Consider the following 138,850-nt stretch of genomic DNA (forward strand, 5'->3'; position numbering starts at 1 on the left):
CCCAGCGGTCTGAGCCTCTGTCTCAAAAGACCAGGGGCAAGTTTCCAGGGCCCAGAAACCTGAGTGTGTATATGTGTGCGTGTGTATGCATATGTGAGCTTGCCTACGCATGTGTGCACGTGTGCACACCTATGTGCCTACATGTATCTGTGCACACGTGCCTATACACATGAGCAGGAGGCTGGAGCTCAGGGGTGGCGTCTCCCTTGGGGGCGACCCTGGCTGGTGGCAGCCGTGTCCCCTCTGTCTTCACCACACGCCCGCCCCAGCCAGGATGCCACGATGGCCCAGGCACCGCCCAGTGCCGGCCTCGCCCTCGCCTGGCTCCGCTTGACCCCCGTGGTGCTGGGGCCAGGCCCTCCAGGGTGCCCAATGCCCAGCCTGGGGAAGGGGGAAGGAGCGCTGGAAGGCTATTTTCACAGGGTTTTCTGGTTGGTTTGGCTTAAATGTGCAGTGTTTGCGGATGCTGGTATAACGAGCACTTGGCGGATGCCTCAGCAGCCATGAAGGACCTGGCCCCGTACTGGCCTCCGAGGCGCGGACGCGCCCTCCAGGCCTGCCGCCTGCCTTCCGAGCACTCAGCCCTCCCCAGGGCGTCCCGCGCGGGGCACACAGGAGGCTGCCTGCCAGGCTGTAAGGACGTCCGCGGTGCCACCGGCTGCCTGTCCAGCAGCTGGGAGGCCCAGGCAGAGGCTGCGGCAGCTCAGAGGGGCCGAGGTGTCCGGGCGTGTGTGCACGTGTGCACACCTATGTGTCCGGGCCCAGTCCCCGTCCTGCTCCTCCCTCCCTGTCGCCCCCCTTCCTCCTCTCAGCCAGCGCCTGGGCTCCCCAAGCAAAAGGGGGCTCCCTGTTAGGCCGGGTTTGGTCTCAGCTGGACCTCGGCCCTTCTGAGCTGCCTGTTGGTAGAATCCCAGCGGCAGCAGGAGGGTGTCCGCTGCCCCTAGTCTCTGAGCTCAGGGAGGGAAGGCCCACGGCCTCCTTATCCCTGATCCGGGGATGCCTGGAGGGGGGTGAGGCGGGGCGCCGAGGTCACCGGATTAGGGCAGGCCCACCAGGACACTCCCTTCTGTTAACTCAGTCACCTGATTAGGGGCCTTAGCTACAGCTGTGCAACCCCTTCACCGTGGCCATATATGGCCGTACATCCATCACGTTCATGGACTGGCCCCCCATTTGGGGGTGAGGATCTGGTAGGGTGTACACGCCAGGGGTCTGGGACCTGGGGCCACCTCAGAATCCTGCCCCCCGCCACAGACAACAAGGCTGGGCCTCAACTGCAGGAAAGCGTTTGTGCAGCGGTTTCTCGGAACAGGATTGGGGTGGGGTGTGAGGCCACAGGCGCGTTTCAGGGGACGTGGCTGGGGAAGGAAGGTGCTGCAGGCCCAGGAACGGGGTGAGCCAGGGACTGGGCATCACTCTCGGGCTCCCTGAGGCCGGGTCAGGGCCCTGGGAGGGGCCGGGTGGGGTCTCCTGCGCACTGGGGTGCTGGGCAGGCGTCCACGTGGTCTGGAGAGCAGGGGTGATGACCCACCTGCCTTGGGAAGCAGCCGGATCCCCACGATTCCTGCAACCCCCGCTCAGCCCCACTGGTCTAGGGCCACCCGACTGAGGAGGGTGGGGAGGGCTTGAACCCTGAGCCCCTCTCAACCCTAACAGCACCCCTGAGGCCCAGGATGGTCCTGGAGGGCAGCTCCCTCGAAGCCATGGCCCCTTCCCTGAGCCTGGTGCCCACCGGGGAGGATGCCAGGCAGGCTCTGGGACGCAGGTGACCACAAACGCCTAGTTTTTCTGTCTCAGCGTTCTTGCATTCTGTCTCACTACGCGAAGACTATCATTTTAGGCCCTGGCAAACACTGCTGTTCCTGCGAGCTTTCCAGGGAACACAGCCCATGAGTCAGTCTTGCGGAGGTGATGGAACTTTGCGAGCGTCCACCAAAGTAGACGCTTGTGCAGCAGGTTCAACTGGAGCCCTTCTCCGTAATTCTGCCGGCGGCAGGGCTCAGCAGGTGCTGGAGAGCGTCGAAGCCACCCCAGAGGCTCCTGCGCAGGTGCACTCACGACAGGACTGTGGGAGGGGCCTCCCCTGAGGGCCTAAATGCAGGGGGTGGGGGAGGCCCTCGGACAGTCCCAGACCCTGGACAGTCCGGCCAGGGGACATCAAGGCCACTTGCAGTGTGTTTGTCTCAGTCTGATGGTCGAGTCGGGCTGCTCACCTGTCAGGGATGCTCACCTGTCGGGGTGCTCACCTGTCGGGGTGCTCACCTGTCGGCAGTCCCGCCCATTGGGCACGTGGGGACGGTACGGTGACGCCGTACTGGCTTGCCTACTTGTTGTCGTCTTGAGGAAGGGTTTACGCAGATGCTACACCCCTGGCCTGGCTAAGTTTCATAGGTTTGTCTCTTCCAACCCTGCCCTGCCCACCAGTCCCTGCAGAGGGGGCGGGGCATGTGTCGGGCTCCTCAGGCGAGCTGCGGCCACCCACCTCCCTCACGTGATGCTGTGACGGGCAGCTTTGCCCTTTACGTAGAAATAGCAAAAAGTGACAGCCCTGCAAGAGCAGAAAGACGCCGACTTCCCTGGGACCAGGCCGCGTGTTGAACAGGGATGAACACACTCAGGCCGGCGACAGCAGGACACAGACCAAGCTCGGGGTCCTGCGTGCCCACGCCGTCCTGGCTGGCTGAGCGGCCGCAGGAGCTCAGGGCAGGCAGAACTCAAGACGGGCGGCACTGCTGGCCTCTCTTGGCCAGGCCACCGTTCGCACGCACTCCTAGCTGGGCCAGCGCTCTTCCTCGGCCCGAGAAGATCCGGTGCTCGCCACGGTGGCATCCCGCTCGGCATCCCCAGCTGCTCCCACGCCCTGGCGGGGCCCCTCAGAGCCGCAGGCTCCCCGGGAAGACACCAGAGCCCGTGTCCATTCACAGCGCCCTGGAGAACCGCTGTCCTCAGGGGATGCTGGCAGCCAGGACCCCTTGTTTCTTGTCTAATTTCCCAACTGGTTTGACGGGTGCCCCGTGAGCATCCCACAAGGGGTCCACAAGCATCCCAGAGGCCCCACCAACGCTTCCTGGAGGATGACCATCAGAGGGAAGCCCATGTCCTCCTGCAAACAGGGCAGCCCTGGGCTCGGGGACAGGGTGGGTAGGTGGCCCCTGGAAGGCTCCTTTCCACTCCCGCTCCTCCTGAAACTTGCCCCCAGTCAGCACGCTCGGGGGGGGCACCCCCGCTGTGTCCTCCCCAGAACTCGGAGCTCACCTCCTGACCCGCTGGGGGTGGGGGAGGGGCTGAGGGAGGAGGGTGTGCAGCTCAGCAAACGGGGGGTGCTCGGGGTCCCCACCCACCCGGCGGCCGGGAGACGGGGTGTCACCTCCACGTGGGAGGCTCGGCGGGGGGGACACTGGCCACCTCCTGGCTCTGGCTGTGCTGCAGCCTGGCCCAGTGCCCCACGTCAGGTCAGGACCCAGATCTCGGCCTGTCCTGCCACGAGTGTTGGACGCTGCGTGCAGCACAGGGGCTGCTGGCGCAGGTGACCCCGTGGTGGGGTCCGAGATGCAGAGTGACCGCCCTCGTTCCTGGCAGCAGCTCCGTGGGGAGCACACAGTGCGTCTGGCCCACCTCTGGCTGCACTGAGCAGCGTCTCAGACGAGCGATGTGTCCTCATGGGTCTCAGCCCTCTCCTCCTTAAACGGGAGCCAACAGGACAAACACACAGGCCGTAATGCCAGCACCTGCTTTGCTCCGAAACCCCACCTTCAGGGTTACCTGGGGCGAAGTTCAGAGCTGGGACTATGACGTGCCCATAAAGACCGGAGGCCTGGGATCCAGGCCAGGAGTGGATGCGCTTCGTCCTTGGTCCAGCTTGAGGGCTTCAGACGGGCACCGAGGGAGCAGGTGGCCGGGAGTGGGAGCCGGTGAGCTGACAGGAGGCTCTGACTAGGTGGTGGCGAAGGTGGGATGCGGGGGGAGCTGAAGAGTCAAGGGGCTGAGGCGGGCAGCTCACCCCGACCGGGGTCCGAGTCGAGGGTCCCCGACTTAGGCGTACTGGATCGTGGGGCAGGGGAAGTGGGTGTGAGCCGTGCCTTGTGGGTGGGGAGAGGGAGGGTGTTAATGTAACATAAGCACACCCAGCTTGTTCAAACCAGGACGGGGCTTTGTTGAGGACATCCAACGTCCCGTAAACACGAGAGAAGGCACATGCACAGGCCGCGGCCACCCGTCCTAGATGGCCCCGCGTGGCGAGTCTTCGCTTCCCGCGACCAGACCTCACCCCCTGCCCTGAGAACTACAGGGGGGCCCCAAGGTGAACCACCGCCTTCCCCGGGGCCTCCCACAAGGCCAGCGTGAGACGGTTGCATCATGAGTGCGGCTTCATCTTCCCGGAGCCGGTGGTCTTCCAGGCTGGTTTCTTGCACACGTTGTGGTCAGTCCCCCTTGGGTCTGTGCAGCCCTCATGCAACCTGACACACCCTCGGCTCCCACAGGCACGTGGATGTTCCTGCCCCAACAGGACACCAGTCCCTGTCATTTCAAGCCCAGCAAGAAGGGACCTCCCCTAACGGCTCCTACCCTTGCACTGGGGGCACCAGGAAGGACCCCAGAGCTGTGGAGTCACCACCCGCATCCTGGTCACCGCAGCAAGGCCTGCGACTCTTCCCAAAGGAAGAGAACATAAGACACAGTTTCCAGAAGGCTGTCCCTTCCCACGCAGCTGCTTCATGTCCCCAGACAGAAGCGGCAGGCCTGTTGTCCAGGTCTTCTCACTCGGGCAGCACAGACCCTCTGTGTCGTGCAGGGCTTTCAAGAACGGACACAAGGGCCCTGCAGACAAAACGTCCCTGGAGACGGTAGGCAGCCCACCCCTAAGGCTGCCACTGTTCTGGAAGTCTCCTATGGTCAACAGAAATCCATCCCATGACAGAGTCAGACAACTGGCTGAGAAAACATGTGCGAGCGACTGCCCTTACCTTTAACAAGAACGTCAAGGCCGTGCCTGTCATTCAGGAAACATCTGCTTCCAGATCAGACTTTGGGAAAATATTTATTAGGGAGAACGGCTGCAAAGCCCACCTTCAGGAAGAGGCAAGTCAAGGTGGCCCTGCCACGCAGGAGGGCATCTGGCTACGGCCCCTCACAGCAGGGGGCACAGGGGCAGGTCTGCCAGCCAGCCCCTCCTGCCCTGGCGTGGTGCCCATCCACAGCGAAAGCTCGGCTTTCCTGGGTGGACGAGCCTTCCTAAGGACGCAGCCCTGTGCGCCGAGGCTCAGCCTGGGGTCGAGCAGAGGCCGCAACTGTGACCCCCCACTGTCCCAGGTGTGCGGGAAGATGCCGGACTTCAGCTCGGGGTCCCCGCTGACAGTCACTCCATGGCCTCCTGCAGCTCCTGCTTCTGCAGGGCCTGGAGCCGGCTGACCACGCGCTGGTGGACAGCCTCCAGCCCCTCGCTGTCTAGTTCCCGCAGCAGCAGGAGGATGGCGGTCAGGATGTTGTTCTGGAGGCACAGAGAGTCCCTGGGTGAGCATCACGCCTGCGAGGCTGGGCCGCCCGCACCACGACACATGCGCACATCGCGGGAGCACAGCCTGCAGGAGGGCGGCCTTGCAGGCAACAGGTGGAGACTCCGGCGGCCGGAAGCCACAGTCGTGGCACGGGTGTGGCACTCACTGCCGGCAGGGGCTTCCTAAGAACTGACTTATGTCCTGTTCACAGCCCTGAGGCCCCAAGAGGCGGGGCGGCAATGGAGCAGGGGCCAGAAGCAGGCTCTCAGCAACACGCACTCAAGTGCACACGTGCTTAGTGTGTGATGCACCCGTGTCCACAGAGCTACACCTGGTTTCCATCTGCATTTGAGCAGAGAAACACTGCCATTCCTACTAGGAAAATTCTGGAAGGATTTTGCCCAAGGCGCCTACTTGAGCCGATCCCTCTTGTGGGATGACCTGAGGCACAGCTGCAAGCCAGAGCACATGGCCCATGTGGACACGTGAGGACACGGCTCAGAGGCTCACGCTTGGGGTGCTGATCCCTGGCTCTGCAACGCCCTAAGACTCCTGCTGCCCTCAAATCTCACCAGCCCTCCCCCGTGTCCCCAGGTCTTCCTAGCCACCGGCACCTTGCACTCAGAGGCTTGCGGGGGGCTTGGTGCCCACAGGGACACCCAGCCTGGCCGGGACCCTCGGTGGCAGAGCCAGGGCCCTTCTGTTCTCTGCTTTCAGAGCAGGTGTCCTGTTTGAGCAGGTCTGATGGTCTTTCGTTTGCATTTATGGCAGGCGCGGAGTTGAACCAGTGTCTTCAATCTCTGGTCCACTCTGCGCTGCAGAGGCCCTGGAGTGGGAGTGAGGGTGGGCGGAGCTTCAGGCCTTAGCCCACCTGCTGGGCACACCTGCCACTGGGGATGGTACATACCTCGGGCTCCTCCCAAAACATGTGGGAAGTGTGTGCAGGACCCTGAGCTGCCCCACGCGGCCACCTCATTGAGAGTGTCGCCACGAGGGGACAGTGACCTGCCGGGGTGGGGCAGGGTGGCGGAGACTAGCCACAGGCCAAGCGACTGCTGCCTAGATCGGCCTTCAGCCTGCGGTCACATCTGTCCACAGCTCTGGGGGCTGGCACTTCCAAGGACGGGGCCTCAGTCCATCCACTTCTGTACCTCCCATGGGCTTTGCACGCATTTCAAGTGGTCACCGCGTGCATGAGGCCCAGCCCGTGGCTTCGGGCAGCCCCGCTCGGACTGTGGTGCCCCCCTTCATGATGCCACAGGGAGGTCACAGCACCTGACAGCTGTGGTCAGGCCGAGCCAGGGGCTGGAACAGGTGCCGGGGGGTCACGGGCCTCCCCACAGCCCCCCTTCCCACGTGAGCCGGTGGCAAGGTCCCCCTGGGCTGGGCTGACTGGTGGCCCATTCCCCTGCCAATGACCGGCCCAGGGAACTGACACCGAGCCTGCCGGGGGGCAGGGGGCACGTGGGGAAGATGTCGCACTGGTAAGAGGACACACGGCAACAAACGGCCCCAGCCTTCTGCCGGCCGCGAGCCTGCAGCAGGGCATCCCTGTGAGCGCGGGACGAGCCCAAGCACAAGCCAGAGTGACACGAGAGGACCCGGAGGGACCCGGGGCTTCGCTGACGTCACTCAACTGCCCACGTGACCTACTTATCGTTCAGCCGACGAGCCGTGATCCTTACAGGGATGCCTGTGGAGCCGTGGGGCCTGCCGCCTGGTCACTGCACAGGGACACCGCCACCGCCCTGGCCAGGAGGGTCCCTGCTTCTAACCGCAGGCGGGAGGCCTCTCCCCAGACCTTCCCGCCCCCAGACCACCCTCGGCACAGCCCCAGGTACAGGGGGGCCCCGCTGCGCTCTCAGGTACCCCCTCCTCCGTCTGCCACGTCCAACCAGCTTAGATGTAGACACAGACTCTGGACCCAGATGGTCGGCTTCCCACCCTCTAGGGCCTGGCTTCGCGCGTCCCTGTGGTGTCTCCAGCCCCCGTCCCCCGACCCCCAGCCCCCAATCTCCACATTCTGGGGCCACTTCCGGCCAGAGCCGCCTCCGTCACACTCACCCTGTTCTTGCGACTGCTTGTGGCCGCCCTCTGCGAGAAGGAGGGAAACTGGTCCCGGGAAGGGCGCTTCAGGCCGAGCTGCCCCTGGATGCTGCTGGCGGGGGCGGGTGGGGGGAGGACAGTGGTGCGTGAGGCCCGAGGGGCGCGGAGCCCCGCCCGCACTGTTCACACAACATCTGTGGGTCCGGCGCCTCGGGGAACAGCGAGGAACCCCGTCCGCAGGGAAAGCCCCACTGCAGGACTCTGCTTCTGCGGGGACAGGAGCAGTGGACGGGGGGGCGGGGCAGCTGTACTTCTCTGACCCCTGGGGTCACCTCCCTGCTCCTGGAGCTCCCCCCAGGGCCGGGGGGTGGGGCATTAGCACTAATGCTGCGCGAGCCCCAAAGAGCAAAAGCCACGTGCCCTCCCTCTCCCGCCGTGGGACAGCACGGCGCGTGGGCCTCAGCTGCAAGCGGACGCCCGGCCTGGGGCCCCGCTGTGAACACTGCTCTCCACCACGTTCCCCAAGTCCAGTTGCTGCCCACAAACGTCTGTGACAATCATTCAATTGAGGTGCCCTGTGGGTCAGGGAGGGAGGGCCCTGCCCGCCCACTGGCCCGCCGCCCCGAGTCCACCACCCCCCGCAGGGCTGGTCCCGCACTCGCACGAGCTCCCCGCTCTGAGCCTTCTCCTGGCCACGTGGCTGACCCCAGGCCGGGGGCCCGAAGCCACCCCAGAAACAAACACCCGCACCCCCCCTCCAGCCCCAGAGGCGCAGCCGCATGCGGGAGGACCGGGCAGGCCCGCGGGCCACACCTGGTCTCCTCCTCGCCGAGGCTCAGCAGGTCCCGTGGCATCTCGGCGGCGGCGTCCTTGGTGCTCAGGGTGTAGGACAGCTCGGGCGGGCCATTCCCCGAGTGCTCTCTGCTGGGGGCCGTGACCTCCTCTCCCTCCACCAGTGCTCGGGACACCTCCTCCTCCGTCACAGCTTGGGAGGGGGAGGGAGCAAAAGCATCAGTGGCCTCACCGCAAGCGAGCCCTGCGAGCCGTGGCCCGGCCGTCCGCTGGGCACTCAGCACGGTCTGCTTCGGAGGTGAGGTGGCTGTCTGTCCACCCCGACGGCCAGCACCCGGGAGCAGGGCTGGGTCCCCCACCGTTGCATCCCGCCCTGGAGGTGCTGGAGACACAACAGATGGCCAGTGGCTGCTTGTGATCTGAACTTCAGCATTTGCCAAAAGCAGATAGATACTCATAAAAAACCCTAAACTAAGACAGGTTTTTAAAAGGAATAGACTACACTATATTTCTTCTATTTCACTCACACGTGACAGTTTATCTGAAGTTTATTTATATTAAAGTCATTCACCTAGGAGAAAATAATCGTGCACATAAGGGTCAGGAAGCAGCACAGAGAATGCCAGGGGATTCACAGGAAAAGGCTTGGCCCTGGAAGCGAGCTGGAACCCCAGAGGCGGGAGCAGGAAAGGCCCACACACATGGCCTTGTGCGTGACGGAGGAGATGCAGGTTGAAACGGCAGGAAGGCGCCCCCCAACCCCCCACCCCACCCCCCAAACAGCAAGGCGCCTGGCGTGGGAGGGGTCAAGGAGTGATGGAGCGCCCTCACCTGCTGGCATCACCACCTCGGGACCCTGTCGACCAGCAGTGATGCTGCCCGGCCACCCAGCCCGTCACGCGCTCCCGGGGCAGGTGGGTGAGCATTTGGAGCAGGGGGCACTTAGCAGGACAGAAAGAAGCAGCAGCTCAGCGCCTCGACGGCGGGACCGAGCAACAGCTGTGCGGGTTCAGCTGAGGTCCTGCCCTCCGCGAGGGGCCGCGCCGGGAGGCAGACGGCACAGCCTGGGCACCCCAAGGAGGCCGGCCTCCCCGGCACCTGCGAGGGGGCAGGGGTGGAGCCTGCCCGCATGCGACCCGGCCCGCGGGCACCTACCCTGGTTGTCCAGCTTCTGCAGGTGAGGCAGGTTGCGCAGGACGGTCATGCGGTAGAGGTGGGGGCAGGCGCCGCAGCAGGGGTTCTCGGCCAGCCACAGCACGCGCAGGCACGGGAGGCCCTTCAGGTAGAAGAGCTCCGCCAGGCTGGGGATGCAGTTCTTGCGCAGGTAGAGCTCGCTCAGCTGCCGGCAGCGGCTCACGGGCTCCAGGGTGGAGATGCTGTTGACGCTGCAGGGAGATGGCCGTCAGTGCCCGCCGGGGCACCCCCGCCCCATGGAGACGAGAGCACTGCTGGGCCAGTGCCCACCTGCCCTCGCCTTAGAAGTAGGTCAGACCCGGCCGTGGCTAGTCAAGTGCAAGGGAGGGCCCGGGCCCAGGAGAAAGCCCTGGGGGTGGGGGAAGCTCCTCCAGCTGAAGGTGGGAGCGGCAGCCTCCGCTCTGTTGAGGCCGTGAGGAGCCAACCTTGGGGATAGGAGGTCTCAACCCCCTTACAGGACAGGAGACGGCAGCCTCCCCTGGACACAGCAAGCCCAAAGCTGGCAGTGGCCAGGAAAACCCATGTGACCAAGAACCGAGCACTGAACTTCCAAACCCCAGGTTCACAAAAGAAACAGCTACGGGTTTAAATTATGAGTGAACCAGACACAGGAAATCAGCCAGGCACCCGGCAGAGACCTACAGGTTGGAGCTGACGGAACGGGATCACCCCCTGCACACCCAGGCAGACCAGCCGGCTGAGCTCGAGGGGGACAGCCGAGCAGCCTCATGCCGAGCCCCAGGCCGCAGGGGACCCTGCCCGACGTGCCAGGCCGGTCTAGAGCCCCCTCTGCTGGACGCCGGTCTGTGCAGGGCGGGCCGTGTCCCAGCTCCTGCCTTAGGGCCGCTGCTGCCCCACCCGGCACTCACGCGTCAACGCGGCGGCTGGTGTGCCCGGCGGCCGGGATGAGGCTGACGCCATCTCACCACGAGCAAACCCAGGCTTTGGGATCCTCACCATCGGGGAGCTGCGCAGGCCACGGGGTGAAGCGAGAACTTCAACCTGCAGCGGCCCGGAGTCCCCTCCTCGCCCACTGGGCTAAGGCTGCCGTTGCTACAGACCGAATGTGTCCCCCAGGTTCAGATGCTGAGATCCTGACCCCCGGTGCAGTGGTGTTAGGAGGTGGGGCCCCCACGAGCGGGGTCAGTGCCCTTATAAAAGGGACCCCACAGAGCTGCCCGCCCTTCTGCCAGGTGAGGACACAGGGCGAGGATGCGTCTGTGAGCTGAGAGGCAGCCCCTCACTAGACCCTGATCTCGGGCTTGTGGCCTCAGCACTGTGAGGAACGAATGTCTGTAAAATCCCACTAGTCGTACGGGGTGAGTGACAGTGGACGGCTGGCGCTCCCCGTGGCCCCCTGCACCTGCCCCTCCTCGCCCCCACCCCACCCCAGCCCACCCTGGGGCCGCTGCTGCCTTCACCCCCGTCCCACGGGCCTCGCAGCCAGGGAAGCCAAGGCACGCAGGCCCGAGCTGGGACCCGGGCAGGAGACCGGTCCTGGGCCCACTCCTTCATTCATTCCTTCATCCCGCAAGAAGGTGCCGGCCTGAGCCTGTCGGGTCGGGGCTGGGGGTGCGTGAGCACAAGGTGGGCGGCACGGCACCCACCAGGTGACCTCGGAAGGCGCAAAGGAGGCCGAGCAGAGGGCTAGGGAGGGACAAACAGGATGGCCGGCTGTGTGATGAGGAGGTAAGTGATGGGATCTGCACGGGACCAAGGGCCTGCGACCCTACACGCAGGGCGGGTCCTGCGACCTTCTGAGCTGCCAAACAGGGAGTCTGCCTTCCTTACAGGGCTTAAATCTCCCTGAGGTTTTAGGTGTGGGGACCTGCAGAAAGCACCCACCCTGGCATCTGGCAGGGTCAGCTCCCTCCCGGGCCCAGAGCGGACAGGACAGAGCTCAGGGCTGGACGGCGTTCCTCCCTCCCCGACCCTGCAAACTCCCCAGGCACCTGAAGCCCCAAAGGCAATATTTGGTTCTTTCAAGGTTTCCTTTGTTAAACCGCTGATGATTCTGGAGGAGGTCAACTATTACCAAGGACAGATCGTGTGATGCAGGGAAGCTGGCAGAGCTCCAGGCAGTGACGGAACCAGGAGGGCAGAAAAGGCTGGGCGCTGGGGCAGATGGGGTCACCCTGGGGCGGCTGCTCACCATTAGGAGGGCGGCACCCACGGACCCCAGGACGGGCAGGGCAAGCTCAGGGGGAGGCCCGGTGCCCTCCAGGAAGGGGGCGGAGGTGCGGAGTAGCCAGGCCCTCGTGCTGCCTGGGCCTGGCCTGCAACAGCAGCTCTCCCAGACCGTGGATGGGAATTTTCAGGTTACCTAAGGGCCTGCAGGAGGGATGTGAACATTCTCCTTCTCTTGCAGCCCCGCTGACTTAAGAGTGGGGTGGGCCGGCATTTAGTACCTGAGGGTGATCACTTCCAGGCTAGGCATCTCCTGGCATATGGAGATCTAGGAAGGAAAAGAATGTGATTTTGCAAAAGTCGCTGGGCACTGGCCCTGTGACGTCACACCTCTCCAACAGCCAAGAGAACCAAGTTGGAGCTGCAGTCCACCCCACACCAAGGGCCTAAGCAGAGGAGCCTCCCTCGCCCCAGGAGCACGCAGGGCTCTGCATCCCGCTCCCCTCTGCAGCCCAGATGTCCCCTCTACCTGATGGAGAAACGGGCACCCTCTCCACAACTTTAAACAGCATCATGACTACCAAATGCTGCCAGCCCTCGAGACGGAGCATTCCTAATTTTAGATACCCTCAAAGGACATCCGTAAGGGGAGCTGGATGGACAGAGAACCTTTCTTCTTGCTGCCCCTGACATCCAGGGAAAGGACAGAAGCCGCTTCTGGCCAACAGAGCTGTGCCAATAGGGAGACAGGCTTGAAACTGGATCTCAGACCATCTTAACACTGACTCAGTGGAAGAGAGCAGCGGGGCTCAGGATGGCCCACGCAGCCCCCCGACCTGTAAGGCTGAGGAACGGTGAAGCCCCAAATATCTGTGTGCCTGCCAGACACCACGCATGGGGCCAGATGGGGTCCCTGACATCAACAAGCGCACTGTCTGGTCAGAATGCTTCACATTTGCAGTGGATCTGTTTTCTGTTACGGTGGTGTTTTGCTTCGTTTGTTTTTGCTGCTGAATAGGCAGCACTTCAGCTACAGAACGAGGTGGAACCGGCTCTTCTGGACAAGCCCTGACAGCACTTCCAACTTTCTCAGAAAAGGTATGGTTCAAGGTACAAAACAGAAGTCAATAAGAACTCGCTGACTAGCACCCACACTCTGTGCGAGCTGGAGACATTCATCCCAGAAACGGACGGGTGGGCAGGAGGGGGCAGAAATCTATTCATGGACATACAGCTCAGCCCGGCGGCCCAGCTCCGAGCTCTGACCCCACCCAGGCCCCATCTCTTCCTGCATGGGAGTCGGGGTGAAGCTGGATCTGACCAAGGGGAGGAGCTGAAGTGAAGAAACTCCTCGGGGACGTGAAGTCCAGGAACCTATACAAAGAACCCTCCGGCTGAGTGCACTGCTCCTGAAAGCCAACCAAGCCACTGGGGCTCCTCCCCAGGTGGGAGCAGGCCTGTGCCTTGGACCTGCCCGCTCCCCTGGGAGTCACCTGCAGGAAAATGTGTGCAGGAACATCACAGTGCACTTCGGTCCTGTAGAACTTTTTTTTCATGAGTGGTTCTGCCTTACGAAAACTGCTCAAGGAACAAAGTACTGGTCGGCCGCCTGGATCGAATGGGAGTGGTCTGTCAATTTAACCAGCCTCTTGGGGACCAGGGATTGTCTGGAGATGATCAGCATGATACTTACATCAGTGAGGCGGCTGCCCCTGGGGAGAGAAAAAGACATACGCACTTTTATTTTGTTAAAGTTGAATTTAAAACATTAAAAACAAAAATTAATGACAAACGTCTACAGACTTGAAGAGTCTGTGATTTTAAGGACAAAGTAAAAGAAAGCTTTCCCAGATAACTGACAAAGGTGCCAAAAATCGTTTCCTGGTTGATTTTGGACAGAGCTATTTGATACTGGCGGGCTCCTTCGCAGACTGAGGCACGGCAGAGGTTGCCCCATTTGAAGGGCACAAAGATTTACTCATTCTCAAGGCTGTTGCACTGAGGGATAATTCCCTCACTAATGTGCATAAACAAGGGAGCCTTTGTAAGGGCCAAGTTCAAAGGCTAAACATGCAACTTATGAAACACACTTCAGAAAGCCTGGAATAGGGCTGTTGTGCCTCCCTGCTTAGGGGAAGAATGACCGCCCCATGCAGAACAAAGGCACGCATTATTGAAGACAGTGACAGGGATGCCGTGGCCAAAATACCAGACGTGCAGCGCAAAGAGACAGGCTTTTAATGAACAGGCAGTGTTCACTGCAGTCAATCTGCCCGACACCAGTGGGAGGACGGTTTACTTCTGGCTGAACGCCACCTCAACTGTCCAGTGTACAGGGCGCGTGGAGCCGTGCTCTGAACCCCCAGTGAACGTGTGCGGACCTTTCCGGAGTTTCAGAAGTACTTCTGGTCCTTCCTCGGCTCAGCTAGGCCTGGCCGCCCTGCCTTTGAGCCTGCACCTGTATCTCTTCCTGTCACCTCCTGGACAGTAAGTCCCCTTGGGGACAACCCCTCTCCGCACCCCCCCAGGGCTCAATTACAAAAATGTTCACTGAAGCATCACTTTAGAGTCTCCGTTTCCTTTCTTTCCCCTAGCAAGGGTGTCAATCACCTTGATCTCCCACCTTATCAGCAGGCCTGGCTCCCGGGGACTGCTGGCAATGTCAGAAATGAGACCTGTCCACAGAGGGAAACGTCTGCCCACTAAAACTACCGAGAAGCCCAAGAGCCAGTCTTCAAGGAGGGCAGCTTTGGAGCTGTGTGTGAAATACCACTGCTCAGGAGGAGTGAAAATTCTGAAACGACCTTTCCCCAAAGGGCCCCTGAGCTTATGGCGTCACCTCCCAGAGGCTGTGAGCCCCTGGGACCGGGCAGACCAGCCTGGACAGGGGCCAGGAAGGTGAGGCCAGAGGTGCCCCCCCTCCACCCCGAACCCTTCCCGGTCCCGCCCCAGAGCAGAGGGGGCGGGCTGGGGTCCCCGCTCCAGGGCCGAGGTGCTGGGCAGGGGTCTCCATTCCTAGACGACTCTTCCCAGCCCTGTCCCAGGGAGGGGGTCCCGGGAAGGGGGTGCCGGGCAGCGGGGAGGACACGCGGGGACGGCCCCCGGCCTCTGGGCCTCACCAGCAGTTGAGCTTCCGCACGCTGTGCAGCTCCGAGGCCTTGGCCCGGGACAGGACCATCTTCCGCGTCAGCTTCATGACGGCGAGCCGCCCAAAACCCTCACCCCTGCCCAGCTCTCAAATTGCCAGCTACCACGGAGGCCGTCCGCCAGGCCGCGGCGCTTCTCCAAGGGGCGGGGCCCGCGTCGTCAGGGGCGGGTTCCGAGAGCCCATTGGCCGGCAGCGAGGGGGCGGGCCGACGCGAGCGCACTGGGGCCGCCTGGGCTTCTGCTCCGCGCATTGGCTCCGCCTCGCCCACTCCGCTCTGCCCTTGGCGCCACGCGCCCGGTTCTGCGCATGCGCATTGTGGGACCCCGCCCCCCGGCTCTGACGCAATTCTCGTGCGTCTCTGGCGCGGTTGTGGCGCAATTCTGGGGCGACAGGGTTGGAAACTGCAGCCAGCCGCGGGACCCCGGTTGGGTCCCGAATCCCAACCCCCGGCCCCCAGCCCCCTCCCCGATCCCCGAACCCTGGACACCAACCCCGGGCCCCAGTCCCCGCCCCGAGTCCCAAATCCCGAACCCCATTCCCTGGCCCTAGCCCCCGCCCCCGCCCAGAGCCCTAACCCCGGGCCACAGTCCCCGCCCCGAGTCCCGTGCATTAGAAGTGATGGTCTCGTAACTGCCCTGAATTAGAAAGATTTAAAGTGTTGAGAACTCCAGGACAGTCCCAGGGCCGCGTTGATACTCTCCCTCTCAGCATTTAAGGAAAGGCGGCAGGTGCCAAAGGTATGGGCCAGCCGTAACAGAGACCTCGCAAGTACTTAAACATTTTAGAAATCAAAGGTTACTTGGGCTGCAAAGTACATTAAGACAGATACCCGGGATCTCAGACCCGTTAGAACTGACAAGACCAAACTCAGCCTCCTCTGGGACCTCTTTCCCATTAGGCCCTGGTCCAGCCTTTGGCCTGCCCAGCCCAATCTCAGCAAAGATCCTGCTAAGTCACCCCCACCCTTGATCTCTGGTCGCCCTCATTATCTGATTAAGCGCCTCATCCCTCCCTCACAAGTGGTAGCTAATCTTGGCCTGTAGTTTGCAAGATCCCCTGCCCTTGAAGTCTCTTAGTAACTTTCCGTCCACTGGCCCCTCACCGCTCCTTGGCTGTAAATCCCCCTTTTCCTTGTTGAACTTGGAGTTGAGCACAATCTTTCTCCTCTAATTGCAATAATCTTGAATAGTCTTCCTTACTCTTAACAAGTGTCAGAATAATTTTTTCTTTCACAGGGGTCAGAGGTTGCTTTCCCAGGGTGTCACAGCCACATCCGAAGCCCATGGCCCTGGGGAGTGGTGAAGGACCTGCCTGTACGAGGGACCCCTGGCAAGAGCAGGGGTTGCAATTCAGTGGGGGAGAGTGGAATTTTGCTATAGGATCTCCCATCCAAGCCCACCATTTTTATTGTAAAGACAATGCAGAGAATTCTAAAAAAAGAAAAGCATCCCCACAGTAGTTTAACAACTGCTGCGTTTTCTGTATTTCATCCTGTGTGCTGTATTTTGCTGGGACACACCATGTTGTGAGGGGTCTACCAGTCAGTTCTTGCCCTGAGCCCCCTCATCCATGCCTGGGTCCTACCGTATGGTGGGTGGGCCCAGAAACAATCTTGAGTGAGTGGAACCGGGTGCGAGGGGCATGGGGCGGAGGGCACAGCTAGCTGGAGCACAGGTGGCCCAGACCCCCATGCCACCTCCACTGTTGTCCCAGTGCCTGTGGCCCCATGGGGGCTCCTCTGATCAGCTGGTGAGGGATGGCCTGCTCAGTGTGGGGCTGGAAACCGCAGGGAGCTGCAGGATGTCACCCTCGGGTGGCCCTGAAAGACTGGTGAAGGCTGATGCCCGCAACAGGCAGAGCTTCAAGCAGGGTGTCAGCCTGGGCTTTGGTTTTATCCCACTTGCAGGCTGGTAAGTCAGCCTGTTACTCCTTCGCGGGTGACGGCAGGAGACTGCGGCTCCTGAGTCAGAGACAAAGGATGGTTTACTCCTCGCGGCACTGGCACATTTGCGTCAGCGCCCCGACCCGAGTTCCACGGGCGCGACGCGAGGGGCTCAGTGGATGCTCACTGCCCACGCTGCGGGTTCATGCAGGATCAGAACAGATCAGGGAGCTCTGGATCCACCGCTTTTCCAGCCACCAGCAAGCAAGCCTCATCTTGGTCCAGGGACGACATCCCTCATGTCTCACGGTTACCAGCTGTAGGAACAACCCAAGGAAATGGCCTTGCAGCCTTGGCACACCAGCGAGACCTGTAGGTGAGCAAGAGGTCCCGGGAGTGCGGGCCCACCACGGGGAGCGCCTGTTCCTCCGCTCTGGGATGGGGAAGGGCACTGACTTTGGGTCACGCGTGGACTCACAGGTGGGCAGGAATGGCCTGACCCTCTGGGTGGTGGTGGGACCGGAAGGAGAGAGACGGGAGAATCGGGGACCGGGAGGTCTGGCAGAGACACTGGGGGTGGGCCGCGGTGCAGAGATCCTCACACCCAGCAGTGAGGCCACCGGGCACCGCCCATGGACGAGGCGCTGGATGGCCAGGGAGGGCAATGCCTCAGCCAGTTGATGGCCCTCAGCCTCTGTCCTCAGCCAGCCTGGTGCTGGCTGGTGAGTCAGACAGGGCAAGGCCATGGTGGCCCAGATGGAGGCCGCACACGGTACCGTCCCTCGGAGAGACGGGACGGTGATGCACTCGGGCAGGATGGACAGGTTCTGGGGCTGGCCTCGGCTTTCCCGCCCGCAGGGCCTCAGGCAGCAAGCACCATGGTCTGAAGGCTTGCTGTGGTTTGACCCAGCAGCACAGGGTCCCACAGCATCTCGTCAGATCCGGGGACCCACATCAGGGGCACGAAGACCCTGCATGATCTGGCCCCTGCCCCCTCCCCTCATCTCATGCCCCACTCCCCTGGCACACTCCACCGGCCACCATGGCCTTCCTGGTGGTCCTCAAACACACGACTTGAGTTCACCTCTGGGCCTTTGCACCTACTCTTCCCTGGGTTCAAATGGCTTTCATCGGATTGTTCTGGTTCGATCCATCACACTTCCTTAGAAAATGGATCACTTCCTTGATGCACCCTGCTGAGAAAGGCCATCCCAGCTTGCCTGACACTGACCCTGTGACCTCCAGCTCCTGCCCCGCTGAACTCCTCAATGTTTTTCACGCCCTGAGGTGGTTTATGTCATTCTTCCCCTGGACTGCAGGTCTGGGATCCTCTTTTCCCCAGAGCCCCAGCCCCTAGACAGGGTCTGCCCATGGTGAGGCTGGCTGACCAACGTGCATGCAGGGTCTGCAGGTGCCTTTGGATGCCAGCTCTGGCAGTTCCCCCGAGTCACCGCCCCCTCACCACCCACTGGGGGTGAGAAGGTTTCCTTCCACACTGGGTCGTGAGGACTGCCAATGGACGTGGGAGCTTAGCGTGGTGCTTGGCAAGTGGACGGGAGCTGGCGGGTGGGGGGACCAGCCGAGCGATCAAGCCTCTCTGCCCTCATCCACCGACGGTGATGCCGGCCGGTGCAGAGAGCAGCCCGGACAGACAGACTCGGCTGCAAACCACAGAATGGACTTGTGGAAGAGAAGTGAGGCCTGTGTTTACTCATTTTATTCTGTGTCCTGACTGTCTGGGTCATTTCCATGTCCGTTCTCGACCTTGTCGCTGCAGAATGAATGGACCACCTAGTAGAGCTTTCTGGGCGGGCACACAGCCACGAGGGTGTCCACGGTCTCTACCGTCCTGGGCAGCACCACCGTGCCCACTTACTTCCATGGGCAGTCCCTTTTGATTAGACGTTTCTGGAATGCAGTTCATCCTTTGACCTCAGAAATGAAGTGATGAAGGAAAACAAGGTTGTCCCCCAGCATGAAGCCCACTTCTCTTGGTCCTCTCTCTAGACCAGGGTCAGCGACCCCCAGCCAACAGGCCAGATCCAGCCACTGCCTGTTCTTGTAAATAAAGTTTTATTGGCACACAGCCAGACCCATCCGCTTATGTTTTGCCATTGGCTGCTCTCTCGCTGCAAGGGCAGAGTTGAGTAGTTCAAACCGAGACCATCGCCTGCAAAACCTGAACCATTAACCATCCGGCCCCATACAGAAAACGTCTGCAGCCCCTGGTCTAGGCTCTGGCCTTGTTGGCTCCCAGCCCTCAGACCCTCCCCGCCTCCCTCTGCTCTCCTCCAAGGAGCCTGCAGCCTGGCCTCTCTTTGCTCCTGTGTATTATTCATGACCAGGGCACGCCATGCTAATCGGTTAGATCATCATCTTTTCAGTGATTGTGGTTTTTCTCTCGCTGCCAGACCAAGGGGCTTTATATCTTGGGCATGACGTCCGTGCTGTAACAAAGTCTTTGGCGCTGCATTTCCTTTATCTGAACTTGAAACAACCCTCGGTCAAGATCAGTACTCGCCGCTCTTGTACTTTATGGTTCCTGCTTTTTATTTTTACGGAAAAGACATTTCATAATTGCCCTTGCAGCAGTGTCTGGCAGGTGGAACAGGACCTTCTTGTGAAACATGTTGGTCTCTAGAAGGGGAAGAACCCCACAGGGAACAATGTGGGCACATATGTTTCGTCAGAAGCCTGATTCATGAGATACTTCACCTTAAGCAATGTTCCCACAGAGGCCCTGGGGTACCTGGAAACGAAAGCCAGCCCGTCTGCACCTGTCCATCGATGGTCCTGCAGTTATACTTCTGTCTCATGAAATATTAACTTCCCCTCAGTGTGCTTTTAGTCATGATGGCTCTTGGGCCAGAGGGCATCAAGGAAGGAACCCTGGGTGAGAGTATGGGCACAGCTGTTGACAAGCAGCTGCAGACACGGGTGGGTCTCCTCTTCCTTTGCCTGTTAACTAGGGTCTGAGATGCCTTTCTGGGGTTGTGGCCATCCTTATAGCAGGATAAGTCCTGTAGCGGCCACTCACTGAGCGCTTGCTGCTTGCGGGCTCTGAGGATGCAACAGTGATGTCTGGAAGGCTGTGCCCCCTGCAGCGTGCGTGCAGCCCAGAGCCATTGGGTAACACCCACTGTTGCTGTTCTTTAACTCCGTGGTGCCAACCACCTTGGAGGAGTGGCTCCAGCTGCCTTTAAAATGTCTGGAGAAAACGATCAAGTGCTGTACGAGGGGCTCTGATGGGTTCCGACACCTTCCCCAAGCTGCTTAGAAACCTCCTGATGACCGGAGAGCGAGACAGGGGCCAGCCTTTGGCCGGTGGACCCGTGGCACTGCCGGCTGGCTGCTTTGTGGAGAGGCAGGGGCGGGTGGGGGTGAAGGGCCTTCCAGAGGAGGGTGCTCCGGGCAGGAGTCTGGACACTAGGTCAGCATACCCAGGGGAGGAAATGAGGGTCAGCAGGCAGCCCCCCGGGCCCCGGGATCAGAGAGGCACAGGACCCTGTTCACGTCCCTGGACCCTGAGCAAGGGCCCGGGAGTGGCCGTGGGGTCTTGTGGGGGGCAGCTGGGAAGGAGAGAGCAGAGGGTCTCTGTTGGGTGAGAGGCTTGTGGCCGGGGAGTTTGGACCTTTAGGGAAAGTTGGGATCAGGCTTTCAGAATACAGTCCCCTCTGCCCTCCAGCCAGGAGGACTGAGCGGGGCAGGGCAGCCAGGGTGGAAATCAGGCACCTGAGGACCCAGGGGCCAGCGCAGGGCAGGGTGGATGCTGTGCGGTTGCGTCTTTCCGGCTCCCTCGGTTCCTGCCTTCCCGGAACCGTCTCCTGGCTTTCGGTTTCGGGCCCCCAGGAAGACAGGTGACGGCAGGGATAGGCCGCAGGGGAAGTGGTTCACCCAGTGCCGGGGGCCCCCTGGGTCTCCAGCTCTGGCTGACACAATCCCCACCCAGCCCTGCGCACTCCCCTCCCAGGGCTCTTTGGACTTGGCCAGAATCGCTGCCTCCGGGTTTACACGTGCCGCCAGCCTCTCGGGAGGGTGTCTGGGGAGGCTGATCCCCCAGCTCGGGCGTCTGGGAGACCCCGCTCCTGCGGCTCTTCTCTCCTCTTTGGCTCTGGCCTCGGGCGCGGGACGGGGCGGGCTGCGCTCTCCGGAGCCGTGACGCAGAGCGCGCTGCGGGGCCCGAGATGCGGGCGGCCCCGCGGGGCCAGGGCTGCAGTCCTGCGCAGCGGCGCGAGTGACGCGGGGGCGCGGGCCTCCCCGAGCAGGTAGGCGCGCCGGCCGGGGCGGAGGACAGCGGGGTGCGGCGAAGGCGCGGGTCGCGGGGAGGAAGCGCAGGGGTCCGGGGGCGCCGGTCGGGCCGGCACTAGCGGAGCCCAGGCTGGGGTGCGTGCGCCGCGGGGTGCGGGGACCCAGGCACCCGCCTGGGTGCAGGCTCGGCGGCGGGAGCTGGGGCGCGGCTGGGGTTCGGGGGCGACTGCAGGCTCTGGGGTCTGAGTGGGCCGGGGCGCGGAGGGCTGGGCGCGGGACCGGGCTGAGGTTCTGGTGCGGGGCTGCGGCGGGCGTGCGGGACGGAGGCAGGGACTCAGACAGCGCGGGTGCGGGCGTCTGCTGGGCTGCGGCGCGGGACGCAGGCGCTGCGACAGGGCTGGGCGCGGTCTGTCCGGGGGCGCCGTGTCCCAACTTGGGGAGATCAGGGACTTGGCCATCTCAGGTTCTTGCTCCGACAACCACCCCCCCCGCCCCCGCCAAAGACCTCCCGGCCCAATTCTGTGGCTGGTACTTCCTTTGCCCCTCACCCCGCGTGTGGCTATTTATAGTCTGGGAAGTGCTTTCACAGCCAGGATTTCAAAGGATGCTGGAGCGGTGCGGCTGGGAGCAGCTGCAGGGTTTAGAGAAGTGCAGAGGGGGGCGCACAAAGGGCCGCAGCCAGTGCGCCCAGGCCCGCTTGCGGTTCTGTTTCCTGGTGAGTCTTCCGGGCTGGGGAGGGTGGAGTGCCAGCAGGAGGTCTGTCTTGGTGAGTCCCCGTGGTCTTGCCCCGTGGTCTTGAGTGGGACATTCACCCCCCTCGCTCCCCTCTGTGGCAACAGCTTCACATTCTTGTCAGTGTCCTGTGCTAAGTGACGTTTGCGGGTGTGCGTGTTGTGTGGCCGTATATTCAGGCCTATGCAGTCAGATACTCTCTCTCTTCTTGGAAGTCATTTACTTTCAGAGTTTTCTCAACACACCTGTGCTAATTGCTTATGAAGAATTTTAGCTATAAAACAGGGTGGCCAAATTTGCTTTTAGGTGATATGTGAAGAAAGCAACTGATGATACGATTTTGGGGAGAAGAACCCCAGGGAAGGTTGGATGGGGGGCTTTGTAAGGTCACCGTCAGCTCTGGGTTTCCGGACTCTCCTAGGGCCTAGGCTGGCGGACAGGGAGCTGGGCATGGCGGGGCTGGGTTGGGGGGAGGGACGGGGGAGGAGGGAGGAGAGGGTCAGGCCAGCATCCCCCCTGCAGCTGGGCATGGGAATGGTTACACATGGCTGGCTCTGTCCCGTGAAGTCTGATGGGGTGGTGGGTGGGAGGAGTGGTGTTTGACACATTTCCCAGGGACCTGTTGGCAGCTGGGATTTGAGAAAATCCGCACAAGCCTCTGTGGGTGTGCTGAGATGGGCAACTGTCTGAAGAATGTGAATCTGAGCAAACGCACTTGAGTTTCTTAAGACCAAGTCCTCTATTGCTCATTCTTTTGCTCTTTGTCCTGTACAGGACCGAGCCTTGGAGAGGGGGGCGGGAGCTGCCTCTAGTCCAGGTCCCCTTACAGACTAGCTGCCCGGCTGTGAGCCTTTCAGAGCCTCATTTTCCTCTTTGGTCACCTGCTTCCCTGAGAAGCTGGTCGTGAGGCCAGGTGAGCTGCCATATAGGACTGCAGATGGCCCTGTAAGGGCCACACAGGTATAAGGCTCCCTCCACCACGAGTGCTGTGCCAGGAAGCCCTGGAGGGGCTGCAGAACCAGTGCTGCTTACTGCCGTGTCTCAGCCCATCCAGGCCACTACAATAAAATTCCACATCCGGTGGTTTATAAACAGCAGGCATTTATTCCTCACAGTTCTGGAGGCTGGAAGTCCAAGATCAAGGTGCCCGCAGGGTTGGTGAGGGCCCCTTTGGGTTGCAGGGAGCTCTCGGGGCCTCTTCTGTAAGTACCCTGATCCCATTCACGAGGGCTCCACCCTCCTGACCTAACTACCACTCAAATGCCCCATCTGCAAATACCATCGCATTTCGGGGGGCGGTTTCAACATAGGAATTTTAGGGGAACACACTCAGACCATAGCATTCTGGCCCCCAAAATTTATGTCCTTCCCACATGCAAAATACATTCACTGCATCCCAACAGCCCCCAAGTCTTAACTCATTCCGGCATCCACTCCAAAGTCTGAAGTCCAAAGTCTCCTCTAAATACTACCTAAGTCAGGTGTGGGGGGACTCGAGGTAGATTCACCCCGAGGCAGCGTCCTCTCCGGCTGTGAACCTGGGAAACCAGACAGTGTTACCCAGTGCAAGTTCGTGTGCCCGACGGACGCACAGTGAGGCCAGAACAAACTGAAACGTCGGAGTCTGGAGCAGAGAAAGGTTTATTGCAGAGCTGAGCAAGGAGATGGGTGGCTTGTGCCTCCCCAAACCCCAAACTCCACAATGACCTTCAGCAAAGCATCGTTAAAGGCCAAGTGATGGGGGGAGTCACAGGGTCTGTGATCAGCTCGTGCACAGCTCTCTGACTGGCTGATGATGAGGTAACGGGTGGGGTCACAGGGGCTCACGTGATCAATGCTCAGGCTCCAGTAGGTCTGGGGGCTACATGCTCACAGTCATCAAGTAGTTAGCGTCTTCCACTTGGTGGGGGAGGGGGCCGGGTGGTTTCACAGATGTGAAGCAATGCAGGAAATATACAGCAGAGGATGTGGGGAAAGGGCCTGCCCCGAAGGCGCCATAGGGTCCTGCATGCTTACAACAAGCTGTGTGCTTCCAGAACACAGGCGTAGGGAGGACATTCCCATTCCAAAAGGGAGAGGTTGGAAAAAAAGGCAGGTGACAGGTCCTGAGCAGATCTAAAGCCTTGAGGCCCACTGTGGGGGTGGTCCTGCCCCTCTGCTTTGCTGGGCACCGTCCGCTCTGCACGCTCCTGCCCCGGAATCACAGGCCAGGGGCTCCACCGCTCTGGGGCTGCCCTGCCCCACACACTGCCCTCGAGGCAGCCCTCTGCCGGGGCGCGTGCCCTGGGCTCTGGGCGCCTGCATCCTTCAAATCCGGGGGCGGGTAGCCACGCCGACCCCGGCCCCCCAGGGCTGCGCACGCTTCCCATCGGCAGAGACAGCATCTTGCAGGCGCTGCCACACCAGACTGGCTGGGGCCACGCTCCTGCTGAGGAGTCCACGACGGGAGGGGTGCCGGGCAGCTGGGCCCCGCTTTGAGATCATTCTGCCCCTGATGCCCTCCCACTCTGGGCCTGTGCTGGGAGGGCAGCCCCGGGAGCTCCAAAATGCCTTGGGGTCAATCTTCCATTGTCGTGGACGTGGGTCCCGGCTTCTGATGAGACGGCTGACCAGTCTCCCCAGCTGGATGAAGACAAACAGCCCGCCTACATCCTTAGCAAACCTGGCCACACCCTCCATCTTCTGTCCTGAGCAAGCTTTCTCATTCCTTTCCTTGTCTATAGGCTGAGAATCTCCCAACTCTCTAAACTCTGAATCCTTTTTGATCAGAAGCCCATCTTTAGGTCATTTCTCTCTCCTCACAATTTGCCATAAGCATTCAAGAGAAGCCTCAGCTGTACTTTCAACACTTTGCCTCGATGCTTCCTCAGCCAGATTTCCAGTTCCGTCACTTACAAGTTCTGTCTTCCACAAAACACCAGGAGAGGAGCGGTTCCGCCCGGCTCTTTGCCTCTTTATAACACGACCCCCTTTCCTCCGGTTTCCAATAACGTGGTCCTCGTGCCCGTCTGAGACCTCGTCAGAATGGCCTTTACCATCCACGTTTCTACCGACACCTGCTCGTGACCACTCAGGCTTCTCTAAGGAGGCTGGGGCCCTCTCTCCAGCTCTCCTCTCCTCTGAGCTGCCCTCACCAAACTTGCTCTGTCTGTCCGCAGCGATGGAGGCTTTTTCCCACGCCCCTCCGGACTCTTCCATTCTGCGCGTTGCTCAGTTCCAGGGCTGCTTTTCCATGTGCAGGTGTTTGTACCAGCAGCCCCTACCCCTGGTGCCAATGTTCTGTGTTATCCCGGTGCTTTCATGTGAGGGAGGTTTGGCTCCTTCTTCTGAGAAGGTGTGGGCGCCTCTGGGAGTGACCCTGGCCCAGGAGCAAGGGGGACGGGAGCCGCCCGGAGGAGGGAATGAGAATGCAGAGGGGATGGCGGCCTGAGCCCTGCGCGCCAGCGACTGGGTGGCCGAACCCCAAGTACCCAGTGTTGAGCTGAGCGGCCCCGAAGAGGGTGGTCCAGGAGGGCCAGGTGGGCCAGATGAGGGCTGGACGGGTGCCTCACTCTCTGACAAATCCCCGCCCCTCCCCAGAGCACAGTGACCGCATGTTGACGCTGGATGAAGGGTGTTAGGGAGGGGAAACTCCCTCCGCTGCCCCTCTAGGGCTCTTGTGGCTGGACTAACAGTAAAATTTACACAAGACAGATTAGCGGGAGAGAAAGAAACTAATTTTAATTCATAGAAATGGCACGTAAGAAGTGGCCAAAGCAGTCAGCTTTTATACTTTTTAGTATAAATTTGTAAAGAATTGACAGGACAAAGAGACTCAGGTTTTGGGTGCCCAGCGAGTGAAGGATCTAAGCGGAGTTCGGGCGTTAGTCAATGACAGAAGTCATGAGATTGGTTTCTACAGGCTTCTCGGTCCCGAATTCCCCGTCTTTGATGATAAGTGTGTCCTTCGACCTCCAGGTGCAGGGGTACACCTTTCACACGAGAGACTTATTTCCTGCTCTCAGGGAGACAGAAAGGAGGGTCAGAGTGTCCCTCTTGCATTGGTCATTTCTTAAGAAACTCTAATTCAAAATAATCAATATGCCTTTGAGGCATATTTGGGGGCCACCTACACTGGGGCCCAACAATGGGCAGAGAAAGGCCTGTCCATCAGTGACCATGATGTGTGGGGGAAGGTGAAGTGGCCAGAAAGGGCTTCAGGGCAGGAGACGGAGGGAGACCTTGTGACCTGCTCTCTGCCCCCGATGGCCCCCGTTCACACCCTCGGAGCAGCTGGGTGGGAGGTGCCTTCCTGGATGACACCCTGGGGTGATATGGGGTGACATCATGGGATATCATCATGGGCATCATGGCTCCAGGGAAGGCCTGTGGGGTTCACACACATTTGTTTTTCCTGTTTGTAAAGTGAGGGAAATGATCAGCCTGCTTATGGAGGTCTCAGTGATGGAGACCAGGTCAGAGCTGGAGCAAAGGATTTGAGGAAATGAGATCTGTTCTATTTGGAGGACCTGTGTGATGGAGTGCAGAGCTGTGCCACTCCCTGAAACCAGCTCTGTGGGCAGTGGGGGCTTTTTTCCTTTTTGGAAAACAAAAGAAGTAGATCATGGGACTTCCCTGGTGGTGCAGTGGTTAAGACTCTGCACTCCCAATGCGAGGGACCCAGGTTCGATCCCTGGTCAGGGAGCTAGATCCCACATGCACGCTGAAACTAACGAGCCAGCAAGCCACAACTAAGACCTTGCACAACCAAAAAAAAAAAAAAAAAGTGAACCATGTCTGGAAACAGGAGGATGGGACCCCAGCGTGAGCACCACGTGTGATGACTGGGTGGTTTCCCCCCGGCTCTGGGGGCTCCTGGACACCACCGGGCACACAAGGAGTGGTGGCTGGGGGATGGTGCTCATTCTCTGGCCCTTCCCAGTGACCTGAGGTTATGAGTGGGTGGCTGGGCCCCAGGGATGTGCATGTGCCTCCAGACTGCCCAGGGCCCGATGGGGCTAGAGCTTGGGCAGCCAGGAAAATGTACAGACCGGCGAGCCGAGGGGGCCCTGCATGAGGACACATCTGACTCATTTCCCCCGATCCACTGCAGCAGCCTCCATGGCCTGCTTCTGACCTCGGGTGGCCGTGGGGTGTGGCAGCTTGAAGTGGGATATCAGTTCCTTGACTGGGAATTGAACCTGGGCCAGCGTGGTGAGTGTGCCGAATCCTAACTGCCAGACTACCAGGGACTAGCGGTTAGGGTCAGAACCCTGGTTCCTGTCTGCTTTGAAGAAAGAAATCAGCAAAGAGACAGAAAGTAGTGAGGCAAGTAAAGAGTTTATTAAGAACAGAATACCTGCAGATAGACACATGGGTGGGCTCAGAGAGTCGCGTGCAATGGGGTGGCTTAGATCACTTCTATGGGGGCCGTTTTCCAGGTCTTTGTTTTCCTCTGGCCAATCATCTTGCTTTGTTCCCATATCCGGTCTGACTCGGGGCCCTTCCCTGTGTGTGCGCGCATCTTCTAGCCAAGATGGCTTCCAGCGCGAGGGTCTCTGGGAGGTTGACAGGACATATTAGGGGCTAATGCCTTTTCCTTTCTGACCCCTGAGGAGCTTTTCTGTGCATGTGCAGCTGGGGAGGTCCCCTTGATCTCAAGAATGAAAAGCCCGGTCATCTTATCTTTTTACTCCGTCAGCACTTAGCTCCCCTCTCTGCTCCTGCTGTTAACTTTTCCTTGAAGTGTCTAATTGCTCAGACTGATGAGCTCCAGCTGCTCAGCCTGGGTCCCATCTACCTCTTGCCTCACTTCCAGGCCCCTCAGCCTTGCAGGCTGGAGAAACGCCCATTCTGAGGGAGCAGGACAGGCCCGTTCTGCGGAGCCAAAGTGGCGCTGTCAGGATGGAGCTGGCGATGCCGAGGCGTCGGGATGGAGCTGGCTCCAGGCAGGAGGACGGCTTCGGGGTGCAGCCCAGGAGGGTGGCTGACCTGGGCATGGTCCCCAACCTCCGGCAAAGCAACAGCAGCCTCTGCAGGAGCAGGAGGTCGCAGTACCCCTTCGGCAACTGTGAAAAGGTAGGTCCGGGGGTCGCCGGCTCTGCCAGGGCCCTGGTGGGGTACAGTGAACACCCAGGGAGGGCAGAGACCTGGCTGAGCTGGGGGCTCCAGCCCAGAAAGGCCCTTTAGCGGAGGGGACTTGGAGAGAGTGCTGGGTGGCTGAGTCTGTGCCCGGGGACTGTTCCTGTCCTTGGTCTGCTTGGGGAAGTGCTGGGTAGGCACCAGGGTCCCGGGCTGCCCTCACAGAAAGCCCTCCACCTGCATCACTGTGCAGTGATTACATGTCCTCTCCCAACAGGGAAGGTCCCGGGCACCCTCCAAGTCCTGGGCTGGCTTCACGGAAAGCTCCGGCAGGCCTGTGTTGGAGACACTTGAATGTCACAGCCCCTGGTCGGGTGGGAGGAGGGTGTCTCATGTCTCAGCCCGCAGTCCCGCGGGACATAGGCAGGTGTCCTGACACTCATTGGCCCCCTTTTTACCACATCATGCTCTTCCTGAGGAAGGGCACAACCTGGAAGCACAGTGCTTCCCAGTGTATAGGCAACATTGACCTATAAACTGTAAAGGGCTGTGAGCGTTCTCTGGGGCCCAGGAGGAAGCGATTCCTCAGGGTCAGTCTTCCCTCCCCGATTGCTCCTGAGGGCCTCCAGCGGGTGGTGGGGAGGGCTCGGCCTCCCATCTCTGAAGAAAGACCCCTGACGTGTGCCAGGGTGCGCAGGCGGGTCCGAGTGAGGTGTGTGGTGTGGTCTTTGGAAGAGTGTTGATTTGACTGTCTCAGGATCTCAAAGTGCCCTTTTTACCCGCAGCAAGGAAACCTTAGTTCATGGATTCCTGAGAATATCAAGAAGAAAGAATGCATGTACTTTGTGGAAAGCTCCAAACTGTCCGATGCTGGGTGAGTGGCTTTTTCTGGGTGTACGGCCCCTTCCCTGTTCCCACGTGGAATGGCTGATCAGAGCAGGGCCAACCGGGGGGCCTCAGTGGGGGACAGTCCCTGTGTCTGTACCGGCCTGGGATGCTCGGAGTGTTTCCACGTCCCCCACAAACAGGGTTGATTCGTGTTTGCGTTTCCCCTCCGGACACACCCTTGTCTGCGCTGTGCCACACACGGGCCTCGCTCTTTCTTACTTCCACTCCTGTGTCACCTGGTGCCACTGCCTCTGCCGTGGAGCCCTCCCTGACCACGCCCTGGGATGTAACCTCTCTCCCCCACTGCACTCCGTGCTTCTCTTTTATGCCAGTTGCCGATGGCTCTGCAATCGTGTGGCTTTGTGGTCCTCTCTGAGCTCTGACCGTGTCTGAGTTACTTTATTACTTCCCTGCTGGACAGATGGCCAGCATCCAGCTCAGACAGTGAGCAGTACAGGGAGGAGGGGTGTCCCCTGTGGGGACGATAGAGGAGGAGGATGATCTGGGACCAGACGTGCACGATCACCGTCGGTGATGCTGTTGCTGGGGTCCTGGGCTGTGCCCAGGGTGTTATCACAGAAAGTGCCCCGTTTGGGGGTTCACGCTCCAGCTTGGCTCCCTTTCAGACAAGAGCCCTCCTTTCTCCCCGGGTGGTGGTAGGGGCGGACCCTCGCATCAGAGAAAGGGGCCACCGTGCTCCAGATGACGGCCCCAAGGCTGGCAACCTCTAAAGTACTTGGTGGTAATCAGAGTTCGAGTTCACACCGATTATCCTGACAGTGTGCAGAGAGGGCTTTGTGCTGAGGTCTACAGTTTTCGTTTTTAAAAATAGGTTTAGGGGGCCTCCCTGGTGGCGCAGTGGTTGAGAGTCCGCCTGCCGATGCAGGGGATACGGGTTCGTGCCCCGGTCTGGGAGGATCCCATATGCCGCGGAGCGGCTGGGCCCGTGAGCCATGGCCGCTGGGCCTGCGCAACCAGAGCCTGTGCTCCGCAACGGGAGAGGCCACAACAGTGAGAGGCCCGCATACAGCAAAAAGAAAAAAAAAAAAAAAAAAAAAAAATAGGTTTAGGGCTTCCCTGGTGGCACAGTGGTTGGGAGTCCGCCTGCCGATGCAGGGGACGCGGGTTCGTGCCCCAGTCCGGGAAGATCCCACATGCCGCGGAGTGACTGGGCCCATGAGCCATGGCCACTGAGCCTGCGCGTCTGGAGCTTGTGCTCCGCAACGGGAGAGGCCCCAACAGTGAGAGGCCCGCGTACCGAAAAAAAAAAAGGTTTATAAAAATAGCCTCAGAGGCGACTCGTTACACCCAAGCTTTCCATACAGGAATCACTGGTTCCAAAGCACTTTGAAGATGGTTACTGCGGAACCTGGGTCTGCTTGGCAGGGCTTCGGGGGCACCATCCGTCAAGCCTCTGCCCCCTCGTTTCCTCTGAATTCTGAGCCAGTAGAGAATCGTCCACAGGAGTCAGTGAGGCTTGGGGTACAGTTTGAGACGGAAACGGGGCTCCCTCCTCATTCGGTGTCTCTGTCCCGCTTTGAAGAAATGATTCATTTGGCTCTGAAACTTCCAGAAGCACCTTTCTCAGTATCAGGATCCACGCGAGGAGCAGCTACGGTGGTGGCAGGTGCAGCGGGCTGTCACTCCGACGTTGCTCTGAGTGTGTGTAACTCCTTCCCCATTTGTCCCGAGGGGCTGGCGGGGGTGCCCCACTTATGCCCACGTAGGCCATGAGTGCAGGAGGAAATTCTCTGATTATTCAATTTCTGGGTCAGCGGTCTCAGTGCAGTTTTCTGCTTTGTGTCCGGTTTGGGAATGCCACGTTGACTTAAGATCTAATCCCAGCAGGGAGGATGCTTAAAGAGAAGAGGGAAAAGGTCTGTTCTAGGCTAACTGTTAGAACCTATGAGAAAGTTTTGGGTAGCCTTGGGCCAAGCTGGAGCGTGAACCCCCAAACGGGGCACTTTCTGTGATAACACCCTGGGCACAGCCCAGGACCCCAGCAACAGCATCACCGTCGGTGATCGTGCACGTCTGGTCCCAGATCATCATAAAAGGGGTCCTCGTCCTGACCACCCTCTTCCCTGCCTCGGACGCAGCTCTCTCCTCCATAAGTGGAGGAGCCTACATGAGGTGCTCAGAGAGAGCCCTGTGAGTCTGCAAGTGACTTGAGTCTCTAGGGGTTGTAGAGGAAGGTGTACGGGGCATGCTGGGAGTTCCTTATGGCTGGCCCTGTGCTCCCAGCCCTGGGGCCCCAGGCCTGAGCAGTGGGACCAGGGGTAGCCAGGGACGTGCTTTGTGGGTGGAGAAAGGGCACCCAAGTGAACCCAGGAGACTGGAGTACAGGGTGGGCTGTGGCCCTCTTAACCCGTCCTTGGTTCGCTGCATGGTTAGTTAACCTGCACAAATTTTATAAATTATTTCCCATCTAGAACCTCATTTGGCCCTCACAAGTTTTGCAAGCTCGAGGTCAGACAATGTATTATTTTTCCCATTTAACGATTGAGAAGTTGAGAGTCAGAAGCCTCTATGGACAAACACTCTAAGCAGCAGGGAAACTTGTTTTCTCTCTCTGAGTCCAGTTGTGTTTCCCCCATGTCATCGGCTCAGGTTTCACCTGCTTTTGGACTTTTTTGGTTTGGTCTCATCTATTCTAGTCTTCTAGGTCACTTGTTACTAGCAAAAGCAGGACTCTAAGAAAATGTGTAGATTTCCGATTAAACAAGCTGTAAAGAACACAGCTCCTGTCTTCTCTCTCTCCTGCAACCCCAAAGCATAGCCGTAAAGGAATAAAGCGATTTCAAACCACGAAGACAAAGAAGGCAGGAGAGGAGGTGACAGTTGAAAAGCGGTAGCAGGGTGTTCTCTTTGGGGGACCACGTGTATCGTGCTAGCCCTGTGTCCAGAGGTTTCTGCTTGGGGCCTGCACCGTGTGCTTTTTAAACCTTTTTATTTTGAAATAAATACATATTTAGAGGAAGTTGCAAAGATACTACAGGTAGATCCCATGGTTCCACCAGTGGTTACACGGTCACCTCCTCTTCCCCACCACCTGTAACCCCTGGCAACCACTCATCTGCCCTCATCCCTATAACTGCTTCCTTTCCAGAATGTCATATAAATGGAGCCATACACTGTGTGATCTGTTGAGATTGGCTTTTTTCACTCAGCAGAATGCCTTTGACATCCATTCGAGTTGTGTGTGTTGGTAGTTGCCTCCTGTTTGCTGCCAAGGAGCAAAGTGGCTGCCATCACACTATTTGTAGTGAGGTTTTTGTGGACGGCAAATATGGGGTCTTATTTTTTTTTTTTTTTTTTACCTACTCTGCCAGTCTCTGTTTTTGTTTTTGGTTTTTTTGCGGTACGCGGGCCTCTCACTGTTGTGGCCTCTCCCGTTGCGGAGCACAGGCTCCGGACGCGCAGGCTCAGCGGCCATGGCTCACGGGCCTAGCCGCTCCACGGCATGTGGGATCTTCCCGGACCGGGGCACAAACCCGTGTCCCCTGCATCGGCAGGTGGACTCTCAACCACTGCGCCACCAGGGAAGCCCCAGTCTCTGTTTTTTTTGATCAGTGTATTTAGAATGTTACATTTAATGTGACTATTGATATATTAGGACTTAAGTCTGCCACTGTATTTTCTTGTGTACATTTCTCTCCGTTTTTCTTTTCCTGCCTTTCTGTGCGTTACTTGAATAATTCTTAGAGTTCCATTTTGATTTATCTATGCTGTTTTTGACCGTATCTCTTTGCATAGCTTTTTTTTTTTAGTGGTTGTTCCAGGTATTACGTTATATATCCACAACTCATCGCGTGTTACTGACATCTACTTACCTATTGATGTATCCAAAGCTCATCAGAGTCTTCTGGTGTTGACATTCACCAAGTTGAATGAAGTGTAGAAACAGTCCCACCTTTTACAACACTTTGCCCTTCCCCGTTTATAATATAATTATTTACAAAATTTCGTCCACATGCACTGAGAATTATGTTAGATCATGGTGCGATTTTTCTTCAACCATCACACATACTTCAGAAAATTCAAGAGGAGGGAAATGTGCTATATTCACCCATACTTTTATTCTTTCCATGTTCACTCTTTCTTTTTAATATTCCAAAATTCCTTCTTTTAACATTTCGTTTCTGTTTAGAGATGCTTCTCTAGCCAACCTGTTTGGGGTAGTTCTGTTGGTGACAAATTCCCTAGTTTTCTTTCATCTGAGAATGTCTTGACGTCCCTTTCATATGTGAAGGATATCTTTGCTCGATGTAGAATTCTGGGTTGGTAGTTTTTGAAAAAATGTCATGTCACTTCTTTCTGGCACTTGTTTCTGGCTCTGATTCAGAGTCAGTTGTTGGAATTATTTTCCCCTAATAGGTAGGGTATCATTTCCGACTTTCAAGATTTTTGTCTTTGTCTTTAGTTTTTAGAAGTTTGACGATTGTGTGTCTCTATCGGCTCTCGGCTGGGGCACCTCGTTCACCCTGCTGGGCCTCCAGTCCTGACCCCTCTGGGCCTCCTCTGACACCCGCAGTGGGGCGGGGGCAGGCGCTGGTCACCCCTGGTGACCGAGTGGCTTTGCAGGAAGGTGGTGTGTGAGTGCGGCTACACGCGTGAACAGCACTTGGAGGAGGCCACCAGGCCCCACGCCTTCCAGGGCAAGGAGTGGGATCCGAAAAAGCACGTCCAGGAGATGCCAACAGACGCCTTTGGTGACATCGTCTTCACGGGCTTGGGCCAGAAGGTGGGAAAGGTTGGTTTCCATGACTCTGTTGCTCTTACTGTGGACCAGAGCCCACTGTGGATGACAGAGGTGGCTGGGACTCCCTGGGGTGGGAGTGGGAGGCTGGCGGAAACCCGGGGCGGAGCCCACCTGCCCAGCGCTGAGGGCGGAGTGGGTGGGGCTCTCATGGCAAACGGAGACACACAGTGCCCTCAGGGAGCAGGCAGGGCTGCTGCCGGTGCTCTGTAGGGTGTGGGCAGGGTGGCCTGGATGGCTTTTGTCACTGCCAGGAGGGAGTGGGCGGGGCGGGGAGCGAGGGCAGTGGGGAGGACCTCGATGATGGGGTGAGACCCAGGAGCAGAGACGAGAGTCCTGCCAGCGGTGGGGCGGGGTCCCAGGCCTGCCCAGGAACACAGGGCCGGGGTGGGCAGCAGCCGGAGGCCCAGGCCCCCTGGGCTCCCAGCTGCTGCAGATTCAGAGGGATCGCTGGAGCAGCAGCATCTCCAAGCAGATGTTCGGACCCCACCCCAGACCTGCGGAATCAGAGGCCCAGCCACCCCGGTTTTAACCAGACTTCTGGAGGATTCCGTGGCAGCTCTTGGGCCGCACTGTCCTGGAGGGTCTGGTGTAGCCACTTATTTCTGTGCTGGGGTTCTGGGACCTTGAGCTTCTTGTTAGCCGGGTGTGACCTTCCCCCTCGACAACTCTGAGTCACTGAGACGCTGCCCACTTGGCCAAAGAGGCTGAACGAGGAGGGTCGGGCTGGGGTGGGCACCGGCTCCAAGCCCTGCCCCTCGTGAGCCAGTGTCGGTGCGATGCCAGGCCCCTCCAGGCGCAGCTGGCTTAATCTGAGAGGGGCGTCCTCTGCGGAGCGTTGGTGGGAGTGGGGAGGGAGGAGGCGGTCTTCTGCAGCGTGGGGGCAGGGCAGGTGGCGGCAGCCGTTCAGACCCTGCGGGGGCGATGGCGGGCGTGGCCTTCCAGGGAGACTGGAATCAGCCATGGGGCTCAGGCTGGGGGTGCTCCCAAAACAGGGGCCAGGGGCTGGTCTCCTCTGGGCAGCCTCCCTTCCCTGCCCCTGCCTCCCCCTTCCCTCAATCAGTGTCCTGCTTGGGTGCGGCCACTTTTACTCGCTGGGTCTGGACCGGGGTGTGAGCATCCAGCCGCCCAGCTGGGACTCTCAGACACTGCTCGTGCAGGAGGGCTGGCTTCTGGGGCGAGCGTGGCCGCTCACTGACCCTCTGGGGTCTTCTGACCTCCACGCAGTACGTCCGCCTGTCCCAGGACACACCGTCCAGCCTGATTTACCACCTCATGACCCAGCACTGGGGCCTGGACGTCCCCAACCTTCTCATCTCCGTGACGGGCGGGGCCAAGGACTTCAACATGAAGCCCAGGCTGAAGAGCGTCTTCCGAAGAGGCCTGGTCAAGGTGGCCCAGACCACAGGTAGCACCGGGGCTAGAGGGACCAGGGCCCAGACCACAGGAGGGGCTCAGGCCCGGGAGTGATGGGCGGGAGGGAGGGTCCCTGGGAGGCCAAGTCGGGGCCTCGGGGGTCACCGAGGCGAGGCCCGGGCCAGGGTGGGTGTGTCCGGTCAGACTCACCCACCCTGTGTGCTGCTGTGCTTGGCTTGCGCAGGGCAGCAGATGCAGCTCTGCTTGGCTCTCCACTAGTGATGCTTTGAAACAGACACATTCAGAGGCAGTTCTGAGATGCCGTGCTCCCGAGAGCGGGACAGAGAGAGGCATCAGGGAGGTGGGGAGAGAGGGCAGGGCCTGCAGGCAGCGACGGGGTCCTGTCCCGTCCCCGCCCCACCTGAGCAACGTGGGGAACCGCGGCTCCCAGCTGCCGCAGGAGGACGCGATCGTGGCGGGGCTTCCCTGAGGAGGCCCTGGTTTGGGGTAGCGGGTCTGCAGCTGTGGGGCAGTGAGCACCGGAGACGCACAGGGCGTAGGCATCGGGCGTGTGCGTGGCAGGGCCCTCTCCTTCCCAGGGGCCTGGATTATCACCGGGGGGTCCCACACGGGCGTGATGAAGCAGGTGGGAGAGGCGGTGCGGGACTTCAGCCTGAGCAGCAGCTACAACGAAGGGGAAGTGGTCACCATCGGAATCGCCACGTGGGGCACCTTGCATAAGCGGGAGAGCCTGATCCACCCCACGGTGAGCTGGTGGCTGCTCCCGGGGTGGGCGGGGGTGGGGCGCAGCAGGGAGGCCGAGGGGGGTGTAGGACCTTAGCGGGTGCTCAGCGGACAGGCCACCACCTGGGCAGCAGGGTAAACGCAGTGTGGAGGGGAGTGGCTGGACAGGGACACAGGAGACCCAGGCTCAAGCCCCCACGCCGTGGACCCTGGTGACCCCAGACGAGTAGCTACCTCGGTTGGACTCTGGTTTCCTCCCTTGAGATCACGGGATGGGTCCACACAAGAGTCTCTGGAGCCGCCACTGGTCGGGGGCTCCTCCCGACGCCTCCCTGATGAGAAATGGACTTTGCAGAAGGCGGTAGCTTGGCCGGGAGCACACAGCCAGTGAGCATCTGGGTTGTCAGACCCCAGGGCCTGGCCTTCTAGCCCAAGGGTCGACAACACTCTGGTTCCCCTACTGAAGACCGAGCCTTCCTGCGTCCGTTCACCTGGGTGCAGCCCTGAGAAGCGATTGCTTAAATATGGGGATGTGAGTGGAAAAGGTCATTCGGTTCATTCAGTAAGATTTTGGAGGACAGTAGATGTGACATAATGAGCACATGTCCACCTAATTCACGGAGTCAGGAAAGTTTGGGGGAAACACTGGCCCCAAACAAAAGTCTCCTTCACTTGCTGAGGAGACGTTATTATAACAGCCCCGCGAGGGCTGATTTATGAACGAGCCCTTGCCCTACCCGGCCGGTGGCGGCATGCCTTCGCTTCCTGGGGAGAGCATCCTCTGGAAGGTGATTCCTTGTGTCCATCACAGACGCTTGTCATCAGGCCAGTCTGCCCCTCGGCCCTTGTCCTTTTGTGTCAGCATCACAGATGCGCTTAGTGGACGGGACCGGCTCTGTCTTGAATGCTTGTTACACGGAGTGGAAATCTGAGGCCACGGGAGGCTGGCTGACTTCCAAATCACTCTGCGCTTTTCTCCCCGTTTCGAGCTCAGAAGACTTCCTGCGACACCACCCGCCTTCCTCTGTGGATGCCAGGGGCCGTGGGCGCGGTTCCGGCAGCCACCCCTCCTGGATCTGGGTCCTGGGGCTGTGGGGACAAATGACCACAGAGCTGGTGGCTTAAAGCCACAGAAGTGTACTCTCTGACATTTCTGGACACCAGCACTCCAAGACCAGTACCACCCGGCCAAAATCGGGATGTGAGCAGGGCCAGGCTCCCTCCAGAGACTGGGGGGGAGAAGCTATTGCCTGCCTCTTCCAGCTGCTGGGGGCTGCTGCTTTCCCTGGTTTGTGGCCGCATCACTCCAGTCTCCGCCTCTTGGTCACATGGCCCCCTCCTCTTCCTCTGCACCCTCTTCGAAGGACACCTGTCATGGCAGTTAGGACCCACCTGGATGATCCAGGTTCATCTTCCCATGCTAAGATCCTCAGCTTCATCACATCCGCAAGGACCCTTTCTCCCAATGAGGGAACATTCATAGGTTCCAGGCATTAGAGCCTGATATCTTGCGGGGGGCGGGGGTCACTTATCCAGCCGGATGGAGCTCCTGCTCTTGGTGGGAAAGATGTACAGCTTTCCGCCTGTCCGTGCCCACCTCCTCTCCATCCCCAGGGCGGCTTCCCAGCTGAGTACATCATGGATGAGGACGGCCAAGGGCACTTGACCTGTCTGGACAGCAACCACTCCCACTTCATCCTTGTGGACGACGGGACCCATGGCCGCTACGGCGTCGAGATTCCCCTGAGGACGAAGCTAGAGAAGTTCATATCGGAGCAGACCAAGGAAAGGGGAGGTGAGCGAGGCACGCTTTCCAGGGTGCTCGGGGGGAGAGGCGAGCAGGCTGGTCCAGGTGTCTGGGGCTCCGCTGGCCGTGACCAGGACATTCGACAGGAGGGGTGCTGGGGGGCGTGGTCAGAACACACCTGGATGTCTGTACACTTGTTCAGGGGTTCATCTTCTTGCGTCCCTTTTAACCAGCAGAGGGAAGGTTCCGGCAGGCACTGAGGTCATGGCATCCTGCGGTCACTTTACATCACAAACGCCTCAGTTCAGAAGTCAGAGCGTGCAGCAGTCAAAGCTTGGACCTTGACATCTCTTCCCTTGTGGGTGGGATGGGATGGATTCTGGGGTGTTGGGAGATCAGATACACAGGATTTTGCACACGATTTGCAGGTTGGTTGGACACCTTTGAGCCGAGGTTTTCAAGTTTCATTGCACATCAGGGGTCCCCAGAGTGTGGGTTCACCCCCAGGGTCTCTGATTCACAGGTCCGGGTAGTGAGGACTTGCATCTCTAAGTCCCCAGGGGACACGGATGCTGCTGGCCTGGGGACCACACCTGGAGAACTTGTTTTGACCAAGAGAAGCTGGGTGGGGAGTGTTGGGGGCGTGTGAGTGTGTGGGGATGGCAAGACCATGTGGGCTCTTGGAAAGAATGTTTGCTTCCCAGGGAAAGATGTTTCTAGAATCTTCACAAGCCCTCCTGGTTGCCAGGCTGGATGAAAGACTGAGGGTGGGGCTGGCTGGCCAGAGGATGGAGTTGCGACGCTGTACTCCCGCGCCATGCATGGTGCCCGCTGGCTTGACGTGTCCCCAGCCCTGCCCAGATTCGAGGCGCCACGAGAGGGCTTCAGGGAAAAACAGGCTGGTTGCAGTGGCCAGCCGGGCAGAGCAGACCAGCTGGGGGAGCCCTGGATGCTGAGGATGGTCTACAGCCCTCGCTTTCCCTCCACCCCAGAAAGGGACAGGAGTGCTCTCGGTTAGGCTGCAGCTGGCGGGGGTGGGGGCCCACGATCCTAAACTGGGCTCTGTGCTTCGTCCTAGGTGTGGCCATCAAAATTCCCATCGTCTGCGTGGTGCTGGAGGGGGGACCCGGCACACTGCACGTGAGTCCTGGCCAGGGCGGGGGGCGGGGGTGTGCTTTTGGGGGTCCAGTCCTGCTGCGGGTGGGACGACTGCCCCAAGTGCTGTCACCAGCCCCCCAGGGGTGTCATCAGCAAGAGGAGACAGGGATCCTGTCTGCTGGGTCGGGGGTCGGAGCCCCTTGAGTGGCCCTGTGCAGGAGGGGTGCTCTGGCTTTGGCCCTGGGGCTTGACCTGCACAGAAGAAAGAGGGGCTCCAGAGGGGACTGGGGCAAGGGTAGAGCCCATGCCCCCCCCAGGACCCCCGAGCAGCCCATGGGGGGTTTCTGCAGCTCTGCACCCCGACTCCCGGGCAGGCTTCTCCAAGTACAGCCCTCGGTTCCCCCTCAGCCCCGTGGGACCAGCAGCTAAATGTAAAGCAGGATCCTCAGTGGCTTTGACGTGCTGCGGTGGACCTTTGTTCAGATCCCACTCTCTGGCGTGGGGTGGGCCTCCCTTGTGGAACGCGGCCCAACTTGACCTCTGCTGTAGTAACACACGACGACATTACAGCCTGCAGATTTGGGGCAAGAGCATGACGTTCTGTTTATGGGATCATCGAAAGTCTCTGTTTATGTTTAGTAACCACAGGAGGTCAACACAGGATCCTGGGGTCCCTGGGAGGACGGGATGCGTCTGGTCCCCACTCCCACCATGGCTCTCCTGCAGCATCGCCCAGACGGCTTCCTCGGGCCCAGAGCAGGGTGTCCTTCCTGCTGGGGTAGAACCCCTTCCTCAGGTTGCTCACCCTGGGGCTCCGGGGGTCTCCCTCGATGTCCTGGTTAACGAGGGGGCGGAACTCTGGCAGTGCCCCCTCCTTCTGGAGACGGTGCTCGCGTCCACACATCAAAGGGTGGAAGCATCCAAACCTTTTGTGACAGTGGTGTTGAGCGATAGGCCTGAAGGAGGTGGTGTATCGAGTGTGTGTCCCACGTATATCAGGATTAGCCACTTTCCCCTCTGAGCAGTGGGATGCTACCAAGCAAATGCCTTCTGTAAACTTCGCAGTGGCCAGACATTAACACTGTTTGAGCATCTCTGTATTAGAAGGTGCCCGTGCGAGTGAGGTGTCAGGTCCCGGGCTCACGGTCAGCCCCTGTGTTGCAGACCATCTACAATGCCATCACCAACGGCACCCCATGCGTGATCGTGGAGGGTTCAGGACGAGTGGCTGACGTCATTGCCCAGGTGGCCAGCCTGCCCATCTCCGAGATCACCATCTCCCTGATTCAGCAGAAGCTGGACCTGTTCTTCCAGGAGATGTTCGAGACCTTCACCGAAAGCAGGATTGTGGAGTGGACCAAAAAGGTGAGGCACACGGGCACGTCAGTCACCAGGCGTGGACCTGCAGCCAGTAAGTTAGACGCTGTCAGCCTGGTAAGCGGGACCAGGACACGCCAAAACCAGACACGGAGACCCCAGCGGGCCTGGGGCGGGCACGGGAGTGATCTGCAGAAGGTGGGGGCTGTGAGCCCGGAAGGCAGTGGGCCCAGGGCAGGTGGGAAGCCCTCGGCTGAGGCAGCAAGCTGTCCTCAGGGAGGACGTGCTCAGCCTCTAGCCTGCAGAACTCCGGGCCTGGGCCGGTACCGCAGGGCATGAGGCACGGCCGTCCCGGGGAGAGGACCTTGCTGCGCTGGGCGGGCAGGAGGCTGGTGCTGAGGCCCTGGGGGCGGCAGAGGGGTGCGGAGCCCAGATTCCGGCAGAGGGGCGCTGCCAGGTGATGGCAGTGGGTGGCAGGGTCCAGCCCAGCCTCCAGGCCTGGTGACCTCAACGCCACTGGGGAGATTAATGGAGACCTTCTGGGGTCAGCAAGGCGGGCAGATGTGCCAGATGGGGGCCCATGCGTGGTTCCGGGAACCGTGTGGTGATCTGGGGGCTGCTTCACGTGCACCCTTAGATAGAGACGTCAGTGGCCCGGGCCCATCCTGGGACCAGTGTTCTGGGGGACCCCCCCAATCTCCAGGGGGTTTGGAGACTTGAGACCTGGGAGGGAGCTAGTTACGCCCCAAACGGGCATCCTTTCTGCCCTGTGGGCAGGAGGTACTGAGTGGAAGCACAGGGAGTTGGGGACGTGACCCTGCAGTGACAAGTCCAGAGAGAGACCATTGGAAGGGCGGCCTCAGCTTTACTTCATGTGCCTGCCTGTCCTCTCTCTGTCTTTGTTTTGTAATGATTTCAGGTTTGTGGAAAAGCAGCACAGGTGGTGGAGGGTCTCTGTCCCCCCTTCACCCAACCCTACTGCTGTCAACGCCCTACAGAACCTGGTGCATTTATCAGAACCTAGAAGTGAACTCTGGTTCATCCCCGTTGACCAAACTCAGGCTGTTTGGATGCCATGTTGGTCTACTAGTGGCCTTTTTCTGTGCCAGAATCCGAACCATTAGCTTGGTCTCTTCATTGTCTTTTTCTTTCTTTCTTTTGTTTGTTTTAAGTGTGACATTTTCTAACTAGCCCACCGGATTCCAAAGATTTTCTGGAACATCATCATATGAAGTGGATGAAAGTGGGCTGCTCTGGTTGTGGGGTGGGCTGGGGGCTCTGGGGTCTCACTTTCTGCCCATCCCCTCAACTCCTGAGCCTTGAGCCTTGTGGGTGCTCCCACCCCCAAGAGCTCTGGTTTTGGCCCTTCTCCTGACCCAGGGAGACCATGGCTGTTACAGCCCAGGACCATAATTGCCCTGCATTTCAGTATTTTTGCTTTAAAGTGAATTGGTATTTGCTCTTTCATAGCTACAGTGGGAGATAACACTGGTTACAGATGGGTGTAGACTTTGCTAGCATCCCTTATAGACAGGGTCCTCGGTGGACCGGGGTGGGGAGTGGGGGAATAGCGCAGGAATGCACATACGGAAGTCTCTCCAGGTCCTGAAAAGAAGGAATTTCTCTCTCACATACTCTGAGGCTGTTTGGCTCAGTTGGGTGATCTGGGGCATTTGGAATGGGCCTCAGAATTGGCCGTCTCCCCATTCCAGATTTCGGGGGCCCTGGTGAGCTCTGCAGAGGGACCCTAACCCATGGCCATGGCCCCAGGCTCCAAGGGGGGTAGGTGTGAAGGAGAGCGCTGGCTGAGCCCTGATCGCCCACGAAGCCCTTGGCCAGCGGAGAACCCCCGTACCTGCGGCCCCTGTGGTCCTGCCGACCCTGCTGTCCGGCCGCACTCTGAGCCCTGGGGGCAGGGGCTCCCCCGCCCCGAGGTCGCCTGACCTCTATTTCCTGACAGGATTCTTTGTGGGATGGGGGCAGTCAGTGCCTCTCTGACCCTCGGTTTCCCCAACAAGTTGGGGCTGACAAAGCAGTGAGGGTCTGTGACTTTCATCCAGCTCCGTGGATGCTAAAGCCAGGCTGTAAAAACTCATGGAAATTCAGTTTTAAGTGCCTGACATGTGCTTTTCAGGGCACGTCTGTGGAGCAGCTTAGCTCCCACCGTATCCAATTTCGGGCCACGTGGACGGTCTGTGCCCACCAGCCAAAGACCTCGGGGAGGGCTGGGACCCTGGATGGGGGCTGGGGAGGAGGAGGGCAGCGGGCCTGCTCTGAGGGGAGCCGGGCGGTTTTTGTGGGCGGCACAGTGACCCTGTTCTTGTCTGTCTTATTGTGGCCTCAGAGGACCTCCTTAGAAGCCAATGTTCTGTGAGATTGTTTTTGCTGTTGGCGTCAGCTCGGCTGCCAATGGAGATGGCGGGGATTGGCTGGCCGGCTCTGTGGCCTTTCCTCAGTCTGTAAATTATTCAGGCAACTCTCAGAAGTGGATCTAACCTGCCAAGGTTTAAAGGGGCCTGTGTTTTCAATCCCTTGCCAGGTAGAGGCCTGAGAGTGGTGTTTCATACACACCAGTCTCAAGCCAGGGGGTTGCCCTCAGTGGTTGTTCTCGTTCAGTGGGGAGAGGACCCCCAGAGCCGTGATCACTGATTCACTCCACAAACCTTAGGGCTAGTCTGCCCCATGGCAGGTGCTTGGATGTGGCCCTTGGCGGATGTGGACGTCTGCCATGGGGGTCTCGTTGCCAGCCCGCGGCCAGCACCACATAGCTGGGGTTGGAGGAGTCGCTGGCCCTCTCTCAGCAATCCCATTTTCTTATCTGAAAAATAGGGGTAATTGGTACTTAAACTCAGAGGATGGAGCAAGGTCACCTGGGAGAGTGCTAAGTGGTTGGTCGGCACATACACACTGACAGTAGCTACTTCATCCTGTGAATCAAAGCAAGGGTTAAATCCCAGAGCGATTTTAGCTGGAAGATGGGATTGGGGTTGGGGAGAGACACCGGGGGTATTTTGGAGTTGACATGAAAGCTGGACCCCAAGGGATTAGGGAGGTTGGGGTCTTAGAGGTGGAGGTGGGGTGTGCAGGGGGCCCTCTAAGTGGGAGCAGTCTGTACAGAAGTGGGAGCTGCACAGCCAGGCTGCGAGAGGAGGTGGGAAGGCAGGCGGGGCGGCCGGGAGCTGGGGGAGGAGCCTGAAGCTTTGGGGGTGTGGGGAACTAGTGGATGGCTCCCCCCGCCCCGGTCTCAGGGTGAAGGGTTCAAGGCGGGGCAGATACTGGTGGCAGACATGGCAGCTGAGAGATGATAGATAAGATAGGGGACAGCTAGATAGACAGGTGATAGGCAATAGATGATAGGTAGATAGATAAAATAGATAGATAATAGATAGATAATAGACAGATAATAGATAATAGATAAATAGATTGGAAGGGTGGGTAGGTAGCTAGGTGTATAGGTAAGTAGGTAGATAGATACATAGGTAGGTGGGGTAACTAGCTAAATAGATACATAGGGTGGGTAGGTAGATATATAGAAGGGTAGGTAGGTAGGTAGGATAGGTAAGTAGGTAGACAAGTGGGTAGGGTGAACAGGTAGGTACATAGATACATACACACACATACCTACATACATACATGCATACACGCACAGACTGATGGATAGCTAGCTAGGTAGGTAGATGATTGGATGGACGAGAGGATGGATGGATGGACGGACAGGTAGGTGGGTAGGTCCGCCCCCAGGCAGGAGGACCCGGGGAGAAGTCTTCAGTTAAGTGATGCTGAGTGTCGATCAGTGACCGATCAGTGAGGTGAAGATTCTTTACACTTGGGCTGTGTTTTCCACCCCACAGGCCACTCGCAAACACCGTGTGTTTGGTCCTCATGCATCTTTCATCTTCACCGTCTGGGGTGGGGGGGCGGGGGGGCCCTGGCTACACAAGCAGTTAGGACTCCTGCCTGGGGCTCTGGCTCCGTGTCCAGGGCCTTGGTTCTGAGGGTGCCCTTTGGGGAGGCAGGAGGCACCTCACGTGGGGACGGTCTTTTGCAGATCCAGGACATCGTCCGGAGGCGGCAGCTGCTCACTGTGTTCCGGGAAGGCAAGGATGGCCAGCAGGACGTGGATGTGGCCATCCTGCAGGCCTTGTTGAAGGGTGAGGGTCAGGCAAAGTGGGGACAAGGGGGAGGGGCCGGCTGAGGGTTCAGGACCCTGAGTCCTAGCCTAGAGGAGCCAGAAGTGCCACCTGTGGGCAGATGCGCTGGTCAGAGGGCAGCTGGTGGTGGACCTCGCCAGGCCTACCTCATGCTCCCCCTGGGCAGGTGGGTGCCCACCACCAGTGTTGGGGTACAGGCTCTTTTCTCAGCTTACCTTCTTCCCTGAAATCTGAGTGCAGCCTGCACTGATTTACCCCTTAGTGGTCGTCATAGTTTCTCATAAAATTCTAGCATAGAAAGAAAGAACCTTGGACGTCTGCTCCTGTCTCCCCACGGTCTGTCTCCTGTTTAACTCCTCGCCCCCAGCGCAGGGCGGAGTCCAAACGCAGGGGTCCTCACGACCGATAGAGCTCTCGACTGACTTCTGCTCCGTAGTCTGGCCTCTGCCCTCCAGCCCGTTCTCCCCGGGCCCACACTTCACTCTTCCCTCTTCTCCCACTTCTTGTGGGGGGACGGAAGCCAGTGCTTCCCTGCCCTCCCGCCGGGGTTGACATGGCTGAGACATCCCTGGTGCCCAGAAGCCTTTGCTCTGCGCTGAGCAGCCCCTCACCCTGGAGGGACACCAGCCCCAGGCCAGCCCTGATGGCAGAGCAGGAGGCTGTCGTAGCAGAGGATCGGCTTTCACTTCATTTCCGTGCATCCATCCACAGTCCATGGATGCGGGTCTGGACTCTTCATCCTCACCCACACTTGGTACTGTCAGTCTTTGAAGCTGTAGCCCTCCTGGTGGCTATGAAGGGAGATCTCGGTGTGGTTTGGATTTGCGTCTCCCTGAGCTTCTTGGCCATCTGTATTTCATCTTGGGGAAATGTCTGTCAGATCTTTTGTCTGCGTTTATTTGGTTATTTGTCTTCTTATTTTTGAGATGTATAAGTTCTTGATATATTCTCATACAAATCCTGTGTTGGATATATGTGTTGGGCATATTTTCTCTTGGTTCATGATTTTTCATGGTTTTCTTGGTTCTTGTTTTTTTTTTTTTAATAAATTTATTTATTTTATTATTTTTGGCTGCGTTGGGTTTTTGTTGCTGCACACGGGCTTTCTCTAGTAGCGGCGAGCGGAGGCTACTCTTCCTTGCAGTGCACGGGCTTCTCATTGCGGTGGCTTCTCTTGCTGTGGAGCACGGGCTCTAGGTGCACGGGCTTCGGTAGTTGTGGCTCGCGGGCTCTAGAGCACAGGCTCAGTAGTTGTGGCGCACGGGCTTACTTGCTCCGCGGCATGTGGGATCTTCCCAGACCAGGGCTCGAACCCGTGTCCCCTGCATTGGCAGGTGGATTCTTAACCCCTGTGCCACCAGGGAAGCCCCTCATGGTCTGCTTTTATATGTCCTTTGAGGTGTCTTTGGAGAGCAGAAGGCTTATATTTTAACACATTTTAGTTTACTAATTGTTTTCTTCATGATTCATGTTCTTTGCATCCCAAGAAATCTTTTCCTTCCCCACAGTTGCAAATATTTTCATCTGTTTCATTGTGGAAGCTCTATAGCCACAGCTTTTATATTTAGGTTTATGATCTGCCTCAGGTTACTTTATTTGTGTGGTGTGAGGTAAGGGTCAAAGTTCTTTTTTCTTTTTCCCCAAATAACAACCCATGTTTTAAAATGTTAACCTAGCAAGAGCAGAAACTAGTTGGGCAAAATACTTGCCCTGAGAACCTGGGTGAGGTGGTGGTTTTGCAAACAGGGCAAAGGAAGGAAATGTGATGGCCTTTTGGTCCAACTTTTGAGTGTGAATCTGAAATGCCTGCCTTTCAGAGACCCGTGTCTAGTTTACACTTAGGGTGGGGGCTTGACCAGGAGCTGGGGACAGAGTGGAGGGCTGGGGTGAGTGGGAGTGTTGACAGAAACCCAGAGATTCTCTGATTCTACCACTGAAAGGAAAAGGGATTTTATAAGGGTGCATGCAGGGGAAGGGTGGGGGATGGCGGTGATTTTGTGACCGAGCACCTTATCTGTTCAATTAAAATGATGGAGACGGGTTGGTGACACACCCCTCCCTCTCTGACTTTGTTAGATGGGGAGTGGCTTGGAGGCCCAGATCAAAGCCCCTGACGCGTGTGCTTTTACCTGCAGCCTCTCGGAGCCACGACCACTTTGGCCACGAGAACTGGGACCACCAGCTGAAGTTAGCAGTGGCGTGGAACCGCGTGGACATCGCCCGGAGCGAGATCTTCACGGACGAGCGTCAGTGGAAGGTGAGGCCGCAGGGGGTGCCCTGGGGAGGGGCTTGCCAGGCCTCGGAACAAGGGCAGGCCCTGAGGTGGCCTCGTCCAGACACCAGCTCTGCCCTCAGTGAGGGCGGCTGGCACGTCTCCTCCTCCCAAGACGGGAGACGCCAGCATCCCCGTCTCAGGGGCACTGAGATAAGGGTTATGCGGGGCGATGACCACATGCACGGCCCCGCACGGCCCCCTCTCAGCCCTCAGAGCTGTACCCCATGATGACGGCCGCCCTCATCGCCAACAAGCCCGAGTTCGTGAAGCTCTTCCTGGAGAACGGGGTGCGGCTGAAGGAGTTCGTCACGTGGGACACCCTGCTCTACCTGTACGAGAACCTGGAGCCCACCTGCCTGTTCCACTACAAGCTGCACAAGGCGCTGGCCGAGGAGCCCGAGCGCCCGGTGCCCCGTGTGCAGATGCACCACGTGGCGCAGGTGCTGCGGGAGCTGCTGGGGGACTCCACGCAGCCGCTGTACCCGCGGCCCCGCTCCAGCGACCGCCCGCGCCTCCTGCTTGCTGTACCCAACCTCAAGCTCAGCGTGAGTGCTGGCTGCGTGCTGCGCGCACCGCTGTGTCCTCGGACCTTTGAAACACGGGCTTTAGTTCTCACTGGGAAAGTCAGCTTGGGCTGCCGTGACACAGATGGGGCGGCTTACACAACAGGCGTTGTCTTCTCCTTGCCCTGGAGGCTGGAGTCAAGGTCAATGTGTCGGCGGGTGGGCTTCTGGTGAGGTCTCTCCTCCTGGCCTGCAGGGGACCAACCATCTTCTTACCCTGCCATCACACGGCCTGTCCTCAGTGTGTCTGGTACCGTTTCCTCTTCTCCAAGGAACACCGGTCCTGTTGGGCCAGCACCCCACTCTCATGACCTCATTTCACCTTGATCACATGCTTGAAAGTCCATCTCCAAATACAGTCACATTAGGGGATGGGGCTTCAACATATGAAATGTGGGGGACACAGTTCAGTCCATAACTCTCCCTTTCTGAAGACCTCCAACGGTACGAAAAGTGATGTGGGGAAAATGCTCTCCCCTGTGCCCTGTCCCCTGAGCCCTGCTCACAGGTGTGATCGGTGTCTGTGTAGTCCGGTCAGCATCTCCCACTCGTATCTGTGTGAGATGCATGTGTGTTGCAACAACAGGACAGGGGCTTTTCTAGTCGCATCCGTATTTGATGGGAATCCCGCAGCCTCTCAACATTAAGTACAACGCTGGCGTTCGTGTGTGTGTTTATGTGAGGGAGCCTCTTCTTCCGACTTACTAAGTTTTTACAAACGAAGCCTCAGTGCCGATCTTTGTCAGATGCCTTTTGAGGAGTTGAACTGCTCTTCTTTGACCTATGAATTTGGTGAATTATAGGTCGTTATTATTTTTTGATTCCCGTTTTGAATCTCAACTCGACTGCAGGGTAACATGTATTTAATATGGTGTTGGAGTCCCAATATTTTTAGGGTTTTTGCTTCAGAATGTTTAGGTCTTTAATTGTAGTTTTATTTCGGGGGGGTTATATTTGTCAGGTTCTGGTATCAATTTTATGTTAGCTTTGTAAAAACATTGGGAAGCCTTCTTTCTCTGCCCTGGAACAGTTTATGTGGCTGGAGTTCACTGCTTCTTACAAGCTTGACAGACTCCCCTAGGAGTCCATCAGGGCCCGGTGCCTTTTTGAGTAACTGATAACTTTCTCATTTTCTTTCCTGATGGTCCCAATGTTTAGGTTTTCTGTCTGTTCTGAGACCATATTTGATTTTGTTTTTTTCCTGCTAGGAAATTATCCACTTCCTTCAGGTTTGCAAATCTGTCCATTGTCCTGTGTGAGCTATTTCTGACCCCTGAGAATGATGGGGCTGTGGCTTGGTTTTATATATTTACAGTTCTGCCTTTCTTGATTCCACTGTGTTTAAGATGTCCAGTTGGAATGTGCTCAAGTGGAAGCTCACACAGACCCATGTCTGTAATTTAAGAAGATGAACTAATTTTTCTTTTTTTATAAAGATGAGTCTTCAGGCGATTTCTAAAATCACTTAAAGAAAGTGCAATTTCGTGTGTGATGTGGGAAATGTGTTCTTTGCTTCTGGGAATTGTTTCCAGACTGTCTGAGGATGTGTTTATTTACTGATGGGCCAGGAAGCCTTGGTTCTCATATCACTGTAGGCTGAGTATGTCTGAGGTCAGGGCCTTCCCACTCACACGTGGCTTTGTCTGTCTGGTGTTTCTTGCTGACCTTCTCTGCAGGAGACATGGTGTAGGTTCCCTTGAGGAGCTCACAGCATGAATCTATTAACAGACTCTGTGTTAGAATTTTACTTCATAGAAAAAGGCTTTGCTGCCAGCAGATAAGAGTAGGAAGCATTGGGGTGCCTGTAGCAACAAGGGTCTACAAATATTGGTGTGGGAGGCAACTGGGTATTGCACTTTTTGGGTGTGTCTTCATGTCTCCAGAGTGGTGCTTTAAAAACCCCAGTGTGCATGAGAAAGATTTGGGTGTTGTTGGAAATGCAGTTTGCAGGGCTTATCCTCCAGGGACGGTGGGGCTGAGCTCAGGACCCTCAATAGGCCCCAGGGTTCTGATGCTCGTGGGGCCCTAGGTGAGGGCTCTAACTGTCCGCTGCTCACCAGGTGCAGGGAGTGAGTCTCCGGTCCCTGTACAAGCGTTCATCAGGCCACGTTGCCTTCACCGTGGACCCTGTCCGTGATCTTCTCATTTGGGCCATCATCCAGAACCGCCGGGAGCTGGCAGAAATCATCTGGGCTCAGGTACCCAGACCCGCTTCCTGGCACGCATGGCTATGGGTGGACCAGTGACAGGGCTCTAGCTGGGGCTCCTGACCAGAGAGCCAACCGCAAGGGGTGGGTAAGTAGCACAGGGCCATGCAGGGAGGGCAGTGGGTGTCCACAACACCAGAAGGAGCTCAGGGTGTCCAGGGCTGGAGGACAGAGAGCTTGGCCCTAGGCGCTAGGCAAGAGGAGAGTTTTTAGAAAGCAGTGCCACACAATCTCCTCCTGGGGTCTGTCTGGGCCAAGGCCCACCTGGCACACACACCAAGCAGGCCAGGCCACCCTCTGTGACCCACACATTCTGGTGGTCAGCGCACGTGCTGTGCCCCCCACCCTGCCCCCCCCAGTCAGTAGACTCTGCAGGCAAATTCCATCCCCGGAGGGGCGGCCTCTCTTTCCATTGATGGTTGGGGGTCTCAGACTCAATCTGTTACTAAGAGGGGTGCTTCCCAGGTGCCACTGCCCTGAGCTGTTGGCGGGCCGTCTGGGACAGCTGGCCTGTCGGCTCCTAGTCCCTGGGCCTGTGTGCGGCTTCATCACCCGCTGCGGCGGACTTGCCGGGGAGCTCCCTGAGAAACAGGGCACTGCAGGCCCAAGTCTTCCTGTGTGGTTTTCCTTTAGTTCAAGCTGACTCTCCTCGTAACGGGAAAGTAAAGTTCTGTAATTTTCTCTCAGAGACGCCCTGCTTTTAGGTGCTGGCATTTCCAGGCTGCTCTCAAGAGCCTGCTCCCCCCCAGGGTCCCAGCAGAGGCTCTGGTGGCTCCCCGCTTCTCCGTAGTTCTGGGAGGTTTGCCCTCGCACAAGGTGCTTGGGGGAGGGGGTCGACAACAGAGCCGGGCCTGATGGTGGCCTCAGGTATGCCCCTTGGGGCTCAGGGGACAGAAAAGCTAAACTCGGATTTCCAGGCTCTGACACCAACCCCTCGCCTGGGCTGGCACTGCCCTCAGACCCAGCGCCTCCGGGCTGAGCTTTGAGACCCTCCATGAGATTTTCTTGGCCCCCACTCTGGTGCCTGGGACTGGCAGTGCCACCGAGGCAGGGCACCCTGGGTTTGGACAGGGACGTGCGAGGGCCTGGTCCCCCCCTTCCACCTTCGGGGCGCTCCGTGCGTGAGGGGAGCTGTGGGCCTCACGCTGGCAGGGCTGTGCTAGCACCGGTGTCCAGTCCACGTTCTGGGGAGGCAAGTGGGCTGCCTGGTAAGCGGACCACTCCCACCAGCCCGTGCAGGAAACTGGCCACCCGCAGGCCTTACCTGTGATCTGGGTGAGCCCAGTGGTTTATATGGAAGGATCCACAAGGACTTGCTCCACAGCCTGTGCTCTCTCGGGGCCTCTGCTCTCATCACCCTGGGCGGTGTGTCAGGGGTTCCCGGGGCTGCACCATCCAGGTGCTCACGGTGGCTTCCCCTGGTGCCCAGAGCCAGGACTGCATCGCTGCGGCCTTGGCCTGCAGCAAGATCCTGAAGGAGCTGTCCAAGGAGGAGGAGGACACGGACACCTTGGAGGAGATGCTGGTGCTCGCTGACGAGTATGAGCAGAGAGCCATCGGTGAGTTCCTGGGGCCGCGGCCTCCGACCTGGGCTCAGCTCCTCGTGGGTCGCCCTGGGGCCCTCGCGCCGAGTCTCAGCGCCATCCCTGTTCAGGCTGTGTCATCTGGAGAGGCCATGCTCTGACACTGTCCTTGGCTGTCACTGCTGGGGACACGGCTGCTGTGACGTGAGCTCCCTCCCACCCAGGGGTCTTCACCGAGTGCTACCGGAAAGATGAGGAGAGAGCTCAGAAGCTGCTGGTCCGCGTGTCGGAGGCCTGGGGCAAGACCACCTGCCTGCAGCTGGCCCTGGAGGCCAAGGACATGAAGTTTGTGTCTCACGGGGGCATCCAGGTGACCTTCCAGAAACACCTGCCGCACTGCTGCAGGGGCAGACGTGGCCTCCCTCTCACACAGACAGCACAGGAGGTCCCCATGTGGGAGCCCCCAGCAGGCCCCCAGGAGGTCCCAGGGACAGGACTCGGACGCCCACCCCCTCTGCCTGGGGCCTCGGAGGGGTACGTGGAGGGGGCAGGGCATCCTCTTGGAGCACCGAGTGCAGGATCCTTGGTGGCGTGGCACGCGTGGCACACGGTGTCCCTTGGAACCCTGGCGCTTCCTTGGAGCACAGCCTCCTGCTGTCACCATGTCCGCAGCACTGTCGGGTGCCGGCCGTGCTGGATCCCAGGGACGTGGCGGGGAGGGGGTTCTGTCCACACACCCCCACCCCCAGAGAGAGCTCAGAGGGGCCAGCTGGTGAGAGACGGGGAGACAGAAGTCCTGGGCTTGAGCCCTGCTCTCCGCCCCTTCTGTCCGGGAGAGCTGGCCCTGCCCTGCCCACAGGGAGCCTCTTCCTCGGCCGGGAGATGACAGGGCCTGTGCTGAGCTGCCACCGCAGCGTGCAGTCACTCCTCCTGGGGGCCTCAGGGAGCACGGGGTCGGGGGTGGGGGACGCCCGTCGCCCTGACCGGCCCCTGTGTCCACAGGCCTTCCTGACCAAGGTGTGGTGGGGTCAGCTCTGTGTGGACAACGGGCTCTGGCAGCTGGCCCTGTGCATGCTGGCCTTCCCGCTGCTCTACACGGGCCTCATTTCCTTCAGGTGCCAGCCTGGCTGCGGGCGGGGGCCGGGGGCTGGGGGCCCGGGGGCCCGAACCTTCCATCCCAAACGCCCTCTCTCGGGGATCCTCACCGCTGCCACTGATCCCAGGATGGAGGGGCCTCACGCCTGGGGGAGGGCCCACCTGGGCGGAGACCTGCTCTCCCCCAGTACCCGCAGGGGGCCGAGCGCCGGCCCGCCCGCCCCATCCACCGTGGCCTGAGTATTTTGTTACAGCCGGAAAGGAACCCGAGGGCCCTTTGGGGACCCCTCCGTGGGGCCGTCTGGCTGAGCCCCCGCCGAAGCCATGCGTGCAGGGGCAGCAGCCGCGTGCGGGTCCTGGGCCCCCCTTCTGTGCGCGGGGGCCCGTGTGGGCCGTCAGGCGCCTCACGGCCGCGGCCCCCACCCCGCGTCTGCCCGCAGGGACAGGCGGCTGCAGGCCGGGGGCGGCCTGGCCCGCGTCCGCGCCTTCTTCAGCGCGCCCGTGGTCGTCTTCCACCTGAACGTCCTCTCCTACTTCGCCTTCCTCTGCCTGTTCGCCTACGTGCTCATGGTGGACTTCCAGCCCCGGCCCTCGGGCTGTGAGTGCCTCATCTACCTCTGGCTCAGCTCCCTGGTGTGCGAGGAGCTGCGGCAGGTGGGGCCCTGCCCGGCCCCAGCCCCACCCACTGACCCTCCCGCCCCCGGGCAGCTCCCTGCGCTCGGGCACTTTCTCCCGGTGGCCCTTGGCCTGGTGCCATCCCCGGCGAGACTCACGGGACCGCTGAGAGCCGGGCAGGGCCCCTCGGAAAGGGCGGCCTGCGGTCCAGCAGCCACACCGGCCCTTGCCCCTCCTCCACCTGGCCACCCCTCCCCAGGCGCTGCTTTTTGCTTGAAACCCTCTCTGATCACCCCGAACGGGGTGCCCTCACCACGTGGCCTCCTGGACTTGGGGGGCGTGTGAGACCCCAGCTACGCTGTGAAGGGCACTGCAAAGTGGGGGGTCCCGAGACCACTCTTGTGTTTGGTAATTCTCCAGAAGCACCCCCAGCGCCCTGAGCCAGCAGCTGGTGGTCACGGGCGAGTGACCGTCCACACAGGAGGCCACAGCTTAACATCGGCCGAGGGTCGGGGTGCACGGCAGCGTCCGTCCAAGGATTCTGGACACAGAGCTCCTGTTGCCCCCTCCCCTCGGTGGGCAGGGTGTTTCCTGGGGCTCGGTCAGGTGCTGAGGGGTGGCCCACCCCAGTGTCCAGCCCCTCTGGAGGCCAAGCTGGTCCTGCGTGGTCCAGGCCCTGTCCTGAGTCCCGTTGTGAGACGACCTGGTGAACAAAGACCCCTTCTGGGCTCGGAGGCCTCCTCGGGTGCCCGGAGCAGAGGGAAAGGCTGATCCCCACAGCTTGTCCGCCCCCCCACTACCACACTGTCCCCACCTGCTGGTACCTGGAGGCAGCCCGTGAACGTGACCCTCAGCTGGTGTGGGGAGGGGCCGGCCGCTGAGAGACGCCCACTCAGACTCGTCCCTGCTCTCTGAACTTGGCATCCACGAGCCCCAAGATCCAGCCAGCTTAGCTCACATGCGTCAACACCACCGCCTGCGGGGGACCCTAGGGCACTGTCAGGGTCCCCAGGAAGGAGGTGCAGGGTGGGCGGCCAGGCCTGGGGCCGCGCTGGCTCTGTGGGCCTCACCTCGTCCCACACGGCCTCCTGCAGCAGAAGCCCCCGGTCCCTGGGCCCCGGCCTCACCGCAGGCAGCCCCAGGACAGAGAGCAGCCCCTTCTCCCGGAGTCTGCCTAGCGGTGCCAGGAAGGGGACCCGGCTGCTCCCGTGGGGCCACCTGCCCCGCGCACCCAGCTGCTGGGCTCCGGGTTGGGGACTCCCGCGGGGCAGGCCAAGCAGGGCTGCGGTCCCTCCACCGTCTCTCCCTCCTCTGGGGGCTGCTGCAGGGGGCGGGGAGCACGCCCTGTGGGAGGGGAGCTGGCCCCTGACACCTTCGCTTGAGGCTGGGGCCAGCGGAGGCCACGTGTCCTGCCCGCGGCCCCTCCCCAGGAAGCCGTGGTTTGCTGGTTGCTGGGGCAGTGAGATGCATAATACGCCGGGCCCACCGTGTCCCCTCCCAGCTCTTCTACGACCCGGACGAGTGTGGCCTGATGAAGATGGCGGTCCTGTACTTCAGCGACTTCTGGAATAAGCTGGACATCTGTGCCATCCTGCTCTTCATCGCGGGGCTGACCTGCCGGTGAGCAGCCTCCCCGTGTGGTGCCCATCCCGTCCATCCCGTCTGAGGCAGCCGCCCCACAGGGCTGGCTCTGGATGAGGCCACAGGCCAGGGCCCCCCCGCGGGGCTCAGCTCCTCTCTGGACGCATCTGTCCCGAGGGTGCCCTGCCCCCGCCCGGGGACAGTGAGGGAACCAGGGTGGAGACTCGGGGCTCTGTCACTGCGGGTAGCTGCCGGGTGTGTGCGCCTGCATCCCAGCCTGGGGCTCGGACCTCTCCACTGCCTGTCAAGGCTGCGCATGTCTGCCCTGCCATGACCCGCTTTCTCCACCAGGCGAGACTGCCCAGCCCAGCCTTCTGGTTCCCGTTGGGCTTCTGGACTCTCCTGGAGGCTCTGCCCCTGAGCTCACACCCAGCTTTAGTACTTTGGGGTCCCGGGGTTGCCCCTGGACTGGGGCAGGTGCACAGGAGGCTGGGCCCAGGCCCTGGAGCGGCCAGCTGAGGCCCCTGCTTCTGCCCAGCCAGGCTCATCCCCTCGCTGCTGTACCCCGGGCGCATCATCCTGTCCCTGGACTTCATCATGTTCTGCTTGCGGCTGATGCACATTTTCACCATCAGCAAGACGCTGGGGCCCAAGATCATCATCGTGAAGCGGATGGTAAGGGGATGAGGGGCCTCTGATGTCAGTTGCAAGTGAGGCGCCCCAGGGCTTCAGCACACCCCGTTAGATCCCCAGTCCCTGCCTTGCCCCTTGGGCTCCCACCCCCGGGCACGCCCATCTCAGGTCTTTGCCTGTATGTTGCCTCCTCCAGGCAGCCTTGCCTGATCTCCACAGCTCATTCCTGATCCCGGTTACAGCTCCTATCACTCCCCTGCTGGTCATGGTCACGTTGGACCCTTCCTGCACTTCAGGGGGTGCCCAGCACACATTTGGGGTGTTGGGGCAGCCCCAGGGCTGTTCCCCCGGACCTCCTGGCTCTAGGCGTCCATGCCGTGGGCGTCGATGGAGTCCCCCTCCGCTGCAGGGCACACAGGAGCCCACCTGTGGGCAGTGCGGGTGTGGGGCTGCAGCCTGGTGTCTCCCTGTCCCCGCAGATGAAGGATGTCTTCTTTTTCCTCTTCCTGTTGGCCGTGTGGGTCGTGTCCTTCGGGGTGGCCAAGCAGGCCATCCTCATCCACAATGAGAGGCGGGTGGAGTGGATCTTCCGGGGGGTCGTCTACCACTCGTATCTCACCATCTTCGGGCAGATCCCGGCCTACATCGACGGTACGATGGGCCCTGACAGCCTTGGGAAAGGAGGGGCCAGCCCAGCAGGGGTCCTGCAAGCTCACAGAAGTGGGGGAGGGAGGGCCCGGGGGCCGTGGCTCCTGCAGTGCCTGTGGCCGAAAGAGACAGGTACACGCTGGGTCCAGCTGAGCAGGGAGGACGCCAGCTGGCAGAGCCTGAGCCGTACGTCACAGCTTCGGGGAGATGGGGCCCTGGGGCAACAGCTGACCCCCACCCCCCCAGCATTAAATGCTGCCCTGTTCCCTGTGTTCCTCCCACTGCAGTCAGAAATAAGTCCTCCTTCTCTGGACACAGAGAACAGTCTCTTGTGTACTGAGTTTGTTCTCTTGAACAGCTTCATTAAGATTTAATTCGCATTACCGTAAAGCTCAGTGGTATCAAGTGTCCGCTGCAGTGGTTTTTCGTATATTTACAGAATCTAATTTTAGAATATTGGCATCACCCCAAAGAGACACCCCGTGCCCATTAGTAGCCCCCCCCTTCCCCCTTCCCCTCAACCGTAGGTGACCTCTAATGGGCTTTCTGTCTCTATAGCACTTGCGTTTTCTGGACATTTCATATAAAGTGGATCATGCAATACATAGTCTCTTGTGTCTTGCTTTTTTTTTTTTAAGGTTTAATTTTTATAGTCAGCGCATGATGTACATTTTACCATGACCTAATAAAACCACACATGCGTGAGTATAACTGAACAAATGTTTGACACATAATACTGTGTCTTGCTTCTTTTTCTTAGCATAATGTTTTCAGGAGTCGTGCGTATAGTGGGTCTGTGTCAGCATTGACTTCCTTTTTGTTGCCAAATAACATTCCATTGGATGGATTTGCCATGTTCTGTTTATCCATCCATAAGCTGGTGAACATTTGAGTTGTTTCTACTTTTTGGCTCTTATGACTAATGTTTTCTATAAATTTTTGTGTGGACACGTTGTCGTTTCTTTTGGATGTATACCTGGGAGTGGAATGGCTGGGTCACATGGTAATTCTGTGTTTAACTTTTTGAGAAGCTGCCAAACTGTTTCCCACAGCAGCTGCACCAGCAATGTATGAGGTTCCAGTCTCTCCACATTCTCACCAACACTTGTTATTATCTGTCTTTTTTGATTCTAGCCACCCTGCTGGGCAGGAAGTGTATCTCACTGTGGTTTGATTTGCACTTCCCTGATGGCCAATGCTGTTGAGCATCTCCTCATGTGATTACCGAGCCATCTTCTTTGGAAAAATATCTGTTTCTGTCCTTTGCCCATTTTCCAAGTGGGTATTGGTCTTTTCATCGAGTTGTAAGGGTTCCTTACCTATGGTTACCAGTCCCTTATCATATATATGATGTGCAAGTATATTCGCCATCCTATGGGTTGCCTTTTCACTTTCTTTATGTTGCCCTTTGAAACACAGAAGTTTTCAGTTCTGTTGAAGCTCCACCTTGTCAATCTCTTTGATCATTTGCGCTTTGGGTGTCATATCTAAGAACACGCTGCCCAAGCCAAGGTCAGGAAGACTTATGCCTATGGTGTTATTCTAAAAGTGTTATAGCTTTAGCACCTACTCTTGGCCTTTGATCTATTTAGATTAATTCTGTATGCAATGTAAGAGTCATCCTTTTACAGCAAGCATTCAGTAGTTCCAGCACCCTTTGTTAAAAAGACTGTTCTTTCCCCATTGAATTGTCTTGGCACCCTTGTCAAAAATCAATTGACCATGAATGAAAGCGTTTATCTCTAGGCTCTCAGTTCTATTCCACTGATCTATGTGTCTACCCTTGTGCCAATACCACAGTCCTGGCTAGTATAGCTTTGCAGTAAGTTTTAAAATCAGGAAGCGTGAGTCTTTCAACTGTGTTCTTTTTTCAGGATTGTTTTGGCCTCTGGGTCCTTGGGTCCACATGAATTTTGGGGTCATCTTATCCATTTTTCCAAAAAGAGCATCTAGGATTTTGACTGTAAACATGTGATGTCTTCCACTTATTTAGATCTTTCGTTTCTTTCCGTAATATTTTTTATTTTTCAGTGTGTAAGTTGTACTTCTTTTGTTAAATTTATTCCTAAGTGTTTTATTCTTTTTCATGCTGTTGTAAGTAGAATTGTTTTATTAATTGGATTGTTTACTGCTTGTGTATAGAAATACACTATATTTTGTATATTGAACTTGTATCCTGAAACCTTGTTGAACTTCTTTATTAGTTCTAATACTTTTTAAGTGCATTTTTTGGAGATTTGCTATGATCATGTCATCTGCAAATAGAGATACTTTTACTTGTTCCTTTCCAGTCTGGATGTCTTTTATTCTTTTTCCTACCTAATTATCCTGGTTAGAACCTCTGGTACAGTGTTGAAACGTATCAAGAACAAATGTCTTTATCTTGTCCCTGATCTTAGGGGAAAGCTTTCAGTCTTTCACTACTAAGTACAATGTGAGCTATGGGTTTTTTGTAAATATCCTTCATCAGGTTGACGAAGTTCCCCTCTATTCCTAGTTTCTTGAGTGTTTGTATTGTGAAAGGGTGTTAGGTTTGTCAGATGCTTTTCCTGCATCAATTGAAATGTTCATATGTTCATTTATTTTCTTTATATTATTAATATGGCATATTATATTAATTGATCTTCAGACGTTAAACGAACTTTGCATTCCTGGGGTATGTTTCACTTAGTCATGGTGTATAAATCTTTTTATATGTTGCAGGATTCAGTTTGATAGCCTTTTGTTGAGGATTTTTGCATCTATATTCTTAAAGGGTGTTGGTCTGTAGTTTTCTTTTCTTGTAATGTTTTTGTCTGGTTTTGGTATGAGAGCAATACTGGCCTCATAGAATCACTTAGAAAGTAGTCCCTCCTCTTTTATATTTTGGAAAAGCTTATAAAGGATTGGTCTTAATTATTCTTTAAATACTTGGTAGAATTCACCAGAGAAGCCATCTAGGCCTGGACTTTTCTTTGTGTGAAGTCTTAAAATTACAGATTCAATATCTTTACTTGTTATAGGTCTATTATATTTTCTACTTCTTTTTCAGTCACTTTTGATAGTTTTTGTCTTTCTAGGAATTTTTCCATTCTTTATAAGTTATCTAATTTGTTAGCATACAATTTTTTGTAGTATTTCCTTATAGTTTTTTCTGTTTTTGTAAGGCTGGTTGCAATGTCCTCTCTTTCAGCTATGATTCAGTCATTTGAGTCTTTCTTTTTTTCCTGGATCAGTCTAGCCAAAAGGTTGTAATTTTGTTCATCTTTTCCAAGAACCAGATTTTGGTTTTGTTGATTTTCTTTATTGTTTTTGAATTCTCTATTTCATTTATTTGCATTCTTCTCTTTATTATTACCTTCCTTCTGCTTGCTCTGGGTTTACTTTACTAAAATGGAAGGTTATTTTATTGATTTCATCTCTTTTTTTAAAAAAATACAGGTATTTCTAGCTATTATAATGAGTTTCTATTTTAGAAAGTTAGTAGCACTTTCAAAACTATATTTGATTATAGAACAGTGCATACTCATTGCTAAAAAAATTTTTAATTCAAGTTAAATATAAAGAAGAATGTTCATAATCCTACCTCCCAGAGTTAACCACTATTAACTTAGTATATTTTCTCAGAGATTTTTAAATGCACAAACGGAATATATATTTATGTTTTGTAATAGTATATTACAAATATTATAATAAAGGATAAATAGTATCCTTTACTTTTCTGCAATTGTGGGGCTATATTTTGTTTTGTAATAACTCGTTCCACATATAGGAATGCTGCCTCTGCAGCGTTTATGCTTTCTCGTGTCTCCCTTCTCTTTTTGATGGCTGTTAATTTTCTCTTTGAATTCTTTCCCAATGCATTTTGCTCCCCAGGGTTGGGACCTGTGTCTTATGATGACACAGCCCCTCCTGGTGCTGCCCCCGCCTGGGGCCCAGAAAGTGCCCTGGTGGGATGTTTGGATCTGGACAGGGGCACGTGCCCACCTGGAGTACAGGTCTGGCTCCTGGGCTTCCCTTGGCAGCCGCACTTCCTGCTCACGAGGATGCTTAGGTGTAGATGGATGCCCCTCTTTGGGCTGCCCTCACGCCTGAGCCGACAGCTGAGGTCACCCAGATGTGTGGGTGTCCAGGTCTGCGGGGTCATCGCCCAAGGACCCTTGTGCTTCCACTTGGCTTTCCTGGTTCACCTGCCCCCTCACTCCCGATGCAGGCGTGAACTTCAACCTGGACCAGTGCAGCCCCAATGGCACCGACCCCTACAAGCCCAAGTGCCCCGAGGTCGACGCGACGCGGCGGGAGCCCGCCTTCCCCGAGTGGCTGACGGTCATCCTGCTTTGCCTCTACCTGCTCTTCACCAACATCTTGCTGCTCAACCTCCTCATCGCCATGTTCAAGTGAGTGCCCTGCGCCGGCCTGGCCGGGTACACTCCCCTTGCCCTCCCCCCATCCCCATGGGGTGCGGACGGGGCGGAGCCCGGGACCCAGGACCTGGCTCAGCCCAGGTTGACCGTGCGCGGCCACGCTCTCTGGTCACCGCTGAGTCCATCCAAGGCACCGCTGCTGCGGGACCAGCGCACGGGCCATGTGCCTGGAGGCTGCGGGCTGGGGCACATGGACGTCTCGCTCCTCCCACCCTGGAGGAAGGGGCTGCGGGGCAGCGACCTGGCTGAGGCCGGCTCTGGATGTGGAGGTGCGTGTCACACTTATTGAAAATCGGACGATGCAGGATGACCTGTATTTGTTTTCCATGGCTCAGGGCATCGCCAACCCCTCAGCACCCCTCCCGGCCTCTGCAGAAGGGCCCCTGGGACCCTTGGTGACCCTGGTGAAAATCCCTGAATTCCTGGTTTGGGCACCATTTCTCTTCCCTTTCATCAGCTAGTGTGATGAGGTCACCACTTTCTGATTTACCACGTGTTCTGAACAGTGAGAGACCCTGACCTGTGCTGGGCTGTGATAGAGACAGAGAGGCCAGAAGGCCGGCGGGCAGGGGCTGCATCTGGGCCCTGCCTGGCCTCCCTCCCTCCTTCCAAGGGCCTCTCTCTGGCAAGGATTCGGGTCAGTTGAAGTCCATCCACAAGACACACATGTTGCAGAGAATAAACGTGTCGGCCTGTTGAGGACACCGTCCCTTCTGTTTGTCAGATTCAAGGGACGAGCCCCTCTTAGAGTCCAGTGCAGGACACTGTCCATCTCCCAACACATGCAGCTCTGTTTTACTCTCTAGCGAGGTTTGTAGAACCTAAAATCTAGGTCTTCTTTCTTCCTTCTCCCTTTGGCTCCCAGGAAGCTCAGAATTCTGACGCTGGCAGTTCAGCTGCCTTTTCCTGCATCTGGAGTTGCCCCCCTGGGTGGTGTGTATGCTCTTTATGGGCCGTCATGGCAGACACGCCGGGCAGTGACACGGGTGTTTTGGTAGCCGTGTTTGGGTGGCCTGTGTTCCCCTGTAACCAGTGCTCCCTGCCCCCTGCAGCTACACGTTCCAGCAGGTCCAGGAGCGCACGGACCAGATCTGGAAGTTCCAGCGCCACGACCTGATCGAGGAGTACCAGGGCAGGCCCCCCGCACCGCCCCCCTTCATCCTCCTCAACCACCTGCATCTCTTCATCAAGAGGGTCATCCTGAAGGTCCCCACCAAGCGACACAAGCAGCTCAGTAAGCTGCCGGCCCCTCATCCCAGAGCTGCGTCTGGGGCGCAGACGGGGTGGGGTGGGGGCCGCAGCTCCTTGGAGAGCTCTGGAAGCTCGGTGGGCATGCAGACCGCTCAGGCCACCGACTTCCCACCAGCCCACTGGGGGCGGGGGCGGACTGGCTCCTCCGGCCCCTCAGGGTCTCGGCCCCTCCCTGCGGGGCCCCGAGTGGGTCAGAGGCTCCCCTCTGCCGACAGAGAACAAGCTAGAGAAGAACGAGGAGGCGGCCCTCCTGTCCTGGGAGATCTACCTGAAGGAGAACTACCTGCAGGACCAGCAGATCCAGCAGAAGCAGAGGCCAGAGCAGAAGATCCAGGACATCAGTGACAAGTACGGGACCAGGGCGGTGCCCTCGGGGCTCCTGGACTGTTTCCTCTCTGTCACATGGCACACGCGGCGCCTGTGGGGGGAAGAGAGCTCAGGAACCCCACACGCAAAAGACGAGAGCGCTTGGAAGTACTGGTCGCATAAAACAGAGGCTGCATTGGGTGCAGTTCCTGTGTTGTAGCAAAGGAAGACAAACCAAAGAAACAGTCCCCAGACAATGGTGCTGCGTCCTCCTCCTTCCAAAGTCCCCAGTGGCGCCCAGCGGTAGCTTTCCCCATTGTGACCTGGCTGTGGAACTCGTGGCAAATCGAGGCAAGGAGCCAGGCGTGTGCGCGTCTGCACACCTGCGCCTCTTGCCCAGCCGTGCCCCCCCCCCAAAGCCCGAGGCTGTTGGGGCAGCCCTGTGAGCCGGGGCATCCGTTGGCTGAGAGATCGTCCCCTTGGGCCACTAGGCGGTGCTCATTCTATACGGAAACATATGGTATAAATACCTTCAAATTAAGCGGAAGATGCGTGAAATTAAGGCCACCAGAGCCTGGGCTGCTGGATCTGATAGGCCACCCACCTGCAAAGAGGCACCAGGCTTCCTTCACATCCCGCCCCTGGCTGGCCTGCGGGGCTCAGCTGTGTCCTCTTGCAGGGTGGACACCATGGTGGACCTGCTGGAAATGGCACATCTGAAGCAGTCGAGCTCCATGGAGCAGAGACTGGCCTCCCTAGAGGAGCAGGTGGGTTCTGGGCTGGGACCTCTGTTTCTGGGCACAGCTCCGATGGACTGGAAGGTCGCTCTGTGGTGTGGTGGCTTTGAGAGTGTGCATACTGGGAAACCAACCAGGAGAAGGGGGCGGTGACATCGGGGCCATTGCTCCCAACTGGCAGGGGCACCTTCTCCGTCCTCCAGAGAATTCCACCAAACGCTCCCCTGCCTGAGCTCTGCCACACCGCACTGTGTGGCGGCCACATCAGGGGCTGGTCTGAGGGAACAAACTCTTGACCTTCCCCTGGCCTCCTTGGAACTGCCTCTGAGACAGCCGCTGTCTCCAGACTCTGCATCTGGAACCTGGGAGGGGGCCGTGGAAATTACTAACAGCCCTTGGCTGCTTTCTCAGTCTGCCAGCTATGCTGGGAAGGAGGGAGGCCATGGGGCCAGCAAGGATGCGTATGGATGTCCGTGTGGACAACTGGACTGAGGGGCAACATCAGAAAGCAGCATGTGGATGTCTCAGAGCAGCTCCAGATGAGAGAGTGGTGGCCAGTAGGCAACAGGAGAGCAGCCTCCCCCCGCCCCTACCCCCTCAATGTCCACTGACAGCCCCCCCATCAGCTGGGCAGCCCTGAGTGGCCTCACATCCAAGAGTCATTGCCTCATAGGCCAGCTGGGCTCGGATGCATGAGTGATGCTGAGGGACAGTAATGTGTATTAGTTCATCCATCCATCTATCCATCCACCCATCCATCCATCCATCCATCCATCTGCCCATCCATCCACCCATCCATCCTTCCAGTCATTCATCCATCCATCTATTCATCCATCCATTCATGCATCCAGTCCATTCAGTCATCCATCCATCCAGTCATTCATCCATTCATCTATCCATTTAACTGTCCATCCATCTATCCATCCATCCATCCATCCCACGTTTCCTGTGCGCCTCCTCCGTGCCTGTACAGAGCTGGCCTTGAGAATGTTGGGGTGGCAGGCATTATCTCATCCTTGAGGATTCCCAGTCAGGGGGAGGCACAGACATAAAGGTTCATTGTCACAATGTAGTTCAGTAGGCACAGTGAAGGAGGTGGATGCAGGGGCTTCGGTCAGGGAGGCCTTGGGACTCCAGGACGAGGAGGGGTGGACCAGGCAGAGGCCAGGTCCCCGCCCCTCCGTGCCTCTCCTGCTGTGCCTTGACCCTGTGCCCCCCAACCCCGTGGGCCTGCCCTGGGTTCCCCTCCTCACTCTGGGTGCTCTGGCCCCAAGGCCTGTGCCTTGCGACATGGGAACAGGGTGGGTGGGAGCTGGGCATTCCGTGTGGGGGCAGGTGTTGACCAAATCTTGTTTGGGACGTGCCTTCCAGGTGGCCCAGACGGCCAGAGCACTGCACTGGATCGTGAAAGCCCTGAGGGACAGCGGCTTTGGCTCGGAGGAGGGCATCCCCACCCTGGGTGAGTGGAGGGCTGTACCAGCTGCTGGTCTCTACCACCTGTGCTCTTTTGCGTCCGGGGGTCCGTGGGGAGGAGAGGCAGCATGCCCAGTGCCTCGGGGAGCATGGCCCACCCCACAGATACATGTGCAGAGTGTGGCCAAGTCCCCCGCTTGACCGTGCTGGGGACTTCCAGAGGTCGCCTGGCCCACAGCCCCATCCTCCTCCTGTGCATCAAGCTACAAAGTGGGGGCAGCTCCAGCAGATACCCGAGACCCAGTCACGTCGACTGGGTGACAGAAAACAAGTCTTTGTTCCTAACTTTGCAGTCGGCCAAGAAATGGGCATGAGTAACCCTCCTGGGGTGTTGCTGGCCCCGAAGGAGCAGTGTGCTCTCCTCAGCTGGACAAGCTTCTGTAAGGGCCTGTGTGTCCAGCTAATTACTGAGAGCCCTGCTGGGAGCTGTCCAAGGTGGTGGTTGCCTGACCCCAGGTCGCTGTCCTCCTGGGCCGCAGTGCTGGGGGCCCTGGGGAGGGTACCGTCTTTGGGGCTGGCATTCAATCCGGGCTTGGGGAGGCAGAGGCAGCCCAGAAGTTTGGGGGAAAGGACCATAGAGGGTGGCCCTGTCCTGTGCACCTGGCACCCGAGTCCGGGCCCAGCTTTGCCCACAGCTCCGTGGGGCTGTTCCCATTCCCAGCACCCCAGAAGGCCTCGGTGGGGCGGGACCCTGAGCTGGACGGCGGGCTGAAAGTGGAGGACCCGGGCGATGCCTACCACGTGGATGCCCGGCACCTCCTCTACCCCAACTGCCCCGTCCAGCGTTTCCCAGTGCCCAACGAGAAGGTCCCCTGGGAGGTGAGTGCCTGTTGTGCCGTGGTGTCCTCGGGGGGAGCAGTCCAGCCCCCTGGGCCGGATGAGCCCACTGCGGCCTCACAGGGACATGACAACAGATGAGAAAACGGAGGCACGCGGTCCATGTGGCCAGAGGGGGCGGAGCTGGGGTTTGAGCCAGGACGCTGGTGGGCCTCCATCCACACACAGCCGACTGCCCTGCTTGTCCGACCCCCTGTCCCCAGTGAACGGTCCCCGCCCTGTTTCTGAGTGCCGGGGAGGCGGAGGTGGGGAGAGAGAGGGAGAGATGGTTGAGGCATGTGGGTGCCCTCCGGTCTTCTCTCTGGTTTTCCTTGGAACATTCCAGGCTGTTACTCTTCCCCAGTCTCTGCCAGTGGGACCCCTTCTCTCCTCTAGAGCCCAGCCTAGCCCCTCATCCCCCATCCTGGGGGCTGGGCCTGGTGTGTGCATCCTCAGGTCTGCTGAGCTCGGGCTCCCAGGCCCTTTGGGCCGTCCCAGGGTCTTGGGCCCTGAGGTCAGCCGTCCTGGGTGCCAGCTGACCTGGGGTGGTGACCGACTGAGGGGAGCCCCCGTGTTGTGCAGACGGAGTTCCTTATCTACAACCCGCCCTTCTACACGGCCGACAGGAAGAACAAGGACCTGGTGGACCCTGTGGGGGAGTGAGTGCCCTGCTTCCCGCCTGGACGGGTGGCCCATCCTCCCTGGGGGCTGGGGCCATGCTGGGAGGGCTGTGGCCGGGGAGGGGCTCTCGTGGTGGACCCCCTAAGGGGTCACCGCAGCCGCTCTGCATCCCGCCGTCTTTGTCGGGGACACGACCTCTCCTCTCGCTCCCAGCGCCCTGGAGCCTCTGTCCAGGATCAGCTACAACGCGGTGGATGGATGCCTGGACCGGCGCAGCTTCCACGGGGTCTACACTGTGCAGGACGGGCTCCCTCTGTGAGTGCAGCTTGGCCCTCCTCCGTGGCCTCTGGGGTTTCCTTCTGGGGTCAGGTTTCCTCTCCGGCAAAGTGGGCGTTTTTCTGATAAAAACAAAGTACGGAAGAAAAGAAACATCCAGATAAGGCGTTTCCTTCGTGGGCTGGCCCCGCTGGCCTGGGCGCTGCGCCCTCGTCCCCCGATGTCACCTTTACGGCTTCCGTTCCTGTGGTGTGGAAATGGGGTAAAACATGGACCGCCCGGCTGCCAGCTGCACCGATCATGAAGGGGGGAGCTGTTAAAGGGCCCCTGGGGTTACGTGTAGGGGACAGAGGTGTTTCCAGGTCTGAGCTCTGTAGGGACGGGCACTGAGCCCCACTGTACAGGTGAAGAATCAACAGAAAGATGTCAGGTGACCCATGGCATCAGGCCCAGCAGGCACTTAGCGGACGCCTACTGTGTGCCAGCCTGGGGTTTGGGGGTCCGAGGGCCTCCTCTGCTGGGGTTTGCTGGGGAAGCAGCACCGCAGGGCGGAGGCCGAGGAAGGAGCAGTCAGCACCTGCAGGGGGACCGCGGACGGCCAGGACGGGGGCTCCACGGGGCGGGCGGGCGGTGAGGGCACCGGGGGAGGAGGTGTGTGCTGGGCCTCTGGGGAAGGTTCTGGAACAGGGAGCAGAGGCTGTGGAAGGAGGTGCTGGGAGACGGGTGGGGCAGGAGAACAGACATGACCAGGAGCGTCTCCAGCCCCGACAGGGGAGGGGACTAGGGGGACGTGGTGCTCAGGACGAGAGCAGGACAGAGTGTCACGGCGGGGCAGGGGGACCGTCGGGTGCCAGGTCACAGGCTGGCCGAGGCCCTCGGACGCAGCACGACGGTCGGTCAGGCGCGCTCTGGGGGGGGTCTGCAGTGGGGCTGGGCTTCTGCTCCCAAGGAGACCCCTTTCCTTTCCAACTCAGCCAAGGTGACCTGAAGCCTTGGAGTCCCCCAGGGACAGGATTCGGGGTGGACAGCCCCAGTGGGTGATGCGGAGTCGGCCATACCGGTCAAGGGGCCCATGGGCCTTGGGGGTCCGCATCAGGGGGTCCATACGGTGGCCTCCTTCCTGCTCCCGTCCATCCTGGGCCAGGGCAGGTGTGGGCGGAACTGGCACGTGCCCCATCAGAGGCCCCGCTTGCTGCCCCGGCCTGGCTCTCCAGCTGCAGGCGGCAGGCTGAGCAGACCCCTGTCTGCCCAGGAACCCCATGGGCCGCACAGGGCTGCGCGGGCGCGGGGACCTCAGCTGCTTTGGCCCCAACCACACACTGCAGCCCGTGATCACCCGGTGAGTAGCCCCGGATGAGCACGCAGCGTGCGCCACGCGCCCTACCCCGTAGTGGCCTGGATAAGCGCGGGCGCGCCCCAAAACACAGGGCAGGAGCGTCTATGCCCCCAGGCTGCCCTCACTTCCCTGTGGGTCCCCCTCCCTCAGAGGCCCCTTGGGGGAGGGACAAAGCCAGGGCCAGGGCTCACTACGCAGACAAAGTGAAAATCCATATCAATCTACCCGTCATTTCCAGAGAGTCACAGAGGTGGAAGGGCCGGGTCCAGGGCACGTGCTTCTTTAAGGCTTTTGATAGAAAAATCTTCTCCCCAAAGGCCTACCCGTTCTAGTCAGACCAGCAGTTACGGGAGCGATGGTTACTATCTCTGTGCCCCTGGAGCAGGCGCTCGGGGGGGGGGGGGTGCCCTGGCCTCCCCCGCAGCGGGGGAGGGACTGACCTCGCACCACCCCTCCCGCAGCTGGAGGCGGAACCAGGACGGCGCCATCTGCCGGACGGGCACAAAGAAGGTGTTGGAGGTGCTGGTGGTGAAGCGCTGCCTCTCCGAGCACTGGGTGCTGCCCGGGGTGAGCCCACGCCCGCCGGCCCGGGGCCGGGGCCCTGCGTGCCTTTGTCCCACCCACCGAAGGAACACCACCCACCTGTGGTCGCTGCCCTGGACAGCTCAGACTCTGTCCTTGGTTCTGAATGACAAAGGCCGGTCCTGGCCTTTTAGAGGGAATTCTCCCTCCTAGTACCTTGTTTTGCGGTTGTGAAAAGGGGTTCAGGTGCTCTTCGGAGCGGAAGCGCTAATTGAGCACGTACTGCATCCCGGGGGGCACCAGGCTCAGGGCTGAGGCTGCCTCGGGGGCTAGACTGGGTCTCCCTGCAGAGCTCAGGGGTTGGGGTCAGACGCGGCTCCCAGGTGGGTGTCTCAGGCGCGCACCTGCCCCTAGCCCTGGGGCCCGAGCTGAGCCTGGGGCTGGGGATGGGGGTGCACAGGCCCTCAGCTCAAGGGCGGCAGCTCCTTGCAGGACCGAAGGCCAGCGCGCACCCCAGAGGCCTTGTGACAGAATTGGGGTGTGGAAGGCCCTGGGCCTGTCCTGTCCAAGCGGGCCCAACTGCTCAGATTCTGACCCGCCAATCTGCCCTCTGCCCCCCACGACCCTGTCACTGCTCTGGGGTTGGAGTAGGCTGACCCTTGCAGGAGGACCGTGTCACCCCCCAGACCCCCGGCTGGTCTCTGGGTGCAGCTCTGTCCGGGGTCCCCTCCTCTGAGCCTGTACCCGGGAGTCCGTGATTCACCCAGCTCAGCAAGAGGCCGTTGGGTTTCCCCACCATCCACCCGGTGGCCCAGCAGCAGCTCTGCTGTGACAGAAAGTTAGTGGGTGTGTGTGGGGCAGAGGTGCCACTGAGGGTCTTCAGACCCCAACCAGGATTCCAGGGCCCTGGGCGGCTCCCGTTCTTGCAGCCATAGCCCCTGTGCCCTCTAGCTGAGGGAGCGTGGCTCTGAGCCCAGGCCCGGCCCTCTCCTCCCGCGGGTTCCCTGGCACCATTCAGCCTCCCTCTCTGGCACTTCAGTCTCTCCTGCCGATGGGTGTCTTCTGAGCTGTGTCCCTGTGTCCCCGAGAGAGGTACTGAGGGGCATCTGATGGTCCCCGCCACTGCAGCCAGCCAGGGCCTAGGGCGTCTCCAGGGCCTATGTGGATGGACGTGACGTGGACTGAGAGGGTCCCCTAGATGGATGGGGAGGGGAGTGCAGGTGCAGGCCCGTGTGTGGGGCGTCGGGAGTGGCCGGGAGCCTGGTGTGCCAGAGCACAGGCTGGAGACGGGGATAGGGATGCACACAGACAAGACACAGCCCGGCTGGCGCTCAGGGTGGTGGAGGTCAGGGGGCTGGCTCCCCTACAGTGCCCTGCATGCCTCAAAGGCTGTGCAACCCTCCTGCCCCGCGGGCTGACGTGGACTCTAGGCTCTGGGCAGTGTCACTCCAGCCCCGAGGCAGCTGCTGTCAGACACTCGTCCGCCTGTGGCTCCAGGGGGCTGGCCTGCTGCCCACGCTGGGCAGGTGGCCAGAGGAAGCGGGTCCCCAGACAGCCGTGCTGAGCCGCCCCTTCCTCCCTCTCTGCTCAGGGCTCCCGGGAACCAGGAGAGACGCTGCCCCGGAAGCTGAAGCAGGTCCTCCGGAGAGAGTTCTGGCCTTCCTTCGAGAACCTGCTGACGCAGGGCATGGAGGTGAGGTGATCTTTCTGCTCTGCTTGCACCTGTGCATCTGGGGCCCCGAGGTGCGGGTCGTGACAGCTGCAGGGTGGGCTGCATGGAGCTGGGGAGCCTCCTGGAGGGACCCACGTGGCCGCGGCTCTGGGCCCCTCGCCTTCTCTCTCTGTCTGGGTTTGCTCCTCCCGAGATCAAGTGGCAGGGGGCCACGGCCTCTGCCGCCCTGGGGCCGGGGCACGCCTGGCGTCCGGCCCACACTCCCTCTTGCCCTGAGCACAGCTGGGCACAAAGACATAACTCTCTTTTCAGTTAATGTGCAAAGGCCATACTTTTAGGTCCACATTTCCGAATCCACCTCGCTCTTTTTCAGGACCACATAATATTTTGTGCCATGATTTATTTAAACAGTCCTCCAAGTGGGCATCTGAGTCGTTGCTGGTTCTGTCTCTGTGGCATCTCAGGATGAAATAGGCAATGGCTGATATTTACGGTTTTGACCTACAAACCAAGCAGTTTCACACGGCTTGTCCCATGCAGCCCCACAGGGAGCACTGCCATCTCTCTTTTCTCTGCTTTGTAAAAATAAACTTCTTTATTTGTTGAGGTAAAATCCAAACAACATAAAAGGAACCATTTTGAAGTGGGCATTTCAGTGGCATTTAGTACACAGCGTGGCGTGGTCACCACCTCTGTCTAGTTCCAGAACATCCCATCACCCCGAAAGGAAGCCCATACCCATTGGCAGTCACTCCCTTCCCTCCCCCAGCCCCTGGCACCCACGAGGCTGCTTTCTGTCTCTGTGGATTTGCCTGTTCTGGACATTTATTATAGGTGGAATCATACAGCGTGCAGCCTTTGGTGTCTGGTTTCTTTCACTTTGCGTAATGTTTTGAGGTCCACTGGCCCTTTTTAATCCTCCCAAGGACAGTCGAGGCAGGTCTGGGTACCAGGCCAGAGACCAGAAGGGAGATGAGTGAGGCTGTGGGTCCCCACAATGCGTCAGTCAAGCTGAAGGTGGTGTTGGGGGCAGGTGGACGGGGTTGGGGAGAGCCAGGAGGGGCTTGGATGCAGTGGACAGCTGTGCTCAGAGCATCCCAGACCCGGACCGGTTGCAGAGAAAGCATGGGGCCCCTTCCTCTGGGAGGAAGCTGGGGGGCTCAGGGGTCCATCAGGCGAAACAGCTCACACCTGTGCTGCCTCCCAGGTGTACAAAGGGTACGTGGATGACCCAAGGAACACGGACAACGCCTGGATCGAGACGGTGGCCGTGAGCGTCCACTTTCCAGACCAGAGCGACGTGGAGCTGAAGAGGCTGAACTCTGTACGTGGCCTGTTGGGCCTCTGGCTCTGAGGACCAGGGGGACCGGGGGCATCAGTGCTCGGGAGAGCCCCGGGGCCTGCAGGGAGGGGTCTGAGGGGTTCCAGGGCCAGGGGCATCAGTGCTCGGGAGAGCCCCGGGGCCTGCAGGGAGGGGTCTGAGGGGTTCCAGGGCCAGGGGCATCAGTGCTCGGGAGAGCCTCGGGGCCTGCAGGGAGGGGTCTGAGGGCTTCCGGGGCCAGAGTGGGAGCTGCGTGGGTCAGAGCTGTGCCCAGACGGTACCAAGGGGGCATCCGGGAGAGGCCAGAGGGCAGCAGCAGGAGGCTGGGGCGCAGTCGGGGCTGTCCAGGAACCCTGGGGGCCTCCAGGCTCGCACCCAGGGAAGGCTGGTTCCAGCACCTTCGTGGGGTTGCCGTCCCCTGTACTTAGATCAGTCCTACGTATCCCTAATCCAGAACTGGGACCACGAAGTCCCAGGGAACAAAACTCAGGCTGTGTCTGCAGGACAGAAAACCCCAGAACAAGGCTGCACCTCTTCTCTCTCCTCCTTCAAGGGTTTTTAAGGCTTTGTGGGCATTTTCTGATTCGTGCCTGTGCAGCAGAAGGATAAAGCAAGCGGCCATTGGCCAGGCCTGTGGCAGGGCCGGGAGCCAGGTCGTGGGGTCCCCGTCACCCCCTGACGTCTGTAGTCTCGGGGTGTCTGGGTGGGGGCAGGGCTGGCTCAGGAGGGAGTCAGGATCTACCCCTGTCCTTGCAGCACCTATACTCCTGCGACGCGGGGGTGTCCATCCGGTGGCAGGTGGTGGACGAGCGCATCCCACTGTACGCCAACCACAAGGCCATCCTCCAGAAGGTGGCCGCCTTGTTCGGGGCCTACTACTAACCTGGGGACGCAGCCCGGGCAGCTCTGCAGGGGCCGGCAGAGCTGCTCCATCCACGGCCCCCTCGGATCAGCAGCCCCTTATGCCCAGCTGTTGAACTGGGAGGCTTCGGGGTGCCCTGGGAGGAGAGTTGAGCGGGGCGCAGGCGGGTTCCGGCCACAAGGCAGGGCCTCAGGGTTGAGATGGCCACGGGGACCCCACCAGCCAACACTGCTTGTCCCGAGCCTGCTGGCGGCCAGTGGACACCCTCCTGGCCACATCCTGTGAGCAGCATGTCCACGAGCAGAGGTGTCTCCACCCAAGGCTGGCACTTCCTGGAGAGTTGGGGTTCCCCTATGGCCTCCTCCTCAGGCCCACACCCCCAGAGGGCCTCCACCGTGACCTAACTCAGCCCCTTGCCTGGCCTGGGGCGGGGCACCGTGGGACCCATTTCCCTTGGCTGTCAGTGCTGAGCCCCTTAGCAGGGCAGGAGGTGCAGGCAAGCTCCGGCCTGCTCCCGAGATGCAGAGGTCTCTGCCTGTGTGCTGCCCCGGGACCCAGGCGGGGAGGACACAGACGCACTGTGCGGGCGGGGGCTCTCCTGCACATGGTGTCCCCTCCCTGAGAGCCCGGGAGGAGCGGGCGGTAGGTGTGGACTGAGGGGCCACCCAGTTCAGCATCAGCGACTCATAGGCCATTAGGAGCCGTGGAATGTTGTGAAAACCCCACATTAAATCCGCTTTCCTACACCAGCCTCGCCCGCCTCTTCTGTGCTTCCCTCGAATAAAGTTATAGACACAAGCAGTGGTCAAGGGGCTGTGTCTGGGTCACCAAGACCTCACCCAGCCCACAGCCAAGCTTCCTGGGGCCTGAGGGGGTCTCCTGTGGACAGCCTGCAGCCCCTCCAGTCTAAACTCATGATTTCTCCTCCAATCAACAGCCCCCCAACACACACACACACACACACACACACACACACACACACACACACACACTACCTCTTCCTCATTTCCTAGACCCCGGCTCTAGCCCCCAGCTTGGGACTCGGCCCCTTGCACCTCCCCTCTGGCCCCTACCCTGCAGGCACTCAGCCACTGTGGGGGCCTCGGTTTTTTATCTCGAATCTCATATCCAGCCAAACGACTGTTCCAGTGGCGGCACCGAACAAAGACCTTTTAGAAGCATAAGGACCCGGAAAGTGTGCTTCTCATGCACCCTTCCTGGAAGAATCTCTCAAAGATGAATTACAGAAAAGCAAAACACACTGTCTTAGTCAGCTTGGGCTGCAGAACAAGGCACCACAAATGGAACATTCACTTTCTCACAGTTCTGGAGGCTGGGAGTGGGGGTCAAGGTGTGGGCAGGGTGGTTCCTGGTGAGGGCTCTCCCCTGCTTGGCCACAGCCACCTTGAACTGTGTCCTCAGGTGGCCTTTCCTTGGAGTGTGCAGGAGGGGGGGCGGCTCTGGTTCTTCTCTTATCGGGGCACTAATTCTATCAAGTCAGGGCCCCACCCTTATGACCTAATTTAACCTTACTTCCTTAGAGGTCCTCCCTCCAAATACAGTCACACTGGGGATTATGGCTTCAACGTAGGAATTTGGGGGAGGGACACAAACATTTAGTCCAACACACACACACACACACACACACACACGTGCACAGACTGAGCTCTGGAAGCAAAGGAACCAGTAAATGTAGGGCCAAGTCCTGCCATTGTTGAGGCATAATATAAAAAGAAATTTAATGATAGCTTCTTGTCGAAACCCCAGCTGGTCTCCCTGGGAGCCGGCACAAGAACAAACGCAGAGAATCCAAGTGCAGCGCAGGTCTCCTCTTGCTCATGAGGGAGAAATAGATGCTGACTGGGCCTAGTGCTGGGAGAGAAACGCAGGCGGTGAGACCTGTAAGTGTATCACAGGCCCAGGGTGACCTCCAGAGGATAGAAAGAGAGGAATAATGTCAAACCACTGGAGGAAACAAAAGGAACGACCACATCAAGGAAAGAAAAAATACCAATAGAAGATGGTTCACATGAAATAAAATGGCAGGAAGCAGTCAAAACGTGTCAGCAATTATGGCACACACAAATTGTGAGTCATATTGGGATAAAAAATAAATTAACAAAAAATTTCTCTTCTTTTCTATATGTTTTTCTCTGTCACCCAAAGGAGACATGTACTGGATGACAACACAAGGGATTCATCCTAGCAAACACTCTCAAAAGGAAAACTGGGGAGACAGGTCCAGCAGAGGACAGAACCCAAGGCTCGAGTTTGTCCTTTTAAGGACAAAGGGGAATATTTGAGTGGGAAAAGGTATAAGTCCTTTAAGAAGGTAGCGCTTTTGTGAACTGCTATCCACCTAGAACAATACCTTTTTAAATATATAATGCAAAATTGATAGAAATTCACGGAGAAATGGGCAAATTCACAGTAATGTTTGAGACTTTTCTCTCAGAAATCAAGGAATCAAAGAGCAAAAGAAAAATAGGGCAGAATTTGAATAACGCAGTCAACAGGATTGAGGTCATTCTGTGTGGTGTGTGTGTGCATGTTTACCTACATATTATGTGTGTGTATTTATCTATAAATACATATTATATATTATACATATATATTATGCATAATTTACACACACGTGTGTTTATGTGTAAGTCGTGTGCAATATGTTTCTTTAGGTACAGTATGTGTGATATATATTGGTAGAGTAAATGATGTGTAATATGCGCATATACGTACACACAGTCTATGGCGTGTGTGTGATTCTGTACCCACCACAACAACATGGCCCAGAAGAGACACATGGTTCTCAGACACGGAACATTCACAGAAGTGGGCGTGCATCACACCCAGCAAGTGTGTGGGTCTCAGCAAGTCTCCAAGGGAGCTCCATCACTGAGGCCACACTCAGCTCACAGCTTCCGAAGCGTAATGTTAGAACGCAGCCGTGCCCCAGAAGGGGACAGAAGATACATCAGTGGTTCCATGTGGTTCCAGGTGCCTTCACGGGATGTGAGTGACCAGTCCCCTGACCACTGGAAGGCAGCTGAGGCGGCGTCGGGCACAGGACACTGCGGCACCCCACCCTCTGCCCTCCCTGGTGGGGGGCTTCCGTCCTCACTCTGGAGCCTCTAGTTTCAGGGCAGGAGGACCAATGGGGAGCGGCAGTGTCTCTGTGGGGAGAGCGGTTGCTGTCCCCGAGCCTCTGGTTGGCACTAGGCCCAGGGCCACCCCTGCTGCTCGGGATTTGGGGCAAGTGAGGCCTGCGGGCTGGGTGCTGCATGTGCTTCCACGCCCTCCACCTCCCGCCCGAGACCTGCACCCTCCTGGGGAGCAGCCAGAGCGAGACAGTGAGAGAGTCTCAGGTCACAGCCCCAGGGCTGTGGCTGAAAGTCTCAGGAAGGAACAGCTAGGACCCTAAATGCACTTATTTGAAAAGGAAAAGAGTGAAAGTAAATTATCTGTGGTTATGACTCAAGAAGCTCAAAAAGCGGCTACAGCATCAACCTAGGGGCTCCGGCAGGGACCAAGTCAGAGTTTACTGAGAGGGAAAAATTAAGAATTGGCACCGTGAATGTATTCAGGACCCGGCTCTTGAAAAGGGGCAACAAAATGGACAAAACTTGGAGAAGAGGAAGAGTGAGAGACCTGGGGAGGGGGACTGTGTGCTGGGGCGGGGGCGGGGGGCGAGGGACACTGCCCTGGAAAACCCAGAACTACTAGATAAGGTGCAGGTGGCGTCCACTTCCCCGGGAAACGGGCTGCCCTCTGCTCCCACACTGGATCCTGGCGGCGGCCCAGAGCGTGAGGCCCTTTGGTTCCGAGGGGCTTCGGGAAGGGCGCGGGGGGCTGGGCCCTAGCTGCTCAGGCCCAGTGCTCGGGAAGCCCTCGAGGGGAACCAATGTCAGGGCTTTTCGATCCAGGAATTCCGGGAGATCCAGGGATTCAGGGAGCGTAGGAGGAGGCTGAGTCTGGCCCAAGCTGCTGAGGGTAACGTTGCCCAAGGCAATCCATCCATCGAGGCTCTTTGGCGAGCTCAGGCCCTGCTTTTGTGGTGCTGGGCAGCGGGCAGGCTCGCTCAGGTGCCCTGGGTCCAGCCCCTACCCACGAGCTGGCTGCAGTCAGCAGAGCCTGGCCGGCCTGTGGTTCTGTCTGAGGGTCCCCACGGCTGCACGAGGGCAGGAGGCGGGGCCGTCTGGAGCCAGTGTGAGGCTGGGGCGGCTGAGGGCCACACTGGTGACAGTGGACGGGCAGGTGGGGGAGCAGGGTGGCGAGCACACAGCTAGACGGCCGGCCACGCCGCAAGGAGGGGCCAGTCCTGGGCTTCCCTGAGGTGTCTTTGCGGGCAGGCAAGGTTTCGGCCTTGCCAGGACGTTTCATTCATCTCCACCACGGTGGCTGCCGCAGGTTCTGCTCCTGCCACCCCCTCCCCAGGGAGGCGCACGCAGACCTCGCTAGCAAAGCAGCCTGCCTGGTGGGAAGCAATTAACCAGCTGAAGCATTGTGCTTTCTCCCTGGGGTCAGAAGGCCTGGATTCTAGGTGGATAAATGGGTGAGGTAATCAGCCCGGAGCCCATTCACACTATAAGGGCAGCTACAATGGACAGACCACGTGGCCAGAATGGCATTAGAAGGTTTCTGGTATTTCTGAGAGCAGGCTCGTGGTCTGGAGTGGACAGTGAGCCAGGCTCTCACGGGGCCCTGCAGCCTGGACCTGGCCAGCTGCCAGCACCTTCTGTGGCGACTCTGACGTCATCACCTAGTGAGGCCACGGACCAGTGAGGACCAGGAGGGCAACACTGCACCCTGAATGGACCCATCCATCCACCCACCCATCCATCATTCTATTCATCACCTACATGCGTAACCACCTGTGAGCGCACACGTGGCCAGCACACCGCTGTTTTTTTTTTATTGAGGAGTTACACGCCCTCAGTCACCCGCCCACATCTGAAGTGTGAGCAGCTTGGTGGGTTTTTTACTTATGTTGACGACCAGCACCCAGATCAAGACACAGAACATGTAGCCCCAGAAGCCCCTTCACACCTCTTCCCCATCCCTACCTCCACCCCCTGATCTTGAACTTTCCATAAACAGAAGCCACAGCGTGAACTCTGAGTGTCTGGTCCCTCCCCCCACCCCCCCGCATAATGGCTGGACTCACCTGCATCCACACTGCAGTTTTGGGTGGCGACCACATTCATGTGTTTAACTTAAATATTAAAAATATTCCATAATTTGGGGCTCCCCTCTTCAATCTACTCTACAATAACATAGCTGCAGCTTCACGGCTCATCTTATTTATATCCCTTTAAAAGACTGTTGATGGTAAGATTTGAGGGGCTCCTACCCACGTGGATGTCCACTGCATGGCCGGGGATGGGCACACCCTGCAGGGCTCCCACCCTAAGTGGCAGGTGGTCTCATGTGACCCGACGCAGTCTGTGATGAGAAGTGACAGCCGACACCACCCCCTAAAGCGGCCACTGACATAGCAGTGAACAGTCCCAGCTAGGAGTCAACTAAAGGGAGAAAATGGGCTCAAAAAAGACTCAGTCCTGGGGCTTCCCTGGTGGCGCAGTGGTTGAGAGTCCGCCTGCTGATGCAGGGGACAAGGGTTCGTGCCCCGGTCCAGGAAGATCCCACATGCCATGGAGCGGCTGGGCCCGTGAGCCATGGCCGCTGAGCCTGCGCGTCCGGAGCCTGTGCTCCGCAACGGGAGAGGCCACAGCAGTGAGAGGCCCATGTACTGCAAAATAAATAAATAAATAAATAAAGGACTCAGTCCAGAAGAAGGCAGGAAAAGAGGAAAAGGAAACAGAGCAGGGGGACAAAGGGGGCAGAAACAGAGGACAGACGGGAGCTCACTGTTCCCATCACCCTGTGGATGTGGGGTACCAAGCCATCACCTGCACCACCAGCCTTATTGTGCGCCCCGTTTCCCCACTGTGCCCGGGTATATCCCAGGATCCCACATCCCATCTAGTTGCCATTTCTTGTCTTTTATGATCTCTCCATTTTGGAAGCATACTGATCAGTCACTTTGTATAAAGTGCCTTTCAATTTGGGTATGTCTGACGTGTTCCCACGATTGGCAAGAGATTGTGCATTTTTGGCAAGAATACCATGGCAGTGATGCCGTGTCTTTCCCAGTCCGTGGTATCAAGGGCTACATGATGTCAGTCTGTCTTATTACTGATATTAACCTTGGTCACATATGTAAGGTAGTTTCTGCTGGGTTTCTTCACTGTAAAGCTATTATTTTTCCCTTTGCAGTTAATAAATATATGGAGGATGAAACTTTGATGCTATGGAAATCCTGAAGGAAACTAAATATAAAGACATAGGAGGGGGGAGGGATAAATTGGGAGATTGGGACTGACATATACACACTACTATATATAAAACAGGTAACTAATAAGAACCTGCTCTGGGCTTCCCTGGTGGCACAGTGGTTGAGAATCTGTCTGCTAATGCAGGGGACACGGGTTCGAGCCCTGGTCTGGGAAGATCCCACATGCCACAGAGCAACTAGGCCCGTGAGCCACAACTACTGAACCTATGCGTCTGGAGCCTGTGCTCCGCAACAAGAGAGGCCGCGATAGTGAGAGGCCCGCGCACCGCGATGAAGAGTGGCCCCCGCTTGCCACAACTAGAGAAAGCCCTCGCACAGAAACGAAGACCCAACACAGCCAAAAATAAATAAATAAACAAATGTGGGGTTTAAACAAAAAGAAAAGAAAAAGAAAGAAAAAAGAATATTATTTAAAAAAAAAAAAAGAACCTGCTCTATAGCACAGGGAACTCCACTCAATACTCTGTAATGCCCTATATGGGAAAAGATTCGATATATGTATATGTATAACTGATTCACTTTGCTGTACACCTGAAACTAACACAACATTGTAAATCAACTCGACTCCAATAAAAATATTTTTAAAAAAGACATAGGAGGTTAAAAGCAAAAGGATGGAGGAGGATATCCCAGGCTAACCCACCAAAACAGACAGCTGGAGTGGTTATTAGTGTCAGGAAAGTCGAATTCAAGGCAAAGAATCTGGGGATAAGGAGGCTCTTTTCATAATGATAAAGTGGTTGATTAATCAAGAGGACACACTAATTTGAATATAAGCCTTCAAAATGCATGAAACAAAAACTGATAGAACTGCAAGGAGTAACAGACAGATCTCAGGAACCTCAACACACCTCTGTCGATAATTAAGTAGCAAGTAGGTGGAAAATCAGTAATCATACCATCAGCAGACTTGATTTCATCAATATTTATAGAATATTCCTCTGAGCAATAGAACACACATTTAAGTACACACATAACAATTTTTAACATGGGCCGTATTCTGGTCCATAAAATGAGTCTAAATAAGTTTAAAAGGATCTGATGCATACAGTGTATGTTCTCTAACAACAATGGATTTAAATTAATAAGCAAATGCGGAATAATCTCTGCAAAATCCTCAAATATCTGGAAATGAAATAACGTACTTCTAAACCCATGGGTCAAAAAGAAATCAAAAGGTGTATTTGCAAATATTTCAAACTTAATGAATATGAAAATACAACATAGAGTTTTTGGGACGCAGCTAGAGCAAGACTTGGAAATTTATATGCCTACGCAGGCATATCTTGTCTTATTGTGCTTTGCTTTATTGCACTTTGCAGATATTGTGTCTTTTACAGATTGAAGGTTTGTGGCAACCCTGAGTCGAGCAAGTCTATTGGCACCATTTTTTCCAACAGCATTTGTTCACTTCGTATCTCTCTGTAACATTTTGGTAATTCTTTCGATATTTCAAACTTTTTCATTGTTATTACATCTGTTATGGTGATTAGTGATCAGTAATCTTTGGTGCTACTACTAGGACTCAGATGATGGTTAACTTTTTTTTTAGCAATAAAGTATTTTAAAATTAAGTTATATAAATTTTTTTAGACATAATGCTATTGCACACTTCATAGACTACAGTATAGTGTAAACATAAGTTTCATATGTCCTGGGAAACCAAAAATTTAAGTGACTTGTTTTATCTTGATATTCATTTTATTGCAGTAGTCTGGACCTGAACCTGCAATATCTCCAAGATATGCCTATACTAGAGAATAAGAAAGGTCTCAAATCAGTGAGCTCATCTTCCTCCTTAAGACACTAGAAAAAGAAGAGAAAATTAATGTAAGTAAAAGATTAGAGTAGAAGTCAATGGGAAAAAGAAAAGGAAAAAAATAGAGAAATCTATGAAACGAAGAACTGCTCCTTTGAGATTATCAATAAAACTGACACACTTCCATACTGACTGGTCAGTAAAAGGAAAGAGAGAAGACACAAAGCACCAACATCAGGGATGAAAGAGATGACATCACTTCATACTCTATATTGAAAGGATGAACAATTTTATGCTGATAAATTCAACAGATTTGATGAAATGGGCAATTCCTTGAGAGATGCAAGCTATAACGTTCAGTCAAAGAAAAAAATAACCTCAGCAACTCTGTATCTATTAAATAATTCCACAGCATGTAAAAATAATAATACATCATGAGCCAGTGAGATTTATTTCAAGGACACAAGGTTGATTTAACACTTGAAAGTCAATCAGTATAATCCGTCATATTAATAGACTAATAAAAATATTCTTCATAGATGTAGAAAAAAACGTTCGACAAAATCCAACATCCATTCCTGTTAAAAACTCTCAGCAAACTAGTAATCGAAGGAAGCTTTCTTATACTGATAAGGACAGCTACAAAACCCTACAGTCAACATTATTCTTAATGTGAAAGACTGAATGTTTCCCCTTAAGGTCAAGAAGAACAAGGATATCTGCTCTCACTCCTCCTATTCGGTATTGAACTAGGGCTCTAGCCAGCACAGTTAGGTATGAAAATGAAGTAAAAGACATTCAGACTGGGAAGAAAGCAGTAATACTCTTTTTAGTTACAAATAACGTGATTGTGTATGTAGAAAATCCCAAGGCTTCTATTAAAAAGTTACTAGAACTAATAAGTGAGTTTAGCAAAGTTCAGATCAGTATATAAAAATTTATTTTATTTCTATATATTAGCATTTAACAAAGATAAATTGAACTTAAAATACTATTTACAATAGCATTAAAAAATCAGAGATAAATCTGACAAAAGATGTGTGAGATCTGTAAACCAAAAACTACAAAACACAAATGAAAGAAATAAAAGAAGCTCTAAATAAATGAGAAAATATACCATGTTCATGGATTGGAATACTCAATATTGTCAAGATGTTAATTCTCTTAAACTGATCTGTAGATTCAATGCAATCCCACACAAAAGCCCACTAGGCTTTTTTGTTTTTGTTTTTAATTTTTGGCTGCACCCCGAGGCATGTGGGATCTTAGCTCCCCAACCAGGTATTGAGCCCACACTCCCTGCATTGGAAGGCAGAGTTTTAAACACTGGAATGCTGGGGAAGTCCCCACTAGGCTTTTTGGGTAGAAGTTGTCAAGCTGATTCTAAAATTCATGAGGAAGTACAAAGAATCTTGGATGACCAGAAGAACTTTATGGAAGAACAAAGTTGGAAGAATCATAGCTCACACTGTACACCAAAACTAACTCAAAATGGATAATAGACCCAAATGCAAAATATAAGTGCAATATGTAAGATTTCTTACATATGACACCAGAAGAATGATCCATAAAAAATAAAACACTGATAAATTGGACTTCATCAAAATTTAAAATTTCTCTTTGAAAAACTTTAAAGAGAATGAAAAGACAATCCACAGAATCAGAGAATATATATACATATCACATATCTGATACAAATCACAAAGAATTCTCAAAACTCAAAATAAGAAAACAACTCAATTAAAAGTGGGTAAAAGATTTGAACAGAACACTTCCTTAAAGATAGACAGACAGCAAATAAACAGATGAAAAGACACTTAAGTCATGAGTGAAGTACAAATTAAAACCACGATGAGATATACCCTTACACACCTATTAGAATATCTAAAATTAAAAAGAGTGACCATACCAAGTGCTGGTGAAGATGCGGAGCATACACAGCACAGGAATGTAAAATTGTACAATCACTTTGGCAGTTTCTTAAAAGTTAAACATAAGCTTCTGTATGAACCAGTCATTCCACTCCTAGATATTTACCTAAGAGAAATAGAGTATTTGCCCCAACAAAGATTGTACACAATTTTCATATCAGCTCATTTGTAATAGCCAACAGCTGGAAACAACCCAAATCTCCATGAGCAGGTGAGTGGATATACAAATGGTGGAACATTCCTGCAATGTCTCATTACTCAGCCCCAAAAGGAATAACCATTGCTAAATGCATCAGCACCTGGTGAACCAAAATGAATTATGCTGAGTGAGAGAAGCTAGACAAAACGTACACAACCATGATTCCATTTATATAAATTACAGGAAATGCAAACTGATCTAGTGATAGAGCAGATGAGTGCTTGCCTGGTGATGGGGACCAGAGGGGATGGATTGCAAACGGGAGACTGGGGTATTTACCATCAATACTTTGAGGTGGTGATGGTTTCACGGGTGTATACAAATGTCAAAATGTATCAAATTTGAATATGTGGTTTACTGTATATCAATTACACCACAGTAAAGCTGTTATAAAACCCCTAAGGATGGCTCAATCCCCACATTGCCTACGCGCCTTGGACGCCCATGCATGGACCCTAAGACGCGAGGTGGAGGAGTGGGGGTGGGGATATGGGGGGTGGGCAGGAAGAGACCCAGGTGGGCGGAGACCTAACTCCATTAACGCTTTGGCAGCCACTGGCACCATACCTGAGACAGACGTTCTGGGTCTTCGCGCTGACCCGAGGGTCTCCAACTTCCCCGACCCCGCCCCCCACATCCTGGAGCCAGAGCCAGGGGCGGGGCTGGACACCGGCAGGGGAGGGGCTCTGGGGTCCCCCCCCCACGACCCCGCCCACAGCCCATGAGACACACTCCTGTCTAAAATCCTGATCCCAGGCCCGCCCACGCCTTCCCCACAAGCTAGGCTCCCAGGCCCCGCCCTTCGTCCTCAGGACCCCCTCCCCCCATCGTCCAGGCCCCGCCCCACTCAAGACTCCGGCCAGACCTCGCCCTGGCCCCACCCCCCATCTTTAGACCCCGCGATGTCCTGGCCGCGTCCTGTCACACAAGCTCCGCCCATGCCCCGCCCCTAATTCTCAGGCCCTGCTGTCGTTCAGGCCCCGCCCCGCTCCGGACTCCGCCCCGCCCCACAGCTCCGCCCCAGGCTCCGCCCAGGCCCCGCCCCGGGAGCGCAGGCCGAGCCGCGTGTGTACCCAGCGGCCGCGGACTTGGGCGTAGGCCTCCGGGTCGCCACCGCCCTCCGGGCGTGGCGCCGGCTCGGATTCCGAGCGGCAGAGAGCCTCATGCACAGCAGTCTCCGGACGCGGCCGCGCAGGTAAAGCTCCCGCCTCATCCCGGAGCGTGGACACCCCCGCCCCCGTCCATCCCCCACCCGGGAGTCCCGGGGGTCCCTGGGGTCCGGAGCCTGGGAATCCAGAGGTCCGAGGTCTGGGGTCCCCCCGGGGCCCGAGCCCCGCCCGCCCAGGCCCCGCGCGGCCCCGCCACTCCACGCCCAGCGCGGGCCGCGCGCCCAGGGCTTGGCTTTTCTCTTTTCTCGTTTCCCTTTTTCAAACATAATTGATATAAAAGGCGCCGACCCCGATGCCGGTGCGGGTGGCTCTTCCCATTAGGGCCGACAGAGAAGAGCTTTAATGTTATAATTGTCAAAGGGATTGTCACAATTAGCAAAGCGCTGAGCTTCTGACAGCAGCCTAGCCCCGCGGGGATGAGGGTGCCGCCTTGGTTCCCAGTGGTGGCCGGCGGTCGCCCCTGCATTCCAGTTTCTTACGAAAACCCTGCAGCCCAGTCTTCCTGCTTTCCAGCCCTGAGTAGCTAGGAGGGGTGGACTCCCATTACCCGGTGCTGTCCAAGCCCCTGACCCCCAAGGTGTGCAGTGGGTGTGTCCAGGGCAGGGTGGCAGTGTTCTCGGTCGGCTTTGCTGGGCACCAACCCCCAGCCAGCAGTCAGCACAGCCTTGCTCTCCTGGGTGGCAGTGGGAATCTCCAGGAGGACGTCACAGAGACCCCCCCCACTGGTCAAGTGTGTCCGTTTGGCTGTGACATCTCCCCCAAAGTCAAAGTGTGCCCCTGGGTCCCCAGCCAGGCCACGGCCGGCAATGCTGATTGCTTCTCTCTTTTAGGACCGAAAGAGAACACCGTTCTTCCTGGCACGTGAGGAGGGAGCGTTTATGTCTGTGTGGGATGGTCCCTTCCACAGCGGCACCGGGGAGTGGGGAAGAGTGTAGACCGCCGCGCTGAGTGAGAGCGAAGTGCCGTCTGTCCCCAGTGGTCAGGATGGGCCCCGTGGGCAAACACAGCCCGTCGTCCCTGCCGGTACCCACGGGGGGGTCTTGCCTCCTCCTCCTCTTCTGCCTGCGGTTGGGTGCCTCTTGCCCGCTGAGCTGCCAGTGCCCTGACCATGCCGGGGCCGTGGCCGTCCACTGCAGCGGGAGGGGCCTGCAGGAGATCCCCAAGGACGTCCCCACTGACGCTGTGCTCCTGAAGCTTGACGCCAACAAGATCGCCCGCATCCCCAACGGAGCCTTCCAGCACCTGAACCAGCTGAGGGAGCTGGACTTGTCTCAGAACGCCATCGAGACCATTGGCCCCGCCGCCTTCTCGGGCCTGGCCGGGGGCCTGCGGCTGCTGGACCTGTCTCACAATCGCATCCGCAGGATTCCTAAGGACGCGCTGGGCAAGCTCAGCGCCAAGATACGCCTGTCCCACAACCCCCTGCACTGTGAGTGCGCCCTGCAGGAGGCCCTGTGGGAGCTGAAGCTGGACCCTGACTCAGTGGACGAGATCGCCTGCCACACCTCGGTGCAGGAGGAATACGTGGGGAAGCCGCTGATCCAGGCTCTCGACTCCGGCGTCAGCTTCTGCAGCGTCCACCACAAGACCACCGATGTGGCCATGCTGCTCACCATGTTTGGCTGGTTCGCCATGGTGATCGCCTACGTCGTGTGCTACGTGCGCCAGAACCAGGAGGACGCCAGGAGGCACCTGGAGTACCTGAAGTCCCTGCCCAGCACTCCTGCGTCCAAGGACCCCATCGGCCCCACACCCTAGTGCCCACGGCTCCAGCAGCCCAAGGCCCACCTGTCTCCTGTCACTCCTGTAGCAGATGGTGACTGAGTCCCACCTTCGATGTTCCCCCAGGGAGGGTGACACGGCTGCTTCTGTCCAGGGCTTCACTCCGACAGAGCGCTTTCCACGGGGCGTGTAGCTGCTGCGACACCTTCAGGTCAGGCAATTCTACCATCGGACCCACTGACAGATGAGGACACGGGCTCAGAGAAATGGAAAGTCATGGACAGGAAGTGATCCCGCTGGGGTGTAAATTCAGGCCGTCCATCCTGCTACGCCCCTTCCGCTCTGGGAGCCTGTGCCACGGGGCGCCCGCAGGGTGGACTAGCATTCAGAGGAGAAAGGGTGCGTGCCCATGAGTCAGGCTCCCCGAGGAGGTTGGGTGCATTTTGCTGGCTGTAGGCACAGGTCGTCCTACCCCGTGGAACTGGTTTGCTTTTGCTTCCCCAGTATTTCCTGAACACCTCTGAGCACAGGGCTCTATCCACAGCCAAGTGGTAGAGACCGGATTTTTCTCGGGAGATAAGTGGAACATGTAACCTTTGAACAACTTTGTCAACTTTGTTTATTCTCAGAATGTGTGTTAAGAGTAACACTTGTACCAAAATTTCAGTCCAGTGAGAAGGGGAAAAAAAAAAACCAACCCCAAACCAAAAACTTAAACCATGGAGAGAAACCTGAGGAAGGTCCATAGTAGCTCCTCAGGGGGCTGTGTCAGCAGCCAGAGAAGTGTGGCCGTGTCCCGATTCCTGCTCCTGCGGCTGTGCCCTGCCCCAGGGAGCCTGTCATCTTGGGTCGCTCCACGCCTTGCTTTTCTACTCACTAAGCAGCTCCTTTCCAATGGATGGGAGGATCGACCTCTGATGTTTCAGGGCTCTTCAACAGGTTGCTTCGTTTCCTCCACCGACGGGGACTCTCTCCTTTTCAGCTTTGCTGACAGGACTCTCAATGCTACTTTACTGCTCAGTTTTGTTACCTAATTCATGTTCAGGGTAGACTTTACCTCCACCTGTGTAACCCTGATCTGTCTTTCCAGTTTTATTTTTCACGGTCTTTTTGTATGAGTGTTTATATTTTAAACTACTTCAAATATTTTGGGGGGAAGCCAGTTAGGGGTACATTGCTCGTGGATCTAAGGTGTAAAGGACAGATGCTTAGAAAGGGTAAAGGTCGGGGGAGGTTTGTACTCGGAAAGTGTCGTGTGACTGGCAGTGGGAGACACATTTACGTGTGGATGCAGTGCGTCATGAGTTTTCAGTTGTGGTGCGTTAAAAAACAACCAACAGATGCCACTACCCTCCCACACCCCAGCACCCCCCCTGCGGTCACGGGGGGCACAGCACGCACAGTGTGACCCGGGGGCTCTGTGCTCTGAGTGTGGGGTGGGCCCTTCTCTGCCCACCGCCCAGACCAGGGTGCAGGAGTGGGGGGCAGGGCTCAGATGATGCTGCGAATGATGCCGGTCCTCAGGACACCAACAGCCCACCCACCCTGCCAGTGAGAACTAAAAAAGCCAAGCAGCCAGCCTGGGTGCTGGTCCGCTTGTGGGACAAACGCCATGGGAGCAGGTACGTGTGGCCGCCGGCTGACCAGCGGGACACGGGCTCTGTGGGTGAATTGGGTCTCCCTTCCCCATGCATCCCGGGGTGAAGGGTCCCGCCACACAAGGAGCCGTCACCTGGCAGGTTTGCCCGATGGACGTGACCCTGAGTCCCAGACTGAGGCCTGGATGGAGGTGGGGGCGGATGTGAGCGTCTTGCCGTTGTGGCTCGGGTCCCACAGGTGCCAGCCGGCCTGGGCACCTCGGGGGGCCCTTTCCGCTGCCAGGGAACTCTTCATTTGCTCTTACATAGAGCCAGCCCGGAGCCTGACACCAGCCAGATGCTCTTCTGGGGGCGCACGGGGAGTGAGTGGGGCTTCTTTCCCCCCAGCCTTTGCTGGTACCCAGCGCCCAGCCAGCCTTCCCCCTGGTGTGGGCCTGCCAGGCTCCTGTTCCTCCCTGCTGGGAAGAGGAAGTGGGCCCAGGAGCCCAGAGCACACCCGAGGGCCCACTCCCTCTCATCCCGAGTCCAGAGTCAGGGCGCTGCCGGCCCCTCCTGGCCTTTCTGGCCTCCTCGCCCCTTGTGGGGTCTCCCCGGAGAGCATACCTCCCTCCCAAGACCAGCAGGACCCCAATTCCAGGACCCGGAAGCTCCTTCCTGCTCATGGAAGCTCCCAGCCCTGGTGTCTGGGAGCCCAGCCCTCCCCTTGCCCTTTTTCCCCTTCCTCCTTTTCTCTGTCTTCCTCTCCCCTCCCATAAGGGACTGCTGAAGGCAATGCCCTGCCTGGGCCCACCCGGTTCCTTGCTGCCCTGTGTGAGTACAGACGCCCATCCCCAGCCCCGTGGGTCCTCAGGCTGACCCTCCACCTGCAGCCCAGCACCGATGGGCCGGCATGAGCCGGCATTTGCTGTCTTCTAGTTCTGTGGAGGCCGGGGTCAAGCTGGCCCCATAGAGGGGACCCGTGTTGACAGTGGTGGGGACACAGCAAAGGGGGTGCCTCAGTCGGGGGGTCAGTGGGCGGCGCCTTTTTGGGACATGGGTGGCCCCTGGCTGTCATCGCAGTCCAGGTGAGAGGCGTCAAAGAGCTTCGTGCGCACAGCCCCGCTTCTGCAAAGCCCCTCCTGCCTGCGGAGGTAGCACTTCACAGGGTCTGGGGGTCAGGGTGGGATGACTTTGGGGCTCCTTATGGGGCAGAGGCGTGGTGTGAGTGCACTGTCCTGACAGCCACCCAGCTGGGCCTCTCATCCTTCCCATGGGGGCCAGAGGGGAGGGGAGGGGCAGTGAGGGGCTCATGGGCCGCTCGGGAGCCCGGTCCCCCTGCCCAGCCACTCCGGGCCGGGGTGAGACTGCTTGCTCTCTTCGTCCCTGGCCTCACCATGGGCGGTGCCCTTGGAAACCAGAGCCCCACCCCTGATCCTGACCCTAGGAGGGGACACCCCACACTCAGAGCCTCCTGACACCCCACCTCCCTTCCTCTTTGGACTTTGGGGCCCCCAGACACCCACAGTTGCTCCCTTGGGTGGTCCAGCACTGGGGGATGAGCAGGCATACCGCTGAGCCCCCAGGAGAGCCATCCTGATACACAGAGGCTCTCCCTGGTGGGTTGGGCTCCCAGTTCTGCTCCAGAAACACCCCAGGCCCCTCCTCAAGGCTGGCTGCAAGGCTGTAGGAGGGCCTCGAGGCTGGGGCTGGGAGGATGCCTGAAATGGTTCCTCTCTGGGAAGGGCCCCGGTGCTGGAACCAGGGATTGCCCCCCACCTTGGGGACCCAGTCCCTCAGTCCCCCTGCAGGGAGGGTGGATGACAGTTTTAAATTGGATGTGGGACTGGGGTTAAACCTGGTTGTGTTTTTCTTAAAGGAAAGTTGCTCCAGGGAGGAGGTGGGGCGGAGGGGAGGGGATAAAGGCGGGGGGCTGGACAGCCCTGTGCCCGGTGCTCCCCAGCCTCCCTTGCAGCCTGTTGTCCAAGATGCGTTTGCATGAGACTTGGGTCCTGGACTAAGTTCCCTGGGGAGGAGGCGCTGAAGACTGTGGAGCAGATGGAATGTTCTGGACTTGTGGCAGCTCCCCCGCCTCCGCCATGGCAGGAGCCTGGGGCGGTTTCTGGAGTCGTCTTTCCTGGAGGCTTGGCCCCAAACCCCATTCTACTGTCCTCCCCACCTACCGTCTGCGAATCCTCAATAAACCTTTGTGCTTCAGTCCACTGCGGAGGGGCTCTGTTATCTGTGGCTCTGCGACCCCACCCGGGCCGGACCTGCCCACGTTGCCTTCCCTGCTGTGTTGTGGAGCCGCCAGCGCTGCGAGCCCACGGCTAGAAGAGCCGGGCCAGGGATGGGGTGCAGGGGGCGCTGGGCCCGCCTGGAGTGGCTCGAACAGGCTCGTGACGGCCGACTGTCAGGTTTTGAGGAATTTTGTGAGTCAGTCGACACCGTGATGTCAGCTTGAGGTTGTCCACGGGAGAGTCTTTACTTCAGGGCCATTGACAGCAGCTACAGTCGAGTCGCCCTCTCCTGCCCCGAGAAGGCTGTTGGCCGTTTGGAGGTTGTTAGCACTGCTGCTGGGGTCCCTCAGGGACACCGCCTGGCCCCCAGTGAGCCAGTTCTGCTTTCACATCACCTCCCACCTCAGGTCAGTTCTGGGGGCAGAGCAGTGGCCCCCCAAGGATGTCCAGGTCCTAATCCCGGGAGCCTGTGAAGATCGGGAATGGACCACCAGCCAAGGAATGCAGGGAGGAACGCAGGAAGCCCCTAGAAGCTGGAAGAGGCAGGGAATGGATTCTCTTTTGGAGCCTCTGGAAGGAAACAGCCCTGCACACTTTGGTTTTAGCCCAGTGAGACCCGTTTTGGACTTCTGACCTCTAGCATTTTAAGAAAATAAATTGGTATTGTTTAGGCCACTAAGTGTGTGGTCCTTTGTTACAGCAGCTTCAGGGAACTAACAGTCTCCCCACTTTGAGAGCGGCTTCTGTGCCCAGAGCAAATGGCCATCTGAGCTCCGTGGCCGCCCTGCTCGTCTGCACTGAGTCCCAGTTCTTGGGGTCAGTACGTGTTTAATGCCTTGGCCGAGTGACCAAGAGTGGCCTCAGGAGCTCACTTCACCTCTTGGCCTTACTCCCTTCCCTGCAAGATGGGAGCTACCCTCCCAGACGAAGGGCCATAGTGCGGGGGCCACAGCAGGGCTGGAACTCCGAGCCCGCCGGCTTCCACGGTCCCCACACACACGCACGCTACACACCTACAGTGTGCACACACGTGCACGCACACACTCATGCACGTGTATGCATGTGCTCACCCAGACACACACACCCACACTCACCACACATGCACACACACCCACCAGGCAAGCCCACAGGTGCACGCATTCACACTCACACAGGGCCATACATTGGACACTTGCCCCCGCCAGCAGACGTGCCCACAAAGTGTGTACGCACACACACGCACACACGCGCGCACGCGCACTCATTTCTCCTTTGCCCAGGAGACGTCTGGGGGCCCCGCTCAGCCTCGCCCCCCACAGGCTAGGGAGAGAGGCGAGGCCTTGCCGACCCCTAACCGGGGGCCCTGAGGTCAGATGTAGGGGGACCCCCCGAGTGCCAGGCTGGGTGCAGGATCTTGAGGAGGCTGCGTGTCAGGAGGGACAGCTCTTCAGGGGCAGCAGCTTGGACCCGGCCTGGAGGAAGGGCCTCTGGGTGGGTGCCCCAGGCCCGGAGCTGGTGAGGGTGGGCCGGGGGGCGGGCTGCACACGGGGGGCCCCACGGAGGACGTGCTGACTGACGGGGATGAGATCGGGCTCAGCGGCTGCCAAGCTGCACGGCCTTGCAGGAACCCGGCATGGAAATCAGCGCTCAGGCCCGCAGCTGGGCCCAGGGCAGGCTGCCCACTGGCAAAGAGCAGCGGCCATGAAGGCACGTGGACAGCGTGTACCGCCAGGCAGGGCACCTCAGCGGATTCTCATGGGGCCCTGGCTCGGTCGGGAATATTTTTATTTTCAGACACGAAACCCAAGATTCCAAGGTCTAGGGGGAGAAATGGCAGATGCAGGAGTTGGCTTTTTGAGGGCAGAGTGGGGCTGGAATCTGGGCCTTCTGACACCCAGGCCTGGAAGTCCTCATCTGGGCCCTGGAGTGTTGTCAAAACGAAGAGGCAAGTCCCGGGCTTAGCCCCAGATTGAAGAATGGCCAGAGTTAGAGGCAGAGTGGAGCCCGGCCTCACGGGTCCCGCCCCGCATGCAGCCGCACCGGCCAGGAGCGGAGATGCCCTCACTGGGACCCAGGTGTGCCCGGGTCTGCATCTGTAACCACGGCAACAACACTGGCCAGAAAGAGGGCAGGCGCGTGGTTGACTCAGCTGTCAGAAGCAGCCACACACCTGCCTGGAGTTCTGTGCAAAGCGAGATGGAGAGACAAGCCCACCGGCCGACCTTCCCTCTGTGCCCAGCTGCTCTTGGAGAGGAGGGGGCCTTTGAAGGAAGGCTGCAGAAGCAGCAGAGACAGAAGCAGCCTGGGAGTAGAGGGAGAGCGGCCACCAGGCTAGGACGCTGACACCAGAGCCCGTGTTGACAGCTGACTCTTACTTCTGAACGGGGAAACTGAGGCACCAAGTGCTGAGAGCACTTGCCCAAGGTCATGAGAGATGCCGTGCTCCCAGCTAGGGCGTGACCAGGCTGCTGGGCAGCAGTGGATGGCAGAGAGACGTCCGGCGGTGGCCCATCAAGCCTCCGCAGCCGGGCAGTGACATCAGAGAAGTTAAGATACGGAGAAAATCCCAAAAGAACACATTTATGTAAACATATGAGGACCACAGTCACTGGATTTGTAGTTGTGGGCAGGTGTAGCTCTCAGAACAGTCGGGACACTGAGCTGTCACCTGTTCAAAGTCCCTTATCTCATCAAGTCACACCCGACTCCCAGCGCCCAGCCAGCCCGGGGCAGGGACCCCACAGGACCGTCCACCGCGGCTCCACACTCTCCTCCCGCTTCCGCCTGCCCTGCCCCCACACGCACACTCAGACCTTCGGAAGGTCAGCGATGAGGGCCTGGAGGCCTCTCTGGGCGGGGTCACCTCTACGCTGGAATTCTCTGAGGGGCCTGTTGTCTGCGGCAGTGGGCAGAGTGGGCACCCGGGCCCTGACCCAGGCGCCCCGGCACAGCTCTGAGCGGCTGCCCCTGCCAGGCCCCACCAGGGCGGCCCCTCCGCCCGCACAGCTGAGCTGGCAGCGGCCCCCTTGGGCCGTCCTGCTCCCCAGAGCCCTCGGCACCCCACTGTCTTGGCTCAGCTGGCATTTCCCCTGTGCCCACCGCAGGGCACCAGCCAGGGTGGGCCTTGCTTGGCCGGAAGGACCGGGTCCTGCAGTCTCTCTGGGGGCTGGTTATCACCCGGGGTTAGTGGTGTTGCCAGAAGATGGCCCAGCTGACGGTCAGCAGGACCCAGGTCCCCTCCAGGCTCCCCTGGGCTTAGCGGTCTTGCAGGGGTCACTGGATCAAGGGCGCGGAGTGGATGCCAACCCTCCCGTCCTTGCCCCGGGCTGAGAAGTCGCCTTGGAGTCAGAGCCTGTCAGTCTGGACGTCACAGTAATGAGGACACCAAGGCTGAGGTTTTCCAAGCCAGTAACCTGCAAACAGAAGAAGTGCTTTGCTCAGTTTTCAACTGTTTAGCAGCCCCAAGAGAAGGACCCTGGCAGGTCCTGGTCACCACGCCAGCCCCGGAGCACCTGGGGTTGTGACATTCGCTCGATGACCTGTGGACGTAACTCACCAATTTAGTCTGTTTTGCACCGTTTGGATTTCTCCTGCTGGGAATGTTTGCTCTTGTCCGTGCGGGGCGTCGTGTTTGTACTGGTTTGTAAAGCCTCCTCACACATTCAAAGTACTGACTGTCTGAGTGACTCCAGTCCTGATGGTTCCTCAGTTTGTGCTGGCATTTCTACTTATTTATATTTTTAAACGACACAACGTTATGTGTTTGACAAATATATAAACTGTATCTCTTTACCTCTATCTTCCCTTTTCATTGACTTCATTTACATCCATTGTTTTTACCTTTAGAAAATTTCCCTCCAAAGAGCAAAAGAAATTCTATTCCAGACTCTTTTTATTTCCAACATCTATAACTTTAACTTTTCCGTATTATGCTAAGACCAGGTTGAATTGTTTAATTTTAGTGTAGTTCATACTGGACTCCAAGCTTTCCCTCACTTTTTCAAAATATTTTTGCCTATTGATTCTTTGAGACGTTCGGTGGAGCTTCATTAGTTAAAAAGGGCAGCTTTGGGATTTTGATTGGCATCGCATAAAAACTGCATTGGAACTCAGGAAATTTTGACAATGTTAGCATAGCAATCTGAAGATTTGTCCAAATCTTCATCTATCTCCCGCAGTCTGATTTTTTTTTGGCGGGGGAGGGCCACGCCATGAGGCTTGCAGGATCTTAGTTCCCTTACCAGGGATTGAACCGGTGCCCCCTGCAGTGGAAGCGCAGAGTCCTAACCACTGGACCGCCAGTGAATTCTGTCCTGTGGTCTGATTTTTATGGTTTCCTTAGAGTTCGTTTCTTTTTATAAACGAGATAATTTTGCCAGCAACATGGCACTGACACACCTGGCAGATGGGGACGTAGGTAAAGTCTGGTCTGGGGGCGGTAACTGGTGGAAGAGGTGCGATTCGCACATCTGGTCATCCTTCCCCTGGATCCGGCTTCAGGGAGGGGAGCCCCGGAGGTAAGGAAATGCAAAAACTGCCACAGACGCTATTTCTCCAGGAAATCATAACCCTGAAGAAGAAACTGCAAAGAAATGCAGTTTGTGCAAAGATGTTCTTGAAGTGTTGTTTATCACAGTAAAGGCCGTTGCATCTCTGTGGATTAACAAAGGATGACCAGCCCAGCAAACCCCAGGATGTGGCCGTGAAGAAATATGACATGGTGTCAAAGGGACAAGAATGTGGTCACGTCACACTGCGTGCAAACTTCCGGGAGCCGCACGTGCCTTGGGAATGTTTATCAACAGGATAGAAGCCCGAAAGCTGACTTGGAAAGATGTAAATAGTGTCATGCTTTCTGCGTTGTTCCCCCTCTGATTTGCATTCATAACTTACACAGATCTTGATTTATGTTTTTTTGTTTCCGCCCAGTGGAGCAGAGATCACACATTGTCCAGGGATGCGGTGGCACCACTTGGTCAGGATGAAGCCCCGGGCAGGGACAGGAGGCGGTCGCTCCCTCTGTCGCTGCTGCGCTGGCGGCATTGGTGTCCGTCGTCTGCCTTCTTCCTCCCTGGGCGCCAGCTGGACAACCGGGTCACTCAAGGGAGAGAGAAGCCGCATAGGATGGCTGCTTGGGGAAAACGAACAGCGCCCAGTTGACCCCTCCCTCATGGGTACGTCGGGACACTGAGGCTCGGCCACGGGACTAGACACAGCCGTCCTGACTCCCGGGAGCCTTTGCCCGTTTGAGCACTGTGTCCTCGGGGGCTGGGGGTGGAGGACTCTCCAGGAAAACAGTGTGTAGAAAGGAAACATTATCAGAATTGGCTTGGGGGATTGTGGAGGCTGCGAACCCCAAACCTGCAGGGAGGTGGGTCTGGGGGAGAGCCGGGAGAGCCGACGCGCAGTGCCGGGCCCAGGGCGGTCTGCTGGGGAACCCCTCCCACTGACTGCGTGAGGTCCCACACATCACAGAGGGCGATCTCTCTACCCAGAGTCCACTGATGTAAGTGTTCATCTCGTCCAGACACACAAAAGGCAACCATCCCAGGCCTGGAGACAGGGGTCTCGGAGGCCTTGCTGTGTTCCTGGCCTGGAAGGCTGCCCCTCTCCTGTGTGGGTGCCCTGCCTCTGGGGGCCCTTCCGGGGGCTCACCCGTGCAAGGAGCCCCGAGGTGACGTGGCACCCCAGCCCCCAGCCAACCCTGACTGAGGCTGCCTCCCTGCAGGCCCCCTGGCCCGTGACCTTCCTCTGTCCATCTCACGGGCTGCTCAAGCCGTGCCTCAAATCCCAGTTAAAATCAGAGCCCCCAGCCGACCAAACATCCTTCTCAGGGAGGGGGGGCAGTTGAGCAAATCAAAATCGAAACGGGAATCCTGCTTGAATCTGAACCTCAGATAAACACCAAGAACTCCTTTAGTATATATTCTATGCAACACTGGGGCTATGTATTTTTTTTAAAAAGCATCCATTGTTTATCTGTAACTCAAGTTTAACTAGGGACCCTGCATTTTACTCTGGCACCCTCGGCCCACCCTCCCTGCACCAGCAGATCCATAACCCTCCGGCCAGGCCCACTGGGGCCCTCGGCTGCCCAGGGCAGGGACTCAGCCAGGCCTAGGGACAATGACAGCAAGGACATGTGGGTCCAGAAGGGATGCGGGACCGCAGCAGCAGAACCTGACTTGGAGGCGGGGGGCACATCCTCTTTCTCCAAAGTACGCAGCGTATACAAGGGCAGGGAATTGCCCCGGGGGCGTCCTAGACCCGGGCCGTCTCTCTCACACAGGTGTCCTGGCCTGGCCCCAAAGCCCCCCTCCCCACCCCCTGTTCTTTGCCATTCTCCTGCCCGAGGCACATGGCTCAGCTACTGGCCTGAAGGAGGCTCTAGAAAAATCTCTACTTTGGGAATTCAAGAGGGCCCTGGTCACAGTTCTTGAGATCCCAAATCTGGTCAGGATGGCCAGGGAGCAGGCTCACATAGCTTTCCTTCCTGGGCAGTTGGGCCTCCCCAGTTCTCACGTGGAACCAACCACGGAGAGCCAGGACTCTGGCTGCAGCCGCCGCTGCCGCGCCCCTGGCTGTGTGATCCTGGGCGAAATCAGCCAGAATTTCGAGACAGAAAGAGCAGAACGTTAGACCAAGCACGAGGCCTTCCTGCCGCTGAGGTCCCGGCTCCTATACCCCGTCCTAGTGGACTAGGCCTGGCTTGGCTACTGCCCCGTGGCCTCCTGGCTGGATGTGGGCCCCACAGGGTCTTCCCAGCAAAGCTCCTGGCATGGAGAATTCCCCTTCCACCGAGGAGGCTTCCCGGTGGTGATGGCACCTCCCCTAGGCTCCTGGGGTGGTGTCATGTCACACCGAGCAGCCATCCCAGGGAGGCAGGAGGCCACGCCCGGCGTAGGTTCAGGGCATTGGACGTGGGAGGAGCTGGGCGAGCGCTGGCGCTGCAAGTCCATCTGGGACACCTACAAGGCCGGCCACGATGACCGGGGATACCAGCCTGGGTGCAGAGGCAAGAGGGTCCCATCGACCCGGGGTCTCCCATGGGTGTGGCTCAGGGAAGAGACAAGACCTGTGCCACGCATGCTTGGGATTCCTGACCTGACCTACCCCAGTGCATTCATGGGTAAACTGAGGCTGGAGGAAAAAGCTCCTGCAGAGGAGAGGCGTGTTAGTGACCAGGGACCCAAGGGCACATCGGGCTGTGGTGGCAGAGTGCGTGCTACGGCCCGGTGATGGCTCTGGATGAGGGTCGAGTCCCCACCAGAAGCACACAGACGCAGCAATGCTTTCTGTAGAGAGCATCATAAGCGTATTTCAGCACAGATAGAAAACAGTAAATAGCTGGTACAAATATGTCAGACAGCATCGAGCTGCTTCCCACGTCTGGGCTCCCCAAGCAGAGCCAAGCAGCTGGCCACGTGGTGGGCACTGCGGGAAGGTGACCGGGCCCCGCTGTTCTTGAGGTAAAACTTTGCATGAACTTTTCCTTTAAAGCGAAATCCCTGCAGGACACCAGACTTGCAGGGGCAGCTCTGGCCTTCCACCTGGACACCCACAGAGCCACATGAGTCCGGCCACCGTGCTTACTGGGGTGGAAGTGAAAACATCCCCGGCTAGACAAGAGCCAGGGGTGGCGAGGTGGTGGCTCTGGAAGCCACAGCTTCTCCCCGGCTCGTCCCCGTCCCTGGAGGTTCCTTCTCAGGTGAGGTTCTGGGGTGCGGCCAGGTGGGTCCCATTCCTGGATCCCTGGGCCCATCACCCTGTCCTCAGCTTCAGCACCCGGGACAGCGGCTCCTTGGCGCTGGAGTAGACCAGGTAGGAGCCGGCAGCCGTGCGGAAGGTCTCCCAGTCCCTGCAGCCGAAGGTCGGGAGGCTGTGCACGGCCACGAAGCCTTCGTACCCCTGCCACCTGTGGGGAGAGACTGTCAGCCTCGGGACAGGGGCGCTGGCGCCAGGCTGCTCTCAGGGAGAGGAGAAGGTGCCTGGGCGTCGGGCTCCCACTGTACCCCCCCTGCCGTGATCCTCGCCAGGCCTTCTTCACCTGCTTCTCCCACCGGGCACAGCACCGAGGGGCCAAGCATCCCAGCCTCACAATCCCCCCAGGTTACCATCACGGGGAGCTGGGCCAGGAGGGGCCTTCTCAGCCTGCAAAGAAGAAACTGAGGCCCGGAAGGGGGAACCTGCCCTGTCCAAGACCCCGCAGCTGCTCTGATCCACCCAGGGTCCTGCTCCCAGCCGAGATTGCCTTCGGATGCCTCCGTCGGGCGGGGGATGGGGAGGGGCTCCTGGTGGGTTAATAGCGGGGTCTGAGCTGAAGCACCCTCCTCACTTCTGGGGTTGGCAGTGAGGCACGGCCCTCAGACACACACCTGGCACCGCTCGGGTATGGCACCCATCTTTGGACGCAGGAACCCCACTGCCGGCACACGGCTCTGTGACCCCCGCTCCCACATGAGGACGCTGCACCCAGCTCTTCGTCCTGCCCCGGCACAGTCAGCGGTTTCTAGGTTTTGCCCTTCAAAAGGGATTTATCGACAGGTAGCTCTGTTTCCATTGGGTGGAGGCCCCAGAGTGGGCCGCCTGGATCAAAAGCAGTCGTAGTTTTAATTTAAATGTTTTTCCAGATGACTTTCTGGAAAGGTTGGGGTGATTCCTGTCCTAGTGGGGAAGGGCCAGCCCCCCCCCTCCACCGAACACACACACACACACTCAGCACTGTGGGTCTTTAAACAGCATCCAAACAGATGGGGGAAATGTGTCATCCTCGCGCTCTGAAACAATTTCTAACATGTTTATTCACATTGTCCATTTTTAGTTCTGAAGACCCCTATTCATATCTTTTGCCCATTTTTCCAAATTCAAAAAAAATCTTTTATTAATTTGTGGGGTTCCTGTTCTGCCTTATGTATTGTGGACAGTTTGTCCTTTGATTTTAAATGGGATGCCCCTTCCATAGAAAACCTTTAAATGTAGGTGGTCGGCCTGGTGGCCTCTTTCCAGCCTATGGAAGGTCTCACATCTTCTCTGCAGAACTTTGAGGTTTTACAAAGTCATCTTAGCTTTTCTTCTAATATTTCTGTTGTTGAATTTTTGACATTTAGGTGTTTGCTCCTTATAAAATTTACTTTGTGTATAATATGACGCAGAGGTATAGGTGTGTTTTCTTCCAGATGGACAGAAAATTACAGGAAATTATTTTATTAATTCGTCTTTTTCTCACTGAGCTGAAATATAGCATTATCACACTAGATGATTGTGAAAGATCGGCTCTTTTCTGGACTGTATTCTACTCCTTCTACATATTTGTTTATGTTTAACAAAAATCATACTGCTTTATTTGCATGCTGTCAGGATCTCCTTCACTATTCTCCTTTTCAACATTTTCTTGGCCATCTTTGAAAATTTATTCTTCCACATGAATTTTTAAATTACTTAAATTTTTAAAATTTTAAATTACTTAAAATTTAAAATTACTTAAAATTTTTAAATTACTTTGTCTTGTTGAAAACAGCAATTAATTAGAAAGTCTAAAGAAAATTGATGATTTTTCTAATTAAGTATAAATAAGCAAACTTGTCTCAGGAAGAGACATAGAACCTGATTAAACCAATAGTCACGGGGGAGACTGGACAAGCTGCTCCACAAACACTATTGAAAAGGAACCAGGCCGAGACGGCTTTGTAACTGAATTTAACCACATTGTAAAGAAAACAGATTAGTCCTACTGTTCAAACCATCCCAGCCCACAGGTGTAGGTGGTGTGCCTATTAAGTTAGGTTCCATATCAAGTGTCCAGAAGAAATCACAGAGCAATTTCATTTCCTATTACAGATACAAAAATCTGAAATCAATCATAATGATTGGTAGCCAGTGACATGTTAAATAATTGCACATCCTCGTTAAGGGACGCTCGTGCCAGAGTGCAAGGTCACCTCTCATAAATCATTATGTCAACAGATTGACTGGGAAGATGCCCGCCAGGCACTAAAGAATGCCAGCGGGGTGAGACTGCTCACATCCTGTCAAAGTGTGTAACGCCCAGACCGTTTCCATCATATCAGTCAGACAGAACGGCCGGTCACTTCTCCTACGATTTAAAATCATCCTGGAATTTCTAGCTAATTGAGAAAACTAGATAAGCAGTAAAAGCATTAGAAATACAGAGGCAAAGTTGCTTTTATTTGTAGGTGTACTTATACTTCTAGAGCTCCCACAGACATTTCTTCAGGAAACCATTAGAGCTGAAAGAGATAATGTGGCTGGATGGCCAGACACAACAATTAATTGTCAGATTACGCAGATGGAAATGGACATGTGCTTACAACTCGGAAAACTCCCAGAAGCGAAGGTATTGCAAACACCACAGTGCCTCTATGACGAAGTGTAAAATTTTATTGAAGGACACATGAAAAACAGAGGGATCTACCGTAGGCCTGGATGGAAACATTTAATAGGATAATATACGAATAACTCTCAAATTGGTGTATCCACACACAGCATCTCTGGCCAGAATCCAAAGTCGTGAGCATCAGAGAGACTAGTGGTCACCTGGCTAACCCAGGGGCATCACGCAGACTTAGCCTGCACTCCGGTGCACCGGCTGCCAGGTGACCCACAGGGCCCGATAACCTGTGACTCGCTCTGAGCCTGTGGTCACCAGTGGGGAAGGCAAGCACACCCCAGGTGACCCGAGGTGGTGAGGAGGGGCACGGCCTTTACCTGTAAATAATACTGTTTACCGAGAAGGTATTTCCGTCGAAGGAGTTTGCAACCACCAGGAAAGAATCTTCTCCCACTGAGAAGAACTCCCAGTCCAGAGCACTGCAAAAGCAAGTGAGCAGACATTAGGGCACAGGACTCGGAGATGTTGCCGTGGAACTCGGGGGGCTGGAGTTCAGCCAGTTCTCCCCTAATCTCAGAATTCAGTGGGGTAGGTCCCACTTCCAAAATCCACAGATGGGGGAGCGATTTTCTCAGTCACGCAGCCAGTTGGTCTATTCCCGGGAAATACAAATTAATTGTTCACTTTTTTAAATAAAAAAAATTTAATTGTACTAAAATACACACAACACAAAACTGTCTATTTTACCCATTTTTAAGTGCACAGCTCAGTGGCATTAAGCGCATTCATACTGTTGTGCAACCGTCACCACCGTCCGTCTCCAGAATTTCCATCTTCCCAAGCTGAAACTCCGTCCCCATGAAACACTCCCTCCCATCCCCTCCCCCTGCCCCTGGCCCCCAATGTCCCGCTGTCTGTCCCTATGAATCTGGCTCCTCCAGGGACTGCATATCAGTGGACTGTACAGCATTTGTCCTTTTGTGACTGGCTTATGTCACTGAGCATCATGTCCTCGAGGTTCATCCGTGTTTTCACAGGTGTCAGAATGTCCTTCCTTTTTGAGGCTGAACAATATGCCACTGTGTGGATGGACCACATTCTGTCTATCCAGTCCTCTGTCTATGGACACTTGGGTTACAAGTGTCAACACTGATGCTATGAACATGGGTGCAAAGGTCACTCACTTAGAAGAGGTTGAAATAGAGGAACAGTCCCAAGCTCGTGGTCACTCCATGAAGGCCTGCAGCACCCTCTGGAGGCAGGAACTTGAGGACACTGGCCGTGAGGTCACCCACTCACCAGCTCCTTCCCTGACAGCCGTTCAGGTGCCAGCAGGGTCTGCTGACATAGAGACATTCCCCTACATTTGCAAGCTGTGGTTCTTACTGCAAACAGACCACTGCATCCTGTCTTCAACAAGTGCCTCCTGAACTTGCTAAGGGTGAGTCTGTGCTCAGAGATGGCTCAGTTCCCAGGGGTCTGACAGAGGGCTTCCAGGAAGGACATCCCAGAGCCCTGTCTATCCAAGGAGGCCAACCTGGGCATCAGCCATGGTCCCCAGTCACCACTCTGATTACTGCATTACTGTCCTGTGTCCACTTTACAGATAAGGAAACTGAGGCCACAGCCTTGCAGCAAGTGGGAGTCACTTGGATGCCAAAGGTCAGGCCAGCGCATCTGCATCCAGTGGCCTCAGGGTTATGGCTTATTCAGGCAGTAGAGGGCCATTCTCTCTTGGTCGATACTCACCCCTGAGTTCCTTCTCGGTGGGGTATGAGGGCGCTGGCCTAGAGCTCCTACAGGACCCTGGATGTGAGAGGGCCCGTGGGGGTCCCTGGGGACATGCAGGGGGGCTGAGGCCAGTGGGGGCCGTGGGGCTCCTCACTGCTTCCTTCTTCTATTGTTTGGAATCCTGTCTCAGGCCACTTCCAAGCATGGCCAGTCACGATTCGGTCATTAAAAAAAGTCCTGGCCATGTCCATGCTCATTGAGGGGCATCACCTCATGCTGCGGGCGGCAGGGCAGCCATGTGGTCCCCGTGCGGTATTCTGCCAGTCGCAGCTGGGTTCTAAAACCGAGGCCGTGGAAAAGACGCAAACAGCAAAGTGTTGACTTAAACTGTCTGCCCCACAGCTCACATCAGAAGCTGCTTCTGCTTAATCCAGGAGGAAGTGAGCATCTGGTGTGACTTCCTGTTTTTCCTCCAAAGCAGCATGACAGGAAGCCCACTGACAGTAATGTGAAGCATATTTTTATTCTTCAGAACCACACCATTTGGTCAAAAGGTGGAAACAGACAAATATCCATCAACTGATGAGGGATAAACAAAGTGTGGTAAATAAATACAGTGGAATATCACTCAGTCATTAAAAGGAGTGAAGCACTGAGGTACAACGTATATGAGCCTTGAAAACATGCCGAGTGAAAGAAGCCAGACACAAAAGACCACAACCTATGTATTCCGTTCACAGGCAGTGTCCAGAACGGGGAAACCCAGAGGAACGGAAAGCAGACTGGTAGGTGCCAGAGGCTGGGGAGGTGGGAGGAGAGGCGAAGATAGCTAAAGGGTGGGGTTTCTTTTTGAGGTGATGAAAATATTCTAAAGTCACTGTGGTGATGGTTGCACACACCTGTGAATTTAATTTAAAAACACCGAATTGTAAAAAACACACACACAAGCCACATCGTTTGAAAGCAGAGTCAAGATTACAACAGAAGCCACAATCACTCAGCTGGCCCTGGAGAAAGTAGGTCTACAGGGAGTGGGGAGTGAGACCACGTCACACCTTGAGGAAGCGGGTGGGGCTCCCGTGGCTTCCGGGAGGCACAGGCGCGCTGCCGTCTGGGGGCTGCCAGGCAGGAAGCCGGTCCCCCTGGATCCCTGCCCCCCCACCCCGCGCCCTGGTACCTGCAGGTGCGGATCTCCTGGAACCTGACGAACGTCTGCGTGGTGACGTTCAGCTCGTAGATGACGGAGTCTATGACGTAGGAGTTGTTTTGCACTTGCTTTTCCACGTCGTAGCGGTGACTATTCGCGACGGCAAGAAACACCCTCTCCCCGATGTGGAAAACCTCCCAGTCTGCGGCGCCAAATGTCTGGGATGGTGAGAAGGGGGCCAAGAGCACGTGTGAACGGAGACCCTCAGAATGGCCACCCACGCGGCTTCAGCCCCTGTGCGCTCCAGGCGCCAGGTCGGGGCCCTCCCGCCAGCGCTCCTCTATCCTGGCCTTACTGCACGTGAGTCAGGGGACCATCTGCGTAGAGCGCTTCTTACAACCCGTGTCACCCACCGCCCCACGCCCCAGCATGCCCGTCCGGGAGGTCCAGCTGCTACAACATCTCTTCCAGGGAGCCCTCCCTGCTCCCCTAGTCAGGCTCTGAACTCCAAAGCAAACTCTAGGGATCTCTGGAGTTTCTCACTACACGCTGTCCCTGGCCTGAGACTCTCCTTTGGCTCTAGGGACCACCCCATCTCTGGGTTCCTGTGCTGTTCCTCTGAAATCACTTATCACCCTGGAGGGTGAGGTGTGTGGGGGGCAACAGGGCTGAACCTTTATGTGAATAGCCGGCTGCCAAGCCTTGGCCCCAGACCTCGAGCTGCATGAGCTGATTTGCAGGTGGGACCCAGGAGGAGGAAGTTACAGCCAGCATCTCGGGGGTGCTGGGGTGAGGGTGCATGGGGAAGGGGAGGACCAGAGGAGTCCAGATCCAGGCCATGGTCTGAGCCCTGAAGAGAGAGGGTGGGGCAGAAACAAAAGGAGTGACCACCCCTGAAGGCAGCAAATGGCAGGGGTTTAAGTGGAGGCAGGGAGAATGTGGCAGCTCCCTGCAGCAGTGAGGGGCCTGTGGCTGGTGGAACAGCTTGCCAAAGCTCCTGGGGACCCCAAACCACAGCCTGAGGAGGCTGCTGGGGTCTGAGTTCCTACGTCAGCAGAAAGGGGTTGACTCTGTTCCCACGAGCTGGTGAGGGCTGCAGAAGCTCCGATGGGACACTTTCCATTGAAATTGTCTTTAAATGTTTTGCCTCTTGACTTCTGGCTTCTGATACTGGTGGAGAGACTTACTTACATTAGACTGACCCTCATGCTGATAATAATCGCGAACTCTGGATGCAATGCTTAAAAAAGTACACAATTTTTTGAAGGTGCTGGACAAGGGCCAAAGGCAGGTGGAAAGTGGAGGGGATGTGACCCCCGAATGCATGTTTATCTGATGTTTTCTCTGAGGGTGCTCCCCATCTTGTGGCACACGGGCATGGCACTCGAATGGAGGCCGCAGGCTCATTGACCAGGGGAGTCCAAGGTGAGAGTTTGGGGCTTGCAGAGTCTCTAGAAATGGAAGGGGACTACCCTAGGGAGGAGGGAACCCCAGAAGGGGGAGCCCCAATCTCTACTTATTAACTTCTTTCAAGTCCTGTCCAGCTCCTGAAGTGCACACACAGGGGACAAGATCCAAGGGACCCAGAGACAAACAACAACTGAGAGGCTGAAGGAACTGACCAGAGAGTTAAACACCTGGAGAAACAGGCAGGCGAATGTGACCCATAATCAAGAGAAGAAACTGCAAGTAGAAATAGGCTGACACAGTGCAAATATTGGAGTTAACAGATACAAACTTTACAGTAGCCATGATCAGAATCTATAGGGAAATATGTGTGTAATTAACAATGAGATGGGGAGATTTGGAAAGCTAGGAAAACTCTAAAAGGGGCCAAATAGAAATCCTGTACCTGAAGAGGAAAATATCTGTATTCACAAATCTATTGCATGGGATCGAGAGCTACCTGGACCATCCAGAAGAAAGAATCAGTGAACTAGAAGACAGACCGATAGACATTACCTGAATTGAAGCACAGAAAGGGGGAAAAAAGTTTACAATAGGGATTTCCCTGGTGGCGTAGTGGTTAAGAATCCGCCTACCAATGCAGGGGACACGGGTTCAATCCCTGGTTTGGGAAGATCCCACATGCTGCAGAGCCGCTAAGCCTGTGTGCCACAACTACTGAGCCTGCACTCTAGAGCTTGTGAGCCACAACATGAGAAGCCACCGCAATGAGAAGCCCGTGCACCACAAGGAAGAGTAGCCCCCACTCGCCGCAACTAGAGAAAGCCTGCGTGCAGCAACAAAGACCCAACGCAGGAAAAAGACACATTCGATATAGGGAAACAGTGGTACCAATGGTACCCGACGTCTCATCAGAAACAGTGGAAGCTTGACGTCAACAGAAAACCATCTTTAAAGTAAACGAAAGAAAAAACGTGAACCCAGAATTCTACAACCAGTGAAAATATCCTTCAAGGTAGAATAAAGTCATTTTCAGATAAAAGTGGTAGAATGAATTGCCAGCAGACCTGCTCTACAAGAAGTACCGAAGGAAGCTGTGACGCTGAAGGCTGATCACACCACACGGAGAGTAGTGTCTGTGGAAGGGATGCAGAGGGCATTGGGAATGCTGAGCATGTGGGTGTAAAGACAACCGACAGCAAAAATGATAAATTGTGGAGCTTATAACCTAAGTAGACGTGTGAGTATATACATGCTCACAGTAGCCGGACAGACGGGTGGGGGTAAATGAAATCATGTTGTTGTAAGGTTATTACATTATATGTAAGGTATAATATTAATTCAAAATAGATTGTACACCTGAAACTAACACAACATTGTCAATCAACTATACTCCAATATAAAATTTAAAAAATTTAATTTGAATTGTACATATTAATAGGGACTCATGGTTAATAAAAAATAGATTGTAGTAAGTTGAATACATAATACTGTGATTACCAGAGCACACAATTGCACAACACATTGAATCAATACATAAAACAGGAGATAGAAGACTATGTATGTGACAGAGGGCTTGTATCCAGAATATATAAGGAACTCCTAGATATCAATAATGAAAGGCAGAAAATAAAATAAAATATGGGTAAAAGACTTGAATAGGCATTTCGCAAGGGGACTCTAGCAAGCCAGCAGGTGGATGGAAACCCGCCATCTAGTCACCAGGGGATTTTGACTTAAAAACCACACTGCGGTGCCGCTTCACACCCAACAAGTAAAACTGCAAATACAGACAAAACCCGGTGTTGGCAAAAGTGCAGGGTGGCTGGAACTCATGCTGTTCGGGGGAGTGTGTGAAATGGTAGAATCGTTTTGGAAAACTGCTTGGCAATTTCTTCAAAGTTAAACATCCACCTACTTTATGGTCCAGAATTCCACTGCTAGGCTTTTACTCAAGAGAAATAAAAACAATTTGCCCACGGAAAGCCTTGATGAGATGCCTTTGGTAGATTTATTCATAATAGTGAAAAGCTGGAAACAGCTCAGGTTGTACGGACAAGGAACTGAGCCTGGAAGCCACGCAGCGGACAGGCTTGGGACCGGGCTGCTTCCTGGGGACACCGTGGTCCCCAGACGCAGGTGGTCGTGGCGGGGGCAGAGCTAGTCACCCGATGCCCAGCGATGCTGGAGGAACACTCACATCCCCACCCCACGTGGGAAGCGGCTCCGTTTTTCTTTACCCAGACCGGGCAGGGCGGGTCTGATGACTGCCCCTCCTCGGAGGTCCCTTCCCCGCTTGTAGATGGGTCCCCGCCGCCCAACGCGCCCTCTGGCCCCGGCGGGTCCGGTACCCGGCCCTGTCGCCCGGCTTGGTGTTTTCTCCACGCCCAGCAGAGGGCGTGGCCGCCCGGTTCGCGGAGCCCCGGTCCCGGGCAGAGTCGCTGCTATAGAAGCAGGCCTGGGCCCGTCCTGAGGAGCCGAAACAAGGGAGCTCAAGCTAAAAGTGACACACGAGGACAAGGACAGGGGCCAGGACACCTGGCGTTGCCAACCCCTTCCGGGCCAGGAGCTGGGCAGAGGCCTTCCTGCATTGGCGTCCTCTCCTCATCGCGGCTCCGGAGGTGGCACTATGTCCCCTGGGGTCACCCGGAAACTTCCGAGCTGGTGGGGACACTCGGGCCCGCGGGGCCACCAGCCTCATCTGCTCTGTGGCCGCTTCATAGAGGACCGACGTTAAAGACCCGCACGAGTGTGCAGTGACGCGCGCCAGCTCTGGCAGGTCGCAGAAACCACCGGAGAGGCCGGTGGGTGAGATCGCCGGCTCCTCCCACCCCGGTGCTGATGAGACCACGTCAGTGGGAAACGCACACACCCGCACACACACCTGCACACACGTGCACGTGTGCAGACACACAAGACACCCACATGCACACACCTGTGTATACACGTGCACACACCTGCATGGACACGATTTTACACACAATCCTGCATGCACAATCCTGCATGCATACAAATGTATACATGTGCACATACCTGCAAGCACACATGTGCACACATACCTGCAGGCACACAAGTTTTTATGTACACACCCACATGTATACACCTGTATACCCTATACCTGATGCACACACATGCATTGTGTATGTACATGCACACGCTTGCAAGCACGCACGTGTGCACACCACACCCACACAGGACAAGGGGCCAGGGCTGGTCTGAAGACGGGGTATCCCGCGGATCGCCAGGGCTGCCTTCCAGCTCCGGCTCACCCCACCCTCAGCTCACTTGCCTTGAGCCCCAGCGCGGAGGGGGAGAGGCATGCAGATGGGGGTCGGTCAAGGGGCAGTCAGGGCCTGGGAAACGGGGAGAAAAGGGCCAGGAACCGAGGAGGAAGGACGGGGGCGTGGCCAGCGGCAGGGAGGTGGGGAGGAGCACCCAGGTGGGCGTGGCTTAGCGCGGGCGGAGCGGGTGGGGGGGTGTGCTCTCACCCTACCTCTGCGCAGATACAGCAAGTACGCGGCGCCTCATTCAATTTGAATTTCAGATGAACAATGGTTTTTCAGTGTATGTGTATGCACACGCTTTTACTAAACAATGAGTCGCTGTTTATCTGGAATTCACATTGAACTGGGTGTCCTGTATTTTATCCGCCAGAGGCTGGCAGAGACCAGCATGGGGCCCCCTGGCTCAAAGTCACTCGCTGCGATGAGCTCTCCTCGCAGGGTGGGACCAGCACCTGCGCCCTCAGCCAGAGGCTGCGCTCCCCCCGCTCGGAAGCCAATGGGGGACCGTCCCCACCCAGGGCTGCTTCAGCCTGGGCAGGGCGTGAGCGGCCTGAGGCCCCGCCGTCGGGCCATTCCTGGATTCTACGCGCATCAGGGACTCATCAGGGAGAGAAGAAGCAGTTCCCACATCAGACAACCTGCCAAACCCCGCCTGGCACCGGAGCAAGGAGGCCAGGCACGTGCTGGGCTGGTGGGCCCTTCCCGCCCTCCTTCTGAGTGGAATTCCCCTGGAGCTCTGCCCTGGAATCCCCTGGCTGCGGGTCTGGCAGGCTCTGGAGCACCTCGAGGGACGATGGTGCTTCCAGGACTTGGCAGCCAGGAGCACCTGGAAGCCCTGACGGCCTCCCTTGAGGGTGGGTGGGCTCCCGGTAACCAGCGGATCGCTTGCTGGGGAGGAGGCCCTCAGGTTCCAGCTCTGATGCAGCAAAGACCCAAGGTCTGGGAGTGCCTGGGGAGGGAGGGGCGGGGCGCGCTGCCTGGGGAAGACAGGCAGTCCCCCAAAGGGCCCTGGGGGGGACACTGCCATCCTCCCTGTGGGCAGCCGGCTAAGGTGGGTGAGGGTCCCATCCTAGGAGGCTTCAGGGGGTGTCCCTCCAGCTCTCCCCTGGCCCAGCAGCCCCTCCAGACCTTGCTCCTCCCCAGGCTGCCTGGTCCACTGCCCGCTCCTGCCCCACGGAGCACACCCGAGGCGCAAGAGGAAACGCCAGGGCCCTTGCTAGCACCTGAGCCCGGCCCCTCCCGGCGCTGACCGCTGAGGGCGCTCTCACACCACCCTCCTTACAGACGTGCCTCCTTCTTTTCCTTCGTTTCTGCACGTCTACATTCCTGGTGGAGACTACGTTTCTGACAAGCCTGCAGCTTCACCCTCATCCCCAGACACCCACTGATAGCTCTGGGCAGCGCCTCTGCCTGTCCCCTCCACCTGCCCCGACGCACGGCTTCCTGGGGTTCACTGGCCCCTGTCAGCCCTCGGCTGTGCCCCCCACCCCCGCCCTGAATCTCCTGCTGCTCTCGGTTCTCTTTTCTGCCAGTGGCACCTCCATCAGCCCCGCCTCCCAGGCAATAAAGCCCAAATCTTGGTCCAGCATTCCCCTCTCCCATCCCCCGGCCCCTCCATTCTGGGTCTACACGTGATGACTGTGACCACAGACCCCACAGCCAGACAGCTCAGGGAGCAGAAATCCCAGTGGCTGGAGGCTGGATTTCTGTGGACAGAGCCCATTCCTTCCTGGACACACCCCGCTCGGACCTCCTTTGGTCCAAGATGGCGAGGCCAAGTGGCTGGAGCTGTGGTCTCTGCCACCTGAGGAAGGCTCCAGAATTCCTGGTGGGAGAGGTGGGGAGGTCTGGAGGGTGGGGCTGAGTAATTCATCCAGGGTGGGCAGCCAGCCTCCCACGTACACCTGAGCCACAGACCTGGCGTGGGCACGGCCCGGGCCCTCCTGGTGAGCTGAACTCACCCCGCGGCCCTGGGACCCCACCCAGCACCCCTCCCAGCACCATCAGTGTGCACAGCTTCGCAAACACCGGCGTGCGCCCCTTGCCCGGAAAGGAAACCAGAAAGGTTTCCCTGTGATGTGGGCACCTCTCCACCCACACAGGCTTTCAAAGCACAGGCCTCTCCTGCTTCAAAGCCCATGGCCGTGAGAGATGGTGCAAAGCTCCAAATCAAGTGGAAGCACGTGAAGACATCTCCAGGACCTAAGAGGATTAAAACACAGTATGAAAAATGCTGGCAGAACATGAAAGTGGGATCTTGTGGGTTCTGAGGACTCATCGAGTGTGAAGAAACACGGGTCATAAGAGAAGGCAGCCTTCAGGCAGTGCCCGCAGTCGTCTGTGGGCTCGGGTGGTAGCAGTGCCCCCTCGCAGCCCCCAGAGTCGGCTCTGCCCGCTGGCCAGAGACATGCACTCTCACAGCCACTGTGGTCCTGCTCTCGCCCGCCCTTGTGGATGATTCTTCCAGCTGACGTCACACCCCTCGGCTGGTTCTCCTTTAGGTCATGTAACCCGGATGGCCCCCGCCCTAGCTCAGCTGGGACCGTCTCTGCCCCTTGGCCCCGGCCTCCCTTCTGTATCTGAGGCCTAAGGCAGGGCTGGGTGCAGACTGGAGCTGAATCCAGATGCTGCCTGAAATGCAGAGTTTCAGTGTCTCACATATCTGGAGCCGGCACACTGGGGTGCATGCATTCAAGGAGATTTGCCAGAATCTCCTTGGGATTTGGAACATACCGCACGGGGGACAATGGCAGGAACTGAAGACTATTCTGAGAGACTTGCGGTGACTGTTTCCAAATATCTAGCAGACAAGCCGGTGGAACAGGGGAGCAGACTCCTGTGGTATCCAGAGTGCACAGTCCTGCAGCCTGGCACAGAGGCCCGGCAAGCGGCCTTCTGGTCAACCACACAGGTCCCTAGCAGGGCTGTCACACCAAGCATGTGATATGCAGAGGGTTCCTGCAGCTGTTTGGGGAGTGCATCTTGGAGATTATCATCCTGTAGCTGCCAACACTGTGATCCAGCCTCACCTACATTTGAGCAAGAGGCCAGTTTAGGAAGGTCTTCATCAGGGCACTTCATCAAGGGTCTCAACCAGATCCCCAGCTCCCTGGGGCACAGCGGCCAGTGACAACGCCACCCACTGCCATGCTCAACATTAAACATAAACAGAAAACTAAGGGTCCTCCAGATGTTTTATAAAAGACCTGGAACATGAGAGTCAGGCTACAACATATACATACACTCATACTGGAAGAAACTGAGCTGGTTCTAGGAACAGAAGAGAATTTTTAAAAATTATAATTATCAGACTTCCCTGGTGGCACAGTGGTTAAGAATCCACCTGCCAATGCAGGGGACGCGGGTTCGAGCCCTGGTCCAGGAAGATCCCACATGCTGTTGAGCAACTAAGCCGTGAGCCACAACTACTGAGCCTGCGCTCTAGAGCCCGCGAGCCACAACTACTGAGCCCATGCACCACACTACTGAGCCTGCGCTCTAGAGCCCGTGAGCCACAGCTACTGAAGCCCGCGTGCCTAGAGCCCATGCTTCACAACAAGAGAAGTGACCATGATGAGAAGTCCGTGCACCGCAATGAAGAGTAGCCCCCACTCGCCGCAACTAGAGATAGCCTGCGCACAGCAACGAAGACCCAATGCAGCCAAAAATAAATATAAATAAAATAAATAAACTTAAAAAGAAAAGAAATTACACAAACTCTTAAAAAATAAAATTATAATTATCTTCAGAAGTATTCAAGAAGATACCGCATTTATAGAGTAAATACAGAATGCTGTTAAAGGGAAGAGTTCTTGGATATTAAAAACACGATTCCTAGCATTACAAGAAGATGCTCATCAACATGATTAGAGAATAAAGGTAAGGAAAGCTTCTAGGTTGTAGAAAAAGAAAAGATAGATTCAATCCAGGAGATCCGAAAGCTAGCTAACCATTCTACAGAGAGGGGAGCGTGAGACGATCAAGAAAAACTAAGAAAATTTCCCAGGCCTGGGGATGCACGCCTTCAGGTTGAAAGGGCACTGAGACCAATCAGACAGGAAGCACGGGAAACCACTGCGAAGAAACCTGTGGGCACTGAGGGCAGAGAAGATCAAAGGAAAGGCACCTGGGGAGGCAGGGGGCTGCCCGCAGTGTTCCCAAGGACACTTCCACCCTAAAATCCTGCACGCGGTACATCAGGCAGGGTAAAGGATGCAGCCACCATGAGTGTCCACGCTTCCCGCCACAGAAGGTTCTCACTGGGATGAAGCCGGCGAGGTCGCGGCTCCCCCAGCCTGTGGCTGTGCTGTCAGGGCCCATGGCCCACGTGGCTGCCGAGGGCAAGGGCTGAGCTCTCACCCTCAGCCCAGGATTGACATAAGCTCACTCTGCTCGACACCCATTGGCTGGTCCTGGTCACATAACCTGGCTGAGCTGCAGGGATGCTGGGGAGTGTCAGGGAGCACCTGGAAGGCGGGGGGAGGGTGTCCTTGAGGTCAACCAGAACACCAGACATCAGAATTGGACACGGTGGCTCCAGCCAAAGATGGCGGTAAAGGAAAGTTCCAGAAAGGGGACCATTGTCAGTTCTAGAGACAGTCAGCCCGGAGAGCACAGGCAGGAGGGCCCAGGAGGGGAGTTATGGGAAAAGAGGGGTCTTCACGGGAGCACACCGGCCAGAGACCTTGCAGACACGATGGGAGCACAGACACGCGGGTGGAAACTCAGGAGGCACTGAAGACGCGGTGTTCACAAGGGCTCTCGGGGACGGGGATGGCCAGCAAGAAGCCGGGGGATGTGACCATGTGCAGAGACGGGGGTTTTCCTCCCCAAAAAGGAAAGGAGAGGGAGGGAGGGACTTCGGAAAAAGCAATTAGGAACTTGTCGAAAAACAGTATGTGCAGCACATGGGGTCCACGTATGAAATGAGCCATGTGTGGTGGGCTTGTGGCATGAGAGTCTGAGCCGCATTCAGGGACTGTTCCCAGGGCTGGCACGAAGGTCACCCCACCACTGACACCACTGAGAAGGGAGTGATCACAGCCGCGCCCTTGGCGCTGCGCGACGACATTGGGACGCGGCCAGGACGGTGCAAATGCCGACAGTGACTCTCGATTTTAGCATCATCCGTGGGGGCTCGGCCTGGGGTCTGATGCTGAGAGGGACAAGCTGGGCGGCTTGGAGGGAGGAGGGCGAGGGAAGGTGGGAGGAGGGCTGGGGCCCCATATCGTCACCCTAGACCACGGTGGGCGTGAAGAGGGGACGCCAACTCCGCCCACTAGCCCGGGACCCAGCGGCACGTGCGTGGTTCAGCCAGGCATCTGGGGCCACGCCACGTAATAAAGCCTTCTCGCTGCCTCAGTCAGAGGTCCCTCCAGGCAGCCCACGACAGCTGGGACCAGCTGAGGGACACTCAAGGTCTGCAGGGAAGGTGGACAGTGCTGGCCAGGTCAGAGGCCAGCTGCCTGCTGCTCCAGGGCAAGAGCCTGGCGCCCACATAAAGGTGGATCAGACTGTGAGGGCCCCCAGGGGCCAGGGGACCCAGCTGAGCAGCCGGGCTGCCGGAAACTCCATGCCAGGGCAGCCCTCCCGCCACATTTTAGGGCTCCCAGGCTATATTTGGGGTCCCAGGGGCTCGGCCTGAGCCTTATCCTGGGGAGGCGCCTGGGCGCGGAGGCCCGGGCTGGGGCCCCGGTCCAGGCTCGTGTGGCCCGGGTCCCGCGTCACCCAGGAGCCAGGCAGGGGTGCAGGACCGGCGGTGAGCGCAGGGTCCTTACCAGGAAGGACTGGAAGAGCTGGAAGTGGCCGCCCAGACGCACGTACAGGTGGGACAGCAGCTGCGTGGACGTGCCGTTGAAGGCGTTGGCCACGGCCAGGAAGGCATAGGCCCCCACCGTGAAGAACTCCCAGTCGTAGGCGCCCGACGTGGCGATGGTCTGGTTGGCCTCGAAGAGCCGCGTCCCTGGATTCCACTTGTAGATGACGCTGTAGATGTTGTGGTCGTCGCCTGGAAGCCGAGCGCCATGCAGGGAGGGAGACGGGCTTCCGTGGCCTTGCAGCAGCCTTGGCCAGACCCTGCCCGCCCGGACCCTGCCCCAGGCCCTGCAGCCCATCCAGTCCAGCCAGGCCCTGCTCTCCTGCACCCTCCCCAGGCCCCCAGCAGTGACAAGGCCCTTCACGTGACCTTCCTGCCTCTGTGCCCCGATGAGAAGCCTCGGGGGCCCCGCCTTTGGACGGCTCCAGACCCCCCTGAGGCCTTGCAGCACACTGGAGGGGGCACCCCCACCCTCCCCAGCCTCACCCCTCACACGGTCCGCCATCCCCTTCGCGCCCCCCCGCCGCAGGTCAGGCCTGTCCGGATCGTGCTCCCTGGAGCCCCTCACCCACCCCCAGGGCTGGGCCAGCCTCTTCCGGGACACTCACTGCCATGGGGGGTATTGAGTGGTGGGCTCCTGGGGTCCTCTTTGCCCATGAGTGGTGGTGGGGTCTCCTCCCTGGCCTCCCCTCACCCAGAGTTCCCCGGCAGGTGTAGACTCAGGTGATCGCTGAGCCGCAGAGCCTGCCGAGGCCAGAGGTGCCCTGCAGGGCTGGCTGCCCCCCCGGGCCCTGTCCCCCGAGAGCTACAGGGCAGGGAAGGGCTAACTGTGGTCACTCAGGGCAGTCACCTGGCCAGGTTTCCCAGACCCTCCCAGGACTGTCCCCCACTGCACCCACCACATCCCACAGAGTTTGTGCCCAGAATGGATAAGGGCAGGGACGCCCCTACCTGGACAGATGAGGGGGTGTTCAGGTGTGTCCACGCTCAGACACTACTGTCAGATTGCCAAGCCCGAGGACACGGGCTGCGTGTGGTTTATTATACATTTTTAATGAGATACCCTGAACCCTGCAGGTGATCCCGCCCTGGCCCTGGAGTCCAGGCCATAGCCCTTACCTTCCCGGTGGTTGGCCACGGCCAGGAAGTGCTCCCCGGCCACCTCGAAGGCCTCCCAGTCCCGGGCGCTGTGGGTGAGGACCCTCTGATATGGTGCGAACCTCAGCCTTCTCTGGCTCCATTTGTAAATGACAGAGAACTCCTGACCCTTTTCATTAGGTTCAAAATTAGCCACAGCCAGGAAGATCTGGGGAGAGGACCAGGACAGCGTTCTCGTGATACGTGCGAGGGGTCCGGCACTCGAGGCTTCTGAATATTGGCCTCAGGACAGGGGCTGAGCCGGGGACTGACGGCCTGCGGCAGGCCCAAGAACCCAGGACTGACTCTCCAGATCTTAATTACATTAAAACCCGTAGCCACGTCCGTATTTACCAGCCCATGAGCTCCGCTCCTATCTCCCAAACCCAGGAAAAGCTTTATGCGCAGAAATGTTCTTCATCATTTCATTCATCCTCCAGGTGAAGAGGAAAGATCTCAACGCTCTGCTATCTCAGGAAGCACATGTTTGCCATGCAGTCGAGGGCAACATGGCAATGCCCTACGTGTGACGTGAGCTGGAGGCCAGATGGTGGGTCGTGTGATTGAGGCGGGAGCCAGAGGCCCGGGGGTGGGGCACGCTCACAGCGGCTGAAGCAGCCCCAGGTACACTCTGCTGCTGCTTAGGGGACGGGGCAGACTTTTTTCTTAGTTTTCTAAAATTCCCAATTTTTCTTTGATGTAAAGTTGTTTTTTGGGCTTCCCTGGTGGCGCAGTGGTTGAGAGCCCACCTGCTGATGCAGGGGACACAGGTTCGTGCCCCGGTCTGGGAAGATCCCACATGCCGCAGAGCGGCTGGGCCCGTGAGCCATGGCCCCTGAGCCTGCGCGTCCGGAGCCTGTGCTCCACAACGGGAGAGGCCACAACAGTGAGAGGCCCGCGTACCGCAAAAAAAAAAAAAAAAAAAAAAAAAAAAGGTAAAGTTGTTTTTTATAATGAAAAAATATAAACCTTTAAAATGTCATCAACCATAAAACCAGAGGGCTAGTCACCCCTTCACCAGGCTGGCTGGGAGCGCAGGACCCTGAGGGTCGGCAGCGACGGGGAGCAGAGGTCTGTCTGGTTTGCTCAGTTTTGTCCCCCGTCGGGGGGCGCCAGGTGAGGGCAGGGCTGCACCTGGCACACGTGTTAGTGAGCAAGCGACTTGGGGGCGGGCACGGGGAGGTAAGGGAAAACTCTCACAGGGGATGACCCTCTGAGCCCCGACCCGTGGGCCTCTGCTCAACACAGCCCTGGTGGAAGTAAGGGGAGGCTGCCCACGAGGCTTTCCCACCCAAGGCCTCCGGGCCCGGCCCTCACCCTCCTCACCTGCCCCCTCCATTAGGACCTCACGTGTCCCCAGTGTGTATGGAGCGAAGGAAGGCTGGGAAGGGAGGCCTATTTTCACTCTGATGTGATGTCCGCCCTGCTGACTGGTTTAGGTCAGATTATCTCCAAGGTTTAAGGAGGCAGTCGTGGGTCTGCACGGAGCTGGGGAGCATCTCAGACATGGGCTGATCTCTATTTTGCGGAAGCCAGACAGACTTTCTGGACATAGAGACGCAGCCGTGCCTGACTTTAAAAGGCATTTAGAACCTGCATGAGGCTTCGAAACCAGTAGAAGTGCTTTTCCCCATAAAATCTATGTAAGGAGCCCCAACCTTTGGGCTCTGTGGGTTTTCCCAAGGTAAAAAGGATCAAGAAAGTCTCTGAATGCAGACTTGCCTTTTTTCCAATGGTGAAATGTCTCCAGGACTGTGCTTGGTGCGTGGGAATGTCCTGGTACGAGGAGAACTTCCCGTCGGTCCATTTGTAGATGGCGGACGTGGTTTTCCGGTTGGCCGTGGCCACGAAGAGCCCAGCCTCGGGGATGACAAAGACCTCAATACCCAGCGTCTCCGAGTTCGTGAACAGGCTCTGATGCTCCTCCACGTAGTCCAGCCTTTCTTTGGCTTGTGATAGAGACACAGAGACCCAGTTAATGCTTCCCAGAACAGAAGCCTGGATGGACGGACGTCCAGGGGTGCGACCCCAGGGACCTGGGCCACGACCCGGAGCACTGTGGCCTCGAGTGCCGTGCCGCCCTCACCAGGAGGCCCGGCAAAGGAGCCTCTCATCCCCGCACAGGTTTTAGGGTCTGCAGAGCCCCCGGGGATACTAGTTGGGTAGAATTGACATGTCAGGTCCCTACTAGACGTTCCCCACGGCTCGCAGCTTCCACGAAAGGCTGTGCCCTGATGGGAACTAGAGAGCAGAGGCCACGGCTCGAGGACTTTCCCCTGGAGCCAGTTCCCATTTCCCGAGGACCCCCTTGGGGAGCATCACGGAGCCTCTCCTCACCTCCCCGCCAACACAACCACTCCCGGGCTCCCGGCACCATCGCGGTCAATCTTGATCCGAGTGGGCGGAGAGGGTAAAGAGAGCAGGTGGGGCTCCTGGAGCGGGGCCGGCCCCCTCAGGGAGGCTCATGGTCTCCCCTAGACGGCTCGGGAGCTGAGAGCCTGCCAGCCTACCAGTCAGGCCCAGGAGGGCACACATTTCCAGGTGAAGCACGCAGGCTCACTGCTCTGTGGGGAGATCGTCCCTGTCCCTAAGTATCGCTGGCTCTGAGAAGACGCCGAGGTCCCCAGAGCCCCACCCACCTCACCTGCTAACACGGAGACCCACTCGCTGCCCACGCACAGGTATAGCCCCTTGCGGCTGGCGTCAAACCAGAACTGGGCGTCCTCCGCTTTGGTACACGGTGGCCGGGATCCCAGCGTCACCTTCATGTCAGTTTCTGCGGGGAGGCAGGAAGATGGGTGTCCAATGGGCGCATGCTCCCCGGAGGAGGGCAGAGGCGGGAGTGTCAGGTGACCCTGGACCCAGGCGCTGCTGCTTTCACCTTCACCTCCACCCCCTGAGCTACCAGGAACCACTCAGGGTCTCGGGGAGGGAGGGAGACCCGAGAGCCCATGGCTTGCCTGGGGCGTCTGCACACAGGACACGGAGGTGCCCCTGCAGTCCGGCCTCCCGCCCACCTAGCTCTTCCCCGTGGCCTCAGCTCTTCTGAGAGCCCTGAGTAATCACACCGCACCGCCCTCCGCTTCCATCTGAGACTCGCTGGCACGCGTCCACCCAACTTTAGTTCTGAGGCCCCTTGACCCCTGACCCCAGGGATCACGGCTTCATCCCAGGTCCAGCCCTCACCCCGATGGTGCCACTTTGCACCTTTACAGCAACGTCCGCGCTGAGGCCCCGGCAGCCAGTCTGTGACACTGAGCGCGTCCTCAACCTCTTGAACTGCCCGGCAGAGGCCTGGGGCCGGACTCCCACCCGAGGCCCGGCAAACAACCCAGAGGCCGTGTGCCTCTGGGAATTTGGGGACACGGGTCCAGGATTGGGTCTAAGGGCCAACTTGCTCAGGGGGCTCCCGTGACTCATGAAGCAAGGACCGTGAGGCTCGAGAGAGGGTCGGGCTGTCTCCCCGCCTCCCTAGTAGGGAGGAGGGGTTTCGGATTCTCCATGGCAGGGGATGTGGCTTAAATAAACCGTCAACACTAACTTTACACTGGGGAGGTGCAAAGCTGGGGACACTCTAGGCTGGGGGGCTCCCAGAAAACAGCAATGAACCTCACGAAGGTTGGGGTCCCTGCGGGGGTGGGGTGTTGACGCTTGATGTCTGTTGGAGAAGAAGGGGAGAAAGGGCCCCAAAGGCTGCTCTGGGGGTAAAGCAGCAGCAGGTGGGAGTTAGGGACGCAAGAGGTGTAGGCTCAGCCCCAGGTCCCAGGCGGGATGAGCAGGCGGGGGTTAAACAGCCATGGGTGGGGGGGCGCCCTTGGAAGGGAGGCGGGTCTGGCGGCACCATCTGCCTTCCCTGCGGGGCCGTCTGCGTCAGGCCCCGGCGTTCCCTTCATCCATGTGCCAAGCACCCTCCCGTCTTGTGCCTGGGGATGTTGGAAGTGACAAGGCTCCCAAGGTCTACTGTCCGCGTGGGGAGCGGGTAGCTGTGGCCTACTAACCATAGGGATACTTTAGCACCTCATTATCTTCCGGCTTCCCCGTGAATCCCCGCAGGATAGGGGGGATGGACAGCAGGGCGAGCTCAGGATTCCTGCAGGGACAGAGCCTCAGGGTGGCGTCTGAGCCGGGCAGCAGAACCAGCTGCCTCACCAGGCCCTGCAGAGAGAGGGACAGCGCACTGAGACCTGCACTGCTGGAGGGGGCCCCGCCCACCGGGCTCAGCCCACCCAGACCCCGAGGGAGGGGTGGAAATGCAGGTGCGGGTCTAAGCTCTGAAGCCAGGAGAGAGGAGTCAGCCCGTTGGGTAAGGGGGGCATTGGGAGCAGTGGTGGAGAGCCATGCACCATTCGAAGGTGATTACACCACGGAAGGGATTTTTCCTGTGGACTACCCTACAGTGACTGGGTACAATGCTCATCCATCTATACGTCCATCCGTTCGTCTGTCTACCTATCTGTCCATCCATCCATTCATCCATTTGTCCATATCTGTCCATCCACCCATCCACCCAAATACCCATTCATTCATCCATCCATCTATACATCTGTTCATCTGTCTGTCCACCTATCTGTCCATCCATCATCTATCTGTCCATTAGTCTGTCCATCCATCCATCCACCCAAATGCCTATTCGTTCATTCATCTATCCATCCATTCATCTATCTGCCCACCTATCTGTCCATCCATCTGTCCGTCCACCATTCATCTATCTGTCCATTAGTCTGTCCATCCATCCATCCATCCAAGCATGCCAGCGGTAAACATTCAGAGCATGGTTCTTGACCCTGGACACGGCAAGAAACAAAAGCCCTTACCCTCATGGAGCAAGGTCCCCCCCCCTCCCCTGCACTCTAAGGGAAAGACAGGCAATGAGCAAACACACAGCTGGTCTGAAGTTGGTCAGGGCTACAAAGACAATCTGGGGAAGGGGATGAGAGGGCTGGGTGTGGGTGTCATCTCCTCAGAGTGGAGGGGAAGGCCTCCATGGTATGAGGGCAGAGGGCAGGGCCCCGAAGTCACAGGGAGTGTGCCATGGCAGGAGTGGGACAAATGTCTAGGAGGAGGGCACAGCAGGTGCAAAGGCCCTGTGGTGGGAGTGTGCCCGGCATGCATGGGACTCCACTGAAACTTTATGCTCCCCATTCCCAATTGCACATACAACAGTGTCAAACTGGGGTGCCAGACCAGTGGTGACAGCCCCCCAGGAGCACTGGTGTTGGGAGGTCCAGGCAGGCAGGTCCTCCATACTTACCGTGAACTGGCCTTTGGTCCTCCTCCGGCTGCCGATGAAGAACCGGGCTCCTTGCACCGATAGGGTGGCCGGGAAGGGCATGTCAGCCATTCTGAAAACATTGGAGGATGGTTTTAGGGCCATGGGAGAGCAGGGTCATGGCCTATTTATGTAGAAAAGGATGGGGGCAGCACCGCCTGAGGCTGTGTCAGCGTCCGGGGTCAGCCATAACGAGTACCACAGGCTGGGAGCCTTAAACAACAGAAGTGTGTTCTCTCGCAGTGCTGGAGGCCAGAGGTCTGAGATCAGGGTGTCGGCTGGGTGTGCCCCCTCTGAGGACTCCAGGGGAGGGTCCTGCCACCTCTTCCAGTTGCTGGGGGGCTCCTGGAGTTTCCTGGCTTGTGGCTGAATCGTGTGGCCTTCTCCTCCATGCCTCCTTGTCAGGTCACTGTGTCGGGGCCAACCTACTCCTTAGCTTAGCTCGGTTACGCCTGCAGAGATGCTGTTTCCAAATGAGGCCCCATTCTCCGGTTCTAGCGGATGTGAATTTGGGGGGATGCTCTTTGCCCCAGGACAAGGGTCTTCTACAAAAGCGTGTGCTGCGGAGGTGTTCAGTGGCCCCTCTCCATGTCACGGGGGTCTCCAGTGGCTCCTCCCGGCACGGGGCCCCCAGCCCGTCCCCCTCCTCTGAGCCCAGGGCCGTGGGACAGATGATGTCGGGGCCAGACGGGGTTCACCTCGGTGGTGAGCCGGGATGTGTGGGAAGATGTGGCTGGAGTTGGGTCTTGAGGTGCAAGTGGAGGCCCAACTCGGGATGGGGAAGACGTGGGACCTCCTGGAGGGGACGGCGTGGCTGGAGCCTCGGGGGAAAGAGCCAGGTGTGCTTCCTCTCCACTGTCCAGCACCTCCCGGACCATGATGCCACGTCCTCTAGTCAAAGCACCTGCTCCGTCCAGGGTCTGCTGTCTGTCTGCAGCTGGCCACGGCAAGGTCCCAGAACGCCTGTGCTCCGAGCACAGCTCCCCGGCTTCCTGGGTCCGGGTGTGAGCCCTCCGCGGCACTGCAGTCGGCTCCAGCACCCGCACCGCCAGCCTCGTCCTCCTGCACACGGCCCCCATCACAGAACTGCCCCACCGCCGGCTCTCCCACCTGAGACGCCGTCTCCCCGTAAAGGCCCCAGTGTATTGGGGGCATGGTGGGGAGAAGTTGTGATAAAGGCATGTTTAAACAGTGTGTAAGTGTTAAGGAGACTCTTTTATTCCAACAAGTTTCATAATAACAAAGCAGAGTGAGATTCTACCTTTGAAAGGAATATTTGCCATAATGACAGATTTAATGTAAATGGACCATTTGTGATGAAAAAAGAAAGAGTGGCGAGCCCCGGCCGGCGAGGATGGACGCTGAGGGCCGGTGGGGGTCGTCCCGGCCCAGCTTACTCGGCAGCCAGGCCTTGGGGACCAGGCCACGGCAAGGACAAGAGCTGGGCTCGGGCTCTCGAGTGCCCGGGGTTGCGTCAAAGCTACTGAGGTGATTCCGCGCGTTTACTTGGTGCTCTGGTGAATATTTACTCCCTCGTCCCAGAAAAGGAAACTGAGTCAGAGAGCTTAGTGATGGGTTGAAAGTCACAAAGCAAGGCCTGGGCCCCAATCAGGCGGCAGCTCCTTTCGGGCTCCTGGGGCCCGAGTTCACCCTGCCCTTCCTCTGGGCCTTGCCTCGATGCCACCGACTCCGCAGCCGCGTTGACGGGTCAAGTCCCACCCCCCAGCCCCGGCGGGCAGGCTGCGGCTCCCTCCCCGCCCCCGCCTGGGCGCTCCCGCCCCTCGCCGCCTCTCTGGGGGGCGGGACCGTCCCACGTCCACCAGCCAATGAGCCTGGCGCTCCTCCTCCAGTCTGACGCCAGTGGCCGAGGCCGAGGCCCGCGGGCCAGCGTGCGCCCTGCGAGCCCTGCCGGCAGCTCCCGGCCCCCTGCCACCCCTCCGGCGCCGCGGTACCTACATGTCCACGGGGAGGCCGCAGTCCCTGGTGAGGGAGAAGGAGCCTTCGGACACGGCCAAGACCAGCGTGTGCCACTGGCCGTCCGTCAGAGCCGGGCCGCGGAAGGACACGCGGGCCTGCCAGGCGCGCGCCGCGTCCTCCCTGAGGAAGAGGAAGTGCAGCTGGGTGGGCGAGTAGCGCAGGCCGAGCAGCAGCGAGTCCCGCTCCTCCGCCACCACCGTGAACAGGTACTCGTTCTTCTGCAAGAGAGGGGGCAGCGGGGGCGGGGCAGGTAAAGGGGGCAGGTGAGGGCGGCAGGTGAAGGGGGACAGGTGAAAGGGGGCAGGTGAGGGGGGGCAGGTGAAAGGGGGCAGGTGAAAGGGGGGAGGTGAAGGGGGCAGGTGAGGGGGGGCAAGTGAGGGGGGCAGGTGAAGGGGGCAGGTGAGGGCGGCAGGTGAAGGGGGGCAGGTGAGGGGGCAGGTGAAGGGGGGCAGGTGAGGGGGGCAGGTGAAGGGGGCAGGTGAGGGCGGGCAGGTGAGGGGGGCAGGTGAAGGGGGCAGGTGAGGGTGCAGGTGAAGGCGGCAGGTGAAGGGGGGCAGGTGAGGGGGGCAGGTGAAGGGGGCAGGTGAGGGCGGGCAGGTGAGGGGGGCAGGTGAGGGCGGCAGGTGAAGGGGACAGGTGAGGGCGGCAGGTGAAGGGGGGCAGGTGAGGGCGGCAGGTGAAGGGGGGCAGGTGAGGGGGGGCAGGTGAGGGGGGCAGGTGAAAGGGGGCAGGTGAGGGGGGGCAGGTGAGGGGGGCAGGTGAAGGGGGCAGGTGAGGGGGCAGGTGAAGGGGGCAGGTGAAGGCGGCAGGTGAGGGGGCAGGTGAAAGGGGGCAGGTGAAAGGGGGGAGGTGAAGGGGGCAGGTGAGGGGGGCAGGTGAAGGGGGCAGGTGAGGGCGGCAGGTGAAGGGGGGCAGGTGAGGGGGGGCAGGTGAGGGGGGGCAGGTGAGGGCGGCAGGTGAAGGGGGGCAGGTGAGGGGGCAGGTGAAGGGGGCAGGTGAGGGGGCAGGTGAAGGGGGCAGGTGAAGGGGGGCAGGTGAAGGGGGCAGGTGAGGGGGCAGGTGAAGGGGGCAGGTGAGGGGGGCAGGTGAGGGGGACAGGTGAGGGGGGGCAGGTGAAAGGGGGCAGGTGAAGGGGGCAGGTGAAGGGGGCAGGTGAGGGGGCAGGTGAAGGGGGCAGGTGAGGGGGGGCAGGTGAAGGGGGCAGGTGAGGGGGGGCAGGTGAGGGGGGCAGGTGAAAGGGGGCAGGTGAGGGGGGCAGGTGAGGGGGGCAGGTGAGGGGGCAGGTGAAGGGGGGCAGGTGAGGGGGCAGGTGAAAGGGGGGCAGGTGAGGGGGGCAGGTGAAGGGGGCAGGTGAGGGCGGGCAGGTGAAGGGGGGCAGGTGAGGGGGCAGGTGAGGGGGCAGGTGAAGGGGGCAGGTGAAGGGGGGCAGGTGAGGGGGCAGGTGAGGGGGCAGGTGAAGGGGGCAGGTGAAGGGGGGCAGGTGAGGGGGGAGGTGAAGGGGGCAGGTGAAGGGGGCAGGTGAGGGGGCAGGTGAAAGGGGGGCAGGTGAGGGGGGCAGGTGAAGGGGGCAGGTGAGGGCGGGCAGGTGAAGGGGGGCAGGTGAGGGGGCAGGTGAGGGGGCAGGTGAGGGGGGGCAGGTGAAGGGGGGCAGGTGAGGGGGGAGGTGAAGGGGGCAGGTGAGGGGGGGCAGGTGAGGGGGGGCAGGTGAAGGGGGCAGGTGAGGGGGCAGGTGAAGGGGGGCAGGTGAGGGGGCAGGTGAGGGCGGGTCTCTGGGCCACAGCGCCTGAGACAGTAACCACGGTCTGTGATGAAAGCAGATGCACCACTCACAGCCATGAGGACAGCTGCTATCGGTAAAACAGAAAATTGCAAGTGTTGGTGAGGATGAGGAGAAATTGGAGCCCTTGTGCACTGTTGGTGGGAAGGCAGCAATAAAACGGTGCAGCGGTTATAGGAAACAGTATGGAGGCTCCTCACAAACTTAGAGTGGAGTTACCGTCTGACCTAGCAGTCCCACTTCTGGGTATCTGCCCAGAAGGACTGACAGCAGCGTCCCGAAGAGGTGTTTGTACCCGTGTTCACGCGAGCATTGCTCCCAATAGCTAAAATGTCCAGGCAGCCGGTGTCCATCGATGGAGAGGTGGGTAACTAAGATGTGGCGCATTCATGCAATGGGATACTGTTCAGCCTTAAGAAGGAAGTTGTGACGTCAGCGTGGAGGAACCTTGAGGACGTGATGCTCAGTGACGTAAGCCAGTCACACAAGGACAGGTAGTGTGCGATCCACTGATGTGAGGTCCCTGGGGGAGCCGGGTGCACAGGGGCCGACGGTGGGCGATGGGGCCGGGGCTGGGGGCCAGTCGGGGGAGCTGTCATTTAATGCGTGTAGAGTTTCAGTTTGGGGAAGATGAAAAGGGTTCTGGAAAGGGACGGTGGTGACGGTTGCACAACAGTGTGACTGTCCTTAATGCCACTGAGCTGTGTACTTAAAAAGGGTTAAAATGGGAAATTTCACGTTACGTGTATTTTACCACAATTTAAAAAACCTCGCGCCACCCGCCATTATCGCGATCTCCAAATGCCAGCAACCCCAGCTGCGCATCGTTTTCCAGATCGGACCAGGGAGAGACCATATATACTTGACTGTACGTGAGTGCAGTTTAGAGCCTGTTCATTTCTAGCCTAACACAATAAAAAGCGTAAAGAAATGAAAGTGATTAAACCTGAATACTAAGCAGATACATTAAATATAGAATATAGGTTTTTAGCAAGTCTTTGCCCACGTAAAACTATGAGTGAATTCCACGCAACGGTTATACTAAAGAAGTGGGAAAACTCCATGGTCCTCCTTAGGTGTTTAATTTAACACCTAATTTAGCAAAATCAATTTGCACAGCTTGGGTCACACGGCCTCTGGCCACTCCGGGCGCTGAGGGGACACGTGTGGCCCCTGCACTTATCTTCCATGTGAAGGGCGCCTTCCCATGAGCCAAGTCTCAGGAAGTGCATGGAATGGGTGGAAATGACACAGTAGGACAGAATGCTCACAGTGGTGGCTGGGCCCGTGAGGCGGGTGGCTGGGAAGGATGGTGACGTCACAGCCAGGGCCTCCGGGTGGACAGGCATCTTTACTCCCCCATGTTCACGTCCCAGGACCCCGGAGCCTGAGCAGGCGCTGACCTTCTTCGAGAGGGCAGGGGCCCCACCCAGAGGGGTCAGGCCACTGACCTTTGGGGTTCTCAGTCCCTCACCCCTAGGAATACTCCTGGCTGGAGGAGACCAGTGTCTGGTCAGAACCCTGTGGTTCCCCCAAGTGAAGGTGAGAGACAGGAATCGGATCATGTGATGAAGTGAGTTTATTTATCCAGATGCCCGAGGAGGCACTGACAGGACGGAAGTCGAAGCCAAGTGACGCAGGCAGAGGAACTGGGTGGGGGACAGGTGACCCAGAGGCAGGTAGAGGCGCCTCCTGGGAGGCAGAAGCCCGGGGAGCAGCGAGGTCGGGGTTCCCAGGGCAGGATCAGAGGTCAGTCAGGCCAGGACAGTGGGGACGAAGGGGACCCTGTCCTGAGTGGGGGCAGCTGCCCAACCCAGGTCAGGACTGAGGGAGGCTGGGAGGACCGAGTCATGGGGGGACCTGAGCCCGGCTGGCCGTGGGGGGACGTGCCCAGTCAGCAGCAGGACATGCCCGAGGCGGGGACGCAGCAGGTGGGGCGGCAGAGCAGGGACACGGGGGAGGAGGGTCTGCGGCGGGACAAGGGGCGGGGGGTGGGCTGGCAGCACGAGGGGGCTGAGCAGGGGGCGGCCTCACAGCACATGGGCTCGCAGCACACAGGCGTGCAGCAGACGGGTGTACAACAGACAGGTGTGCAGCACACAGGTGTGCAGCAGACGGGCATACAGCAGGCCTGCCGGCAGGGGGAGCAGGTGCAGCAGGGGGGCTCGCAGCAGCTCTCCGGGCAGTCGTCCACCTGCCAGCAGGAGCCGGTGCAGGAACCGGGCAGGCAGAGCCGCTGCCGTAGCTCAGGGCGCTGGAGCAGACGGACAGGGTGGACGCGGCCGTGGTGGGGGCGGGGGGGCTGGAGGAGGGTGAGCGTGTGTGTGAGTGTGTGTGGTGTGCTCAGGGATGCAGGGCTTTTATATCCAGCTCCTGGCTCGTGTCGTCCCAGCAGGGGGCTCCCACACTTGCCCTTCCTCCTTGGGGTTGCGAGCTGGCTGCAGGAGCCCCTTATTAGTGCTGGCCTAGTTTCTACAATAGTTTTCCCTCGTTAAACTTGTCAGTGTAAATATCCTGAGTTGCAGGATGTTTTCCCTTCGCTCCTTTGTTTGGCTCCAGAAAGTTATGGAAAATATTGAGGCAAGATTATGCTGAGTGTGGTTTAGCGGTGAACACATCTCTAAATTGATGAATTCTGTTCCATCTCTCCTGTGTTTGGGGTACTTTTAATGTCAGTTTAACTTTTAAGCATTTTAAAATTTAAAATTTAGCCTGCGTGCTGCCACTACTGAGCCCACGCGCCTAGCGCCCATGCTCCTCAACAAGAGAAGCCACCGCAATGAGAAGCCCGCACACCGCAACGAAGGAGAAACCCCGCATGCAGCAACAAAGACCCAACTCAGCCAAAAAAAACAAAAACAAAAAAACAAAAGAATCTTAAGTGTAACGTGACATTGGCGCATCTTATAAAATGCAAGTGGTTCAGAGGATTGGACCATAGAGTGGGTCTAGGGTCACGTTCCAGCAGGGCCTGATGTGAGACCCAGGCTCTGCCAGCAGGAGGTGAGGGATGCCCAGAGCCCTCGCAGCCCAGCCTAGCGCGCCCGAGAGGAGTGTTAATGCGGCATGGTCGGACGTGGACTCTGCAGTGAAACTTTCTCAAGGAGCAGTGCTCACAGGTGTCTGAGTGAGTCTGGGGCCGTGAAAGGGACGCAGGGCTGCAGGGTAAATCGGGAGCCGTTTTCATCAACATTTCACCCAAACTCAAGTGCCTTTCGGCACACGCTGTGCACCCCACACTCCTCGGCTGAGCAAATTGCCCTTCTTGACCCGAGGTTGCCTCCTTCAGAGGTGATGCCCTGAAAGACTCAGAGAGAGAGAGAGGGTCTCCTCCTGGAGACCCCGCGTGTGAGCAGTGGAGACGTGTGGACCCCAGGTAACACCCAAAAGTAAAGCCCAGGCAACAGTCAGTTTCCCTCGTGGATCAAGAAGATGTGGTCCTGGGCCTCCCTGGTGGTGCAGTGGTTGAGAGTCCGCCTGCCGATGCAGGGGACACGGGTTCGTGCCCCGGTCCGGGAGGATCCCACATGCCGCGGAGCGGCTGGGCCCGTGAGCCATGGCTGCTGAGCCTGCGCGTCCGGAGCCTGTGCTCCGCAACGGGAGCGGCCACAACAGTGAGAAGCTCGCGTAACGCAAAAAAAAAAAAAAAAGAAGAAGAAGAAGATGTGGTCCTGGAGAGCCTGGAACAGAAAATCAGCATGGGCTGACCCTGGTGAAGAGGTCAACGTCTGGAGCAGTGACGGCCCTGGCCACAGCTGTGGGGTTAGACAGCACTGTCTGAGCACCTGTTCTAGGCCAGGTGGGGATCCTCCAAATCACAGAGGTAAAAGCTAAAACCCCAAATATGATGAGAGAAAATGTAATAAACAGACCGTGTATTTCCCCAACACCTAACATGACATTCCATTTGCTAGGGAGGAGAAGGCACAGCTAGGATAAAACAGTAGAGACAAAACAGCATGAACCGCTCTGAGCCGAGTGCACAAAGACGTGTGTGTATGTGGACTGGAAGGGCTTCATGAATTTCAAGAGCCTCAGGTCTTTAGAGCCCACCCACCCTAGACATGTGTTGGCAGTTTTTAAATGAACAGAATTAATAGCAGCCCCTTTGCCGTGCAGGAAGAAACAGCACATAGTCTGGAAATGAACCCCCCCAGGGCTGACCCCAGACCCCCCTCCCACCAAACAGTGAAAGACACAGAGCTTCTGGGGGAACATCTGGGATTAAGGCTGATTTGATCTTTTTTCAAATTATTACATCTTTCTCAAGTAAAGAGAACAGCAGTGTATTTTCATATAAGCAAGAGCTTAGAAAGTACTCCACTCACATTTCCCTCTTGAAAAAAACACTTAAAGAAATAAGACAAATGACCAAGTGATGAAGCAGACAGGAGCACCTGGGGGATTGGGCTGGCGTGGGTGCTAAGAAGGGGAAACAAGTCTAAATAGTCAGCGAGATGGGTTCTATGTGCAGAGTCTGATCCTTCCTAGGCAATGACCCTGGTGAGGTTCTAATACTTTATTAATATCAGATGCTTTGTCTATGTGAGAGCCACCTGGCTACTGAGCCCTTGAAAAGTAGCCAGCACCACATGTTCCGTTTTTTGTTTTTGATTTGTTTGTTTTTTTAAGAGAAGAAACTTGTTTTGTTCACTGTTGTATCTCTGGTGCCTAGAACAATTCTTAGTATTGATACACAGAAGGGCCCATTTTTATGAAAGAATAACAGAGCATCTTACCACAAGTCATATTCCTAAGTAAAACAAAAATATCCACAAACATGGGGCTTCCCTGGTGGTGCAGGGGTTGAGAGTCCGCCTGCCGATGCAGGGGACACGGGTTCGTGCCCCGGTCCGGGAAGATCCCACATGCCGCGGAGCGGCTGGGCCCGTGAGCCATGGCTGCTGAGCCTGCGCGTCCGGAGCCTGTGCTCCGCAATGGGAGAGGCCACAACAGTGAGACGCCTGCGTACCGCAAAAAAAAAAAAAAAAAAAAATATCCACAAACAAATGGATCTAAAACTTTTTGAAAACCCGACATGTGGAAGCAGAAGAAATGCAGAGTAGATTATTTTTCTATTCCCACTTTGCTCTATACAGGTAGGGATGAATTATTATACAATTCTGCAGGGTCCTAAACAACTCAGCCAAAATTTACCTCAAAACTCATTTAATCAAAATTTACCAAAATTTACCATTTAATCAAAATAAAACTCATTTAAGTCATTTGTTTTCAAATTTACTTTTCAGAACAGTTGGTCATAATCCCTGAATACAAATGCCTTCCTTGATCACTTGGAATATGCTGCAAAGGCCGGTGGATGAGCTACAGAAGGAACAATGGGGAAAATCAAGAGTCTGGACTACCTCCTGATTGGATCAGCAGTGATGAATAAACAAATGATGACTGCATGCAAATGGAAACAGGATTTACTCTCAATGTGATCTTCAACTTGCTGGACGTGCACAACTGATTCTCTTTCAATATAAGTGATACGATAAGAATATGGCTACATTAACTTACTAAAAACAACAAGGTACAAAGATAAAGGTATTAATTTCTGGAAGTATTTTGAAAACACTGATAAACACTAAATATTTAATACTAAAACACTGCAAGATCCCCTCAACAATCCCTACCCATTTTCCCAACTTTTTAAAATTTTTGCATTATTTATTATTGATTGTCACCTCCCCCACCTAGAATGTAAACTCCGTTAGAGAAGAATTTTTCTTGTTGTGTTCAGCCTTCTATCCCTGGTGCCTGAAACAGTGCTTGGTACATAGAAGGTGCTCAATAAATATGTTAAGTCAGGACTTCCCTGGTGGCACAGTGGTTAAGAATCCACCTGCCAATGCAGGGGACATGGGTTCAAGCCCTGGTCCAGGAAGATCCCACATGCTGCGGATCAACTAATCCGTGCACCACAACTACTGAGCCTGCACTCTAGAGCCCGCGCGCCTAGAGCCCATGCTCCACAACAAGAGAAGCCACCGCAATGAGAAGCCTGCGCACCACAAAGAAGAGTAGCCCCCGGCTTCCCTGGTGGCGCAGTGGTTGAGTCCGCCTGCCGATGCAGGGGACACGGGTTTGTGCCCCGGTCCGGGAAGATCCCACATGCTGCGGAGCAGCTAAGCCTGTGAGCCATGGCCGCTGAGCCTGTGCGTCCGGAGCCTGTGCTCCGCAACGGGAGAGGCCACAACAGTGAGAGGCCCGCGTACCGCAAAAAAAAAAAAAAAGAGAGAGAGTAGCCCCCACTCGCTGCAACTAGAGAAAGCCCACGTGCAGCAACAAAGACCCAAAGCAGCCATAAATTAATTAATTAATTAATTTAAAAAAATATGTTAAATCATTAAACAGGAATATTAAGTGGGCTTTTAAATTTTAACTAAGATTGAACAAAATGCATAGACTCTTTTCCTTCCAAAAATCACTTTAGAAAAATATTGAACAAATAGTGTATCTGTAAGCATTTTAAAAGCAGCTTTTAGTAACACGTATTGAAATGGTAACTTTTTGGATATATTGGGTTAAATAAAATATGTTAAATTAATTTCACCTGTCTCTTTTTTCACTTTTAAATGTAGCTATTATAATAGTTAACAGTTACATTTGAGGTCCCCAGCCAAGGCCTTGCTCGCTGGGGAACACCCATGTCCTCCAGGTGATTGCCTGCCCAGCACTGTCCCTGCAGGGCCAGGGTGACTCCCTCCTCCCTGTATTTCCCAAGAGGGCAACCTGCCTTAATATTTGAATTCCTGAGGGGATCACCCAATGAACACCTGCCACTTCCAAATATCCCACCTCCCCCTTGGCTATTGGTCCCTGTGATGGTTAGTTTCATGTGTCAACTTGACCAGGTCGTGGTGCCCAGTTGTTTGGGTAAACATGTCTGGATGTCATGACAAACTTATTTCTTAGGTGAGAGCAACATGGAAATCAGTGGACTCTGAGTAAAGCAGATTGCCCTCCAACACATGGGTGGGCCTCACCCAAGCAGTTGAAGGCCTTGAGAAAAGACTGAGGTCCCCAGAGGAGGAAGAGGCTCCACCAGCAGACCATGTCTGCACTCGAGCTGCAGCACCCGCTCTCCCCTGGGAAGCCCGCCCTGCAGGTTTTGGACTTGCTAGTCTCCACAATCATGTGAGACGGCTCCTCAAAATAAACCTCTCTGCATATGTACACACACGTCTTATTGGTTGTTTCTCTGGAGAACCGTGACTAACACAGGCTCTGTCGTCACTGCACGTGGCTCTCTCCCTCCTGGCCTCTTCACACAGAGAGAAGCACTCACCCTCGTGCCCAGGGCACTGGAGAGCAGCTGGCCCCAGCCTGTCTGAAGCTGTTTCTGGAGTGGGCTTTATGCCTTCAAGGCAGATGCTTTATTAAACGGAGTGTCCCTTGTCCCTAGTAAAGCTCCAAGTCCCCCGTGTGTGAGACCCAGGCCCTGGTTACCTGCCCGCTGCCGTCCTTCACTGGTGGAGGCTGCAGGGGTCTCCAGGTGAGCAGGCAGAGTGTGGCAGGGCCTGTCTGGCCCTGCCCAGTGGTCCTACTGCCCTGGACGCAGCTCAAGGCCACACTCCACATCAAAGCTCTTCCCCAGGGTTTGCACAGATGTGCACTCAAGGTCTCGGAGAGGGCCTGACAGTGACTTTTTGTTAACAGACAAGCCCCTCACATAGGGCAGAACAGAATCCACGATCTGACAAGGATGGAGAGGAGGATGCTTGCTGAGACGCAGGGTCTAGAGGAAGCCAGGAGCCAGTCCAGGGAGCCAGCTGGGCAGTGAGGACTCAGCCCAGGCTGTGGGAGTGGGTGGTTCTGGGGCAGAAGGAGATCCCAGACTGGGCACCAGGCTGCAGAGATTTCAGATGGAATTCAGGGTTGGCCCTAGGAGTAGCTGGCAATGTGCCCAGTCAGCAGCAGACTGAGGCAGGGATGCAGCAGGCAGGGTGGGAGCACGCGGGACAGCAGAGCAGGGACACACAGGAGGCCGGGCAGCAGCAGCTGGGCTGGTAGGAGGGGTTGGGGATACAGCAGGTGGGGCGACACACGGGGCAGCAGAGCAGGGACACGGAGGAGGAGGGTCTGCGGCAGGACGAGGGCAGGGGGTGGGCTGGCAGCATGAGGGGGCTGAGCAGGGGGTGGCCTCCCAGCACACGGGCTCGCAGCACACAGGCTTGCAGCAAACAGGTTTGCAGCAGACAGGCACACAGCAGGCCTGGGGGCAGGGGGAGCAGGTGCAGCAGGGGGGCTGGCAGCTAGACTGCTGGCAGCACAAGGCCGTGCAGGGGCTGGTGCAGGCTGGTTGGCAGCAGGGGCTGGACACGCAGCTCACTGGGGCTCAGACGAGGGTCAGGCAGGGGGCCGGGGCGCAGCCGCTGGGGGCGCGGCCGGGGGCTCGCAGCAGCTCTCTGGGCAGTCGTCCACCTGCCAGGAGGAGCCGGTGCAGGAGTCACAGGGACCAGGCAGGCAGAGCCGCTGCCGTAGCTCAGGGCGCTGGAGCAGACGGACAGGGTGGCCATGACCGTGATGGGGGCAGTGGCTGGAGGAGGGTGAGAGAGACAGAGAGAGTGTGTGTGTGTGTGTGTGTGTGTGTGAGGTGCTCAGGGCTGTCCAGCTGTATAGCTGTCCTCTGTGTTGTGTGTTGGCATGGCAGCAACTTGGTGAAGTCTTTCCTTCCTTGTTTTTGTTTAGTGTCCGGCTCTGTTCTGTAAATGCCTTTGGCTGGTGAGGCTCCTGAGTGGAGGTGGGGCTCTCCTGACCTGTGTCTGTCTCCAGAGGATGGACGGTAGAAATCTTCCAGATGTTTTGCAGGGACAGTGGCAGTCAGGTGACTTCCTGTCAGTGACAGCCCTCTGCTCCTCTGGGGGCAGGACCTGCTCTTGGAAACAAAACTCCTGCTCCAAAGGAAGGGACAAGGAGGAGCAATCCCAGAATCTGGGCTTTGAGGCGAGGGAGGTGTTTTCAGGTGTGGACAGGTCTGGCCATGCCCCACTGGCCTGGCCACAGAGTGGGATGCACTTTGTGAGCAGATGCTGCTGATTGTCGGGGGAGGTGAGGGGGCCTGTGTCCACCAGGAGTGAGCCCTGGGGCAGGTGTGAGGACAAGTGTCCTCCTGGGGCAGAGACTGGCTCACAGAGAGGGGCAGGGATGCAGACGCAGGCTAGCGCAGAGAGAATGACCATGGGGGCAAATGCCTTTTGCTTCATTGCAGCGTGAACTTTTAGAGAACCTCCCCTGATAGAGTCTTAATGCTCACACCTTCCTTCTCTTCTACAATATGAGGGGTCTCCAGACAATATCAGGGGTTCCTACAGCCCCTGGGTGCAAATTAGGACAAGATCTCCTCCCTCAAGCACTCCCCCTCACAGGCAGAAGGATGTGGTGGCTGTGACCTGACCCTCTGTTGTCAGTTCCTGGAGTTTGTCATAATAAACGTTCAGTAGCAGAGCCTCGTTGTCCATGGAGCCTTGTCCACAGACACCTGCACAGTGTGTAGCAGCCCATGCCCCAGTGCTCGGTCTACACCTGGGACCTAGTGACATCTGGCCATGGTCCCTTGTGTCCTCTCTCTTCAGCCACTGTACTCTGCCAAGTCTCTGAGGGGCAAGGGCAGGGCCCTTGGTGATGTGCTCGGCTGCAAGCCTCTGCAAGAGTAGCCAGGGCTCCATCAGGGACATGTTGGGGGTCAGTGGGCTTCAGGGTGAGGCCTCACTGACCTCTGATGGGTGGGGCTGGGGACTCTGCTGGAGGACCACATGGCAGTCAGACTGCAATGGAGAAATATTACCTCAAAGAAATAATAGCTTAAAACGGTCAAAGTGAAAAACTCTAATCTACACATCCAGGAAGCTTGATGAACTTCAGTCTTTTGAACACAAAAGAGTCACAAACAGACATATCATACTAAATATGCTAAAAGTCAAAGACAAGGAGAAAATCTCAAAAGCAGCAGGAGAAAAATGCTGAGTCACTCACAAGGGAAGCCCAGTAAGATTAACGGCTGACTTTCCATCAGAAACAGTGGAGACCAGAGGCAGTGGGACCATGTATTCAAAATGCTCAAAGTAAAAATTGTCAATCAAGAATCCTATGCAAAAAAGCTATTTTTCAAAATGGAGGAAAAATATATTCTCAGATAAATAAAAACAGAGAATCTGATATTAGCAGACTCATCTTATTAGACATACTAAGTGGAGTTCTTTAGGCTAAAAGCAAGTAAACCCAGACAGAAATTCCAATCCACAGGAAAAAAAAAGATGCCAGTAAAGTTAATTATGTAATTAGAAAAGACAATACAAGTGCATATTTTTTTCTTGTTTCTTCTCTTACTTGATTTAACACAATTTATAAAACAATATATGTATAAAGCATATTGTATAAAACAATATGTATACAATGTATTTTGGGGCCTATAGTCTATAGAAATGCAATATATTTGACAACATCAGCACAAAGGAGGTACATGGGAGCAAAACTGTACTGGGCAAAGGAAATTACAGCAGATGAGAACTCAAATCCACAGGAAAAAGTGAAGAGAACCAGAAATGATAAAAAGGCTAGGATAACAAAAGCTTTGCATTCCTCTCTTCTCTAAGCTTCTTAAAAATCATTAAAGTATACTAAGTAATAATTATAACAATATATTCTTGGAATTTTAACATTTTAAGATGAAATATTATAACAGGAAGGACAAAAAAGACAGGAAGGAATAGAGCTACATATAAAAATGAGCAGTGTTTTTATATATAACTGGAATTGAGTTGGTATAAATTGGAAGTTGATTCTGATAAGTTAACATAAATACATGATAGACCCTAGAGCAAAGGGAAACTTAAAAATATATGATGAAAAAATCATTAAAGAAATAAAGTTGCTACATTGGAAAATATTTACTAAAAGCAAAAGAAAGCAGTAGAAAAGGACTAAAGGAACACAATTACAAAAAAGACATGAGAGGGCTTCCCTGGTGGCGCAGTGGTTGAGAGTCCGCCTGCCGATGCAGGGGACGTGGGTTCGTGCCCCGGTCCGGGAAGATCCCACATGCCGCGGAGCGGCTGGGCCCGTGAGCCGTGGCCGCTGAGCCTGCGCGTCCAGAGCCTGTGCTCCGCAGCGGGCGAGGCCACGACAGTGAGAGGCCCACGTACCACACACACAAAAAAAAAGACATGAGAAATAGGAAACAAAAAAATGAAATAGCAGACATAAATCCAACCACAGTTAATGCTCATTATTACTATAGAAAGTCACTGCAAACACTGGATTAGCAAGTACTGAACCATTGCTTCTAGGGGAAATAAAGCTTTAGGTTCCTGTGAGCCTCTAGCCTCATTTTCATCAACTAATCATTACATAACCTTGTGTTATGTGTGTCTTGGAAAAATGCACTGAGTTTTCCTTTACTCTCATGAAGAATGCTTCTGACACCAGATGTGTGGGTCTTCACCCGCCCCAACAAATTCTCTGACACCATATGAGTGTCCTACAAGTCAGTTCAGCTCTGACCCTAACCAGAGTCAACACAGACCCCACAGGTTAGGTTTCAGTTGCACAATACTGCCCCCTACTTCAGATGCCAATTACAAGTAGCAGGCACCCGGGTCACCCACAACTGCTGTCTGACTTGGCTACAAATTGGAGGTCCCCATGACTCCTTCAATAATTTGCTAGAGCAGAACCCAGAAAAACAGTTTACTTATTATTGCTGATTTTTTACAAAGGATATTTTAAAAGATACAGGTAAACAGCCATATGAAGATACATAGGGTGAGTTCTGGAAGGGTTCTGAGTGCAGGAGCTTCTGTTTCCATGGAGTGGGGTGTATCACCCTCCTGGCATGTGGACGTGTTCAACAACCCAGGTGCTCTCCAAGCCCTGTACTTTGGGGATTTTTATGGAGGCTTCATCTTGTAGGCATTGATTAACTCAATTTCTAGCCCCTCTCCCCTTTTTGGAGAATAGGAGGTGGGGCTGAAAGTACCAAGCTACTAATCAAGGCTTGGTCTTTCTGATGACCCTCTCCCATCCAGGAGCCCACCAAGAGTTGCCTTATTAGAATAAAAGACAACTCCTATCCTAGGAAATTCCAAGGGATTAGGAGATCTGTGTCAGAAACCAGGGTCAAATACCAAATATTAGCCAGGGTTAGATAGATAGATAGATAGATACATAGATAGATAGAGAGATAGATATAGATATGGTATTATTTCACAATGTATGTTTAATATTTATTGTTGATTCATTAGCACTTAACTCACTTCCAACAGCAACATAATTCATGCCTGAATGGCACTTATCTGATGCACGTATTTTCTTCCTAATGCACATCACAGCCTTCTTGCACTTAGGAACACTAGACAGCACTTCAGCACTATGTTTGGGAGCCATTTCAAGCAGCAAGGTCACCAGTGAAAAGCACAAAAATGTGAAGAACGTAGCTCTAAATGACAGCAAAAGGGCACTTGTTTACAGTATGAGCTGAAGCAAGAAGGCAGAGCATTGCCTTGTCATCCTCAGCTGGGAACATGCATGTTGTTCCCATGACATCAAATGTTTTGCAGCTCTATGCATGTCCATGAATGACTTTGGAAGTGCCAAAAATATTGATTTGGGGGTTACAAATCAATTTTAGAAAGTAGGTGAATTTGCAAATACAAAATCTGTGAATAATGAGGATCAACTATATATCAGTAATAACATAAATGCAAATAATTAACACAATCAAAAGGCAGAGATTGTTGACTGCATAAACAAACATGATTCAACTATATGCTGTCTACATGAGACATACTTTAGATTCAAAGATAGAAATAGATTGACAGTAAAAGGATAGAAAAAGATACATCATGCAAACAGCAACCACGAGAAAATATTAATATTTTACTAATATCAGATAAAATAGACTTTAAACAAAAATTGTAACTAGAGACAGGCATTTTATAATAATAAAAAGTCAATGCATCAGGAATATATAACAATTATACATGCAAATAATAACAGAGCTTCAAAATACATAAAGTTAAAACTGACAGAAACGAAGGGAAAAATAGTTCAACAATATTAGTTGAAAACTGTAAAATACCAATTTCAATAATGTATAGAACAACTACAGAGAAGATCGAAATGGAAACATAAAACCTGAACAACACAATAAGCCAACAAGACCTAACAGACACCTGTAGAACGCCCTACCCAACAACAGCAGAATATACATTCTACAGAAACACACATGGAACATTCTCTACGGGAGAACATATGCTAGGACAGACAACAAACCTCAATAAGTTAAAAAGGACAGAAATAACACAAAGTATGTTTTCTGACCACAATGGAGTGAAATTGGAAATTAATAATTGAAAAAAGTGGGAAGTTCATGAGTATGTGGAAATTAAACAGTACACACCTAAATAACCAAAGGGTCAAAGAAGAAACCAAAAAAGAAATAATAAAATACTTTAAGATGAGTGAAAACAAAGATCAAAATACCAAAACTTATGGGATGCAGCTAAAGCACTTCTTAGAGGGAAATTTATAGCTGTAAGTACCTATATTAAGAAAGAAGAAGGTCTCAAGTCAAACCTAACCTTCCACTTTAATTAATGGATCAAAGACCTAAATATAAGAGCTAATTCTATAAAGCTCTTGGAAGAAAACTTTGGGATAAATCTTTATGACCTCAGATTTGGCATTGGATTCTAAGATATGGCACTAAAAGTATAAGCAAAAAAAGAAAAAATAGGTAAATATGACTTCATCAAAATTAAAAAGTTTCATGCTTCAAAGGATACCATCAAGAAAGTGAAAAGACAACCCATATAATGGGAGAAAATATTTGAAAATCCTATATATGATAGGAGACTTATATCTAGAATACATAAGGAACTCATAACACAACAATTAAAAAGGCAAATAATCCAATTAAAAACTAGGCAGAGGACTTGATTAGACATTTCTCCAAAGAAGAGTCATAAAAGGCCAATACACACATGAAAAAATACACACCATCATTATTCATCAGGGAAATGCAAATCAAAGCCACAATGAAATACTGCTTCAGGCCCACATGGGTCGCTAGAATCAAGAAGTCAGATAATAACAAGTGTTGGTGAGGATGTGGAGAAGTTGCAACCCTCATCCAGTGCTGGTGGGAATATCAGATGGTGCAGCTACCTTGGGGAAACAGTCTGGCAGTTTCTAAAAAGTTAATCATAAAGTTACCCTAAGACTCAGCAATTCCACTCCTAAGTATATACCCAAGAGAAATGAAAACACATGCCCCTACAAAAATGTGTACATGAATGTTTATAGCAGCATTATTCATAATAACCAAAAGGTAGAAACAAGCCAAATGTCCATCAACGATGAATGGGGTGATCAAAATGTGCTATATACACTCAGTAAAATATGACGTGGCCATAAAAAGGACTGAAGCACTGATACACGCTACATCATGGGTGAACCTTGAACACGTACTACATAAGCTAGTTACAAAGATCATATATTACAGTATATGATTCCATTTATATGAAATGTCCACAGTAGGCAAACCCGCAGATACGTAAAGTCAATGAGTTGCTGCTTAGTGTTGGGGGTAGGGAGTGGGGTCGGGGTGGGGGGAGCCAAAGGGCTCGGGGCTTCTCTCCGAGGTGATGAGCATGAGCTACAACGTGCTGTGGTGAGGGCTGCACTGAGCAGCTGACTGCACCGTACACCACTGAATTGTGCACCTCAAATGTGTGAATCATATCTCAAAGAACCTGTTAGAAAGTTACTGAGCATGACAGGAAATAAAGAGATGGAGCTGACGGCGAGCCAGTCCTCCGGGGGACCCACAGGTTGGAGTCTTGTTCAAGAAAGCAGACAAGACAAAGACTTTCACCTGAGAACTCGAATTTACATTAAAAACAAGAAGAAAATGGAAATCACAGAACTGAAAATGCAATGGCTGGAGCTGAAAGCTCAGCAGCTGGGTTTGAGAGCAGATTGTACAGAATGATGAGGATCGGCGGGCAGAAGCCCCCGGGGGGTATCAGGATGGAACCACAGTCGACAGCAAACCAACTGGGAGAATCTTGGCTATGAGAGAATCGGGGATACTGACTTGGAATGTGAAGGATTAGTCACACGCCTAGGAAGTGCCTTGTCCTGGACCCTGGGGAAACCTCCAGGGGCGCTTCCATCCTAGCAGGGGACGCTGGGAATGTTAGCTGGATCTGCTGAGGATGGGACTGCAAGTCACAGGTAAACAGACCCCAAAAGAGTATGTTTTTGTTATTTTGTTTACATTTCCTGCTAAAGGATGTCAAACTAAAAACTCTGAGCCTTATCCCTAGCCTTTGACAGCTTAGCACACCAGAAAATTATAATTGCTGTACAGACTCCTAACAAATGGTCACACAGGCTCTGCCTGCATACTCACAGTGATGGGGACCTCACTACCTATCAAGGCTGGCCACTCTTGACCTCTTGACCGGATCAGTCGTGCCCTTCACACGCGCTGGCATTGAGAACGTGCAAAGGTACGGGAAGGGGGGGGGTCATTCTACAGGAAGAGTGGGAAGTGGCACTGACCTTAGCAGGGAGACTGGGAACTTTCAAGGTTACAACGATGGAAAATTCTTCCGGGAAGAGGTCGCATCTGAAGAAAATCCTTGACGCAGGAAAGCTCAGGTCGTGGGGGGCAGCGGCTGAGAGCTGAAGTCCTCGCGCACCTTGGACCTGTGTCACCCTGACCCCAACCGCAGTGCCATCAGGAGGGACCGCCTCTGCCAGGATGTCCAGGGGCCGCAGGTCTGTGTCAAGGAAATCACACGTGGGTTATGCCAGGGCGTTTACGGGGGCACCCAGGTGTGGCTGTGCGGGCTCTGGTCTCAGTGTCCTACAGGGTCCTCGAAAGAGCCCTGTGAGCAGGGCGTCACGATTATCCCATGTGGACTAAGAATGTCTCCTGCCACATCAGAAAACAAAGGATGTTTCAGCCATCAAGCCATCACATTACAGCCATCCCTGACATGCACCCTGAGGAGACTCAGGATGAGAAAACACGGGACGCTGGCCCCAGGTAGCTGAGGTGCACATCAAAGGAATGATTTCAGTGAGCCCGGACTCCCGCATGTTCCCATACACAGAAACGCACTGAATTCCTTAACTTGAGATGTCTGGTTTTCTTTAATTAACAGCATTCTTTTGATGATCTGACTACCTGGTTTTTTTACAAAACTCCTCTGTATCCTGGCTCCGCCCTGACCTCGGAGCCGTCCCTCAGAGCCATCTGAGATGCTGTGTCCTGGTTAAGTCCTCAGTTTTGTCCGCTGAATAAACCATAACTCTCAGCTTTTAGGTTGTGCATTTTTTTTCAGTCGACACCCGTCTATCCAGTGAGCTAGCGGAGGCACCAAGGGTTCACGACCCACCTGGGTCTACCGTGACCTCTCCTTCCCACACTTCCACCCCGTCCCCCTGGGTTTTGCTGCCATTTTCAAGTTAACCACCAGGCGCTATGCTGGGTGTGCTGGGGCACGAGGAAGCCCCCACCCGGCCCTGGGGAGCCCATGGTCCCTGGGAGACAGGCTTGCACACGGGAAGCCTCCAGGGCCTGAGACAAGGCAGGCGCGGCATCCCCGAGCCCCCAGCAGAGACGTCTGTGACACGGTCCCGGTGGTGCCGTCGGAGGGCAGGGCCGACAGGACCTGGACGCCGCCCTGGCCTGGGCACTGCCTTCCCCACACGTCGCAGAGGAGCAGACAGGCTCCTGCTCTGCAGTTCAAGGTCATCAGAAACAAAACTCACCTGAGCCCAGAGGACAGGAAAGGAGAGCGGGGCGCGCAGAGAGACCTGCGACTGGGGGTGGGGCTCCAGACGGCCCGCCCGGCCCCGCGGCGGAAGGGAGGTGCTGGCTCGGAGCAGGCCCAGGGCTGCCCCTTGGACCCTTCCAGACTCGGCCACCATGTGTCAGGCCGTGGCCTGGGACAAATGACAGGCACGTGCGAATGAAACAGCCGTTCCCCAGAGCCGTCTCCCTCGGGGTCTGGCGGTCCTGCTGAGGGGTCTGAGCCTGACACAGGGGTGCTGGCCCTGGAGCCAGCGGTCAGTGCACCACGGGGATCGGTCAGCAAAGCAGCGGGGCTGCGGCCATGAGAGCAGAGGACGCCCCCTCTGCGCTGCCCCCGCGCTCGGACCTGGCCCTTCCCCCGTCCAGGGACTCACAGCGGCCAGAGGGCAACCAGCGCAGCACTGAGGGGAGAGCGCGGGGGGAGCAGGGGGCGTCACAAACGGGGGCAGACGGAGCGGAAGACAGGAGCTCCTTTTCTCCATTAAGTCAAGGGAATTCAGGAAACAAGCGGTCTCTCCGAACCAGTTCAGAGGAAAGGTACCGCGCTCAGAGAAGAGAGGAGGAGAAAGCAGCTCCAAGTGGGAGCGTGAAACACGGAAGGAAAGGTCAGCGATTAGAGGAACCAGAGCAGCCCTGGGAGGGCGAGGGCGAGAGGACCGAGGATTTGCATCCAGGACAC

General features: G+C 56.5%; 4 protein-coding genes and 1 pseudogene across 16 annotated transcripts in view; 2 read left to right on the forward strand and 3 right to left on the reverse strand.

Moving 5' to 3' along the window:
- Positions 1–5,019: 5,019 nt before the first annotated feature.
- CFAP410 (cilia and flagella associated protein 410) lies at positions 5,020–14,932 on the reverse strand. 5 transcript variants are annotated; one of them, XM_082624294.1, is made up of 7 exons: positions 14,774–14,932; positions 13,348–13,366; positions 11,936–11,982; positions 9,489–9,718; positions 8,355–8,526; positions 7,560–7,650; positions 5,020–5,488 (listed from the first exon to the last, which is right to left on the reverse strand). In XM_082624294.1, the coding sequence occupies exons 1-7, from the start codon at positions 14,848–14,850 to the stop codon at positions 5,357–5,359; spliced, it is 768 nt and encodes a 255-aa protein (XP_082480420.1). In that variant the 5' UTR covers positions 14,851–14,932; the 3' UTR covers positions 5,020–5,356. The 5 variants fall into 5 exon arrangements, with proteins under 5 accessions (XP_082480420.1, XP_082480419.1, XP_082480423.1 ...); XM_082624293.1 differs by having other exon boundaries at positions 7,560–7,653; XM_082624296.1 differs by lacking the exon at positions 5,020–5,488 and adding an exon at positions 5,496–6,321.
- Positions 14,933–20,549: 5,617 nt separating this feature from the next.
- On the forward strand, positions 20,550–71,261 carry TRPM2 (transient receptor potential cation channel subfamily M member 2). 8 transcript variants are annotated; one of them, XM_082624505.1, is made up of 33 exons: positions 20,550–20,949; positions 27,462–27,721; positions 28,510–28,598; positions 33,197–33,365; positions 34,599–34,779; positions 35,327–35,493; positions 37,086–37,266; positions 38,297–38,358; positions 39,481–39,681; positions 43,682–43,784; positions 45,920–46,041; positions 46,266–46,604; positions 48,683–48,820; positions 50,259–50,388; positions 50,577–50,722; positions 51,355–51,467; positions 51,888–52,101; positions 53,564–53,682; positions 54,186–54,318; positions 54,756–54,927; positions 59,117–59,300; positions 60,380–60,561; positions 60,794–60,926; positions 61,564–61,651; positions 62,993–63,080; positions 63,756–63,913; positions 64,493–64,569; positions 64,745–64,846; positions 66,060–66,146; positions 66,605–66,710; positions 68,257–68,358; positions 69,545–69,661; positions 70,415–71,261. In XM_082624505.1, the coding sequence occupies exons 2-33, from the start codon at positions 27,548–27,550 to the stop codon at positions 70,538–70,540; spliced, it is 4,503 nt and encodes a 1,500-aa protein (XP_082480631.1). In that variant the 5' UTR covers positions 20,550–20,949; positions 27,462–27,547; the 3' UTR covers positions 70,541–71,261. The 8 variants fall into 8 exon arrangements, with proteins under 8 accessions (XP_082480631.1, XP_082480635.1, XP_082480632.1 ...); XM_082624509.1 differs by having other exon boundaries at positions 33,197–33,356; XM_082624506.1 differs by lacking the exon at positions 20,550–20,949 and adding an exon at positions 21,250–21,647.
- A 10,558-nt stretch (positions 71,262–81,819) lies between these two features.
- Positions 81,820–84,759, forward strand: LRRC3 (leucine rich repeat containing 3). The gene is given in 4 exon segments (XM_082624961.1): positions 81,820–81,956; positions 82,761–82,864; positions 82,867–82,906; positions 82,908–84,759. Coding segments are annotated over 4 exon segments (957 nt in total). The 5' UTR covers positions 81,820–81,924; the 3' UTR covers positions 83,689–84,759.
- A 10,447-nt stretch (positions 84,760–95,206) lies between these two features.
- TSPEAR (thrombospondin type laminin G domain and EAR repeats) overlaps positions 95,207–138,850 on the reverse strand; it is a gene marked incomplete at both ends in the record, with an annotated part of 61,422 nt that continues 17,778 nt past the window's right edge. The window contains 11 exons of the mRNA XM_082625930.1: positions 95,207–95,360; positions 98,171–98,272; positions 100,702–100,889; positions 111,140–111,369; positions 112,297–112,483; positions 114,037–114,263; positions 114,959–115,090; positions 116,313–116,469; positions 117,566–117,656; positions 119,540–119,778; positions 136,911–137,131. Coding sequence (XP_082482056.1) covers positions 95,207–95,360; positions 98,171–98,272; positions 100,702–100,889; positions 111,140–111,369; positions 112,297–112,483; positions 114,037–114,263; positions 114,959–115,090; positions 116,313–116,469; positions 117,566–117,656; positions 119,540–119,778; positions 136,911–137,131 — 1,928 coding nt within the window. The remainder of the gene's footprint in view (positions 95,361–98,170; positions 98,273–100,701; positions 100,890–111,139; positions 111,370–112,296; positions 112,484–114,036; positions 114,264–114,958; positions 115,091–116,312; positions 116,470–117,565; positions 117,657–119,539; positions 119,779–136,910; positions 137,132–138,850) is intronic.
- LOC309806547 lies at positions 123,232–129,862 on the reverse strand (annotated as a pseudogene). The gene is made up of 3 exons: positions 129,266–129,862; positions 128,793–128,822; positions 123,232–123,639 (listed from the first exon to the last, which is right to left on the reverse strand). The product of its transcript is annotated as an uncharacterized misc_RNA (transcript).

Source organism: Mesoplodon mirus (assembly GCF_964341445.2).
Source record: "Mesoplodon mirus genome assembly, chromosome: 6".
In the NCBI taxonomy this organism is placed as follows: Eukaryota; Metazoa; Chordata; class Mammalia; order Artiodactyla; family Ziphiidae; genus Mesoplodon; species Mesoplodon mirus.

Excerpts from the sequence above, each read along its gene's own strand:
- CFAP410 (XM_082624293.1), bottom strand. The coding sequence starts at position 14,850 with ATGAAGCTGACGCGGAAGATGGTCCTGTCCCGGGCCAAGGCCTCGGAG. Across the intron at positions 7,654-8,354 it reads CTCGGCGAGGAGGAGACCAG|CAGCATCCAGGGGCAGCTCG; the intron begins GTGTGGCCCGCG and ends CGCCCCCGCCAG. Across the intron at positions 5,489-7,559 it reads CAAGCAGTCGCAAGAACAGG|AACAACATCCTGACCGCCAT; the intron begins GTGAGTGTGACG and ends CTGTGCCTCCAG.
- TRPM2 (XM_082624505.1), top strand. The coding sequence starts at position 27,548 with ATGGAGCTGGCGATGCCGAGGCGTCGGGATGGAGCTGGCTCCAGGCAG. Across the intron at positions 33,366-34,598 it reads TGGGCCAGAAGGTGGGAAAG|TACGTCCGCCTGTCCCAGGA; the intron begins GTTGGTTTCCAT and ends ACCTCCACGCAG. Across the intron at positions 48,821-50,258 it reads CAGAAATCATCTGGGCTCAG|AGCCAGGACTGCATCGCTGC; the intron begins GTACCCAGACCC and ends CCTGGTGCCCAG.